This window comes from Camelus bactrianus, chromosome 25, assembly GCF_048773025.1.
Source record: "Camelus bactrianus isolate YW-2024 breed Bactrian camel chromosome 25, ASM4877302v1, whole genome shotgun sequence".
NCBI lineage: Eukaryota > Metazoa > Chordata > Mammalia > Artiodactyla > Camelidae > Camelus > Camelus bactrianus.
Window position 1 is genome coordinate 24,230,733 of NC_133563.1, and position 144,179 is coordinate 24,374,911.

A 144,179-nucleotide genomic window follows, 5' to 3' on the forward strand; every position below is an offset into this window, starting at 1 on the left:
AGCTTCCAGTGATGGAACTTTGGGGAATTCTTAGACCCAGGTGGAAAGGCACTCTGTGTCCTGCAGGCTGGTCACCTGCTCCACCTCAAATGTAATTTGCCCTCTTCTCCCAAAATGCCTGAGCCACACTCAGGGGGAACTAACATTTTCTGAGCATCTGCTATATTTATTTAGGTTTAGACATTTTGTTTATAGGTGATATTTATATCCTCATCATGACCATGTGAGTTATACATGAGAACCTTGTAAGTTTTACACGGCGCAGTTAGAGGTACCCGGAGAATAAGGACATTGTCCTAAGTTACGCAGACTATAAATGAAGGAGGCGGGAGTTGACCGTCAAATTATCTGGATTTAAGGCTTAGTTTATTCAACAAACCATATAAATAGTTCGAGGCAATGCACAGAAAGCAGTGGTCTCTAGGAGAAAAGCTCTAGGGTGGAAAAAGTGAAAGGACATTTACTCTGCAGGAAAGATTAATGAGGGAGTGTGCTTACTCTGGTCTTAGTTTGTAAAGCAATGCCAAGCTTGTAATAGGTACTCAATAAATAAATTGGCCGGGAAATGGGCGGGTATTTTAAATTTGGCTTATCAAACCAGTAACTTCTAATTAATTGGCAGAAATGTATTAAGTTCTTGCTTTAGATTCAGTACCCCCTGGGGTATCATGACGTATGGGGTAAGACGATATGATTTGTGTGAAACCCAATCGGCAAGACCAATAGTCTCCCATTTAATCAAGTAACAAAATGTGTGACACTGATTGTTGATGCTGTGGGTATTTAGAGCTGTGCAATGGAAGAAAGAGTTTTGGGGAAGGGATCTTGGGGCACATAGTGCTCACATGATGTGAGTTTTTGAAGGTTACTGCATTTCGTAAAAGGAAAACACCATGAGGAAGGGAGGCATTGGGAGGAAGGGAAAACAGAGACATAGGAGTAATAGGAAATGATTATAAGCTAGGGCGAGGTTAACTGCTGTAACAAACAAACAGAAATGTACAATGTATGGAGGCACTTACTGGAAGCTTTTTATATTTCCATTCATATTCCATTGACCAGAACTCAAATGTGTGATCATACATAACAGCACCGGAGGTTGGGAAATGTTGTCTATCTGTGTACCCAGAAGTGTTCTGGTTAATAACCAGCTAGTCTCTGCAACAGAAAAGAACTAATTTGGGGGAAAAAAAATACACACATCTAGAGCTGAAGTTTGAGACCCGACCTCTTTGTGCTTCAGTTTTCGTAACTGTAAGATGGAGCCAAAACTCTTGAAAGCATGCTCATAAGCTTGATTTTAGGAGGAGCAAATGAGAGGACTAACATAAAATTTCTTTGAAAACTTCAATGAGTCCTAGAAATTTTCCTCATTTGGGGGTTGGTGTCTCTTCTCAGATGCCAGGAAATTGTTATGCTGTAGCCACATTTCTTTGTAGCTACCCAAAGAAGGCGGAGAACACAGCGTTAAATTTAAGAATCAGTTGCTTCAAGGAGTTTGGGCTGAGAAAAATAGGAAATTATGCTTTTAAGACTGTTCCCCGTGGATCCAAGAATTTGCCAGCCATATGTTGGATACTAGTTAAATATTAGTGGAATTAATGAATACTGCCTTATTCACTTAGTACCCAATACTGAACTGGTCCATCACCACAAAAATCTCCTCAAGTCACCCCTCTATAGTCAAACTCACTCCCCACCTCCTACCATGCACCTGTCAACCACTATTTTGGTCTTTGTCATTATAATTTTGTCACTTGGAGAATGTTATATAAATGGAATAATATAACATATGACCTTTCGAGAATGGCTTTTTGAATACTCAACAAAATTCCATAGAAATCCAAGATACTATGTATATCAATAATTTATCAATTATTTGGAATTTATAAAAGAAAAAAGCAGACACTAATGAACTCATTTACAAAACAGAAACAGACTCACAGACATAGTAAACAAACTTACGGTTACCTGGGGGAAAAGGGGATGGGAAGGGATAAATTTGGGAATGCAAGATTTGCAAATATTAACTACTATATATAAAAATAGATAAAAAATTAATTTCTTTTGTATAGCACAGGGAACTATATTCAGTATCCTGTAATAACCTTTAATGAAAAAGATTACTACATTTTAATGAAAAATGAAAACGAATATATGTAGGTATATGTATGACTGGGACATTATGCTGTACACCAGAGTTTTACACATTGTAACTGACTATACTTCAATTAAAAAAAAAAAGTCATTAAGAAAAAAAGGAGAAAAGAAATACTAAAGATATTACTGTGAAAGCATTTACATTTGATGATCTCAAGAAAGGGAATGAGAAAAAAATGCCTTAAAGTAACAAACCTATATATAGTACTTTAAAAAACTAATTAAAAAGCAAATTTATGTATAGAGCAGGGAACTATATTCAATATCTTTTAGTAACCTATAATGAAAAAGAATGTGGAAATGAATGTATGTATGTGTATGTATGACTGAAACACTATGCTGTACACCAGAAATTGACACGACGTAAGTGACTCTACTGCAATTAAAAAAAAAAAAATTCTTTGAAGTTTATCAATAGTTTATTCTTTTTTATCGCTGAGTAATAGTCCATGGTATAGATGTGATCCTAAAACCAATTACTTCTATAGATGGTGCACCCTGGGCTTCACTCACTTAGAAATATGACAGTTATGCCTTGGAAACAGTTTTCTCAGCCTGTGTTGGACTACAAGTCTCCAAGGGGACATGGGAGGCCATGACTCTGAGATAAGACGGTTTAGAACAGTAGCGAGTCCCTAACATTTTGTGGTCAGTGTGTTCTTCTTGTAATTTGTATTATTTAAATATAAGCACATATTTTAGGGTGTTATGGTGGACCCATCTTACATGGTACAGACACGAGTTGAAGCTTTAAAGAGCAGTCTTTGAGAGCTTCATCTAACATCCAATTTGTGCATCTGTTTGGTGAGAACTTGTCACCACTCATAGGTTTCTTGGCAACTGAGCTATTTTTACCTACAGAGAACTAAGGAAGAGCTGAAGGGCATTTAAGCAGCAAATTCCCAACTGTTTGGCATTAGGCTCTGTGAGCTGGCCCCGCATCTTCCCGGGCAGCTGCCTCCGCTCTGATGGCCCCGGAGCCCCGCTCCCAACTGACCAGACCCGTCCCGAGCCTGCTGTGCGGGGACCGTGGGAGCCGGCGGGAAGCCCAGGCCCCTCACCCACACGACGCTCAGTACACGCTTGTTAAGTGAGAGACGCTGCCGAGAGACACGGATGATTCCTACCTTGGGGACCGTCTGCAGTTTATTTCAATTATTTTTCACGAGCAATGACTGATTCCCACCACAGCTGCCTGGCACCGCGGGCCTGGATTACACTCTGGCTCGGAGGGTCTCTGTTGGTGGACTCTCAGCAGGTTTCTTAGCCTCTTTAATGCTCAGATACCTTCAGTGGTAAACTTGTAAAGTAACGCCCACCCAGCAAACTTGCCGTGGGAGTCACCTGGTGCAGGGCCTGAGCTATACGTCAGCTCTGGGAAGGAGGGTAGAGGACTCCTTGCTTTGTCTCTTTTCCTTTCTCTCTCTGTCCTTTCTCTTACACCATCACCCAGTGACTGAAGGCTTATTCTTAATAAAATGGGGTGATGAACATGATAAGGGAACCTGCTTCATAGGAATATTATGAGAAGTACGTGAGTGGAAAGCATGCAGTGCTTTAATCATATTTCAGAGAGTAAGAATTGCACGAATGTTTGCTATTTCTTATCTCAGTATTTGAGGTGGGGAAACAGAGTTGGGGTGTAACTGACTAGACTAAGCTTGTGCAGTTATTAAACACTGGCTCTGAGATTCAGCCATAGGCAACCTGATTCTGCAGCTTCCATTCAAATCCTCTACATGCCACATCTAAATAGAGTTTAATCACTAAACCCATCAACCACTGGAGAACTGGTACAACGTCATCTAAACCTGAGGGCCTGGGTCTGGCACACAAGATCGGGGCTTACACATCCCCGCAGGCTGGAGAGGAAGTGAAATGCAGTTTGGTTTGGAGATTTCCATGATGCTCTGGAAACAGGGTGGAGACACACTGATTTAAAACCCTTCAAATCCTGGAGATTGAACTGCAGAAAAGGTCAAGAGCAGGGATACGGGAATCTCTCATTGGCCTTCTGAAGCCTGAGCTCAGTTGGAGTTCTAAAGGGCAGACAAAAATCCCTCCCTGCCTTCCCTTTCCTCAGGGGTTCAGTAGACTAAGCCTGAGGACAGCCTGTTCTGAGTGCGGGTAGACTGCAGAGGTTGGACACCCAGGGAGGCTTAAGTTCCTGAGCGGAATGTGCAATCCAGCCTCTCTGCTGGAGGTAGCCAATGGTCTGGCTGCCCTGCCTGGGCAATTAGCCTGGGTGTTGAAATCAACAGCTTTGTCAAGTGGCTATTCTCATAATTCCAACCTAGGCACTCAGCTGGTAACTCTTTCTAGGATGCATTTAATAACAGCTGCGACAAGGAAGTTTGACTATAAAGTGCTGACTCCGTATTTTATAGGAACAAACACACTCTTTTTTTTTTGTCTTTGTTATTTTTTATTGTGTTCTTGAGCCAAGCTCTTTTGGACTTTGAGTGTTTCTTGTTTTCCCTTTCCTATCTTTCTCTCTGTCTCTCTCTCTGTCTGTCTCTCTCTCTCTTTTTTTTTTTTTTTGGTTAAAATCTGGCACCCTAATTATTGCATGGCAGAGTTGATTCAGATGTAATCTCCAAGCCTTCTACTTGGGGGTCCAACCAACACTAAATGAAAATCATCACGGCCAGCCCTGGGGGAGCCTAAGGTTGAAATACAGGATTTGTAATGGGGGCAGGTTGCCAGGGACCCTCCTCCTTGTTAGAAGGAGCTCAAAGTACTCAATTAGGCGTTCCAGTATGCTGTGGTCTCTGCTCTGCCTCTAGAAAGCTGTGTACACGGCATATGGCTCCTTAATTTTTGTTTAAATGTATTTGTTTTCCAAAAATGAAGACAGAATTAGGTATCTTTAAGGAACCCCTTTGCCTATGCAGTAAGCTCTGATCAAATGGAAGTCCTGTCTGTGGGAGTTAAGTCAGATAGTGCCAGCCCCCACCTCGGTCCATGTATCATTGTTTTCACTGGCTCCCTTTGCACAGCCCCAGGCAGAGACCAGGCCACATGGTTCTTCACACAGAGCACAGGCTTGATTTTTGTACATTGCTTCTAGAGTTCTGATCCCTGACACACAGCTCATCTTCAGGGGCACAAGCCATGACTGAGGCTCAAAAAACACCCTGGCACACTTTCACTCGGAGAATCTCGTGTCTGAATAAAGGACTTCATACATTACTTCATTCATTTGACTTTCTAATCCCAAGCTCTCCATAAAATTGGTAAAGACTTGTGACTATATAATGTCCTTTGCAAGTCCTTTTCCCCACAAAAAACTTTAGGTTTTTTTTTTCCTCAAAAATAGGTGTTAGATTTAATTATGTCCAATTTTTTACTTCAAAATTATGTTTCTATGACTAATCTTTTAGTGCTTTCTTCCTACAAAGGAGCTTCGTTAAACTCATGGAAAAAGCATTACAAATATGAAAACGCAGTAGGCCAAGAAAGCTCTTACAATTCTTCCTAATTTCCAACTAATGATTAATCTTACAGAACTTTGTAAAATTCTAAAATATCAGGCCTATTACTCAGAAGTATGACTGTCAGAGAGCAATAATACTAACATTTACAAACAGGAGAAAAGAATATTTGGAATTTTATCTTGAAATCCTACCCATTAACCGTAGTCTGCAGCTTGAAGGTCATGCAGCTCCTCCTTTCTCTCACTCTCCTCCTTTCCATTGCCCCCATTCTTTCTTTTTTCTTCCCTTCTTTATCCTTTTCCTTCCTCTCTTTTCCTGTCTTTCAATGTCAATTTTAAACCATCAGTATCAACACCTAAATATCGGTGTGCTCAGCATTATATGTGAACAAGTTACTGTGTTAGCGACCAATTTATTGCCTGTCAGCTCAACAGGTATCCATTTTCCTGCTCCTTGAAAATGGATCTGGACCCTTGAAATCTTTGTCCTTTGCCAATTGAAATGATGTTGAAGCATTGGGCGGAGAGGGTGCTGTGGCTCAGTAGTACCATGGTAGGAGGAAGTGATGTATCTAACTTAGCATCATCTTGCTGCAACAAGGAGTTTCCCTGCCCTATAACGAGACAACATCCCCAGGTTTAGTCTGTTGCATTTGTGAGTTATCCTTGCTTATGCCTGCCTAGATTGGTAGAAAGGATTCTTGGGTTTGTATTTTCAGGAAACCTTAAGTCAGGTCCAGGCCATGGAACCAACTTGCTTTGCTTCCCTGTTCAAACCAAGGGTCCTCTGCATTCTTAGTTTATTCTTCTGAAATGCAAGTGGATGTGGGGATAAAAAATGATGATAGCTAGACAATGTCTCTAGTCCCCACGACATGTAAAAGGTTGTGACTCCAGACTTCCATTCCTAGCACAGATTTCCTCCTTTATAGGCACAAATAACCCTCCACATTTGGGCTTTGAAGAAAACAGCTGGAGGCACCATGCTTACTTTTGTGTAATAAAGCAGATTTTTATAGAGCAGGTTTGGGGACAACCTCTCACTCAATTTCCATTAAAGAATAGTTAAGACTATTACCAAAGTGCCTACAGGAGGTCCTGAAATTTTGTCCCAAGTTTTGGTAATAAAATGTAATATTTTATTGCAGGTTAGGGAGAGTTAGGTTTGTTGCCTTTAGGAAAGATTGGAAACATTTTACAACCTCCTCGGAAAGAAAATTAAAGGAAATTGTGGCTGAGAAGCAATTTTGGGAAAAATGAAATGGATCTGTACTTAGGAAGTTTCAAGTTAGAGAGAAGTCCTAAATCTAAAGAGGCGTCCTGAGGATGCTGGGAAGGAGACGGTCTTCAGATGAACAGAGGAAAATTCTGACTGAGAAGGGGGAGAGAGGAAGAACAGGAAGAGAAGCACTCTTTCAGTTGAGAAGTTGCCTTCATTGTTTATCAGAGCAATTGTTACCAAAACACAGACAAAAGTACAAACTATATGAGAATTACCTGGCTGTGGTTGAGATGCACAGATTCCCGGTCCTCCTGAAATCTACTAATTAAGAAGTTTTAACCGCCTGGGAATCTGAACTTTTAATGAGCACATTATGGTGGAGGAGATTCCTATTTCCCTGCTTTAGGACAGAGGTACTTATGCCCCCAGCTACCGATAGTAATGGCTGCTGTTGAATGACAGTTGAGTCACTCCCCAGGAATTTCCCAATGCTGGATTGAGCCTCCTCCCCGACGGCTTTGTCTCTGCCCCTGCCTCCCTCCCCGGAATAGCCTTCATCGAATTACTAGCTGATACGGAGGCAGAGAGTAGGTAACAAAACATGGTCTCCTTGTCTAAATTTAGGACAGCTCTGGAGGGCTGTTCCATTTCTAGAACCACTGAGGAAGAGTCTGAGGCTTTAGGTGCAACTGCATCTTAGCTCAACTTTTTCCTCTGCCCATTCCTGCTTCCCTCACTGTCTTCTAGGTACTTTTTCCTAAAAGCATTTCCCAATAAAGCATCTGCCAAAAAAGAAAAAAATTTTCTTAGGGTCTGTTTGCTAAGGAACTGGATGTAAGACACACTGTACATGCTCAGTACTGTTCTAGGTGCTTATCTCTAGACTTTAGGAAAAATCAGCACCAAAAGACCTGAGTCCTAGACTATGGTGTAAAAGTCCAAGACTTTTTTAATCTTCATGGGTTGCCACCTACACTCTTGAGGAGCAGCAGAGGACCAACTGGAAAGGGCCACTGTAAAGAGTATGTTCATTGTATAAGGGACAGTAGAAATGTGGCCACAAGAAACAGCAGCAAGAACAAAGCAGTGGAAGTGACATTAAGATGGCGGCTGCAACAGAGCCAGAGGACAGCTTCTGTAGGGGCGGAGGGTCTCCTGCCTACAGAGCAGCTGCATATCTCCTAGGGAGGAAAGGGACTTGCAGAGACACTGCAGAGACTAGGTGTCCCATAAAAAGAGGAGTTAGTGAAAAACAGAGGGAGTTGGCATTCCAGCAGTCATGTTCATGAGGGTTCACCAAGAAACCCTTGTTGTTATTGACGTGTGGGTTTACTGTTAGAGTCTGGGACAACATGTGTGATGGACACGTGTGAAATAGCCGGCTCTACCTCCCTCATCTTTGTGTTCTGCCCTCCTTGGTTACCACAAGGTACATCTACTCGGATGAGGGAGATGATGAGCTGGGGTCAGCCAATCACAATGTCTTCCTCAGTGTCTTTAAAATAAACTTCCTCTTAAGTTAAATTAACCCTCAATTGTTTTCTCTGATTTGAATCTAAAGGAGTTCTGACAATGTGTTGAGTTAGGGAAATAGAAGAAATACAGTGTTCGTGGAGAACTACTATGTGCCAGCCATTCAAAAAACTAACTTTACAGGGGGGAGAGCGTAGCTCAGGGGTCAAGTGCATGCTCAGCAGGCAGCAGGTCCTGGGTCCAATCCCCAGTACCTCCTCTAGCAAATAAATAAGTAAACCTGATTACCTCCCCCGCTACACACATACAAAACAAACAAACAAACAAAAACTTTAAAAAAAAAAAAAAACCAAAAAACTAAAAACTAAATTTACTCACTGATTACAGTATAAAATAAAAGCAAGACATTTCACACTAAAAATAATCATATTTGGAAAACATGGTAAATGGACATTGACAAATCATTCCTGTTCGGATCTATTCAACTTTGTTCCTAAGGGAAGTAAACTTCCCGGATTGTCATCCTCATCATTAGAATCCACTTGAAACCTTCAACAAAGCTCTTTACCAGGCTTTATTTATGATCCAGATGAGTGAGTGTAAATGATCTGCTCTTCAGATTTTTCAGAATTAAAATATATTTTAAATTTTTTTGAAATCTTAATTGGCCTGTCCTATGCTTCAATTTTGGGTAAGCAGGCACCGGATTTACAAACGTTGAGCTTCTAGTATTATTACTCCATACCTGTGTGCACTCTTCCATACGCACTGAGCACTTTTTATACGCCATGCACTGTGCTACATTCTGAGATACAGACTATGTCCCTGTTCTCTTCTCTGAATTTTATTTATGCCCTAGGTTCTGAGAGGGACCAAAATCAAATAAAGAAAAATAAGCAAATATAATAATTTCCAGTAAAGATAAAGCTTTGAGACAAACTGTAGGATAATGTGATAGAAAGTGACTGGGGGATGAAGATGTCACTTTAAATCACATGGTCAGGAAAAGCCCTTTGGAGGAAGTGATCTGAATAAAAGGAAGAAACCAATCATGCCGATTTCATAGAGAAGAGTACTTTAGGCAAAATAAAGAGCAACAGGTGATGATCCTGAAGTGGGAACAAGTTTGTCTTGGCTGAGAAACAGAAAGAACGCCAGTGTGCAGTGTAATAAGGAAGAAAGAAGTTCAATGAGATGACAGCAGAAGGCAGATCAAAAGGCAGGACCTTGTGGAGCAGAGCGTCCTGAGATAAGAAGACATTTGAAGTCTCCTAAGCACACAAGGGACATGACCTCATGCCGGCTGTTCCTGGAAGGAAGGGAAATATTATGGTGGCCGCGTGGCCAGGATGGTAGCAATAAGGATGAAGACGTGTCCATTATGGCTCAGGGCCCTTATCTGACCTGCGCCGTGGGAAAATCTGAATGCCTCCTTCCAATGCTCAGAACTAATAACAAGAACTCAAATTGGAAGAGTTTTTCTGAATTTCCGAGGTCCTATAAGTTTGTAATGGGAGTTTTTATACTTGTACAAATGAGGAAATTGGAATGCAACCACAGCACGGTGACCCAAGGCTCAAATCCACCTATGACAATGCCATGCTCTTCTTCCTACGGGCCCGCGACGACATTTTAGGCATTTCAAAGCATTTATTTTGTCAGATGCAGAATTGTCTGTATTAAGTTTTCCTCTGTAAGGCAGAACATACTAGACAATTTTAACAGTTGATCTGTTCTGTATTTAAAGAAGAAGCCCATCTATTTCTAGAGAAAATCTTAAGGCTACATAGAAGCCAACCAATGGGTGAAATAAAATGCATTTTTGAGGGGTAAAACTCCTTGGCATTTGAGTAAAGGTCCCAGTCCTTGGTCCAGTGGTTTGCTGAGTAAAGAAATTTTAGGAAGGAAGGAAGGAAGGAAGGAAAAAAGAAAGAACACTAATGAAATTGGTTGTTTAGGAAGGAGGGAAGAAGAAAAGAAAATTTTATTAAACCCCAATTATGTGGCAAGTATTATTCCTAGGTACTTTTCATGTGCTTGCTAGCTTGAAAGCTGAAGGCCGTTCCCATGATCATTGAGAGGAGGAAATAAGAGTCAAAGAAGAGAAGTAATGTTCTCAAGTTTACGCAGCTGGTAGGTAGCAGAGCCATAGTTGGAAGAGAAATAAATCTGCAGCCAAATCCTTAGTACACCGTAAGTCAGACCTCCACCCTTGTTCTGGCCTCATGGTTTCCCAAAGTGGGTAATAGGGCAACAATTCGTTTTGGGGCAAGAACTTCAGAATCTCCATTTTTGACATGTTATTATATCTTTCATTCATATTAAAAATTTTAGGCACTGCGGTAGACTACCCAGGGTGGCTTTTTGCTTAAAATCTAAATATCAAAAACTCATAAGCCTGAGAGCTTACCATTTACAACTTCTTTTGATGAGGATGGATTTAAACATAGTCTCACTAGGTCAAGTTTGAGAGCAGAGTAGCTGCCCAGAAATCGCAGATTTGAGGTTTTCTGCCTTATAAAGCAGGTCCAAAACATCTGGGTGGAAGAGACCCAGATGGTCGCCCCGGGGTGCACAGCCAGCTGTGAAGCCTTGCGAGCAAGGTGCTGAGATCAACTGAATTGCAGTTTATTCTTTTGAGAGAAGGGTCCTGGACTTTCTCCAGTCTCCTTCTCTTTCTTTATACCTTGCCTCATTCCAGCAAAGATTTGAGCCAGCTGAGTTGCGCTAAATAAACTTTACATTTTTTTTCTACACTGATTCTGCTAATAGCTTCATAAAACTGGCCATTCAATTATGATTCCAAAATATCCTCCTTCTAGGATTTTTATTTCCTTAAAACTTTCATCTATTTTGTTTGTTTTGTTTTTTAATTAAAGAGACCTATCATGTGTTATCTGGAGAGATGGGATGTGTAACTATATGATGTACTGTTGCCTCTGTTCTTCTGAGAGTGAAGGTTTGTACTGTGATTTTTATCCTGTTTTAGTTTAAAAAAATGATTGCATTTGATTTTATGGCTCAACAATCAACTCAATCAAGACAGAGAATAAAATGCAATCTTTCCTCTAGTTTACAAAGCAGTTGTTCCTCTTTTGAGTCACTGCTCTCCTACGTGGCCAAAATTGTTTCAAGGATCAGAGTCACCCACTCACTGTACTTTCTCCCAGTTTATCAGGATTAAACTCCTTGTTGCCTGAATAGCAGAGCTAAGCCTAGGCACTTAGATTTGCCTTAACTACAGTGTGGAGAACTTTCTGACAACAAATGAATAAACGAACTCTTTTGAGAAGAGTCTGTTTCTATAGCTCAGAGGTGGAGCCAAAGGAACCTGAAAGCTCCTCCCACTTCCCCTCCATGGTCTTCACACCTGGAGCTGATTACTCAAGTAACAAAGACGTTAAGCTCTGAGTATTGCTTCTAGCTCTTGAGTGAAAACAAGTTCAACTTGTGGTGTCAGGCATTATGTACCAGCATTGTCTAAACTACGTGCTGCAGGGTAATAATGTTAATCCAGATGTTAACCACCATCCCTGTGGAGAGGATTCCATGGTCATCAAAGTGTAAGGATTTCTGCATGTGATGGGCTGTCTGGCAGATTCATAAAGGTCACCAGCACATTGACAGTTTCTGAGAATTTCTGCAGTGAAGAAACCTGATGGACTCAGTGTTTCCTAAACATGGCTGAGGATAACGCCCTTTCACTTCGTGGATGATCGTCAGCATCTCGGAGCTCTGGTATAGCAGTCACTCACTGTATTAACAGTTCTTCCTTCCAAGCACACAGCCTGGTATACAGTAGATACCTACTAAACGTTTGTAGAAAATTAAATAAGTCCACGAATGAATGAAATCCTGCCAAGTGAGGATATACATGATATGCACAGACTTGGGCTGTCCATAATTTTTCCTGATAGAAACACATTTAACATCACCCAACCCGTGTTGGTTGAGTTCCTTCTAGTTAAGAGGCTGTATGCTAGGTGTTGAGGACTGCAGAATCAAGAACAAGATGATAACATAAATCACATGTGGAAGAAAGATAGTATGTATATGGCTCTATGGGATATACGTGGCGGGGGTGCAGGGAAGATTTCGGAGAAGATGCTATCTGAGTTGAGTCTTAAACGACAAGCGGGAGTTAACCATGCAAAGAGGTGACTCCACAAGTATTACTGATGTGCATGTATGGGAAAGTCCTCACTTGTTCAGTATTTAAGCAGTTATTAAGCATATATTAATATACATATATATTGTATGTTTTGCAGACAAAACTTACTATCAGAAATGCTTTTATTCCATAAGAGAACTAACTTTATATTCCAGGAAACCAGAGGTAAAGGAGTTCTTTAGAAAGAAAAAGCTAGGAGCTTAACTTATTATTATTATTTTTTTTAGAACTCAGACTCTATGATTATTTCAAGCTGTGCTGCACTAGGACTTTCAGTCCCTCACCCACTGATTTCGTCCACAAGTTTTTATTGAGTTCCTACCAAGTGACAAACTATATACCAAGATCAGAGGGTGGGGTACTTACACAACTCTGCCCAGTTCCTTCCTCCGTTGAGTTTATCCCCTGACAGAGACAGCTATGAAACAAGGAATCATAGAGATGAAAATTAAAAATAAACTAGTAAAATAAAGATATAAAAATAAACTGATAAAATAAAAAAATTTAAAAATGAAGAATAAAAGTGTACTGTAAGGTTATGTAATGGGGAATGAATTTGGTCATGGTAGCTGTGGTCATCCCTGAGGAAGTGATGATTGAGCTGAGGCTGAAGTGTAGAATAGAAGTTACTTAAACAAAAGTGATGATGGTGGGAAGGAAGTTGGGTTGGGAAGAGCTTTTGGAAATGCCCACAAGAGGGTAGGAACGTGGCCTGATGAAGAAACTCGAATTCCTTGAAGACAAGCATAATTCATTATTTTTAAAATACCAGCAAAGTCTAAGTCTAACACATAATCACACTCAAAATCTGTTTGTTGAGTGATGCCTCAACATGGCAGATGCTGCCAAGGTAGCTCTCTGTCTAGTGACAGAGCCATCAGCCCACCGCCCAAAGCAGTAAGAAAGTGCAGCCCTCACACCCCAAAGCTTCTCCTGTAGTAAAGCTCCAAGAATGCCATAAACTTTCCTTAGAGAAGTTCCATTACATGAGTCCATCCTCCCTTGGTCTTTCATGTGTTCATTTGCTTATTCACCAAATTATACTGAGTGTGGGGGATTCAAAAAAGATGAAAATGTAGCCTCAGCCTCAAAAAACTTTCAGTCTACAAGGACATTGTGATGTGCATTGATATGTATTCTACTCCCACAGTGTGACAGGTTTGGGGGGGGGGCCTTTTCTAAAAGAAATGAAAAAGTTAAAATGTTGAAAATTTAACTACTTTTTCAAGAAATAAACTCATTTTTAAAAGATAGAGTGAGGGGAAACATTTTATTTTCTATAATGAATGTCAATCAAACTTCACATTTTGAGTAGGATTTTTAAGTATGATTTTCTTCATAACATATTTTACTATTTAAAAAGGAAGAACAGATGTATTTTGGCAGACAAGTAAAATATAGAAAATACAAAATTTGTTTTAGCAATTGGTATACAATATTTTGAAACAATACAATTATATCAAATTATAGCAGATCCTATGGCCTGTAAAATTTCCTTTGGCACATTTCATTTGGTAGAGTTCAACAGAGAATCTTCCTTAAATAAAAATTAAGTATCAACACAGTCCGTAAGTTAGGTTGTATATGTGGAAAGAACTATTCCTTGAGTTTCCAAAATCCTTTTCTTCCATGATAACCCACATAAAGCACGGCTAGTGAGGTATTTGGGCAAAACACTGTTAAGCAGACATACTCTAAGGAAAAAGTGCATAAACAAAAATATTTTTCTTGTTTTTATAGAAATAACAGGTTAAATCTGAGCTTCTTGTTGAGGAGCTATAATACTTTGGCAGAATCAAAATAAAGCCAGAGAGATGTCTTTGTTCAAGTCCCAGTAGCAGTGATAGGTCTCCTTTGTTGGCATTACCAGATTGCACAACATAGTCAAGGAATCAATGAGGAAGGGTGACACTAAAAGTGACTCACGTGAAAAGTGAAGCCACGTGCACCTGGACATCTCCTCCGACACCTCCAACCTTGGGGTCTTCTTCTAAACCTTCGACCATCTCCTCAGATGAGGCAGGGTCAGGCATGGTGTCTGAATCACAAACCTGCAAAGAAGAAAGTAAAAAGTGAATTAAAGAAAAGAAGACTACGAGTATGCTCCCTCTAGTCAAAATTGGACACATATATTATTGCCTTCAGCCTTATTGTCACAAGGCCTCAATAAGCAAGTATCACAGGGATGACCGGGTTTGTTATATCACGGCCAAGACACAAGGCTTGTTTCTCAGCAAGCTCAATATTTAAGTTAATGGCATTGCTGGCTAGGGCAGCTGAAGTGATGAGTTAGGTATGTTTTGCAAGGGGACCAGCTTTTTCTGGTTTGCCATGGATGCTCGTAATTTTGACAATGAGAGTCTCATGTCTTAGGTGACATCATAGGTTTCCAGGACTTGGAAAACATCTTGGGTTTGTCATTCTGGATATCTTTTTTTAAAAGTTGCTTTCAACAAGGCTTTTAGGCAACTTGTCCCTCAGGTCTGAAAGATGATTGGAAAATTCTATGACAGTATTAAAAAGGAGGCATGTTTAACAGTAATTTTTTCCCTTCTATTTTAATATGGTGAATAGAAGACAGGAAAGCAATTCCTCTACAGCTGGGTGTGTAATTCTGGAGCAAGATGTCTATATAATCTTGGCTTAGCAAATGACACTACGTCAGAAAGGAAACTTGCATGACTTTCAGACCCTTTTTTTTTTTTTCATTCTGGAGTATTAAGTATTCATTTAGCACTTTGTATATAAAAGCAGATGTAAATTACCTAAAGCAGTTGTAGAAATTCTAATTGTTCTTAAAAACAATCTTTATATGGATCAAAAAAGCAATTTTGAAACCAAACAAACAACAACTTCAAGAAAATTATTGGGATTTTCCTATACCATGAACCCCTAACAGACATTTTGATTGGCGGCTCAAGGCGACAGAGTTATAAATAGTACTTTTGTTTCCAGTTTGATTTCTTTTTTTTTTTTTTCCCAGTCTGACTTCTGAATCAATTGAAAAATTGAACAGAGTTATGAGATAAGAAACCAAAATATCACCTGTATACACATAAAGCTAATTTGTAGAATAGGCTATATCTGTAAAGTAGCAGCCTTCATAATTATCTTCCCCAAATTAGACTTAGTCCTAAATAACATCTCTGTGGGGCAAGCTTCCTTCTGCAGATACAGTGTATCCTCCTTTGAAACATATGGCAGATACCTGCTCCTTGGTGGTGGCCCACTCTCAGAAGAAAGGTGGAAGGATGAGCTGGCTTCCCTTTACTCCTTCCATAACTCACCAAGTCACTGCTCTGATGGAGGAAGAATTGAGACAGCTGGGAAAATTTATGCCTATGGATGGAGCTTCTTCCAAATGATCGAAGAAAATTAGAAGTAGGAAAAGTGCTGATTAAAACCTCTCTATCCCTGATTAATACAAATAAGACATTAAAAGAAACAGGCTGAAAAGGGAGTCACTTGTGCTAAGGCCACATCAACAAACCACAACTTAATACCTAACCAAATTGCAGTTTCAGCCTCTCCCAGGGATGCAACTTGTAACCAGTTAATTTGGAATTCCATGGTCAGCATTAGTGAAGTAATCTGCCTGACAGACACCCCACCTTCCCCCAAAGAAAGGATACCTTGCCTTTTCCACCTCCTTCTACCTATAAAAGCCTCCCATTTATAAGGATCCTTGGGGCTCCTTTCTATCTGCTGAGATGAGATGCTACCCCATTCATGAATCATTAAATAAAACCAATTAGATCTTCAAATTGCTCAGCTGAATTTTTTTTCTTTTTCCTTTTCTTTTCTTTCTTTCCCTTCCTTTCTTCCTTCCTTCCTTCCCTCCTTCCTTCCTTCCTCCTTCCTTCCTTCCTTCCTTCCTTCCTTCCTTCCTTCCTTCCTTTCTTTCTTTCTTTCTTTCTTTCTTTCTTTCTTTCTTTCTTTCTTTCTTTCTTTCTTCTTCTTTCTTTCTTTCTTTCCTTCCTTCCTTCCTTCCTTCCTTCCTTCCTTCCTTCCTTTCCTTCCTCCCCTCCCTCTCTCTCTCTTTCTTTCTCTCTCTCTCTTTCTTTCTCTCTCTCTCTTTCCTCTTCTTTCTTTCTTTCTTTCTCTTTCTCTTCTTTCTTTCTTTCTTTCTTTCTTTCTTTCTCTCTTTCTTTCTCCCCTCTTTCTTTCTTTCTTTCTTTCTTTCTTTCTTTCTTTCTTTCTTTCTTTCTTTCTTTCTTTCTTTCTTTCTTTCTTTCTTTCTTTCTTTCTTTCTTTCTTTCTTTCTTTCTTTCTTTCTTTCTTTCTTTCTTCTTTAACAAATTTGTTGGCTGTGATGGGATCCAAAGTGAACTTGTGACAGCTTCTTGGACAAGAAATGCAGGTGTGGTACCCCTGACCCTTTGAGTTCTCTGTCTTTTTCACCACTTTTCAGGGCTACAGGTAAGTTCCTCTCAATTCTGAGCTCTCTTTACATCAAGCTCTTGATCAGATTCGATTTCCAGTCTGGAGCAGGTCACCTTGAACTAGCAGATGGTTCCACCCAGAACCCAAGCCCCTAGCTCTTGGTTCAGATGATAGGTCCCCTTTTGATTGGATAATCTTAGCCCTTGATTCTGCCCCCAGATTTCATGTTGGGAGCAGCTGGCAGTTTAGTCTGAAGTTACCCATTTGTTTGGAATCAGTTTGCAATCTCCTTTCTTTGGGACCTGTTGGGTCAGTCCTTTTTCTCCTAAAGGAAGGTGACCTTGCCTAAAAAAATTCACTTCTTGCTAGAAACTCCCTTTTCCCACCCCTTTCTATCTAGAAAATCTTCCATTCTGTACAGCTTTTTGGGGCTCCTATCTACTAAGATGGGATGCTCTGATGCATGAATCATTAAATAAAGAAAATTAGATCTTCAAATTTACTTAGTTGAATTTTGTTTTCTAACATTACTCTTTTTGGGAATGCAATAAGTATAAACTGATGACAGTTGACATGTAATGAACCAGTTTCACATCCCCATCCAAACATTAAATGATGATTGGCAGATGTGAGTGCTATCTGCAATTCCTATCATTTTGCCAACAAGTCTGGCAGTCCTGCATGAATTTAATCAAGATTTAGCTTAATTATTTATATCAAAAGTAATAATTTTTTATACTTCTACCACTACTTTGCAAAAATAGTAGAAATTTGATATACCAGTTTTGAAAAAAAAAAACTAAGAAAACAATTTGTAGAAGTATAGACTTTCACAGTCAAGGGGAATTTCTACAGATATAGCGTGACCCTCTCACATACTTTGCTAAGGAATTATGCGGTATCCAGTTATAAAAAGTGAACTTTTCACCTCTCTGGATTTAATTAATTATAGCAATTTTAGGGTAACTTCTGAATTTCTTATTTTATTTTTTCTGATTTAGAAACAAAATAAATTTACTTTCTAGATAAAACCCATTTATTATTTTCTTGGCATTCTATTTTGGTCCAGCATGGTCTCACATATTTAGGGGAAAAAATTTAGATAGAACATAGACATAAGTTTTTCATTGTAGAAAATAGGATTTTACTAATACTTCAGTGTACACCCAAGGGTTCCAGGCCTCAGAAACCTAAACAAATTCCTCCAGTGGCGACATTTTGCCTCTCCCTTGTCCTGTCTGTCCCTGTTTTTCATGTGGCACAAGACGGGGAGGCCAGTAACTAAGGTAGTAAAAAGTAAAGGCAGACATTCAACCCACCTTTCAACCTCCCTGCGTCCTGAGAGTTTATGGCCACACCCACTTCTATTGACTTAAGCTGCAAAAGGCAAAAGCAGAAAGCTAAAATAAGACTAAAAACAACAGGAAAGGGGCCATCTAGAATTAATGTTCAAGTAACTCTGCCTGCTTGTGAGCATAAGCAAGCCAAGGGAACTGCCTCTTTGAAACGACTAAACTTGAACCAAACTTGTGCATATTTAAATTGGCCCTGCCCCTCCCAGTTTCCAACAGCACAGTGCCAGAAGTTCTCTGAGAGACATTGTTCACATGGTGAGTTTAACTGTCAGGCGGGAAAGCCCTCAGAAATCTCCTGGGAGGGTTTGTTATAGTGGGATTAAAGAGTTTTTAAAGCAGTTCAGTCCTGGGATGTTATTTGGTGACTCAGTGCCAACTAGAAAGCCACCATCTATGACAGTCCGTGAAAGCATGTATGTTCCCGGACATAATAGGATTGATTTATTAGTGAGTAAAGAGTGTAACTTCAGCCCTTCTTAAAAGCAGTCTAGTAGAAACAGGATTTCTAGCTGTCTCCTCACCAATTAATGACAAGTGTGTAATTTCACGAAAGTTGGCTATTTGGCTCAGGGCTAGAAGCTGTGGGAGAAAGACACCAGTTCACACAGAGCTTAACCTCACACTGGGAAAAAAACCACAGCACGTGACTTGCACACCGGAAACAACTAGAGAACAAATCAACACGTCTCTCTGTCCACACACTGAATGTATCACTGTAATTTGTTTAAACTGCATGATCACTAGTCATAGGGCTTCTCACTAGGAGATGTGCAAAGGAAGCAAAGTCACCAAATTTTGACTAAAATGAATGGAAAATGTCAAGACAAGAAGATATAATTGGGAGGAAGCAGCCATGTCAGTCTTAACCACAGAATCAGCAACTAAGATGTATGAGACCCCTGCTCCTCCTCCTTCACTGTTCTAGCCAAGAGTTAGTGTCCTTTTTTCCCTTCCTATCTGAAACAGGAGTGGGCAAACTAAGGTCTACAGGCCAAGTTCAGCCTGCCACCTGTTCTGATACAGCCTGTGCGCTAAAAAGGTTTTTATCTTTTTAAATAGTTGAAAATCCTACAAAGAATATTTTATGACACAAGGAAATTATACAAAATGCAAATTTCAGTGTCTGAAAATACAGTTTTACTGGAGTCCAGACATTTACATTCATTTTCATATTATCTATGGATGCTTTTTAAACTAAAACAGCAAAGTTGAATAGCTGCAATACAGAACTTATGGCCTGCAAATATTTTCTACAGGCCTTTTACAAGCAAAGTTTGCCAATCTTGGGCCTAAAATAATTGGATGTAGGGGAGGTTTCTCTTTGGTAAAATTAAAAAAAAAAAAAACAAACACCAACACAAGTTGAGATAAAACACGTTAAGTCCCAGGTTAATTCTACTAGGGATTTTAAAGTTGCCTCTTACCTCCGTGTGTTATGAAGAACAGTAATTGCATAAGAAACGTGAAAGATGACTGATAAACTACACTGTTTTCTTTAGCCAATATTTGTCTATTAGAAGAATACATCAAGAAAACGTTCATTAAGTCTTGAGTTCCGTGCCTTACTACTTGTATGACCGTGAACAAATCATTTAGCACCATCATGATACCAGAGTGAGACACTGCATGCGAAAGTACTTCATAAGTTACAAAGCACCATAGAGAAGTGTGCTGCTAGTCTTGGGTAATCACCTTTAATCTTTTTATTCTTGCTAAGTAAACCCACATCTAAAAGATCATAACAATCATTACCAGGAAAAATGACTCAGTAGAATCACTAAAAGGAACAAGGGGTTGATTATCTATAAAAATATCTTATCACAACGAATAAATTCAAATGTGTTGGGAACTACCTGTAGAAGTTAGATAGACTTCTATAAGTCTATTATGTAAACTGTTAGACTGTAAGTCCATTCCAACTCATCTCACTGATCTTAAAGTTAATCTACCCAACAACAACTTAAGTAAAAATCTCCTGTAGAAATATTGTTACATATTTTACCAAATGCCTTTCAAATTCTAAGACCCAAGTCTAAAATGCCAAGTAATCTATGTTTCACCTTTTTTTTTTTTTTTAACATATTTCCTTTCAGACTGACTGGTGGATTCCCCACCTCCGTCTGCCCCAAACCACCTCAAAGGGCACTGAGAGCTACACGGCAAGAGGAAACCTTAATTATTCTTGTTGCCTTCAAGGAGGAAACAGGTTGAAAATGAATCAAGACCTTCTGTTGCCACTGCCTTCATCCTCTGCCTGTTTGTGAGGTGCAACCCTTTCTTAACCTTGACCCTTCATCCTGACCTGGACCCAGTGAGACTATTTCTTTCTACCATGTTTGAAATTTGCTCTTGGTCATGACCCCACTACCTACTTTTCCTGCCACAACTTAACCACAAAATAAATGGAAAGTCTTCTTTTCTCCTCCTTCCCCTGGGACATTTCTCTAGTGGAAAGGGGTCAGCCAGAACAACAACAAAAAAGATCACAAATAGTTAGTTACCAGTGAACACAATATGGTGCCCGCGCCCTGAATTCCTAACTGTATTGGACCAGAGTAAACATACTACTGAAAGGGAAAGAAAAAGCTATGCAAAGCCTTGGAATAAGACAGATCTGAGCCCCCATCTACCCTTTATGAGTTATATACCCTTGGACTGGCTCCTTAACCTTAGACTCCTTACCTCACCTTTCTGAGTATCCATCTCTCAGGTGAAAAATATGGATAATCATATTCACCTCATAAGGTTATTGTAATGGAGAATTACTTGGATAAAATATGTATAACACTTACAAGAGCGAGCATATAATAAATGCTTAATAAAAGAAAACATATATATTGAGAAATGATAAATCAAAACAGAGGCACAAACTAAGGACACTAATCCAGTGAGGAAAGGAATTCTTCTTATCATTACCATAAATAAACTATGACTCACTCAGAGAGCAAAAATAACCGCCTAAATGTCTATCAACAGGCGACTGGATAAAGAAGATGTGGTATATTTATACAATGGAATACTACTTAGCCATAAAAACTGACAACATAATGCCATTTGCAGCAACATGGATGCTCCTGGAGAATGTCATTCTAAGTGAAGTAAGCCAGAAAGAGAAAGAAAAATACCATATGAGATCGCTCATATGTGGAATCTAAAAAAACAAAAACAAAAACAAACAAACAAACAAACAAAAACAAAGCGTAAATACAGGACAGAAATAGACTCATAGACAGAGAATACAGACTTGTGGTTGCCAGGGGGGCAGAGGGTGGGAAGGGATAGACTGGGATTTCAAAATTGTAGAATAGATAAACAAGATTACACAGTATAGCACAGGGAAATATACACAAAATGTTATCGTAGTTCACAGAGAAAAAAATGTGACAATGAGTGTGTATATGTCCATGTATGACTGAAAAATTGTGCTGAACACTGGAATTTGACACAACATTGTAAAATGATTATAAATCAATAAAAAATGTTAAAAAAAATAAATATTAAGAGCAAAAAAATAAATAAATAAATAATGCCTGGTTCAATGCCCAACCAAATTAACTCTGTTTTTGAGAAGGCAATGTAAAAATCCTTAGATTGGGCTATCTACTAAGGAAAATAAATAGTTTAGAGAGCAGTTTACAGCTGATTATGGTTTATTTATGGCCTGAATTTTATCCTCGGGTTACAATGTGTGAAAGTTTATCTACAGCAAAGGGGGAACCCATCAAAACTTACGAAAGTGTTTGTTGTATCTTGAGTCAGCATCTCTTCATTGACTTTGAGCCTGCTGAATGTGATGCTACTTAAAACAGGAACATAACTTTTGGTTTGGGAAGTACATAAATGTATATGACACAATTTTATTTGTTTAATATAGAACCTGAGAACTGCATTGTTTGATGAAAAAAGAGTATGTATAATTGGTAATTTGTGTGGGAATATTTGCATGCAGGAGATGGGGAAACCAAAGAATTGGGACAGAAAAATAACTTTTACAAAAATACAATATTGCACACAATTTAAAATTTCTCATGTAACCAAAATGTCAATCAAGACTCATAGCGTATGGTCATTAATTATATCAAATGAACTTCTTGGACTTAATGTTACATGCTATTTTCATTTTAAAAAAACCTTCTTTTCTATTTATTTGGATTCTGAATAAATGGGATTTACATGTAAGCATAAAACTAAATTTAGCACCTTTGGATTAAGTGGCAAATATGAAATGGGAAATCATGGGAGTGGCAGATACAAAATCATAAAACCTAAGAATTTTAGAGGTAAAAACATCCTTAGAAATTAATGAGGAAAATAATTCCAGAAAAAAAAAATCTGTCCTCAAAAGAACCAAAAAGATAACTTTTCTTTTAGAGAGAGATGGGGAATGGGGAGGATGATCCTCTCTTATAGTATTTAGTTTATGGTATAAAATCTCAAATCTAGCCAATGGAAAGCCTCCACTTCTGGACACCGAAGCAATTTGGCACTTCTTTATTATTCTTCTTGGATGAGATTAGGAAGACATATGCCTTATTCGGTAGAATGAATTACCCAATTGTTATACAATGATTCTTATCATCAGTCGACCTCGCATCTTTTCAAAATATTAAAGTTAAAAAAAAAAAGGAGTCCTTTGGTTTTTCTCCTTTCCTTTCTAGGAAGGCTTATTCATGAGTGAAGTGTACAGAAGGTGTAAAGCAGAGGTGACAAGCCAGCTGGAAAAGTGAGAAACCAAATGTTGTCACCTCCAAGTCTTAAGCCATGAAACGTACTTGTTCCAAATGATTGGAATTCTCATTCTAAATGAGGGAATCAGGAAATCCCATAATGATGGCCCTTAAACACCAACGTAAACCTAGAGTTGAATCTAGATTCAGATTTCCCCGTTCCTAGTTCAATGTGCCCTTAAACTTACGATACTATAAAGGCCCCAGCTGCAACTGGAAGCCAATCATTTTGGCCAACTCCTTGCAAAGTTAAGCAGGGTTCTCCAGCCAGGTTAGCAAGTAGGAGCAGATGGTTAGTTTCTACCCCCAGCTCCCAGTCTCTCTTGTGTATTACCACTGATCTTTGCTTCCTTCCATCCTTAACCAACTTGAACTCCACATCCAATCACTTACAACACGCAGGAGCCAACATCCTCAATCTTCTCCACCTTTGTCTTTCAGAGGGTTCTGCTCTGTGACTCTTGGACCCTATGTCAGTTAGAATGGAAGATGAGAATGTATTAGTTTGAACCTTAGAAATTTCCATTGCTATATGGCAGAAATGGTTAAGTATCTGGGGATTTGATGAGAAATGGCAGTATGAAATGTACTGGTTTCAGAATGCCAATTCTTTTTTCCCCTCGTTTGAATGCTTGGAATGGGCTGAGAGTCCAAAAAGGATTCAGGGTCCAGTTAACAGCTGTGGCTAGGGCCAGCCTATCTGGAGGCTTCATCCAGAAGGAAGGAAAGTTCTCAAGTATGTTTAGGGCTGAGGTGGGAAGCCTTTTCTAACATTTCATGTTTTGTATTTTTTTTCCTGGACAGGCACAATGTCAAATTGTCATGAATACAAACAAAATTCAAGACAAAAATGATGGGAAAATGAGATTCAGGAGGAGTAGGTTAAAAAAAAAAAGAAAACCCCACACAGTCACCTCTTGATTAGAAATGACAAATTAGCAACTGTTTCAACTAGAATTAAAGGCAAAATATCAAAACAGGTGTTCTCTCATGTTAGGGTTTATTCTTCAAATCCTCTGCAAGTTTCCAAGTCATCCCTTCCTTTAAATGTTTCATTGTATCTTCTCATCTGGGCTTGAAGTTGCAATCAGTAAATATGTAAAAAAGAACTGAGTTAATTAAAGCTACCTGAAATGTGATAGTTCTAGAAGTTAGAAGAACTTGGGGGTGAAACTCTATCAACTCCCTAGAAGGAAGATTAATAGTCAGATGGTTTTTTTTTTTTTTTTTAACATTTTTTATGGATTTATAATCATTTTACAGTGTTGTGTCAATTCCACTGTAAAGCACAATTTTTCAGTTATACATGAATATATATATATGTATATTCATTGCCACCTTTTTTTCTCTGTGAGCTACCATAAGATCTTGTATATATTTCCCTGTGCTATACAGTATAATCTTGTTTATCTATTCTACAATTTTGAAATCCATAGTCAGATGGTATTAACTGAAGAAATGCTTCAAAACTCTCCAGAGGTTAACCAAATTAACCCTGTGGTGGCCATTGACACGTACTATAGTTTTCAAGTAAGGACTGGACAATCACATAAAAAGTAACAATACTATTAACAAACTGTACTATAAACAGCAAGCTTTTTAATAATATTAACAACACCATCATTAACAACTTTTGCTGAGCCCCTTTGGATACATTCTTTGAAAGAATTATCTCAAACCTTTTGTGAGATTGGTTCCTTCTATCCAGATAACGAAGGTTTGGGAGGTGGCCTTGCTCAAGGTCAGCTGGCTGATAATACCTGTGATTAGAACCTCTGTCAAATGACATTGAAGCCAGTGCCCTTTCCCATCCCATTACCCAGAGAGACCCACTGGGCATACTTTGGGCCCACAAAGTCCCCTAAAAAAGAGATGGATCTTCTGAAAACTAGAATTTCACTTTGAAGAGAAGAGGAAGAGAGTCCAGGGGATATCTGAAGCCAGAGACATTTTTTCCTTTCCAATATTATCATGAGCAAAATCTACCACAGTGTCTGCAGAAAATTACAATGAGAAGACTCACAGGGACCCTGCTAACATCCTAAAAAAGAAAGCCTCAGTGAGAAATAGGAGAAGAGAAACCCTAAAGTGAGCAGGCAGGAAACTAATGAGAGACACAGCCTGTCTAATTTTCATGTAAGCAAACACCATCACAAATGTTTTCAAAGGCCAGTTGCAGGGAGTGAGGTAATGCTGTTTGGGAAGTGAAATAAACATGACTTAGATTTTTCTCTGGGAAGCTGCTTTTTTTTTCACCTTTTCTTCCCTATTTTTATTTTCCTATTCTTTTTCTTTGTGTCTACATTTTGAATTCCCTATTCTTTAAAATCAAATTTATTTTCAGCACACCCATTTGCTCTAGTCTCTGTGAAAAATATTTTATAGCATGTCTTTGGGCCTGCAGATTTTCTCAGACTTCTCTGCTGGGACAGACACTATTTTCTTGCAAGGCTGGGGATTTTAAGCTTCTGGAAAATAATGTTGGATTTGACTTGGCAGGTCCAAGGGGGCAGAGAAGGTAAGAGAGGGGAAAAGAAGGAAGGAAGGGTCTCCTATTCAAAATAGTCTTGATTTCCAACCAATAACACTGCACAAGTTAAGCGCTTTCATAGTCTTAACCATTTTATAAGATTTTTTTTCCCCTCTCTTTCAGAATGTGCTCTCAACAGTCATGCTGTTTTCAAATGAACTGAAAGGAGTACTGTGTGCAGAAGGCACAGGACGGACTATAGCATACGACTGGACGGACTCAAAAGGCGCTTTATGTAAATGGACGTTTGCCCTGGCAGATGTGGAAACCTACCTGCACATAATCCACACTCCGGCCCAGGGCTCTGAAGGCCGTGTACATGACTTCTCTTTTGCCACCCCATTTCTGCATGATGCAGATACTTTTGTTGGACAAGACCAACTGGGTGACATGCTGTGAGCTTTCTTTATGTGACTCCTCCGTCTCACCAGGACCCTTCTCGTGGAAGTTGTTCTTCCAGATGTAAGTGGCTGATTTGTCCCTGCCCATGACTTCACTGAAGATGTCCATCATGTAAAGGTCATCTTCCGAGTTCCCGTGACTTTAATTCTAGGGTACGTTAGCCTTTTCACAGATTGCAAACACTTTCATAAATAGTTTAGATCTTCTTGATAGGCAGCAATGCAAAGAGTAACAGTTTTGTTCAAGTTAGCGGGGATATTTAAGTATTTTTTCATTTCTCGGTGCTCCAGAAAGGCAAACAAGTTTTGAGTGATGATGTGTAAGGCTAAAAAGGCACCATGTGGAATAGGAAAACATAAATATAAATACAAAACATATCCAGCAAGAGATTTTGCATAAACAATTGCTTAGCCTAAGTTACCATTTAAAATAAATTTACTTAGCTTTCAAAAACTAGTTGAATTAAAGGAAAATATTAAGTATTATTTATCTGTAAATATAACAAAACCCTAAAGTTGGTGTGAGTGATTAACAATGGGGCACTGCATTGATACTAATTATGTCCCTCATTATAGTTCATTCTTAGAAAAAGAGGAAATAAGCTTCAATAAGAAAAAAAAATGGAATGCTGTGATTTATAGTAAGAAATATGTATTTAGTCTTTGTCCCATTTCTGGTACAGAATATACTCTCAAGAAGAAATTTTCCTACTAAGGTAGAAATTAAAAGATTTCTACTGTCTGGAACTTCAGGGTTTACCAAAGCATGTCTTTGAAAAATCTGTACAAAGTGTTCAGCAAAGGCCTTCCAATGGTCTTCTCTCTGAGGGCACAGTATAACCTCAGACCAGTTTACCTTAGGGGACAAAGCTTCTGCTATTGCTCCTATCAGCTCCTGAATATCAAATCCCAGGTAAGCCATTTTCTAGTCATTTGTAGGAGGGTCTGGGAGAAGTTCCAGCCATCTGTTTCCTCTTTGAGGGGAGCGTTCTCCAGGGGGGCACCTGGCTTGCCTGATAACGATAGCATAATTGTGGATGGAAAGAACATCCCATCACAACCAGTCTAGGTCCCTGTGAGTAGAGTTGTGAGTGGCCACTGGTCTTTCTAACACCTATCTAAATTCGGTAGCCTTCCCTAAAAGTGTGCAGATAAAAGGGCTTTACAATTTAGAAGATCCACTACTGTCCAGGGGACATGAATGATTTGCACTGGGGGTCTGGGCTACATCCACAAAGAACGTTTCATAGGAAAGCCTGAAGCCAGCAGAACCAGATTACATAATTACACCCTGGAAAGCAGCCTAGTTGTAAGGGACAGCCAAATGAGCCCTATCACCCACCCTGGATGATTCTGATAAATTTATTTCCTGGAGTTTTTGTATTTACATGAGTAACCCAAGGCCTGGAGATCAGGCTGGATTTGCTCTCTATAAATCTTTTAAAGAAGGGGAAATCAAAATAGGCAGCTGGATGTTTAAGGGATTTTCTAGGGATGCTGGAGAAGTTTGAAGATCTAAGGGCATTTGCTGAGGGGATGGGGTTAGATTTTTAATGGAGGATGTGGTTTAAACCAGGGGCCAGAGATCCAAAAGATCTGGAGGGGTAAGGACAGGGAGTTTGGGAGAAGGGGAATCATGTTTGATGTGGACCTTACTTTTTGTTCTAAGTATAATTCTTGTTTTGTCTTGTTAAGGAATTCCCTAAGGCTGACCATTATCCTCCTTTGTATTCACGTTTCAGCATGACCTTTCATGAGTACCAATAAGACAATTGACTAAGGTGAGAGCTCTATTTTTTTTTCTTTTAAATATAGCTAATTCAAAGGATTAAATTGATGAGCAGGATCTATTTATCTCAATAGCTACTCAAACCAATAAGCCTTTTTATGGCTCAACCACAAATGCAACAGACATCCCAAAGAAGAATGCAAAAGATACAGTCCTCACAGACCAAGAAAGTTTACTCTCAGAGTTAGCCTAAGAAAACAAAGGCCCTCGTAGTCATAGGCAGTAAGAAGGGTGTAACAGAAACAAAGAACAAAACAAACAAAAATAATCTCTTCCGTTTCCCATAAGAACATGAGACATCTCTAGACACAGCTCTGCTAACCTGTCACCTAGTCAGGCTTGACTAGAATGGGCTTTTCAAGCACGAACAAGGCAATGACGGTGGAGATGACAAAGACTGCTGTGGACTGGGACCCCTGTGAATGAAAAATACTGCAAACCATATCAGTAAACAAAGAATGCTGAAACCATCAAGTCATCGGTGGCTGCTGCCACCCCCTAGTGAAGACAAGCCTGCAGCCCAGCCTCTGCAGCTGCTCACAGTGGTGCACCCTGAGGGGACTCAGAATAAGAAAGGACAGGATACTGGCCCTAGATAGCTAGATGCTTGTCAAAGGAATGAATTCAATGAGCCCAAATGTTTGCTTCCTCCCATACATAGAAAAGCGCTAAATTCTTTAACTTGAGATGCCTGGTTTTCTTTAGATAACAAGTAATCTTTTATTGTTCCAACTACCTGGTCTTTGTTGTAAAGCTCCTATATATTCTAGCTCCTCCCCTACCTCTTTGGAGCAGCCCCTCAGAGCGATCTGTCATCCCAGCTTGAGTCCTCCCGCCAAGTAAAACATAACTCTCAACTTTTAGGCTGTGCATTTGTTTTAGTCGACTCCCCTTATGAAAAACTCCCCTGAGAGCTTACATGATCAGACAAAGATGCTGCTGCTTGTGAATTTATGTCCCGGAATCCCAGTCTATTCAACTGGCTACCAAATGCACATCACTACGTGCACCTTCTGACTGATGGAGACCAGAGGAAATATTCTCACTGGTCACAAAGCCAAGTTCTCAAGACAGAGAACAAAACAAGAGTAAAATCTCATACAAGTGAGTCTCCTCTTCATGACCAATGACACAAAACACAAAAGCAAAAGAAAACAAAGACCAGGTCTGGGAGGAAAAGGATCAATAGAAAAAAAGAGTACCCATAATCAAATTTTTACCAGAGTCACTAAGAAACTAAATCACAAATATATTCCTACTAATCAAAATTTAGAGAAAAGAAAGAAAGAAACTTACACCATTCTCATTTCACCAGACCCTGCAGGCAGAGATCTAGAAGACTGACATGGTAAGAATTCTTACCTTCTGCTGGCTCTTGTCACAGGTCCCAGGATCTCAGCTGTAGCAGCTGGTGGAAATGTTGAGCGCCAAATTGTAAGAGAGTAAAACTTCTCCCTTCTTCCCTTCTAGGGTCTTTGGCTGATTAAACAATAGGAAATGATATAAGATAGATTAACAGGAGTAAAAATAAATCACGTTCATATAAGAGCCCCATAAAGATGACTCAAAGAGCAGCCAGGTATTGGAGGCTTATATACCATCCTGGGCTAAGAAAATGCCTGGGAGTCTGGGGATGCAATGGGAAGAAAGGTTATTCACAGGAAGGGAGGAGATGTTTGGAAAACACAGGTTGCCTTTGTTAACACAGATAAGTTTCTTATGTAAAAATGTATCTCTGGTTATAGCTTTCCTCCTGGTATGAGCCCCCTTTCCAGTGCAAATTTAGGCAATGAAGAGGGAAGTAAAGAGCTTTTCTTGAATCTGCTGGGTTTTAATTGCCTTTAGCTCAATATAATCCTTATGCCAAAGAGACACATTTGGGGTGGCAAATTTTGCTCCTCTTCATCATACATTGAAGCGATGCTGAGTGATATGAATTACACTTAGGGGAACCTTAGTGTGGCTGCTCACAAATTGGGTTTCCTCTCTTTCTGATCATAGACTGCTTGATGTAGCCATGACGTTCCAGACTTACTGAAATACAAGATGGTCCACTTCCAACAGAGACCTTTAAAAGACACAGGGTGGGACTCCTGCATTCCCTCTTTTCCTTCTATAGGCTTGATGTACCTATCAACAAGATTCTAGGACATTTCAGAGCCCAAAGATAGAGGGAGTTTGGTCCTTAAATTTCCACATAGAAGGGACTCAGCCACCAATCAGGAATACTCACAAAACCAGGAGACCCATTTACTCATTAGGTCACTGGTTCATTATAAAAGGATATAACTCAGAGACAGCTAGGTGGAAAAGAGACACAGGGCAAGGTATGGGGAAAGTCACGAAGCATCCATGTTCTCTCTGAGTGCACCACTGTCCCTGAATCTCCACATCCATCAACCCAGAAGCTCTCTGAACCCTCTCCTTTTGGGCGTTTATGGGGATTTCATCACATAGTCATGGTTGATTACATCATTGACCAACAGCAATTGAACTCAGTCTCCAGCCTCTCTCCCCTTCCCAGAGGTCTGAGTGTGGGACAGGAAGTTCCCACCCCCTGCCCCCATGGTTGGCTCCACTGGCACTAGCCCCATCCTTAAGTGCTTTCCAAAAGTCACCTCATTAACAGAACAAATGACATTTCTAATGTTGTAGGAAATCTGAAGGGTGATAGGAGCTCTGTGACAGAAATAGGACAAAAACCAAATGTATATTTCTTATAATAATTAATCACAATATCATAGGTTTTCTTCCTTGAAGTTTCTTTCCTCCTTTTCCAAGAATGAATTTCAATGAGAGCATAATTGGTATAATTGCAGGGTCCAGATTTTTAATCACTCACAACAATTTTAGTTTTTTTGTCACATTTACATATAATTAATACTCAGTATTTTCCTTTAACTCAAATAGTTTTTGAAAGCTAAGTAAATTTATTTTCAATGGTAACTTGGGCTAAGCAAGTATCTGCAAAAATCTCTTGCTGGATATGCTAGTTACAGTTTCCTATTCCACGGTAAGACTTACAACTGAGTGTTGACATAACACTTATTCATATCTTGATTGTCACTAGTTGTGGGGCAATCCCGTCACTCAGCTCCAGCGACACCGTTCACATTCTAGTCCCTGGAGTCTTCACTGGTGTGGTCCTGAGTGGACGTGCATCACACTCGGGGTAAACGTGTGGCTCCTCACCAGCTGTGTTTCCCCTCCTTCTGAGCACACTGCTTGATGTGGCCATGGCACTGCAGCCCCTGGAAGTCTGAGATGGGCCACTTCCTATAGGGTTTTTAGAGGAGAGAATGGGCCACCTGCGATATCCTTCCCGTCCACAGTCTTGATGTACATATCAGCAGGTCCTTGGGGATCGATCACAAAGCCCAAAGATTCAAGCAGCTTGGTCCTTGAACTGCCATCAGGAATACCTGCCTTGGATTCTTATGTTAACTAGAAATGATTTTTGAGTTTGTGTTTGTTTGTGTGCCCATCATCCATTTTGGGTTCAGTTTCCTTAACTCACTACAATCTACATAATGCAAAGGAGGCTGGAGACCAGGGTTTGAGCTGTGGACTTTATTTTCCCTTGTTAAATGGAGATGATAGTACTTGTCAGTGACCCTTCAAAGGGCTGCAGTAAGGAGCAAAATCAAAGTGTTTATCAAAGTGTTTTTTAAAAAACAGAATCACAATGCAGTTTAAAGTGTCAGCTAACGTGGAAGCTAAAAAACAAATGAAAAAAAAAACCAAAAAACCAATGTGCGTTCCACGTCTAGCACTTGTACTGGACACGGGAGTATGTATCACGTGAGCCTGACGATGGTGATCATGACCCAGATGCAAAGTCCAGGCTGCCGGGGAATGGTGAAATGCCGAGTTTTCAGTGAAAGGCAAAAGACGACAGCATCCCTTGTTAATTAAAGCAGATGACAGGATGCTGAAAACTCCCAAAAGTGTACATTAACCAATGCCTAAATGTGCTGGGAGCACCCGACTTGGAACTTGTCCTTTCCAAGACGTGAGTCATTCTCACAAGAGTGAAAAATTTCGAGGGAACTAAAACACACTCTGCCTGGGAGAAGCTTAAAAGTGTGTTTCAAATCACCATCACCAGCAAAAGAGCTGCCTGCCATTCTTTTCCATTATTCACATTTTCCTTGCTTTTATCAGCACATGTGGACACAGAGAGTGTTCGCATCGCATCTGCTGGCCACTGCTGAAGTGGGAACACCCTCTTACATCATAGGCGTCTACACAATGTCTTTTTGAAGCCTGGGAGAAGTTGCTTGTAAACTGCAGCAACAGAAACTTTCAGTTTCTGCGAGGTATCGTGTCATCGTCTAGTGTGACAGACGCAGCATCTCAGTGGAGGCCAAAGGGTTAAAAAGCAAGTTTAGAGCCAGCATCACTGAGGGTACAGATGGATGTCAGGGACTGACACACAGGATGTGTTTCTTATAATTTCCCCTGGGTGATTGCAGATATATGGGTACCATATGTGTGAGAATTTCTGAGACAATCCCCAATTTTATTTCATAAGCAAACTCTCCTTGTCAGACATAAGGCTTTATTGTTAAATTGGAAAAGATGGATAGTTGCATCGTAAATTGTAAGCGCTTACTACTGATAGAATGATGATTTAGAAACCTACTTTCCATAGATATTTTAATTTTTAAAAACTCATAATGTCATATGATTAGGAATTGTCTTTTACATCTCTATTCTGAAATAATAATAATCGGTATTTATTGAACACTGGCTACTTGGTGCCATGCTAAGCAGTTTAATACATTTCATTTAATCTTCACAGCAAACCTACCAGTTCTTATTTAACCCATTTCACAAATTAGGATTCTAAGGCTCAGAGAAAAATATACAACTGCTTATGGGTGAAGTTGGTGTTCACACCGAGGAGAATTTGACCCTGGAGACTATGACCTTGACCACTATACCTTATTACATCTTTCAATTAAAATATTCTTATAAATGTGGGAGATGATACCAATTTCCCAGACCAAAATAATTTTCTCTAAGTTTCTGAGAGGTGGGAAAACTAAAGTTTGCTTTGTCAGATACCAGGAACACAGATAACTAAATCATCTACTAGAATTTATTTTCCTTTGATCTGAAGTCCCAAGTAATAGGAAGGTAGTGAGAATCAAATCTCAACTTGTTGATTTCTTTATTAGATATTAAAAATGAGATTAAACTTAGTGAATCTTCTCTGAGACACTGTAAATATCTAGCTGACTTCAGTGTTTTGTTTTAGAATTCAAAAGCCACTTGATTCTGCTAGCAGCCTTTTTTTCCCCTCCCAGGGTGGGAAAAGTATACCCTTGGGGCAGCTATGAAGCTTCTGTAGTGTAAAGATGAACAATTATAAGTAGGAATATACCCTCAGACATAAATTTCCCTAAATACTTTCAAAACAGACATTTCTTAACCCTCTTTCACTATCGTATCAGAACATTGAGATTTTCATCTTTTGCATTTTATTATTTGGGGTAAATTTTTTATTTGAAATCTTTCAGCATGATCCTTCAGGACAAGCTTTTATGAAGCATCTGTTTTGCACATCTGCACTATAGATAATTGCACTGAATCAATTTAGATAACTAGTCACAACTTTTTTTCCTAACAGAAAAAGCATTACATAAAAATTTTTTGATTTACTTGTGTCCAGTTTTAGGTTCTAGGTATAAATAACTTAGAAATGTTTACATTGCTTGGAAATCTCTACCTTTTAGTCGATGGCTAAGTAGTCCATAAAAATAAAGGCTGAATTTAGGTGTAAGAAAGAGGAACAGTTAACGCAGTATTTGTCAGAGAGTAAAGTCTAAGACATGTTGGATTATTTACCTAAAACAGATCAAATAAACGAATTATGTTGCTTGGGACTCCTTTCAAAGTAAACCCCACCCTAGTCAGGGCCAGTGCGGATTTTATAAGTCCAGGAATCAGAATGTCCATTTAAGATAATAAAATGGAGTAGCTAGGCAATGTCTGATGGAAGCAGCACACTCTGGTTTTCACACTACGAACACCAGCCTTCACAATCAGTGTGATTTAGGCAGCTTTCTGGGATGGGACAGCTCCATGACCTCCATGTCCAGAGCAAATGTCTCCAGTTTACTGCAGAGTTGTAAGGAAAATCGTGCTGCTGGTTGCAGTGGGTGCTGACAGTTCAATGACAAAGAAGCACAATGCTACACAAAGTCAGAGTTTATCTGCCCCTACAATTCTCATTGCAGTTCTGGTTGCTGGAACACCCAAGCTTAACAAACTCAGCTTCAGAGAAAAGCATTCTTAGTAAAGATCCCGGAAATCGACAGGGGAGTGCTCAGCGGTGCCCCCCCTTTACATCGTCACATCACATCTTGCTGCTGTAATCGCCGGGCGCTTCCTCTTTCTCTGTCTTGCGCGGGCACATGTGGTACCTGCTAGGGATCATACTTTAGTCACCCCGGAAAAAAAATAAAAGAAAGAAAGAAAAAAGAAAAGGCAAATGGTCTCCAAGAGCTTTTCCAGAAATTGTAAGTTGCAAGCTGAGTGACTTTACAAGTTTAGGCATGAGCGATTATGCAAATATTTTTATCAATTTGAAATCTAGTATTGTTACAATATTTATATCCATTAATCCACACACTGCTTTGTGTTTTGGTCCTAATGACGTGTGTGTGTGTGTGTGTGTGTGTGTGTGTGTGTGTGCATGCACATGACCATGTATTGGCCTCTGGAACCAGACTGAATTGGGATAGACTTCTGGTTCTTCCTCTAAAGTTGAGTAACCTTGAACACAAAAGCACAAAGGACAGTAAGGGATATGGAAAGAATGTTGGTTTAGTGAATATATTGCTCAAAATCACATTTAATAAATAGCAGAATTGGTTCTGGAACACAGAGCTTTCTTTAGCTCTCACCTACATTTATGTTGTATGGGAGGAGGGAGTATTAAGCCATTGATCATGTATAGAATGATTAGAATTAGGGGTATTAGGTGACACTAGCAAGGGATATGGAACCCTCCTTCTTTGTAATAAGACATATTCTGTTGGTGACCATTTGCCTACTAATGGTGGATTAGAAAGTATGGTGAAAAGAGGTTAAAAAGCTGTGGTTCCCAAATGTCGATGAACATCCAAATCACTGGGGAAGCTGCAAAAATTACTGACGTGTGGCTCCTACAACACCTTGAGTTAATTAGCCTAGGGTGCTGCCAGGGCATCGGGAGTTTTAAAATCTCCTTAACTGATTCCAATTGCAGCAAAGTTTGGCAATCACTGGGTTAAAAAGTCTAAGGAAACTTTCCTGGTGTCCTTTGCATGGATATACACCCCTCACGTGAATTGCCTGTGTTGCCTCTGCTACTGTTCTGAACTAGAAATCCAAACAGAAGCACCCACATGAAGACTCCCAACAGCCTTCACGTTAGAGCCCATGACCCTCCCCTACTCCCTGTCTGACCTTCTCTCCCTTTCTGGCTTTGAAGTTGGCCTTTTTCTTCCCAGTCTCACTGCACTTAGTCTAGAAGAGACCCTGGAGCTGAGCTCACAGGATTAGAAAAGATGCCTTTCAAAGACCTTGTCACTGGGTCTGCTGTGTCTGGATCCAGAGATTTGGGTTTCAGATTTCTCTTCCTTTGCACCATCAATATTGATCAATGACTTCCTAAGATGACTATTCTCCCAAGTGTCCTTTTGGTTCCTGAATGTCACCATTCTAAACTCCATCCCTAAATTCACCTCACAAAGGGGGAAATCATGGAAAGACTCAGCATGGAATGCTATTTCCACGTGTTCCTCCATCAGTGCACGGGCACTGTCTCTATAGGTCATTCCCTATGTAGCCATGTGTACCACAGCACCAAGTCTCTACAGGAAGTCTTCCTGATTGCTCAGTCAGATGTGATTTCTCCTGAATTTGAGCCCCCATAAAATCTGACTAGTCCAGCTGCAGCATAGTCCAGTTCAAGGGTGTTATATTCAAGAATTCCTGGATTAAATTCCATCCACTCTCCTTACTAACACTGTGACTTTGAGTTGGTTACTTAACCTGAGGCAAGTTTCTTTTCCTTTTTTTAATAAAGTTTTGTGTGTGTGTGTGTGTGGGTGGGTGGGTGGGTGGATTAAGAACAATGTATGCCAAATATCTAACTGAGCACCTGATATATTTTAGAGACTTGATAAATAATTGTTATTATTTTACTTTTTTTATGGGCCAGGTTATATTTTGCCTTATACTATGGTTATTTAGTATTTAGTATTTCTTTGAGTATGCGTTTTATATGATGAAATCCACTAAAATGTGAACTGCATCCTATTCATTTTTAAATAATCTGCTCCACAGATGTATGCATTTAAGATATGTTCATTTATAAGTATTTTGTTATTTAAATTGAATAAATATTTAAGAGTGAGAGCTCCTTGTATTCGTTTTGACTCATATATCAGTGACAGTTTTCTAGATTGTGGGCAAGGCAGTATATATATGAACTCCACATAGATGACATTAAAAATATTATTGAATAATTTAAGATATATGCAGTGGGATGATACTTGGTCTATGCAGACTGCTGTTAGAGAGGAAAGAATTAAAACCAAGTTGGGGTGATGGAAATCATTTTTCTGGAGGGTGGGTTCCCCTATTCAGCTGTCATACCAGCTGCCACTGGTTCTATCCTTGCAACCTCCCAGTGAAATGCAGCCTGGGTGTGCATGGATCAAAAAGGACCCTAGAAAGAAACAGGAGGGTTTATGCTCTAATTCTCAATTACATTAACTCAAAGTACCCATATTATATTAAAGTCAAGAAGTTAATAATGTAACATGCTATTTGTTCTTAGATTAAAAACGTAACTGTGTAATATAACTTTCCAAAGGGGAGCTCCACATTGACTCATAGATAAGAGCTTTCTGAAAGTGCCAGTAATAGAAAAATAAATAAATCAGTGAAAGATATGTGTTTAAAAATTCAAGAAACTTTGCTTTATAAGAAAATCTTAGCTGGTAAGGAAACCATGTATGAAATTTAATATTGTGGGGCTATTCTACAGACTTAATAAAAATGATTAGTTCCAATCTGACCTATGTTCTAGTCTAAGTTTCTTACTCATTTTTTGCACAATTCCTATTTTCCAAGAAGGTAGATGATAAATATCATCTTTGCTTTGTGTGGAATGACTTTCAAAGTTGATGCTAGTCACCAATTTAAGACCTTGAATTTTTATAAGCGCCACAGCCTTCTCTGATAATGTAAGGATTCAGATCTAGGTACAATACAAGCAACTCAGGTAATTTATATTTGCCAACGCATCTACAATATGTTCTTCTATTGACCCAACTCAGATATTATATAAATAAGAAAAAGATAATAGGAGAAATGAAATCCTAATTACAATGCTATAAGCAGAAATGTCTAACTAGAATTCTGAATTTGTCCCCAAATTCTAACGCATACACAACATAATGTACATACTAAAACAGGTACTTTAAAGAATTAAACTTTTATTGAAAATATAAAAGAATAGGAAAAATACTAGGAAAACTTTTGATGGAGTATGACAGTTATTAGAAAAGAAAAGAAAAGAAAGCAGTATCACAACTGTCTGAGTAATCCTAGCCTCTAAAAAAATACAATGAAAACTAATATAATGAATGAGTGAATTTGTACACATTGGAATGAAAGGAAGAAGTTTAAAATCTAAGAATTATTTTCAACTCTACTCTGTAAAATTTTAAATTTTATCTACCCAAAGTTTGATGCAGAAAACTATTTGTTGTACCCAACTTTATATAAATGCACATTTTAACTATAAGCCTTTCATCATTGGCATGTTTGAATGTGTGCTGACCTTTTAAAATTTTGTTTAAATGACCTTTAAAAACAATCACCATCCTATTTAAAACCTCCAAAGGTACATTATCAGGTCTTCAGCGCAATGAGAAACCTGCGGGGGTGGAGGGAGGGCTCAGGGAACCTTGGAATCTACAAGGGGCAGTGAAGTTGTTCTGCCTCTTTTCAGTCGCCTCCCCTCTTCAGCTACCAACTCCTTGGTTTTACCCTAATACTGAGTAGAAAGTCAACATATACTCAGGCCGGCAGTTCGGAGAAGCATTTTGTGGCCAATCAAGACTTGGCAATCTATTGCATCACACCTCCTCCCTGGGTTGGGCCATCAAAGGCACTCCCAGTCCAGCCAAGTCAGCTGGAGAAGTGTAACGTTTTGGGCAGCTGTTCAGGAGACACCCGGCAGCAAAGGTCCCCAGAGGTTGGCAGTTCAGCAAAAAAGGGTCCAAAGGGCTTCTACGTGCACTTCTGGGAGCAGCGGGGCTGTACCGGCTCGCTGGGCTCCACCCGGAGGAACTTAAGATGGATGAGTCCAAGTATTCAACAGGGGAGCTTAGGGTTGGGAGGAGAGGAACTGGGCGAAGCTGGCATTTAGGGCTGTGTGCTAGGACCTGAGTCTTGTAAATCCTCTTCCCCAGGCACCGCCTCTAAGCCTCCAGCCCCTCTTTCCAGCCTTAATTATCCCTTCAAATTCATTTTCCCTTGGTGGCGTTTTCGATGGCCAGAGGAAAAGCGTCTCTGGCCTCTCGTCCTCGCCCTCCCAGGGACCCTCCATTTAGACCTTCCCTGCTGTTCACAGGGACGCATTTCGAATCCCTCGCTCATGCTGGACGGGAACCAGCGTGAGGAGTTCCGCCCGAGGTGCTGGTTCAAACCATCCCGACCCAGACTCTGGCTTGCCTCCCAGGGTGGGCGTGGGAGGCCGCCGCTCTGCGATGAGACGGCCGGGGACAGAATTTACTCTGTAGCTTTTGTGGTCAGTGTGTTCTCGTAATTTGTGTTATTTGAATACAAGCACATATTTTAGGGTGTTATGGTGGACCCATCTTACATGGTACAGACACGAGTTGAAGCTTTAAAGAGCAGTGTTTGAGAGCTTCATCTAACATCCAATTTGTGCATCTGTTTGGTGAGAACTTGTCACCACTCATAGGTTTCTTGGCAACTGAGCTATTTTTACCTACAGAGAACTAAGGAAGAGCTGAAGGGCATTTAAGCAGCAAATTCCCAACTGTTTGGCATTAGGCTCTGTGAGCTGGCCCCGCATCTTCCCGGGCAGCTGCCTCCGCTCTGACGGCCCCGGAGCCCCGCTCCCAACTGACCAGACCCGTCCCGAGCCTGCTGTGCGGGGACCGTGGGAGCCGGCGGGAAGCCCAGGCCCTTCACCCACACGACGCTCAGTACACGCTTGTCCAGTGAGAGACGCTGCCGAGAGACACGGATGATTCCTACCTTGGGGACCGTCTGCAGTTTTTTTCAATTATTTTTCACGAGCAATGACTGATTCCCACCACAGCTGCCTGGCACCGCGGGCCTGGATTACACTCTGGCTCGGAGGGTCTCTGCTGGTGGACTCTCAGCAGGTTTCTTAGCCTCTTTAATGCTCAGATACCTTCAGTGGTAAACTTGTAAAGTAACGCCCACCCAGCAAACTTGTCGTGGGAGTCACCTGGTGCAGGGCCTGAGCTATACGTCAGCTCTGGGAAGGAGGGTAGAGGAGTCCTTGCTTTGACTTTTTCGCATTTTCTGTCTCTTCTTTTACACTGTCACCCAGTGACTGTGGGACCCTATGCAGGGCTTTATTTTTAAAGAAGTGGAAGCTTCATTCCATTTCCATCAGTTCAAGGTAATGAGAAACTCCACTGTCCTGGATACTTGTACTCAAGGAGGTGATCTATGCATGGGAAAGATGGTTGTGTATTTTCTCAAGCTACATCATTATTAGCACCATCACATTCTCATCGCTGTCATTCTGCCATCACCCTCATCAATAATAATTATGCTTGACGCCTCAGTGTTTAATATAGCCCAGGCACTGTTCTAAAACCTGTCTGTGTAGAACCCATTTAAGCCCCACCATACCCTTTTGAAGTTTTTTAGCTACTGTTCTTTTCTAGCAACGTTGGAGAAGTGATTGTAACTGGGCTGTCAGTCACTAAAGCTAAACTTGCTGGGTTGAGTCCTTGTCTGCTGAGTGCTACCCTATGACCTGGCCAATGTTATTAATCACTCTTTGCTCTACTATTCCCAATAAAATGGTGATGAGTATGATGAGTACCTGTTTCATAAGAATATTATAAAGATTACATGAGTTGAAATCATACATAGTGTTTTGAGCATATTTCAGAGAGTAAGAATTGCACGAATGTTTGCTATTTCTTATCTCTGTATTTGAGGTGGGGAAACAGAGTTGGGGTGTGACTGACTAGACTAAGCTTGTGCAGTTATTAAACACTGGCTCTGAGATTCAGCCATAGGCTGAATCTGATTCTGCAGCTTCCATTCAAATCCTCTACATGCCACATCTAAATAGAGTTTAATCGCTAAACCCATCAACCACTGGAGAACTGGTACAACGTCATCTAAACCTGAGGGCCTGGGTCTGGCACACAAGATCGGGGCTTACACATCCCCGCAGGCTGGAGAGGAAGTGAAATGCAGTTTGGTTTGGAGATTTCCATGATGCTCTGGAAACAGGGTGGAGACACACTGATTTAAAACCCTTCAAATCCTGGAGATTGAACTGCAGAAAAGGTCAAGAGCAGGGATACAGGAATCTCTCATTGGCCTTTTGAAGCCTGAGCTCAGTTGGAGTTCTAAAGGGCAGACAAAAATCCCTCCCTGCCTTCCCTTTCCTCAGGGTTTCAGTAGACTAAGCCTGAGGACAGCCTGTTCTGAGTGCGGGTAGACTGCAGAGGTTGGACACCCAGGGAGGCTTAAGTTCCTGAGCGGAATGTGCAATCCAGCCTCTCTGCTGGAGGTAGCCAATGGTCTGGCAGCCCTGCCCGGAAAACAGCTTTGTCAGGAGGCTGTTCTCATAATCTCAACCTAGGCACTCAGCTGCCAGCTCTTTCTAGGATACATTTAATAACAGGCGTGACTGAGGTTTGACAGAGAAGTTTGACTGTGAATGAAGTTACTGACTTCACATTTTAGAAGAACAAATGGACATTTTTTTTCCTCTTGTTATTTTTATTATGTTCTGGAGCCAAACTTTTCTGGACTTAAAGAGTGTTTCTTGTGGGGTTTTTTTTCCTTTTTTTTTTTTTTTTTTTTGGTCAAATCTGGCATCCCAAGTGTTGCAAGGCAGAGTTGATTCGGAAGTTATCTCCAAGCCTTCTATTTGGGGAGGTCCAAACAGCTCTAAGTGAAAACCAGCACGGCCAGCCCTAGGGGAGCCTAAAGTTGAAATATAGGATTTGTAATGGGGCCCAATTGCTGGGAACCCTCCTGTTTGTTAGAAGGAGCTCAGGGTACTCAGGTTTTCCAGAATGCCGTGGTCTCTACTCTGCCTGTAGAAAGCTGTGTACACGGCATACGGCTCCTTGATTTTTGTTTAAGTGTATTGGTTTTCCAAAAATGAAGACAGAGTTAGGTATCTTTAAGGATACAACAGCTTGCTGTGCTTCCCTTTTCAGATCCAGGGTCCTCAGCGTTCTTAGTTTATTCTGCAATGTGAGAGTATGCAGGGATAAGGAATGAAAATGACTAGACTCTCTCTCTAGTCCCAGCTACATGTGTAAGATTGTGTGACTCTGGACTTCCATTCCTAGCACAAATGTTCCTTGTAGGCACAAATAGTCCTCCACATTTGGGCTTTGAAGAAAACGGCTGCTTACTTCTGTGTAATAAAGCACATTTTTGCTTAGCAGCTTTGGGGACAACGTCTCACTCAATTTCCATTTAAAAATAGCCAAGAGTATTAGTGATACACCACCAGGAGGCTCGGAAATTTTGTCTCAAGTTTTGTCTCCATAACGTTTTATTGGAAGTTGGTCAGATCTAGGCTTGCTGCATCTTAGGGAGATTGACATCATTCTACAACCTCTTCAGAGAAGAAAATTAGAGAAAAGTATGGCTGAGAAGCAATTTAGGGAAAAAAATGAAATGGGCCTTGTACTTAGGAAATTTCAAGTGTTAGAGAAATTTATCAGTTTCTGCATCTATCTATTATCTGTATTCTAAAGAGGCGTCCTGAGGATTTGGGAAGGATGAGCAGAGGAAAATTCTGACTGAGAAGGGGGAGAGAGGAAGAACAGGAAGAGAAGCACTCTTTCAGTTGAGGCGTTGACGTCAACGTTTATCAGAGCAACTGTTACCGAAACAAAGACAGAAGTACAAAGTATGTGCGAATTACCTGGGCTATTGTTGAGATGTATAGATTCCTAAGGCCCTCCTGGAATCTATTAACTAAGAAATTTTAACCACTTGGGAATCTGAACTTGTAATGTGCACACTATAGTAGAGGCAATTCCTATTTCCCTGCTTTAGGACAGAGATGCATTTTCCCCCAGCTACCAACAGTATTGGCTGTTGTTGAATGACCGTTGAGTCACTCCCCAGGAATTTCCCAACACTGAATTAAGCTGCCTTGACCATGGACCAGTCTTTTCCCCTGCCTCCCATCCCAGAATACTCTTCCTCCAATTATTGTTTGATATAGGGGGGTGGAGAATTAACAAAAACAAATTAGCCTCCTTGTCTAAATTTAGGACAACTCTGGAGGGTCATTCCATTTCTAGAACCTCTGAGGGATACACTAAGGCCTTAGTTCCAACTGCATCTTAGCTCAACCTTTCCTCTGTCCATTCCTATTTCCTTCACTATCTTTCAGTTATTTTTTTCCTAAAAACATACCAAACCAACCATCTGGGGAAAAAACAAAACCAAACCAAACCTTGATTTTAAGGTCTTTTTACTGAAGAACTGGATGGAAGACACACTGTAAATATTCTCATCTCTAGATTTTAGGAAAAATCAAGGCCCAAAGGCCTCAGGCTTGGGATATGGTGGAAAAGCCCAGGAATCTTTTTCAGTCTTCATGGGTTGCCACTTATACTCTTCAATCATTCAAAAGGAGCAGAGGCGACCAACTGGAAAGGACCACTGTGAAGAGCTTGTTCATTGTGCAAGTCACAGTAGAAATGGTGGCCACAAGAAACAGCAAGAACAAAGCAATGGAAGCAATGTTAAGATGGCAGCTGCAACAGAGCCAGAAGACAGTTTGCTCCAGAGGTAGCCCAGTGGGGTGCCCAGCATACAGAGCAGCATCACCTCCCCTCATGAAAGGAGAGGACTTGGTCAGTCACTGCAGAGACGAGGTGTTCCGTGAGAAGTAGAGATGATGGAAGACAGAGGGAGATGGCATTCCCGCAGTCATGCTCATGAGGGTTCACCAAGAAACTCTTGTTACTGAATTGTGGGTCTCCTGTTAGGGTCTGCACAACACATGCAACTGACACATGTGAAGTAGTGTGCTCTACCTCCCTCATCTTGAATTCTGCTCCCCATGGTCACCACAGGCAGGAGAGTGACCCTGCCCCATGGGCTACATCTATATAGATGACGGGGTGTAATGAGCTGAAGTGAGCCAATCACAATTTCTTCCTCAATGTCTTTATAATAAATTTCCCTCTTTAGTTAAATTAGCTCTACTCTGGGGGGGGGGAGGGTATAGCTCAAGTGGTAGAGCACATGCTTAGCATGCACAGAGTCCTGGGTTCAATCCCCAGAACCACCCCTAAAAAAAAATAAAAGAAATAAACCTAATTACCCTACCTGCACCCCCCAAAAAACCAAACCTAAAATAAATTACTCTTCAAAAAATTTTTTTAAAAAGAGAATGATTTTTAAAAATTAGCTCTACTTTGTTTCTTCTAACTTGAAGAGATTTCTGATAATTTAGAAGGAACATAAATTATTTAGAAGGAACATAATATTCATGGAGCACTACTGTGTGCCAGGCATTCAAACAGGACTAAATTTACTAGCCAATTATGGTCAAAAATAATAGCAAGATATTTAATACTGAAAGTAATCATACTTGTAAAATATAGTAAAATGAACATTACTAAATAATCTCCAGCAAGGGATTGTAATCAATTCATTTTGGTTACCAAGGGTATAAGCTTTCCACAGCTGTCACTCTCATGCATTAGTATGCACTTCCAACCTTCAGCAAGGCTGAACTCGAGAGTTCTCGCTCACATGCTATCTGGAGAGGTGGGATGTGTACTTGCGTGACATACTCGTGCCTCTGTTCTTTCTAAGACTGAACATGGCTACTGTGATTTTATCATGATCTGGTTAAAAAATGCTTGCATCTGGGGATCTTACTGAAGACAGATTCCTGGGCCCAGCTGCAGGGTTTGATTCAGTGGGTCTGGGGTAGGGCCATGAGTTTACACTTCTAACAATTTCCCAGGTGATGCTGGTGCTGCGGGACAGAGGAAGACAGATGTACTGGGTAGCACTAGCTTACAGGTTAGTTTGATAGCAGAATGCCTGGACTTAAATTCCACCACCACAATTGACTAGCTTTATGATTTTAAGGTACCAAATCTCTTTAAGCCTCAGATTTCTCACCTGTAAAATGGCAATAATAATGGAACCCTTGGGACTGATGTGAGAACTAAAATAGCTGATCTATAAAATGTGCTTCTGGCAGGACCTGACACGTGATGTGTAGGTGTGGGTGTATTTAATGGTACAAAGTTAACCGATTCCTAAAGAGCAGGGGTCGTTATGCTGTGGCCTGCAGTCCAGACCGCGCTTATCCATTGCCTGCATGGGTGATGCCAGGGAACCGAGGATAGTTCTAAAATGTTTAAATGGTTGAAAAATACCAAGTGAAGAATATTTTCTAATGTGTGGAAATGACACAGAATTCAATTTTAGAGTTCATAAATAATGTCATTGGAACACAGCCACACAAATGTTTATATTACTCCCTATGGATGCTTTTGTGGTGTAGTAGCAGAGTTGAGTAGTCACGTGACAGACCATATGGCCAGGAAAGCCTGTTTTGTTTACTGTCTGGCTCTTGACATTAAAAGATTGCCAGCATCTAATACAGCACCAAGCGACTTTTTAGTAAATTATTGAGACAAGAACCATCACTTTCTGGTGTCTAGGGTGGCAATAATGTTCAATGGTTACAGTGTTTTGCTTTGTTTTTAATGCAACTGTATCAAGGCAATGAAGGATTCTTAGGAACTGAATAATAAAAATAGGGAAATAAGATGAATTTGAGGGATATGTGGTAAAATGGAGTTACTACCATCAAAGCACCTCAAACCAGGAAATGCTATTAGATGCCCCAACCCACTCTTTAAAGAAAGCAATATTTATTGTCCTTTTCTGATTATGAAAGCAATATGTGACTATGGTATTTGGAAAATACAAAATGTATACAGAATAAAAATTGGTCATATTCCCAAGTCGAGATAACTACGCTTAAACATTTTAATCTGGAATGTTTCTATACAAAATGGTTATATATTTTTAATGTAACATTTCTCCAACATCCTCATATTCTCTGATAACATTGTGTTTAATGGGTAATGATAGTCTATTGTTTGTCTGGAAATGCCATAATTCTTTTAATTATTGCCTTCATTATTGGATCTTAAATTATTTTAAGATTCTTATTATTTGCAAATAATGCTATAACAAACTTGCTTATGACTTTTCGAAAAAAATCTGTGACTTTTTCCCACTATGACAAATTATGATAATTTTATAACTTTTGTCTAAATTTGGGCTGCTTTTAAGGGAAAGAGAAGAAAATTAGAGACAAGTGTTATGTTAGTTGGGGTGGTCTCTCTCTCTCTCATTTTCCCAAATTTCCAACCATACTAGCTTTGGAGATTTCCACTTTATGATTAGTAACATTAAATGACTTCTATAATCTTTGGCTGTTTATTTTTCTATATACCCCATTCATAAATCCATAATACCCTTACAATCAAAATAAATGCTTTGTTTTGTTTGAATAGCCCCCTTCCCTTAGAAAAAAAGGCAATAATCTTATCAAAAATATTTTATTTACAAAAAAATTCAATTATACTATACATCCTATACTGGAAATACATTGAATAATTGCTAAAATAAATACAGGCAATTAATTCAATCTTTTATAAGAATGAGAGAATTTGACATTTGAATGTTATCAAAGCTTAACTTAGAACATAAATAGTTAAAAAGGCAAACTCAAGTTTTAGTCTCATTTAATGGCATGGTGTGTTTGTTTCCCACAGGCTCTCCAATCAGTGAGAGTCTGAGTTGCAGAATATTCTGTACCTTTTTGTACTCTGAAGGTAGAATGTGCAGTTTTTTTCTTAGGCAGGATAGATGGAACATATACGTCTGCATAAAAAGGAAACAGAAAGGCAGGAAGCACATGATCAAACACTTCTCTACATCACTGCTTCATCAAAATACATTTTATGCAACTATTCATGTGCTCAATTGTGTTCTAAACACAGGTCAACACGGCACCAGCTACAAGGCAAGATGGGTCATGCCGAGAGTCCAGATGGGTAACTGAGGCTCTGGAGTTGCTAAATTGACCAGGCAAGGATACCTGATCCATCCTTTTCCTTATGTGCCAATTCTTGATACAACTACCACTAAACCTGGATGTCACACCCACAATGTAACACACTTGTGCAGGCCAAGAACAGGAGAGATGAAGCAATTATCTGTATAATTCAGGCAAAAAAAAAAAAAACAAAAAAAAAACTTCCCTAGAAAGTAAAAGAGGATGCCTGGAGTTTGATTCTGCCCATTTTGAATCCATATGCTTTAACCTTTAATTTATCAAAGTTACCCATATAAACCCCATACTAACATGTAACGTGAACTGACAAGCTCGAAAAAATAAAAGGTAGGTAAAGTCTATGCAACCTATAGACAGGATCCAGTGAATTCAGGCCACAGAACAAAATGAGCTGCATTGTTTTTATCCAAATCATACAGATAATTTTTTCCACTTCCCACTTCACTTAGCCTGGGAAAACTCTGTGAGAATCTCCAAAGGCTGCTTATCTTTGATACTCAGGTTTTGTCTAGTGCTGGATGCCTAGTGTTTGCTTTTGAGAACTAGCATTCCCTTTTTTTTAATCTTATGAAAAAAATTGCACTTTTCTACCCCTTTGGCCTTGATTTTCAATGATATCTTTTTTGTACACATAAGCATGAATTTCTACTCCCGAAGTGTGACAGGTGTATTGGCCTTTTCTAACAGAAATGAAACAAGTTAAAATATTGAAAGTTTAAATACTTTTTCACAGAAATAAACTATTCAATTTTAAAGGGAGAGAGAGAGAAACATTTTATTCTTTCTATCATGAACATCAGTCAACCAAGCTTCACATTTTGGGTAGGACTTTTTTAAGTATGAATTTTTTCAGAACCTATTTTATTAAAAAAGAGAGGAAGAACAGGTGTATTTTGGCAGAAAAGTAAAATATAAAATATGTAAAATTTGTCTTAAAATTGGCATACAAAATTTTAAAACACAGTACAATTATATAAAAATACAGCACAGCCAACAGCTTGTAAAATTTACTTTGGCATTTCATTTGGTAGAGTTAAACAGAAAAACCTTTCTAAAAAAAAAAAATTAACTATCAATACAGTCCATAAGTTAGGTTGTATATGTTGAAAGAACTTTTCCTTGAGTTTCCAAAATCCTTTTCTTCCATGATAACCCACATAAAGCGTGACTAGTGAGGTATATAGGGCAAAACACTGTTAGGCGGATGTACAGTAAGGAAAAAGTGCATAAACAAAGAATTCTTCCCCATTTTCATAGAAATAACACGTTAAATCTGAGTTCTTCTTCTGGATGTATCATTTTACTTTGGCAGAATTACAATTAACCCATACAAATGTCTTTGTTCAAGTCCCAGCAGCAGTGATATGTCTCCTTTGGTGGCATTATCTGATGCCACAATACTGTGCAGTCCCTAGAGGAACTAAGGTTTTGTGTGTGTCTGCATTTGTGACTGCAAACATCAAACAACGTAAGATCATACATCAAGCACCATGTCATACTGTTGTCCCTTCTTCCGCCGGCCACATTTATTGATGAGAACCACATACAGTGTCAAAAGCATGACCCAATAGCATGCATAGAGCAACGTTCCAACAATTAAAACTGTCTGCTTGGATTCTGAGAATGGCTTTTTAGATTCCTTATAAATGGTGAAAATCACACCACCAAGGAGGATTGTAAACCAAACCGATACTGGAATGAGTCCTATGAAATTAACAACAATGGTTTTCCTTCCAGATGTGCCCCACCCAGCTTTGTTTATCGTTGCGATTGCAAACATCTTGGCAGGAAGTAAACTTGACATGTATAACACTGAGTAGAGGGACATGAAGACCATGACGATATTTCCTCTAAGGCAGCTGGCAAAAGATGATTTTATGAGACCTACTAACTGGACAGTTAACAAGAAGAGGAGGATGTTCCAAATTTTACCCCTGTAGAAGAGCTGGATGACTGTGGCAATGAGAAAGAAAGGGAAGAACCCAGTGATAACTGCTTCATAGGTCATCCACAAGTGATGTTTATGAAACCACATCGCATTGTACAGCCACTCTCGGAAGTACGACTTGCTCCAACGGGTCTGCTGGTTTAACCATCTGAGATATTCTATAGGTGTTTCGGTAAGGCACTTGGACCGAGCTGTGTATTTTGTTGCATAGCCCAGACTCAGCACTCGGTTTGTTAGATGCCTGTCGTCTCCAAAACTACATTGGCTGCCCATAAATTCTTGATTGTACCAGTCTTCCACAAATTCATGCAGTAAGGAGTTTCTGTACATCCCCAGAGGTCCACTAATGCATTGGACACATCCAAAATAAGACTGACAGGCCCTTTCTATGTTAAAAGCCATCCAGTATCTCACACTGCTGAGGAAGGAGATCCAGGAATCATACTTGTTTAAAATCTGCAAGAAGGAAAACATAAGTAAATAAAGGTAAACCTCAGCTAAAATTCCAACAAAATCTGCAGCATTACTTAGAGTAATATTTGCTTTTTTATCCTTTAATTTTGGCTTCTTTCATCTTTTTTGACATGATTTTATTTTATATTCTTTGATTCTTGATTAACTTGGTAAGTTGTGTTTATGTGTTGGGACACTTTGATAATAATTTTTTTTCTCCTGTTTCATCACTCTCTGTATCCTTTTAGCTGTGTGTTTTGTCTCTGGTTCTTGCTGTTATGTTCTAATATAGAGAAATTTTTTAGGCTTTAGTTCTCGGCCCTTAAATTATTCCCCTATTTTTTTCTACTGCCCACTATTTGAAGGTTTTTAAATTCTATTCTCTCCGGTTCTGGTTAATTTTCAACTCATCCAACTCTATTATCCTGCTTCCTCCCCACTGTGAGCAATGCCAGGGATAAAACGGTTTCCTCCGGCTCTACCTCACAACTTGAATCCTGAAATAATACCTTACATAAAGGCTATTAAAAATTATCAGCTTTTTCTTGGCAGCGTATCTAAATTCTCTCCTCTGTCTCCATTTTGTTCAGTTTTCATTTGGATTCTGCATGCTTCCTTTTTAGCACCAGGGTATTTCTTTGTCCATGTAAGGCATTTTCTTTGCCTTCACGATCACCATGCTTATACAAAACGGGTTATACAGCAACCCCATACCTAAATTTAAAGTATAAATTCCACGTGCGTCTCATCTTTTGCTAAAATCTAATAGCATGTTTGCAAAGGGCTCATTTTAATTTTCATGTATTTTCACATATTTGTTTTCCCGTTCCACAAATTTCAAATCACCTTCATTAATATTGTTTTCCTAATCGTTTCTCTATTGATAGAAAATGATGGGAAATAAATATTAGAAAACCCACTTATTCAATTATTCCTTTGACTTTCTCATTAATGTACATTTGAGTTTCAGTCTCTTTTCTTCTTTTGTCTTCCAATTTGGATTTCTGACCAACCACGTATTGCTCAGCTTTTAAATACGTACAAGATAGAACCCATCCGTTGCCAGACATCCATTTTTTAACCCTTGTACTAAATAAGTTCCAACATCATTTTACCAGAACGTGAAGTTGTGGCTCAAGAAGAAATGGTGGAAATCAGTACATATTTACATTATATATATACTGTATATAACTTATCAGCCACTATATACATGGGTTATATCCCAGGACTAAGCAAAGAAGTCCTAAATTATTTCAATTTAGACAGGAGAAGATGAAGTAAAAGTGTGTCTGAGGCACGTTGTAATGTGTCTCTAGCACCAGAAGGGACACCTGGCACAAAGTTCGGTGTGTAGTAGTAGATACATGTTCAAGGAATCAATGAGCAAGCGTGCTACTGAAAGTCACTTATGCAAAAAGTGAAGCCATATGCACCTGGACATCTCCGCCGACACCTCCAACCATGGGGTCTTCTTCTAAAACTTTTACCATCTCGACAGATGAGGCAGGGTCAAGCATGGTGTCTGAATCACAAACCTGCAAAGAATTAAGAAATGAGTTAAGGAAAGAAGATGAGTATGCGCCATAGAATCAGAATTGGGCATATTACGCCTTCAGCCATACTGTCCCAAGGCGTCAACAAGCAAGTATCACAGGGATGAAAGTTCATTGTATCATGGCCAACACAAGGAGCTTGCAAACTCAGTTTTTAAGTTAACGACATTGCTGGACAGAACAGCTAAAGTGATGGGCCAGGGAGGCATGGCGTAGAAGGGTAACCAGTTTTTCCTGGTTTGCCACAGATGCTCCCAATTCTGGCAATGAACGTTTCATATCCCAGGTAACATCCTAGGTTTCCAGGACTTGGAAAACATCTTGGGTTGATCACCATAGATGTCTCTCTTTCTTTAAATTGAGAGATAAGAAGCCACAATGTCACCTGTATGCTCATAAAGCTGATGTGGAGAATAGGTTCTCTTTGTAGAGTAATAGCCTTCACAATTATGTTCCCCAGACTTAGACTTACTTCTATGTGACATCTCTGTGGGGCAAGCCTTCTCCTGCAGGTATGGCGTGTGCCCTTCAAAAGGGATGCAGGTCCCCGCTCCTTGGTGGTAGCCCACTCTCAGAAGAAAGAGGAAGACGGAGTGAGGCGACCCTTACTCCTCCCACACACACCCAGTCAGGATAAGTCACTTCTCTTAGGGAAGACTGAGTGAGACAGCTGGGAAAAGTTACCACCTTTCCCACAGGTACATTATACCTGTGGACAGAGCTTCTTCCACATGATCAAAGAAAATCAAAAGTAGGAAGAGTGCTACCACCTCCCTATAATGAACACTAATCAGACAGTATTCTTTTCTGGAGAATACAGCCAGGCCCTAGCAGATATAAACTGATCAAAGTTGACATGTAATAAACCAGTTTCACACCCTGATCCAAACAATAAATGACACGATGGGCAGAGACAGGAGTGTTACCTGCAGTTCCCATTGTTTTTCTATGTAGCCTGTCTACATTTATGAATTGGATCAAGATTTAGTCTATTTATATCAAAAGTAATCATTTTTACAGTTCTCTGAACTACTTTATTAAAATAGTAGGGATTTGATACATCAGTTTTGAATGAAAAAAAAATAAAAATAATTTGTAGGAGCATGAACTCTCAGAGTTGAAGGGGACTTTATATATGTATATCACACGAGTCCCTCACATATATAGATAGGAAATCTCAACATTTAAAAAAAAAACTGTCTTAATTTTACCAATAGCTATTTTTTTCTGAAAAACATATGAATATATATTAATGAAGAATGTTGGTGAAAATCGCGATTTTAATGCATAGTTATAACTTATGAATTAAGGAATATATAGGGTATCCAGTTATAAAAAGTGAACTCATCACCTGGATTTAATTAATTATAATAATTTTAGAGTTAATTTCTGAATTTATTATTTAATTTATTTAGAAGCATCTAATTTCTAAATAACCTCCTGCCCCTTTTGGGGGTGGGGGTGGGGCATTCCGTATTGGTCCAGCATTGTCTCACATATTTTAGAGGAAAAAAAATTAGATAGCAGCTAGGCATTAGTAGTCTGTTAAAAAAAAAAATAGAATTATACTAACACTTGGATTTGTACCCAAGCATCCCAGGTCTCAAAAACCGGAACAAACTCCTCCAGGGGCGATGTTTTGCCTCTCTTCCGCCTTGTCGGCCACTGTTTTGCATATGGCATAAGCTTGGCAGGCCAGTGACTAAGGTAGTAAAAAGTAAAGGCAGACGTTCAACCCACCTTTCAACCTCCCTGCATCCTGAAAGTTTACAGTCACACCCACCTCTATTGACTCAAGCTGCAAAAGGTAAAACCAGAAAGCTAAAATAAGACTGAAAAAAAAAAAAAAACAGGAAGGGGCCATCTAGAATTAATGTTCAAGTAACTCTGCCTGCTTGTGAGCATAAGCAAGCCAAGGGAACTGCCTCTTTGAAACGACTAAACTTGAACCAAACTTGTGCATATTTAAATTGGCCCTGCCCCTCCCAGTTTCCAACAGCACAGTGCCAGAAGTTCTCTGAGAGACATTGTTCACATGGTGAGTTTAACTGTCAGGCGGGAAAGCCCTCAGAAATCTCCTGGGAGGGGTTTGTTATAGTGGGATTAAAGAGTTTTAAAGCAGTTCAGTCCTGGATGTTATTTGGTGACTCAGTGCCAACTAGAAAGCCACCATCTATGACAGTCCGTGAAAGCATGTATGTTCCCGGACATAATAGGATTGATTTATTAGTGAGTAAAGAGTGTAACTTCAGCCCTTCTTAAAAGCAGTCTAGTAGAAACAGGATTTCTAGCTGTCTCCTCACCAATTAATGACAAGTGTGTAATTTCACGAAAGTTGGCTATTTGGCTCAGGGCTAGAAGCTGTGGGAGAAAGACACCAGTTCACACAGAGCTTAACCTCACACTGGGAAAAAACCACAGCACGTGACTTGCACACCGGAAACAACTAGAGAACAAATCAACACGTCTCTCTGTCCACACACTGAATGTATCACTGTAATTTGTTTAAACTGCATGATCACTAGTCATAGGGCTTCTCACTAGGAGATGTGCAAAGGAAGCAAAGTCACCAAATTTTGACTAAAATGAATGGAAAAATGTCAAGACAAGAAGATATAATTGGGAGGAAGCAGCCACCTTAGTCTTAACCACAGAATCAGCAACTAAGATGTATAAGACCCCTGCTCCTCCTCCTTCACTGTTCTAGCCAAGAGTTAGTGTCCTTTTTTCCCTTCCTATCTGAAACAGGAGTGGGCAAACTAAGGTCTACAGGCCAAGTTCAGCCTGCCACCTGTTCTGATACAGCCTGTGCGCTAAAAAGGTTTTTATCTTTTTAAATAGTTCAAAAACCCCCAAAAAGTTATTTTGAGACACATGAAATGATATGAAATCCACATTTCAATGTCCATCAGTAAAGTTTTATTGGAACCCAGGCATGTATATTCATTTTTTCTTCTTCTTCTTTTTTTTTTTTTTTCTTTTTTGAGGAGGGAGGCAATTAAGTTTACTTATTTATTTATTTGTTTAGAGGAGGTACTGGGAATTGAACCCAGGACCTTGTGGATGCTAAGTAAGCCCTCTACCACTTGAGCTATACCTTCCCTGCCTGTTTTCATATTATCTATGGCTGCTTTCACACTAAAACAGCAAAGCTGAAGAGCTGCAACACAGACTGTATGACCTGCATAAGCCTAAATTTACCATCAGAACTTTTACAAGCACAGTTTGCCAACCCTGGACCTAAAATAATTGGTTGCAGGAGGAGGGTTCTCTTTCATAAATTTTTTTTAAAGTTGATAGAAAATATTGTTTAAGCCTCAATTTTAATTCTAGCGGATTTTTTTTTAAAGGTTCCCTATAACTCCATGTGTTACAAATAAAATAACTACATGAAAAGTATAAAACGTTCATAAACTAGATTGTTTTCTTTAGCCAAGATTTGGCTATTACAAAAAAAAATATCCTCAGAATCAAGAAAAATTAAGTCTTAAGGCCTGTATCTCACTACTTCTATGACCGTGAATAGGTTGTTTACCATCACTATGATACTGGGGTGAGACATGGAACATAAGAGAACTCTGTAATTACAAAGCACTGTAGAGAAGTAAACCGTCAATGTTAGGCACTAATCTTCAGATTTTTATACTTTAAATAAACCCGCACTTAAAAGATCATTACAATGTCTACCAGGAATAAATGACTTGGTAGAGAAAATCTCTAAAAGGGCATGGGAGTTGATCGCTTATCAAGAATCTCTTATCATAATGAATAAATTCAAATGTGTCTGGAACTATCGATAATAATTATAAACTCTTATTGTCTATATACATTACTTACTTATTAGACTATAAAGCTACTCCTACTTACCTCACTCAGTTTTAAGTTAGTCTACCTCACCACAGCTTAAATAAAAACCTCCTGTAGAAATATTGTTACATTTTACCAAATGGCTCTCAATTTCTAAGACCCAAGTTTAAAATGCCAAGTATCGACATAGAAGCAATCTAAATGTCCATCAACAGATGACTGGAAAAAAAAAATTGTGGTATATTTATACAATGGAATACTACTCAGCCATAAAAAGTGATAGCATGCCATTTGCAGCAACATGGATGTCCCTGGAGAATGTCATTCTAAGTGAAGTAAGCCAGAAAGAGAAAGAAAAATACTATATGATATCACTTATATGTGAAATCTAAAAATAAAAAAAAGACAAATGAACTTATATACAAAATAGAAACAGACTCACAGACAGAATATAGACTTGTGGTTGCCAGTGGGGAGAGGGATGGGAAGGGATAAACTGGGAGTTCGAGATTTGCAGATACTGACAGGTATATATAAAATAGATGAAAAAGTTTATACTTTATAGCACAGGGAAATATATTCAAGATCTTGTAGTAGCTCATAGTGAAAAAGAATATGAAAATGAATATATGTATATTCATGTATGACTGAAGAATTGTGCTGTACACCAGAAATTGGCACATTGTAAACTGACTATAACTGATTAAAAAAATTTAATTAAAAAAAAAATGCCAAGTATCCAAGTCTCCATGTTCAACTTTTTAAAAAAAACACATTTCCTTTCAGACTGACTGGTGGATCCCCCACCTCCGTCTGCCCCAAACCACCGGAAAGGGCACTGAGAGCTACACGGCAAGAGGAAACTTTCATTACGCCGGCTGCCTTCAGCGAGGAAGCAGGTTGAAAATAAATCAAGACCCCTTCTGTGGCTGCTGCCTTTACTCTTTGCCTGCTTGTACAGCTCAACCCTTCTTAACCTTGACCCTTCATCTTAGCCTGGACCCAGTGAGACTATTTCTACAATGTCTGACACTCACTTTTGGTCATGATCCCAATGCCCAGTTTCCCTTCCACAATTTAACCACATAGTAAATGGAGTCTCCCCACCCCTCCTTTCCCCCAGGACATTTCTCAAGCGAGAACGAATTGGCCAGAACAACAACAACAACAAAATCACCAGTAGTTATTTACTAGCAAACACAAGATGGTGCCAGCCCCCTGAACTCCCAAAAGGACAGCGCCAGAGTAAACACAGTACTGAAAGGAAAAGAAAGCACTGTGTAAGCCTCGGAATCAGACAGATCTGAGTCCAGTCCACCATCTGCCAGTTATACACTAGCTTCTTAAACTTAGCCTCCTTACCTCACCTTTCTAAGTCTCCATCTCTCAGGTGAAAAATATGGATGATCATATCTACTTCATAGGTTTATTATAATGGAGAATTAATTAGATAATATATGGATAGCACTTATAAGGGCTAGCTCATAGCAAATGCTCAATAAAAGGAAGGCATAAATACTACAAAGTGATAAATCAAAACCATAGGCACAAATTAAGAACATTAGTCCAATAAGGGAAAGGGTCCTTCTTATCATTACTGCAAATAAACTATGACTCCCTCAGAAAGCAGACACCAGTGCCTTCTCCACTGCCCAACAAATCAGTTAAACAAATTGAATTGAGCTAAAAGCCCTTAGATTGGGTTATCTACCAGGGGAAAAAAACAGGGTAGAGAGCAGCTTACAGTAGATTATGAGTGGCAAAAACAAAATCATAAAATCTAAGAATTATAGGACTAAAAAAACCTTTTGAAATTAATCAGTAAAACCATTCCAGAAAAAAAAAAAAAGCCTTCAAGAACAAAGAAAGAAATTGCCTTTTGGGAGAGGGATGAGGGACCGGGGCGGGGGTGGGGGGTGGGTGCGATGATTCTCTCTCACAGTAATTTGGTGCGTGGTAGAAGATGTCAAACCTAGCCAACAGAAAGCCTCTCAGTCATAGACACCTGAACAACTTGGCCTTTATTTGCTGTTCTTTTAAAAGGAATTAGGAAGACCTCTGCCTTCCTTGGTAGAATGTATTACCCAAACTGTTATAAAGTATTATTTGACTTCAGGCAACCTAACCTGGAATCTTTTCAAGACATTAAGGTGAAAAAGGAATCATTTGGTTATCCTCTTTTCTCTTTCAGAAAGACTTATACATGAGTGAATGTTGTAAAAGGTGCAAAACAAAGGTGACAAGCCAGCTGGAAAAATGAGAAACCAAAGGTTGTCACCTCTAAGGCTTAAGCCAGGAAACGCTCTTATTCCAAATGATTGGAATTTTCATTCTAAAGGAAGGGAATGAGGAAATCGCATAATGGTGGCCTTAAGTCAGGGTTTATATTCAAGAACTCAACTTGGAAAGGTAAGGGGGAATAGGTAGATTAAAAATGAAAAGAAAATTCTGGTGATACAGCCTCTCTCTCGCTCTGTTTTTTGGTTTTTGGTTTTTGTTTGGTTGTTTTGATCCTACTCTTGCAAAGCAGAGATGTATTGCTAGAAAGAAATTAAGACCATACTGAATTAGATTCTTGAGCTGGGAGTGATCCCAGAGATTATCTGTTCTACCAATTGAGGCCCATAGCGAGTAAACACCAGAGTTCAATCAAGAAGTCAGATCTCCCTATTCTTATTTTAATGCGTTCTTAATTTCATTCTCTAAAATGATGGATACAAGGTCACATTAACATTCAACATCAACCTTCAGAAAATTTCAGAATACAGGAGGCATACAATAGGAACCAAATGTTCCCATTCTAGTCAAATGTTCTATACAATCAGTTCTCATTATTCACGGTAGCTATGTTCTACCAAGTTGCCATGAACAATTAATTAGCAAATACCAAAAAATTGCTTCCAGCACAAATACAGGGTTAGGTTCCCCAAAGCCCTTTGGTCACAACATTTTTGTCTAGTGATCAATTCTTAACCTTATTTTATTACTGTCACCTTATTTAATACATGTTGTTGACTCATTAACACTGAACTCACTACTGACTCACGCCTGAACAGCCCTCATCTAACAAATCTATTTTCTCCATAAGGCAATCACAGCCTCCTTGTGTTAGGAACCCTAGACAGCACTTCAATGCTACACTTGGGGACCATTTGAAAATGCTACATTGCTAACAAGAAGCACAAAATTATGAAAAACATATTAAGTAGACTAAAGAAGACACTTGTTGACAGTATAAAAGCTGAAACATTTGACACAACATTGTAAAATGATTATAAATCAATAAAAAATGTTAAAAAAAAAAAAAAGAAACATGCAGTTAGAAAGCACATTAAAAAAAAAAAAAAGCTGAAACAAAAAGGCAAAACAGAAACTGGTTTGACCCCAGCTATGAACATAACATGCACTTCAGGCAACTCAATTTTTTGGTCAGTCTGCACATGTCTGCAAATAATCACAAAAGCACTGCAACTATTGGTTTGGGGGTAATAAGTAACTTTTAGTCTGCAGATTGACTTACAAATATAGAGTCCGTAAGTAATGAGGGTCAACTCTACTATTATGAATGATTTAGTCTTTTCTCCTACTCAGAGAATCTTGGATAGCTATGGTACTGCCAATTAATAATAAAATTGCCTCCTATATAATCTTCCCTTTTAGAAAATGTTCATACTTATTGCCTATTATCTACCTGGGAACTTCTTAATGCACACACCAGACAATATTGGGTTTTTTTCCTTTGTCACATAGAATGGTGGCCACTTATGTTTTAATACCAATGTTCAATGAAGAGATATAGATAAAGCAGTTATCTTATCTGGATATCAAAGGATACTTTAAAAGTCTTCTGGTATTAAGTAAAAAATAATACAAAAGTAAATGTAATCTCAAAAGTGTTTTTTTTTAAAGGAAAAATAAAAAAAGTATATGCTGGAAAGTATTAAATTTGATAGTCTATGAATGAGTCATGTATTTGCTGTAGATGATTTCAGTTTTGCTCATTTTTCTTTTCTACATCTTTGGAAGTTTCTCTGGAAAATACTTTGATTCAAAATTAAAGAAAATCCTCCTCATTCTCCTCCTATTTCTAATTCCCTGTATCTTATTTTCTCACTTTTTGTTATTTTCCTTCTGTTTTTCTGTCTGTCTCTCTTTGGAAGCAGCCAGTAGTATCACAGACGGACTTCCTACCCCACTGACCTTGTCCTAGACCGAAGCATCCCTCCGCTTTCCACGATACAGTAATTACTTGAGTGGCTACATGGCTCAAACAGGAATCACCAGAGAAGACAAGAGATGAGAGGGAGTGATATAAAGAGGTGGTCATTGATAAAGCCTTGTTCTGAAAGTGTCCAGAGGGAGATAATCCAGAAAGCTCAGAAGTGCAGGTGGAAAGATTCACCTGGAGGCAGAGGTGAGGCTGGGTACCCTCAACACTGTAAACAGGAGTCAGATCTTGACAGCCTTCGTTCAGAGTCTGTACGTTGCTGTTCTCTTTCATCGGAGGCAAGGTCATATGTTAGCAGTTAAGCAGGGAGGAGTTTGGGTAAGGCTCTGGGAGAGCGGTGAAGGCATGAAATAATAGACATGAGAGTAATCAGCAAGGCATCCATTCAAGATCAAGTGAAAAGAGTGCTGACCAGTGTCCAGGCCGCAGCTGCAACTGGAAGCCAACCATTTTGGCCATCTCCCTGCACAGTTAAGCAGTGTTCTCCAGCCAGGTTAGCAAGTAGGAGCAGATGGTCAGTTTCTCCCCCCAACCCCCATTTCCCTCCTGTGAATTAGCACTGAACTTCGCCTCCTTCCGTCTCTAACCAACTTGAACGCCACATCCAATCACTGGTAATGCTCAGAGGAGCCAAGATCCTCAATCCTCTCCCCTTCGTCTTTCCGTGGCTTCTGCTGTGCCACTCTTAGACTCTGGGTCAGTCAGAATTGAAAGATAAGAGCACTCTATTAGACTGAACATTATGAAACTTCTGTTTTTACAGGGCATAAATTGTTAAGTATCAGGGATTTGATGAAGCATGGCCCAATAGTATTAAAGGTTTCGGAATACCAAAAGATTTTTTTACCCTTGTTTGAGTGCTCTGAATAGGCTGAGTCTCAAGAGAATTCAGGGCCCAGCCAGTGGCTGTGGCTAGGGTCTGTCTATCTGGAGGCTTCGTTCTGAAGGAAGGAAAGTTCTCAAGCCTGATTAGGGCAGCAGCAAAAAGCCCACTTGAACACATCACAGATTCATATTTTTTACCAGACAGGCACAAGTCAGGTTGTCAAGGATACAAACAAAATACAAAACAAGATGATGGGAGAAGGGGCTTTGGGAGAAGCAGTTAAAAAAAGAAAAAAAAAGAAAAAGAAAAACCACACAATGACATCTTGATTAGAAATGACAAATGTAGCAATTATTTTAATTAGAATTAAGTGCAAAAATGTCAAAACAGGTATTTTCTCATTTTAGGCCCAGAGCTTCGTACTTCAAATCCTCTATAAGTTCCCTAGCCATCCCTTACTATAAAAGTTTCATTTTTATCGGCTCTCATCTGGGCCTGAAGTTGCACTATGTAAAAATGTAAAAATGTACTGTGTTAACTGAAACAACGCCATTTTTGAAAGTTCTAGGAGTTAGGAAAAACTTGGGGGCAAAACTCTAATCAGCTCCCTAGAATAGAGATTAATATACAGGCGGCATCCACTGAAGAAATGCCTCAAAACTCTTCAGAGATTAGCCAAATTAACCCTGAGATGGCCATTGATACACACTATAGTTTTTGAGTAAGGACTAGATGATCATATGAAAAATAATAATACTATTAGCAGTTAATGCTTTAATAATTTTAACAACACCATCATTAAGAACTTTGGCTGAGCCCCTCTGGATACAATGTTTTGAAAGAATTATCACAAACCTCTTGTGAGATTGGTTTTTTCTATCCAGGTAACCAAGGTTTGGGAGGTGGTCTTGCTCAAGGCCAACCACTGATCAGATACTTGTGATTAGCCCCTCTGTGGCTTGACTCTCAAGCCAGTGGCCATTCTCATCCCATTACACAGACAGACCCACCAGGCATCACCTTGGGCTCATAAAGGCCCCTAAGGCATATGATGGGTCCTCTGAAAACAACGATTTCACATTGAAGAGAAGAGGAAGGGTATCCAGTGGGTATTTGAAGCCAGAAACATTTCTCCCTTTTTGGTAGTATCTGCAGAAAATTACGAGAAAACTCACAAGGACCCTAGTAATGCTCTAAAGAAGAAAGCCTCAGTGAGAAATAGAAGGGGAGAAACCTTGGAGGAGCAGTCAGGAAACTAATGAGAGACACAGGCTGTCTAATTTTCATGCAAGCAAACACCATCACAAATGCTTTCAAAGGTCAAATTGCAGGGAGTGAGGTAATGCTGTTTGGGGAGTGAAATAAACATGACAGATTTTGTTCTCGGGAAGTTGTTTTGTTTTGTTTTCCTTTTCCCTCTTTCTTTTTATCTGTCTCAGTTTTGGACTCCTACATTTTATATCAAAATTGTTTCCACCACCCCCATTTTGCCTAGACTCTGTGAGAAATATTTTATACTTTCCCTTGGTGCTGCAGATTTTCTCAAGCTCCCTCTCCCGGAGTAGACACTACTTTCTTACAACGCTGGCAATTTTAAGAGTGTGGAAAATGACGTTGGAAGAGATTTGGCAGGTCCAAGGGGGCAGAGGAGGTAAGAGAGGGGAAAAGAAGGAAGGAAGGGTCTCCTATTCAAAATAGTCTTGATTTCCGACCAATAACACTGCACAAGTTAAGCGCTTTCATAGTCTTAACCATTTTATAAGATTTTTTTTCCCCTCTCTTTCAGAATGTGCTCTCAACAGTCATGCTGTTTTCAAATGAACTGAAAGGAGTACTGTGTGCAGAAGGCACAGGACGGACTATAGCATACGACTGGACGGACTCAAAAGGCGCTTTATGTAAATGGACGTTTGCCCTGGCAGATGTGGAAACCTACCTGCACATAATCCACACTCCGGCCCAGGGCTCTGAAGGCCGTGTACATGACTTCTCTTTTGCCACCCCATTTCTGCATGATGCAGATACTTTTGTTGGACAAGACCAACTGGGTGACATGCTGTGAGCTTTCTTTATGTGACTCCTCCGTCTCACCAGGACCCTTCTCGTGGAAGTTGTTCTTCCAGATGTAAGTGGCTGATTTGTCCCTGCCCATGACTTCACTGAAGATGTCCATCATGTACAGGTCATCTTCCGAGTTCCCGTCTATGACCATGACGACTTTAATTCCAGGGTACGTTAGCCTTTTCACAGATTGCAAACATTTCCGTAAGTAGTCTGGATCTTCTTGATAGGCAGCAATGCAAAGAGCAACAGTTTTGTTCAACTTAATGGGGGTTTCTAGAGATTTTTTCATTTTTCGGTGCTCCAGAAAGGCAAACAGGCTTTGGATGATGAGGTGTGATGCTAAAAAGGCACCATACAGTCCAAAAGAGAAATAATAATTATCTGTTTGGATAAATTGGTAGCCAACAATATAAGCAGCTGTGATTCCAAGGAGGAGAGACACTCCAAAAAGTGTGGTTCCAATGATTCTCAGGATACATAGAAACCTCTCACAATGCATCTGGAAAACAATCACATGATACTCTCAGTTAATCTCTCCTGTCCCATATTTGTCATGTACATGGCACCATCAGGGGAGAGTGTTGAACTATAAGCATTCAAAGAGTGCTAACCCTGAATTCCTCACTTACCTGTATGAGTATCTGTACCTCAGTTAGCCCATATGCAAATTAGAGATAAGGATGCTCTCCTAGCACACCTCAGAGGACTCTTAAGAATCAAAGGAAATGACGGTGCAATGTACCATTGAAAAGCATAATGCGTTAAACAAATACATGGATGCATTACTTTTAGTGTGTTAGGTCATTTGTCCAAGGATGCACTCTATGTGGTTATAGCTAAGTGCAGAATCTAAACTTTTTAGTGAGCCAGTCTCCTCTTGCACTGTCTTGTTCCCTCACCAATACTGACCAGTGAAAAAGCCACAGGTTTCGCTAAATTTTTTTACATGTAATTTTTTTCTCATCGCCAACGCAAATCCCTCAGCTCACAGCATTTCCATGCAGCCAGCCGAGGTTGAGCATAAGGATATGTGGATTCTGTCTTCCTAGATCTTCCATCAGTCATCTGTGCGACCTTGAGACAGTCAATTTTCCTCTCTGGGTCTCAGTTTTGAAAATCCATTCAATGAAGATGTTTAGACTCAATCTTTTCCCAAGTCTCTGTGGCCATAAAAAATTCTTTACCTCTAGATACTCTGCACAGACGTTTATCTAAAGGCCCTGAAATTCTGAACTACATTCCTTTGTTCATGTGGCTAGCTCCCTCATCCCCTAGCAGTCAACCTGGGTTCAGGAACTTTACTGGAAGGCAGTAAGGACACAGTGAATGTGTGCAGAAATAAACAATGAATAACGAAGAAATTTACCTTCAATTTTCAATTTAATTTCAAAAGGTAAGTTGTCCTTTGTCTTAAAAGCCTTAACACGTTAGATCTAGAACACATTTCAGTTTTTAATAATAGCCAATTGTTTTCTTCCCTAGTGTTTGTGAATTTCCTGCAAATACTTTGAACTCGAGTATAGGAGGATCATAATTTTTCTATTTCCCAAAGTTCTCCTATTTTGAGCACAGAACAGGTGCCTGGTAGACCTCTTTAATTTTTTTTTCTTTTTGGTTTCCTGGACCCAGTTCCAGCATGTGTAGGGGAGTGGTTTTCCCACACATGACACAAACAATTTTCTGGATGCCTGCTGGGTGTCCTACAGTTAAGTCAGTTTTGACATCATATACACAACAGCATCAGATTCCATATATTAAGGCTTCAGTCCTACAAGCCTGCTCCACAACCCCCATCCAACTTCAGATGCCAGTTGCAAGCCTAGGTTGTTACCTGTAATTCTGATAAGCTGGTTAAAAATCAGAGGTTCACAAGATCCCATCCCATGTTCAATTAATTTGCTAGAATGGCTCACAGGACCAGGAAACCCATTTATTCACTAGATCACTGGTTTATTATAAAAGGATATAATTCAGGGACAGCCAAATTGAAAAGATGCATAAGGCAAGGTATGGGGGAAAGACATGGAGTTCCATGCTCTCACTGAGTGCATCACTCTCTCCGAAATTCCACCAAGCCATAAGCTTCTGAGCCCTCTTCTTTTGGATTTTTATGGAGACTTCATTATGTAGGCACGGTTGATTACATCACCAGTTACTGACATTAGAACTCAGTCTCCAGCCTCTCTCCCCTTCCCAGAGGTCTGAGTGTGGGACAGGAAGTTCCCACCCTCTACCCATATGGTTGGCTCCACTGGCACCAGCCCCATCCTTAAATGCTTTTCAAAAGTCACCTCATGAACAGAACAAATGACACTTCTAACGTTATAGGAAATCCCAAGGGTGATAGAAGCAATGTGCCAGAAATGGGACAAAGACCAAATGTATATTTCATATTGTAATTAATCACAATATCATAATATTCCCCCTTGAAGTATTTTTCCTCTTCTTCTAAGAGAGAAGATAATTGGTAAAATTGCAGTTTTCCCACTTTCAAATACACCAACCTCAGGGTTTTTTGGTCATTTTACATATAATTAATACTTAGCCTTTTTCTTTAACTCAAATAGTTTTTGAAAGCTAAGTAAATTTATTTTCAGTGGTAACTTGGGCTAAGCAAGTATCTGCAAAATCTCTTGCTGGATATGCTAGTTACAGTTTCCTATTCCACGGTAAGACTTACAACTGAGTGTTGACATAACACTTATTCATATCTTGATTGTCACTAGTTGTGGGGCAATCCCGTCACTCAGCTCCAGCGACACTGTTCACATTCTAGTCCCTGGAGTCTTCACTGGGGTGGTCCTGAGTGGACGTGCATCACACTCGGGGTAAACGTGTGGCTCCTCACCAGCTGTGTTTCCCCTCCTTCTGAGCACACTGCTTGATGTGGCCATGGCACTGCAGCCCCTGGAAGTCTGAGATGGGCCACTTCCTATAGGGCTTTTAGAGGAGAGAATGGGCCACCTGCGATATCCTTCCCGTCCACAGTCTTGATGTACATATCAGCAGGTCCTTGGGGATCGATCACAAAGCCCAGATTCAAGCAGCTTGGTCCTTGAACTGCCATCAGGAATACCTGCCTTGGATTCTTATGTTAACTAGAAATGATTTTTGAGTTTGTGTTTGTTTGTGTGCCCATCATCCATTTTGGGTTCAGTTTCCTTAACTCACTACAATCTACATAATGCAAAGCGGGCTGGAGACCAGGGTTTGAGCTGTGGACAATTATTTTCTCTTGTTAAATGGAGATGATAGTACTTGTCAGTGACCCTTCAAAGGGCTGCAGTAAGGAGCAAAATCAAAGTGTTCGTCACAGTGTTTTAAAAAAAACAAACACAATGCAGTTTAACGTGTCAGCTAACGTGGAAGCAAAAAAAAAAATGAAATTAAAAAAACCAATGTGCGTTCCACGTCTAGCGCTTGTACCGGACATGGGAGTATGTATCACGTGAGCCTGACAATGGTGATCATGACCCAGATGCAAAGTCCAGGCTGCTGGGGAGTGGTGAAATGCTGAGTTTTCAGTGAAAGGCAAAAGACGACAGCATCCCTTGTTAATTAAAGCAGATGACAGGATGCTGAAAACTCCCAAAAGTGTACATTAACCAATGCCTAAATGTGCTGGGAGCACCCGACTTGGAACTTGTCCTTTCCAAGACGTGAGTCATTCTCACAAGAGTGAAAAATTTCAAGGGAACTAAAACACACTCTGCCTGGGAGAAGCTTAAAAGTGTTTCAAATCACCATCACCAGCAAAAGAGCTGCCTGCCATTCTTTTCCATTATTCACATTTTCCTTGCTTTTGTCAGCACATGTGGACACAGAGAGTGTTCGCATCGCATCTGCTGGCCACTGCTGAAGTGGGAACACCCTCTTACATCATAGGTGTCTACACAATGTCTTTTTGAAGCCTGGGAGAAGTTGCTAGTGAACTGCAGCAACAGAACCTTTCAGTTTCTGCAAGGTATCATGTCATGTCTAGTGTGACAGACGCAGCATCTCACTGGAGGCCAAAGGGTTAAAAGGCACGTTTAGAGCCAGCATCACTGAGGGTACAGATGGATGTCAGGGACTGACACACAGGATGTGTTTCTTTATAATTTTAGAGATATGGGCACCATATGTGTGAGATTTACTGAGACAATCCCCAATTCAAGCACTCTATTTCATAAGCAAACTCTCCTTGTCAGACATATGGCTTTATTATTAAATTGGAAAATGTGGTTAGTTGCATCCTAGATCATAAGAGTTTGCTGCTATACAGAAATATGATTTAGAAATCTACCTTCCATAAATACTGAAAACAAAACAAAACCGGGTTTTTTTTAGACCAGTATGAGATTTTAGCCTACAAACTGATTTTTAAGTTGCTGTTGGACTTGGTATCATATATTCACTAAGTCCGGTCTTCACAGAATTCTAGGCCAAATCAAGGATAGAATAGTTTGGTGCACCATAATGTAAGCTCCCCAAAGTCAACAGATTATATATATATTATATATATATATTTAAATTTATTTTCACTAATGGCTAACAAAGTTAGGGGTGGGGGAAAGGCAACAGTTTCCAATAGCACTTCCTGAAACTGCTGAGTTCCAATCTGAGCTCTGGGGTCAAGTTTAGGGGATGAGGGATAATGAGATCATCTTTCTTCAGTGTGAGCTCTAGTAGTCTTACCGTATTTATTGTCCATTAATCCACACCCTGCTTTGTGTTTTGATGTTAATGACTCACAAGCGTGTGTGTGTGTGTGTGTGTGTGTGTGTGTGTGTGTGTGTATGCACACCCACATATATTGGCCCCTGGAACCAGACTGAGTTGGGATAACTTCCTGATAATCTTTAAGGACTTCTTTTATAGGTTAGGTAACCTGGAAAAAGTTGCATAATACTTGCCATCTTCAATTTCTTCATCTATGAAATAGAGCTAATCACATTGACTTCACCTAACAGATTATACAAGTGAAAAAAAAAAAAAAAGAAAAAAAAAAACTGATTTCAGTACCTAAAAATAAAGTATCAACAGTTAGGGCTCAGTGATGTGAGCTCTGTGTCAGTTACTACCTGGCCAGGAACCACCTAATAGGTCTGACTCTCCTTTCCTTTAGGCTGTTGATTGTTAGTTAAGGGACAACTGTGACATCATGGCCAGAGTACCAGGGCAGGGAATAAATGGATCCAATCCCAAGCTCTGCCTCATATTAAATGTTCAACTTTAGACAAAACACTTGAGGGTTCTAAGAATAAGCCATGTGTCCTTGGACAATTAGTATCTCTGAACATCATATGATTAGGGGTGGGACTGAGACTTCATTCATTTCAATATTTCTTACCACTCATAGCTGACCATCTAGAAGAAAGAATGTAGATGGAAAGTGGACATGCTCTTATCATAGTCACCTGAACAAGGGTGAGTGCAAAGAGCAAATGCATTTTGGTATCTACTCTCTGAGCTTCGTTTCCACATGCACAAATAAGAATACCTTTCTGCAGGTTCACTAAGTAAAGAATATATATATATGTGTATATATAAACACACACACATATAATATATATAAAGAAAAAAATATATATATAAAATCAGCTTCAATGGGTTATTGATGGCTTCAATGTCTTGACATTTAATATTTATGTACTAAAATCCAGTGAAGATTGGATCGGTGGCTTTTTACTTGTAGACTAAAATACTTAAACACACAAAAGCACAAAAGATAGTAAGGGATATTAAAAGAATGCTCCCTTAGTGAATACGTTGCTCAAGGTCACATCTGATAAGTAGCAGGACTGGTTCTGGAACACAGGTTTTCTTTAGCTCTAAACTGGTGTTGTATGGGAGGGGGGAATAAGTCTCAAATCACTGGGGAAATCTGTCAAAATTACTGATGTAGCTCCTACAACATTCTTGAGTTAATTAGCCTAGGGTTCTACCAGGGCATCGGGTGTTTTAAAATCTCCTTAACTGATTCTAATTGCAGCAAAGTTCGGCAATCATGGGGTTAAAAAGTCTAAGGAAACTTTCCTGATGTCCTTTGCATGGATACACACCCCTCATGTGAATTGCCTGTGTTGCCTCTGCTACTGTTCTGAACTAGAAATCCAAACAGAAGCACCCACATGAAGACTCCCAACAGCCTTCACGTTAGAGCCCATGACCCTCCCCTACTCCCTGTCTGACTGCCTCTCCCTTTGCTGGCTTTGAAGTTGGCCTTTTTCTTCCCAGTCTCACTGCACTTAGTCTAGAAGAGACCCTGGAGCTGAGCTCACAGGGTTAGAAAACAAACCTCTCTAACACCTTTTTGCCTAAGCTGTGTCTGGATCCACAGCTTCAGGTTTCAGATTTCTCTTCCTTTGCACCATCAATATTGATCAATGACTTCCTAAGATGACTATTCTCCTAACTGTCCTATTGGTTCCTGAACGTCACCATTCTAAACTTCATCCCTAAATTCACTGTTACAAAGGGGGAAATCATGGAAAGACTCAGCATGGAATCCTAGTTCCACGTGTCCCTCCATCAGTGCATGGGCACTATCTCTATAGGTCATTCCCTACATAGCCATGTGTACCGCAGCGCCAAGTCTCTACAAGGAGTCTTCCTGATTTCTCAGTCAGATGTGATTTCTGCTGAATTTGAGCCCCAACAAAATCTGACTAGTCCAGCTGCAGCATAGTCCAGTTCAAGGGTGTTATATTCGAGAAATCCACTCTCCTTACTAACACTGTGACTTAGTTGGTTGCTTAACCTTTCTGAGACAAGGTTTCTTTTTTTCACAAAGTTCTCTTTGTTGGGTGGTTGGTGGGGCGCTAGATATGTTATGTCAAGTATCTAACTCTGTGCCTGATACACATTAGACATGGGATAAATAGTAGCTATTATTTTACTTTTTTTACGGCCAGATTATATTTTGCCTTATACTATGGTGATTTGAAATCTTTGAGTGTGCTTTTTGTATGTTGAGTTCCCTTCAGATGTGGACTACCTTTTACTCATTTTTAAATAATCTGGAGTACACATGTATCTATTTAGGAGACATCCATTTATAAATATTTTATTATTTAAATTGGAATATTTAAGAGTGTTACCTCATATTTATTTGGACTCATAGCAGTAACATTCTTCTAGATTGGGGGCAAGGCAGTATATATATCATATTGCACATAGATGGCATTCAAAATATTGAACAAGATATGCAGTGGGATGATTCTCAGTCTGCAGATTGCTGCTAGAGAGGAAAGAATTAAAACCAAATTGGGGTGATCGAAATGATTTTTCTGCAGGGAGCTGTCCCCCCATTCAGCTGTCATAACAGCTGCCATTGGTTCTGTCCTTGCAATTTCTAGTGAAACACAGCGTGGATATAATAACCCAGAAGGTGACAGTGGGGTTTATGCTCTAATTCTCCAACTACATTAACTCATAGCTCCCACATTATATAAAAGTCAAGAAGCTAATAATGTAACATGCTGCTTGTTCTTAGATTAAAAATATAGCTGTGTAATTTGGCTTTACCAAAGGGGATTTCCACATTGTTCCATGGACAAGGCCTTTCCCAGAGTGCCAATAATAAAACATACATGAATCGGTGAAAGGTATGTGTTTAAAAATTCAAGAAAAAATTGCTTTTAAAAAATCTTAGCTGGTAAGGAAACCATGTGTGAAAGGCATTTATGAAATTCAATATTGTGGAACTAACTATTCTACAGACCTAACAATGATTAGTTTCAGTATGACTTACTTTCTAGTAAGTTTCTTACTCATTTGTTGCACAATTCCTGTTTTCCAGGAGATAGCTGACTAAATATCTTTGTTTTGTGAAGGATGACATTCAAATTTGATGCTAGTCACCGATGTAAGACCTTGAATTTTTATAAGCACCATAGCCTTCTCTGATAAGTAAGGATTCAATTCTAGGTACAAGCAACTCAGGTAATTTGCATTTGTCAGTACTTCTACAATACATTTTTCTACTCACTCAACTCAGGTATTATATAAATAAAAAAAGAAAATAGGAGAAATTATATTCTTATTTTACAGTGTTATAATCCAGAGATACATACCTAGAATTCTGATTTGTCCCAATATGTTTAATGCATACACAACATAATATGCATATTACAAAAGGTACTTTAAAGAGTTAAACTTTTATTGAAAATTTAAAAGAATAGCCGAAATACTAAGAAAACTTTTGATGGAACGTGATAAGTATTAAAAAACAAAAACAAAAAACAGTACCTCAGCTGTCTGAGTACTTTTATGTAGCCTCTAGAAAAATCAGTGAAAACTAATATAATGAATCAACCTGCACATACTGGAATGAAAGGAATAAGTTTAGAATTCAAGAGTTCTTTTCAACCCTATTCTGTAAAATTTTAAATTGTATCTACAAATAGTTTAATGGGCATAACTATGTATTGTACACAATTCTATATAAATATGCATTTTAATATTAAGCCTTTCATCATTGGCATGTTTGAATGTGTGCTGACCTTTACAATATTTTGTTAAAATGACCTTTTTAAAAAATCATATTCCTGTTTTAAACATCCAGAGGTACATTACTATATGCCTTCAATGTAATGAGAAACCTGCTGGAAAAAACCTTGAAATTTACAAGAGGCAGTGAAGTTGTTCCCCTTATCTGTCGCCTCCCTTTTCCAGCAAAGCTCAACTACCAACTTTCTTGGCTTTACTCTTAGACTGAGCTGAAAAGTCTGTATATACTCAGGCCTCCAATTCGGGGGAAGCCCTTGGTGGCCAATCAGAATGTCCCAGTCTATTGCGTCACACCTCCCCCCTGGGTGTGACGTCAAAGGCAATCCCGGGCCAGCCACGTGGGCTGGAGTGTAGCGTTTCTGGGCAGCTGTTCGGGAGACACCCAGCAATAACGGTCCCCAAGGGTGTGGAACTGAGCAGGGAGGGGCCGACAGAGCTCCTACACCCACATTCTGGGATCAGGGTTGTAGCGGCTGGCTCACCACGGAGGCGCGTGGGGTGGGTGACTCCCAAGTACTCAGCGCGGGCTTTTGAGGGGTGGACGGAGAGTCTCGGGGGAAGCTGGCACCTAAGACTGTGTAATAGGACCCGGGTCTTGTAAACCCTCCTCCCTCAGGCACCGCCTCTTCGCTCCCAGCGCCTCTTCCAGACTTAATTATTCCTTCAGAGCCATTTCCCCTCGGCTGCCTTGGCCTCGGTTTCCTTGGCTAGAGGAAAAGCCTCTCTCGCCTCCCCATCCTCGCACTCAAACAGACCCTCCTTTCAGAACCGCCCTCCTGTTCGCAGGGACCCATTTCGGAGCCCTAGCTCGCTCTGGGCGGGAACCAGCGTGACGAATTCCGCCCAAGGTGTTGATTACCCATCCCAGTCCAGCCTCTGGCTCGCCTCCCACCTTCTCCTCGGCTCCCACAGCCCCCCACCACGCCCCTACTCCGGGCCGAGCGCTCGGGACGGCACCCCCGAACCCCCACCCGACCGTGCCCCGCGCTGCAGCTGCGGAAAGGCGCCAGCGTGCTCGGTGCCACGTCGGAATTGGCTCCCAGGGCATTGCTGCTGCCTGTGCGCAGCGCGCGGTCCCCACGCAAGCCCTGCCCCGGGGCGGCCCAGGAGTAGAGAGAAGGGATGCGCGCCCTCCTCCCACTCGGGCCTTCGGGTGCCGCTGACTGGGTCAGGGACCTCTGGCCGTAGCAAGGCTTCCAGAGCCGGGCTGAGGCGGGACAGACCCAGCCTGACACTTTAATGGGGTGCTGGGAGTGCAAAGGAGGGGAGGCCAGGGAAAAAAGGGGAGTGGCCGAATGAGGCCGGTAGCTGCTAGGAGGTGGCGAAGGACCCTCCTCCTCCCGGGCCGGAGCTGGGACCCCCGGAACACTTTAACCCTTTGCATTCCAAGTAAGAAACGGGCTTCCCACTTAGAAGGAAAACGCGTTAGACTATCCAGGGTTTCCCTCCCCACATCGAGTGTGTGGGAAAAAAGAAGGGATGGGAATGTAAGGGGGAAGGGGGCGGAATGCATTTTCTTTAAACAGTGAAAATTCTTGTTTCCTAACTCGTGAGCCCCTCTGCAGCACCGGAAGATGCGGAATGGAAAAGTACATCCCGGGACGTGCAGCTTTTCCCAGGCAAAGAAGTTACCTGTGTTCCCAGAAAGGCAGCGGGTTTCTGGCGAGCGCCACAGGGATGGGAAAAGACAGGGGATAGGTTGCTAAACCTGACAGTGATCTGAAATATCCCCTGATTTTCAGTCTGTTGGAAATTTTCAGACCTCAAACCTTTCTGTAGCAAATTGACTTAAATTTGTTTTTAACACTTACGTGGATAATATCTTCCCTCTCCCTGGCCTATTCGAGGACCCTCAGTGTTTACCAAATCGCGCCAGTGTAACGTACCTTGTTCAGCTCTTGGTCATAAAGTTGTCCTCAGCCTGTCTGTGTGGTCCCGGAGGGTCGGTGGCGGGCAATTTCCAAAACTGAGGTAATAGGAGATCAGATGAATTTGAGACGACCGGCCAAAAAAAATAAAAAATTTAAAAACAACATTTAAAAAGGATGGGGGAATCTTAAATGCTTAGGTCTCCCCCACTTAAAAAAAATCACTATTATTTCATATTTCCATGCACTTAAGTCTTCTAACTCAAAAGAAAATTTTGTCTGTGCTTTAAAAAATAAGTTAACTTTATTTTATTCTTTTGCTCCAGTTCCCCTCCCCTAATATCAGAAAGTCTCTTCTCTTTTTTGTATCAAAAAAAAAAAAAAAAAAAAGTCCTGGTGAAAACTCAGCAGAACCCAGGAAGCGTAGAATCGGGAGAAAGTCTTTGGCTGGGGCTGGTTCAAGTCCCTGGTTCAATGGGCTGCTGGAAGCCAGGACTGGGTAATTCTTTCCAGACGTCTTGACTTCTTCCTCGCGGTTGTTGCCTTTCTGCCTCCTCCAACTTAAGGGGGTCTTAACAAGTGAGCTGGTGGGTGTTTTATTAGGGCGGAGGAGGGAGTGGGGGTGAGGGGAGTGGAGAAGGGAGGTGCGGACTGGGGAACCGGAGGGGAGGGAACTGGGAGCGCGGGCGGGCGGGAGGCGGGGAGGGGGAGAAGAGAGAAATTGGCCATTCAAAGCTCTCTCTGAGCTAGAGGCCGGCTCCAAACTCCAATGAATTCAATTAAGTTGATTGCTAACGTGTGCAGCAAAACGCAGTGCACGCATGCTGGCCACCACCTGATTCCCTCCTTTCCTCCAGCGGTGGAGCCGGGAGACCACGCTTTGCAGATATCCCTCACTCCTTCGAGTTGCAAGGATTCCCTCTTCGCGGTGTACTGCCTGTACTGTTTAAGTAATTTGCTTTAAGGCCAAATGGTGCCCTTAAGGCTAAGTAATCGCCCTGGGGAGAGAGAGCGAGCTGGGAATTGCGTGTGTGTGTGTGTGTGTGTGTGTGTGTACACCTGGAACCTCAGAAAGCCGGCTGAGACTCTCGAAAATCAGCGACTGGTCTAACACTCGTTAACTCTTTCTTCCCGGAAACTCAAAAGTTTCTGAGCTGATGTCAAGTGTCAAAAGTCCCCTTTAAACAGAGACTTCTGCTTGGGTGGGCGGGAAAAGTAGAAAAATAATTGTATTTTTTTCTTAACCTGGTCCCCTAACGCAGAAATATGCAAACAGCGAGCATAGTAAATAAAATATAATGAAATAAAAATCGTCCTCTAGAGGACTCCAAGAGAGCGCGCTTAAGAAAGCTATTTCTGAGGGAATGGCTTAGATGACTTTCGTTTCTTGCGAGCCTTTTAAGAAGATAACGAGTCAAAATACTTAGTCTTGCTTCGTGATGGCCGTTTCTCATCTGTCTTCCAACGACCCAAGACTGGGAATTCGTTTTCTCCCCCCCCCCCCCCCCTTTATTTCTCTTTGGTCCTCGCCAGCAAGCCTCCTGATGACTTAAAATGGGCAGTAGGTGGCACTGTTTGGGAAAAAATGAAAGTGAGTTTACACATTAACTGTTTCGGTTTTTGGAAATTCGTCTGAAGTTACAACAGGAAAAAAAGATTTCTTTTCTTTTCTCTTCTCTTCTTTTCTTTTCTTTTTATCCTTTCCCTTCCAAGGTCCCTCCGAGGTGTGGACTTCCTTCAAACTCGACTAGGCCTTGAAAACTGGTTTCTTGCTCCTTATCACATATCGTGTACAATAATGAACAAGTCAAAACAGGGAAGTCAGTAAACTGGGAGCGATGCTTTTCAACACGTCGCGCAGGATATGGTGTTGGGGGCTGTGATTAGAGGTCAAGAATTTTACTGCAATGCCAGGTGTCGGCCAACCGGGTCCCCGGGGGCCGACCTGCAAAGTACCATGCATTTCCGCCACCCCGCCCCCGCCCCACCCCCACCCCCAGACACAGCGGTTATACCTCCGGGAAGCATTACCTTGGCCTGATGACTTCGCACCGCTCCGGGGAAACCCACTTACTAATTTTCCCCTACAAACATTGCCGGCTTCAGCCTTTGTTTGACCCCTGCCTGAGGTGGTCAGCTCTTGAGAAACTGGCTTAAGTTTCCGAGCCCAGTTTCATCTCACTGAATCAGACTCCTGCTTCGTGATTTTCAGTTGTATGTGTTTTTTCAATGCTAAATTACAATTTAAAATATATTATCTAGCTTAACTACTCTTACATAAAAATGTGAATTAAACTTAGGGTAGGGTGGAAATTGTGGGATGTCATGTGTCTAGATGTGGGACCCCACAGGGACACTTAACCTCAGCTCTAAATTTCCATGAGTATTATTTGAAATGCAGGATTGCTGATTATTTCTTGGTAGCATTTAATTGTTTCTGTTCAACTGCTAGTAGTTCAAGCAATGAGAATGTTTAGTAAAATTGGGTTTCTTTATTAAACAAAAACATATTTGTTGTTTGTCCCCTTCTCCTTGTAATTCATGATTCATAAAGCAAAAGTAAAATGCCCCCTGATTAGAGGTGAATATAAAAGCTAATTACACATGCATGCATTTCTGCTTCTCTCCGGCCACCACGGCCCCCCAAAGAAGAGGGAACAGGCAAGCACATTTTAAAGTCAGAGTTGAAAGTTCCTTGGAGGCAGAATATTGTATCTACCAAGTTTTCTGAGGGAAGGGATCCAGAATAAGAGAGACCTTAAATTCAAACCGCACCTTTGAAGTAAGACTGCATGATGTGGGAACCATTTGTGTAATCCTGGAATCATATTTCACCTCTCTAGACCCTGATTCCCTAGTTGATAAATGGAGAAAATGCCTGCTTTACAAAATTGTTATGATGATAGACTGTGTTACATTATATTAAGAGATGAATGCAGCACCTCAGCTCTGCTTTAGGAGGTGGACCTTCCTAACGTAAGCCAGTAGTTCCTGATGCAGCTACGTGGGTATTCACAGATCACCAGTACCCTTCTCCTGCTTTTCTGTTCTTTATATTTTCCTTGATACACATTAACTTTCATCCTATGTTCACTTGTTTGACCCACTGTCCCCTCACTGACTCTCATAGATTGAATTATTCTGTGTGCTCATGGATACGCTCCAAACCTTCACATTTAACTGAAATTCCTTTCTGAGTCCCAGGCCTGAATTATGGCCACTAGCCATCTAGTACTGATTCATAAGCAACAGATTAAGAGATGTGAGATCCAGTTTCATGAACAAGCTATGGCACCAACCAACTGAATAACATTCAATGCTTAATTTAAAATTTAACTTCCTATTTTAAACGTGAGCTGTTTCAATCAGAAGATGACAGATGTTTCAGGTTTTGACATTCTAAGACCTGCCTTATCCTGGATCTGTTATGTTTTCAACTATACGAGACAGCATAGGAAAGGACTCCAGAGGTGGGAGATTTACTGGCGACAGTATGAGTTGTTGGGGACCTCCTTCCTGCCACAACACAAAGCAAGTGTTTCTGTCTGAGAGGCAAAGTTTCATGAACAAGGATTTAGTACCTTCATAATTCTCTGCATAAGTGGTTCTCACACTTTTTGGGGTAAAGGACCTCTGTACACTCTTAAAAATTATTGAGGACTTAAAAAAAACTTGTTTATATGAGTTATAAGCATCAATGCTAATCAGTAATTACCATATTAGAAATAAAAGCTGACTGGGAAAGTTTTAAAAAATATTTATTAATTCATTTAAAATAATGATGCACATAATGACCTGTCAACTTAGTAACATTTTTGTGAAATATGGTATTGTTTTCCATTTTTTCAAATCTCGACTATCTGACTTAATAGAAGAAAGCTTCTCATGTCTGCTTCATCATTCAATTGTTGTTTCGATATAAAAAACTTGGCTTCAAACAGATATATATAATTGGGAAATAGAGAAGTATTTTAATATTCTTTTTAGATATTCTTTGATGCTATGTCAAAACTTGACAAATAGTAATTTTTTAAAGGTAAAGGATCTAAAACAATAGGAATGAACTTTGTGTACTCTGTCACATTAAAATCTGTTAGTTTGTCTTTAAATGCATCTTTTACAACCATTCATGAATTTGTGACATCATGTATTGATCATTTCCCAACTGTTGGTACATTTCATTACTCCATATTGTAAAAATCACAATTATTAAATCACCACCAATCCTCATCCAAAAAGTCTTCAAATACTGGGAAGCTGTCATGGGCATGGTGGCAAATTAATGGCAAATAAAGTTTACTGAGATTCTAATTTTCTCCTGAAAGCTCAGCTATTTTCACTAGCAACAAATAATGTCAGTGGTTTTGATCTCAGTGACAAGTTCACTTATTTTTCAAAAAAAAAAAGTCCTCCAAATACCCAAGTCTGAATAATAGTAGTTTGCCAGTTGTTCTTTTAAGGAAAAATGGTATGCCATGGTCCAAGTGGCCAGGTCCAACCACAACTCAGTCTCATGAAATCTTGTTCTCCAGACAAACACGGCAGCTTGGTGTACAGTAAGCTGTGTACTTCCCATTGTTTTACATAGAATGTTAAAAGGACATACATTCAAGGGCTGACATTTGATGAAATTAGTAATTTTTACTGCTTTACCAAGGACTTTCTTGAATGAAATTTGCTTTTTATTTCCTGTAAGTGTATAGTTTGATGCTACTGCCTTGCTTCATGCTAAGGTATTAGCAGCTTTATTCCCCACTATTTTTGCACCATCAGTGTAAACGTCAACACAGTGAAAAATGCAGATAATTTCTTCATCTTATTATAAAAATAGTGTTGATCTTGCTGATTCCCTGAAAGGGTCTTGGGGTACCCAAGGGTCTACAGACTACACTTTGGAAAATACCGGTTTGTATTAAGCATAACAAATGTAGCAGTGTACAAAGCAGTGGTTTACTTTAGGAACACAGACAAACTCTTTCACATTGAGAAGAGATCCAGCAGTGGGAAGATGAATATTAATAGTAGTCCTGTCATATGAAGCATGACTATAGGAAATAGAAATGCTTAGAATGACAGAAAAGGTTCAGAGAGCCTGGCCGACACTGGAAAGCTTTTCTAGGGCTGGCATATGTATGTGAGATTTAACATAGTACATCAGTGGGGATTAAAAGACAGTGTATCTCAGTGTCACAAAGGTAGAATTTTGTAAGAGTCCGAGTTGTGCAAGGATGGAAAGGGATTTCTCTGGAATTCAGTTTTCTAGTTTTCCCAGTTTGGATGATGAGTAGAGGTTTCCAGTAGCACTTAGAAACTGGACTACTTACTTTTAGTGATAATTCCAAGGCTGAGCCCTTGGGGCCCTAGGATTAATGCAAACCAACTTCTGAAGAAAGTATGACTGTTTTTCACCTGTGGGTAGAGGGAGATATCAAAGCATCTATCAGACACCCAGGAAGTTAGACTGAACAGACTGGAAGAGATCACAATACTTATTGATTTGCTAATAGAAGAGGATGATTGTATTTCTCATCATAGTTTTCGAAGATCTCGCTGTATCAGATAGAATAATTTGTCAATTGTTGATAATTTCAAATTAGATTCTGAATATTACAGCTGTGCTTTAAAGATTACCCAAATGAAAGAAAAGGGACAAAAAATCCCTTTCCTCATCAGATACTCTATAATCATCTTTCAAGAGCCTGTTCCATGGGTGAGGGTGAGGAAACAACCTTTAAACTATTATATGACTTAGTCTAAACCCTAGAAGATGAATACTCAAAAGTACTTGCGATGAATGATTATGACTTAATCGACATCAAAATCCCCAAATACAACCATCTGAATGAATTTTTTTTTTAAAAAAGGGAGAAAAAACCCTTGAATTTTAATTTTTTTTTTTTTTTAGTTTTTTTTTCCGGGGGGAAGGTAATTAGGTTTATTTACTTATTTATTTTAATTTCTTTCTTTCTTTCTTTTTTAAATGGAGGTACTGGGGATTGAACCCAGGACCTCGTGCATGTTAAGCCTACACTCTACCCCTTGAGCTCTACCCTCCCCCAAACCCTTATATTTTACAACTTTACCTTAAATCACTGAATACATGAGGACTTTGATTTCATGTCATGGGACTATTTAAATTTTAAGAATTACCTCCAGACTCAGATGTGTTTCAGATTAGAGAGGCGCAAAGCGATTTCACATAGCCTAAATGACATGTTTATCACTTGCGTTGTTCTGATCCATATTACAGAAAAGGACAAAACTACTTCTTGACTTAAATACCAACAACTGGTGTCAGCAAGCATTTGTGTTTTACATAACAAATCAATAAAAGCAGAAAGTGTTACTTGAAAGGAAATCTGAAATCTAATTGTCCTTTGATATTATAATAGCCTTAATTGTAATGACTAAGGAGAAGATTTTGAAATATGTGTCCACAAGCAATTGCGTATAGTTGTAATTGTGGAAATAGAGTCACATTGTTTAAATCATCTTCCTTAGAGATCAGGTGGCACTTCACCCTTTTCCTGAAAAGCATAACAAGGTTTCCAGCTTTTAAAAATCTTAATATGCTTAATATGTTTAATTTCTGAAAATGAATGTATTTCTCATTAGAGGGGGTAATTAAAAGTTCTCCTTTTTATGATAATTAAGGAAAACAGACCCTGTTCCTAGAAAAGTGAATATATGCTCAAAAATGTCCATATAATTTCAGGGGATTCACAGATTGCTTTCCCTCAAATCTATTCATTGACAAATTAAAAATTTCTTTGTCCAGGAGAAGTATTATTCAGCCTTTGAAAATACTATGAAATCTTAAAGTCTTTTAATTCTTTAGAAATCGCATCATATATTTAAAAGTTTTTTTAAAAAAGACAAAGGGGGAAAATACTAAGCAAACTTTTTTATTGTGTCTAATGATTTACATTAATTTTTTTCATGCATCAGTTTGGGGGAGGTGAAATCTCAAATTAAGGAATCCAGACATTTGGGAGCAGGCCATCCTAGGGGAATAGGAAACTGGGAATATAAGATTTTTAAAGAATCCATTCATTTCCCTTTCCTCAGGCACTGAAACCTGATTTTATATTTTAAGGAGAACAAGAAAATTCAAATTCCACTTTAAGCTTTTGGGGTAAGAAGCCTGTATTCAAATACAGGCAGCTGAAATCCTTGGCAGGAAAATCCTGAATCAATTCAGTAAAGTGGGACTTCCTACCTTTGTCCAAGCGAGGTGTTAGTCCAAAACCAAATTAGCAGAATTACCATTCCAAAGGCACCTGAGGACTGGCACTGCCGCTCTCAGCCCTAGAAATGTCATTAAGAAGTGTGACTGCGTGCTTCGGCTTAGTCACATCCTGCCTGCTACAGATTTCAGGATGACTTGAAGATGAAAGCAAGCTATTGTCATGCTAGTCAAAGGAATTACATCCTCCTGGATTATGGAACTGTTCTCTCCCATACCATTGCTTTCTAGTATTTTAAAGTTTCAAGGTTCAACCCAGATCTGTATGGGTCTGAGAACTTAGTATGCGATGGTGCCATCTACATATTATGCTTAAGCCAAGAACCAGGATATACTTTGATTTCCTTCCCAGTTCGCCTCTTGCAGATAGCACCTGTTGTTTGTTCAAACCAATTGTGTCAGGCACCTAATTAAGCAATCTGGGAAGTTGTCTTGTTTATTTTGCAAAGCCAGGCGGCTCCAAGAATCAGAGGTGCAAAGAAACTTACAGACTTCTCAAAGTGTGCACTGAAGGCAGCCTCGGTCGCAATCTCCTGGCTGCTCTTAAAAATACAGATCCGTGTCCAAACCCCAGACCCAGTTCACCAGAATTTACAGAGTGGTGAGTCCTGAGAATACACCTACTTTGAAAGCTTCCTCAGGTAATTTTATGCACTCTGAAACTTGGGAACTTCTGCTTTAAGGATGTGGTAGATGAAGAAATCTGTTTCTTGGGCTTTTTACACATAGCTCTTAAATTTAGATTTTTTGATCTTTACTTGAGAAACAAAAGAAAAAAGAAAAACTCTTCTTTTGCAAAATGCAACTGAATTGTGAATTCCAAAGAATTTCTGTCTGATGACAGGATGTTTGTCTTGAACATGATAAGGCCTATATTATTAATAGCTTATCGGCGGACATACTAATCCGGTGATTTCTACCACAAGTAAGGCAATGTTGAGTGTAAAAATGAGGACTCTAGACCCATTCTACCTGCTTTGGGCACCCACACAGTTACTTCTTGTGTGATTTTGGGCAAATTGTTTAATCTAAGTCTCAGCTTCTCTCTGAGTAAACAAAGGTAGTAGTAAAACTTTACCTTAGAAGTTTGTGTTGGAAGTAAATAAAATTGTCCATCTAAAGCTCTGATCAGTATGCAGTAAATGTGGACCATAACTACTGGTGGTGTTGAAAAGACAAGGGCCTAAGAAATTGTCGGTTGTCATGAGATGTTCAATTTCCCCTGTTCTGGTAGGTTTCCTGCTAAGGTGTTTCTAGAATATCCTTAGAATTCAAAAATGTAAAAAACCGGTCAAATCTTCTTGAAGATTTAAAAGCTATAGACTTGGTTTTTAATTCCTAAAGAAAACCCTTTTCAAGTACTAATTGAATGCCAGCAGTAAGTATATCGTTCAGAAGGCATTTGATATATGAGTATTCACCAAGTTTACCTAAAGTATAAAAAGCCTCATGTTTAAGAATTAAAAGCCAAATTTAAAATACTTCTTTGAAATAGTTGAATGTGCTTTTTCTTGCATAATATGTTTACCCAAGGAAGCTAACTTAGAGCATCTAGTTTTCAGCAAATTCTTGCTTTACACCTATGTTTCCAGGCGAAAGCTCTGAGGTAAAGAGAGGTCAAGTGCATTGCCCCACGTCACACACAATGAGTCAGTGATTCAGGCCGGATTGAATCAGGGGTGTTTATGCCAGGGCCACTGGCAAGTGTCTTTGGTAGGAATATCCAAAAATAAATGGTTAATTAAAAATAAATCTTTACACCTCTGTTTTTAGAGTAAAGAGAAGGGATATATTTGCTATTTTTCATGTCTTTATTTAATTTAAATTTCTAAATAATATAAAAGCTAGTTCTAAATATAACAACTTGAACATGACTTCCCAACTCTCTTCCGAATAACTAAATTTATGCTGTTTAACTGACTATGTTGAATTGGAAGCATAGAGGAAGAGTTTAGCTCTTAGAAATTCTGGCCAGCTTGGTCTCCCCTCTGTCATCTCTCCTCATTAGGAGTCATTGTGTGCATCACTGCCAAGTAGCGAGTGACCAGAAGTTTACGGAGTATCTGTGATGAGCCATCTACCATCTTGCCACTAACATTTGCAGGACTCAGCACAAGAGGCTTACTTGCCAGACATCTAAATGCCTAATATTTATATAAATTAAGCCAGTGAAGTATTCAATAAAATTAGTTCCTCTTTCTACCTTGACAAATATACCTTCATACAATCTTGCAAGGCCAGTTTCAAATTCAGAATTCTCAAACACTTCAGCGTTCTATGCCAGAACAGCAGTGCAAAAACACTACCAGCCACCAGTCCCCTGGTGTCAGTCTCCTCCTGTCTCTGGTCCTCAGATCATCCACATTTTCCCCTCACTCCTGACTACATCCCATAGTGTGATGGGCCTTCCACGCATGCACTGAATCTAAAAGCTTACACATTTAGGGATATTCCAGAGTTCCCCAAATCAGGTAGCACTGCGCCATTTTGTGGACCCCTCGCCTCCAGACCCAGGGTAGAAGTTTATGCTGGCTTTGGAAGTAGGCTCAGGACGGGGGCCCTTCATGCCGGGGCCTAAATGTGGTACTGCCAGGGAGCACTCCAGGGCATCCATGTAAGTCTAAATCATTCCACTGTGAAATCTGGGCATCTCATTCTCCTAGAATATCACCACTTTCCACTGTCAACTCAGCAAAGGCCTACCTCCTTAGTCTGCTTTGGCCTTAAACATCCCAGCCTGATAGCAAAACTTTCACTTACAGTACGCCAGGTAAAACAAGTTAGAGGACATTTTTATCTCAGTACCTCTTAGTTCATTTGTCCTTTCTGCCTGAAATACCCTTTTCCCATCTCTGCCCCTGTATCGGTATTCTTACTGTCTCTCCCTCTTCTTGTCTGTTATGATAATCCATGTCTACCTTTCCTCTCATGCTTACCCCTTACTAGTGATACAGTTATGTATATATGTATGTGTGTGTGTATATATATGTGTGTGTGTGTATATATATATGTGTGGTGTGTGTGTGTATATATATGTATGTGTGTGTGTGTGTATATATATATGTATGCAATCTCTCCCAGTTTTGGTTGCAGAATCTCTGAAGACGGGTCCTGTGCCATTTATTTCCTTTCAATTCTTTGAAAATAGCTTTATCGTTTTTCTAGAAATCTTGTTTATTCCTTGTAAGTGAATCATACCACAACAGAGTACAAAAGAGTAAAAGCTCAGAAATGCTGCCAGTTTTTCACAGAGGCACATGGATTGATGTACAGAAATTACACAAAGAGGAACGCTTACTTTTTGTAACTTTTTCTTCACTTTACCAAATGTTTTGTGTATTTTCAGTTAATGACATAGAGATCTATATCATCTTTTTAACGACTGCATATTATTCTACTCAAGTAATACTTTAGAATGGGTCTAGCCAATCTCTTTTGCTTGATAGTGTATTTTGTTCTTTTTCATCTATTATAAAAATACTAAAGACATGACCTTCATTTTCTTTTTGGGTATGTACAATTGTCCCTTTGGGATAAATTTATAAAACCAGGGTTTTTGTAATGTCTAAGGAATAGTCATTCACTTTTGTAACTCTTGGAGCACCTGATACAAAGCCTTAAAAATAACAGATATTTCATAAATACTGGCTGCATGAATGAATTAATGAGTAAGTTTATGATTAGACACTTAATATCTATATAACTGACCGAATGTAGTGCTATGGTTGGATGTTCTGGGAGGAGCCAACTCAAATGTGTGCTGCTTCTTAACACAGACAAAAAAAAAATTAATTAATAGTAAGGCATGAAATAATCAGAATAAGAGACATCTGCAGTGAACATTACGTGTGTTTATTTGATCCTCCTTCCTAGCAATCCTAGGAGAGGATAAAACTGGTACATGCATCCATTTTGCACATAAGGAATCTTAAAATCAGAACAAATGACTTGCCCAAGGTCACATGACTTACAGGAGGCTCCTCACACTTTGTCTTTTCCACAAGTTTCAGTATTTTCTTAAACATGCCACTCTGCCTATTAGCTAAATAACAGTTTTCCACAATTTCACCTTAATAAAGAACTCTGCCTCAGGAACGGTTTCTTAGAATAGCTGTTTGTACAGGAGGACCCTCCTTTTACCAGAAAACACAAGCTGAAGGAGACTGACAACCTTCTGTTGCTTCAGTGACCTCTGACTGACCAGCTGCCCCTGCGCATGACTAGGTGTTTTACAAAGAAACCGGCTTTGCCTTTTTCCAGCTGGAGAAGATCGCAAGTTTGCTGAAAATTTTGTGCCTTATTTAGGTGAGAAAGGAATGTGGCCTGCCTACTTACACACAGGTAGTTCACTTTAGACAAGGACAGACTCAACTCCATTTTTTGATTAACCCTTAGCACCAAGCATACTGCCTGGAACATGCTGGATTCAAAAATACGTTAAAGAAAGAGAGGAGAAAGGGAATAAGGGAGTCTAGTATCCTCTACAAAATATGATTCTTTAGCAATGACTGTCATTGGCTTATTTTTATTTTGATAGATAAAACTTTAATCATTCCAGAACCTCTATATGTGACTGAGTCAATTAAGATTAAATCAAATTTCAAAGATTCTTTGTTCTTTTTTCTCTCTCCAAACAGTCCTATTTATATTTGGAATATGGGGCCTAATTTAAAAGGCTAGGAGTTTGGTTTGTTCATTTGTTTTTGAAACGGCAACAGTAAGATTAGGGGGAAAATAATTGTGATTTAAAAATAATTGTTTAAACAAATTGGCATAAATAGTGCTTGTCTAAATTTTACAAATATTCCTTTCCTTTGTAGAGACAAACATCAAAATGTTTCTTAGCTATAAAAAGATTATTAATAAGTTGAAATAGTTATATATTCATCCTTCCCATCCACATACGTTTTTAAGTAAATAGACCACATAGTGAGGATGTACTAGTCAGTCCCAATTTCAGATATAATAAACCCTTATTCACTTAATATACATCATATCATCCATGCAAGTCTTGAATTTAGGATTTCAAAAAAAAAGTGGTGTCAGTACCTACAGCTAATAGAAATAATGTGTTCTGATAGGATCATATTGAAAATTACTGCCATATATCAGTCAGCTGAGGCTAAATTATACTACAGCACAAAGAACAACCTCAAAATATAGTGACGGATAAAAGCAAAGGTTTATTTCTCACTGTATTTCAGGTATTTGGTTCATGGCTCTCCTTCAGGGTCCAGGCTGAGAGAATAGCTCCTGCCTGGGACATGGCTCATCTCAGGTTAAAGAAAAAAAGAGAAGATGGTCGAGTAGGCTGGATTCAGGAAGCTTCTGCTCGGAAAGGACACACCACATTTCTGCTCATAGTTCATTGGCTTAAACATGTGAGAGGGTAAAGTTGACATGAGTGGGGTAAAACGTATAATTCTCCCACAGGGAGAGGCCCTAAAGGGGCAGGACATACAGGGAAAGGAGTGGAATGTTTAGTGCAACAGTACTACTTAAGTTTATTGTATAGGGACACCATTTATATGGTCTTCCCAGTTAGAGATCAAGAAGTTATCCTTTTGTCTGCCACTTCCCTCCTTCAATTAACATTCAAATTATTTTAATTTTACTTTCTAAATATTCCTCAAGTCTAATCTCCCCTTTCTATCTCATCTACCATTCCTTTTTTTCAGGTCCTCAGTATTTACAAAGAGTTCTTCCAGTCATTAATTAATTCCATATATAGCCACCAATGTGAGGTATGCAAAGTGCACAAATCTAAAATGTCATTTTTCTTTCCACATATAATTGTATGATACAAGGATATATGAAACCAGCAGTAAAAAATGAGTACAATTATAATGACAATATAATAAATATAAATAAATTAACTTACTTGGATAAAAAAGATAGATTTCCATCATGACTATCACACACACAAAGGAGTCTACAGATTTTTCCCTAAACAGACAAATTTTCAATAAAAAAGAAAGCCAAGCTGGAAAAAAAAAAAACCTTAGGAAAAAACTAATAGAAATTTGGAAATGATGAATAATACACAACAAATGAAAGCTAATTTAATATAAGTTGCTACTTTACTAATACAAAATTGTAGGTAGGCCTACCTTTCTTATATTTTTGATTTGTTATTCATTTTGGCAATTAGCAATATTCTTTTTTTGTCTCTTAGTCATGTAAATTTATAAATTAGTAGTAGTAGAATAAAGTAACAGCTGTAGGATTATAAGAATATATAGATTAAAATAAATTAATAGCTGGTATTTTAAAAATTTGTCTGATTAATTATTTAGATACTTCTTTCCTACTGTAGGGATGTAGAACTATAAATTTCCCTCACAGCACTGTTTTAACTACATCTCATGTTTTGATATACTCTTTTTTAAAATTTTCATTCTGTTAAATGTACTTTTTGATTTACCTTGAAAGTTCCTTTTTGACCCATGGATTAGTTAAAAATGTTTTGTCTAGTTTTCACATGTATGGTGATTTTCTTCCCTTTTTGTTATCAGTTTCTAGTTTTGCATTCACTGTGGTCAAAAAACGCTTCTTGTATATGTTTTGAGATTTGTTTTATGGCCTATAATGTGGTCCATCTATGGATGTATCCCTGGGTGCTTGAAAAGAACATATTCTGCTCTTGGTGGGTGGAATGCTCTATGAATGTTGATTAGATTCTGTTGGCTGATGTCACTGAGGGCTATTAATTTGCTGATTTTCTATCTAGTTCTCTCAATTGTTGAAAGATGTTGAAGTTTCTAACTATAATTGTGAATTTGTCTATTTCTCCATTCAGTTCTATCAATTTTCCCTTCACAGATTTTGAAGCACTATTGTGTTAATGCATATATATTTAAGATTACTATGTTTTCTTGGTAGATTGACCCTTTTATCACTATATATCTTTCAGTATGTGATTTTTTTTTATTGCTTTGAAATCTGCTTTAACTGATATTAAGATAGCCATTCTTGTTTTCTTTTCATATTTACATGATATATCTTTTTTTCTTCATTTATTTTAAACCTGCTTATATCATTATATTTGAAATGAATTTCTTATAGACTGCATATACTTGCATCATGTCTTTTATCTACTCTGCTTGTCTATATCTTATGATTGGTATATTTAGACCATTTACATTTAATGTTATTATGATATAAGAGGGCTTAAGTCTGCAATTTAAATCTTTGTTTTCTGCTTGTCCTGTCTGTTTTTCATTTCTTTTTTTCTTTCTTTCCTATGGGTTGCTTAAACATTTTTGTAAAATTCTATTTTGTTTCATCTATAGTTTTTTCACTATATCTTTCATATAACTTTTTAAATGGTTGCTCTGGTTACTATATTATATATATCTAATCTATCACAGAAAATTGGTGTTCAGTTTTTTTTAACTTGAAAGAAATCTTAAAACCTTACTTCCCTTTGTGTCCCTTTGACTTTCACTTTTTATAATTATTTTAAACATTTCCTTTTCACAAATAATAGATTTGTGACAATTCCACAGGTTCTTGAGAATCTAGTCATCTTTTTTTTTTCTACATACCTTCTGTTTTTCAGAAACAGACCTTTCAAGGTCTTTTTTTGTTTGTCTTAATGTACAATTTCCAAGGTTTTCATGTGTACTTAGTAGGAGGAATAGGGAAAAACATATCTAGTCAATCTTTTTAGAAGAGGAAGCTTACTCAATTTTTGTCAGTTATTATTGTGATTACTTACTTTAGTAAATTATACATAAATTAACAAAATGTAATGTGTGTGGGGGGATTAATGGATCTATAAAAACTAATATTGTTTGAAATAATTGTTATCAGATTAGGTATGGATGTGAAAATCTACTGAAGGTTTCTGCATTGTGATTATGTACCAAGTCTTTCCAGAGTTCTCACTCCATTCTAAAGAAATAAAAACTGGAAATTATAGAAATTACATTACTGATATGGCTTATAAAATATAGAGGCCACAGATTTGTTGACATATTCCTCCGTTCTCCCCCAAAATGTCATTACTGTACATCAAAAGATTAACAAATTCATGTGCATTTTCATTCAAAGTTATTATTATTTTTAATACTCTAACTTTGAAATTTTAATTAGGAGTGATAAAAGAGATAAGCATTTTCTCTGCACTGCTTGAATTTGATCTCCCACTTTTAAACGTATTTCTTTCAGTTAACTGAACTAGAAAATTTAATTTGTCTCTCAGAAAGTTTAGATACTTTTTTACAAGACCTAGATTGTTATTGCCTGAACTCTACATGGTTTTGACTAATAACAGAAAAATCTACCTGAAGAGCAATTTTAATTTAATTTCAGTGTTTTTATAACTTTCCTTTTAAAATATGCTTTTTGTGAGACCTGGTCCCTATTGTGAGTGTGTACACACACAAACACAAACATGAATATGCTTCATAAAACAAGGCTAGCTATATCCTTGCACCTGCAACTTCTGGGTGGCAGTAACTTGAATTACATTGAAACCCATGTGATGGAGATGTTAATTTCTCGATTCTCTTTGGACAGTGGAACAGATGCTGTCCTCAACTTCAAAGGGATTTGACCACTTTCTGAGTTTCCTTAATGAACAACAACTTTTCACAGCCTGGTTCAAAAAAAAAAAAAAAAAAAAAAAAACTAACAAAACATACAAAGGAAAAAGACCAATGCGGAATCCATCAACCTTTTCCTTCTGAAACATTTTTTGGGGATAGAAAGGAAGTCAAACTCAAAACATTTGATCTTTCCCAGGAAACTGAAATGCTCTGTATTTATTGCTTTTCAAATCTGACAGTTCATCCTGTGCCTCACATGGTAAAGGACCGAATTCTACCAGGAGGAGATGGGCTATGGGAGATAATCTATTAAAAACAACCTAATTGGTGATAAATGTTTTCATTTTGTTCTTTGTTTTACTACTTTATCTAATTCTGGCTGTTGAGGTTATCTCAGGTAATACAGTTTGAAAAGGGTAGAAAAGGAACAGAATAAAAACTGAATAGTTTCGAGTATTCTGTCAGAGCAGGTAGATTCTGAAGAAAAGAGAGTAGATTGATTAATGTTCTAATCCCCAAATTTAAGAAAATTTCCAACTCTAAAAGAAAAACTTTAGATTTCTATAACACTGATACATTACAGTCAGGCTTTTTTTCTTACTCAACATTACTTGTTAATATTATACTCACAATTGCAAATATTTTTAAAAGAAGCAAATAAAGGTTTGGGTTCTAAATTTGCCAGACATGGATTGGAGTACCAGCTCCATCATTTAATAGCTGTACCATCTTGAGCAAGTAACTTAACATTTCCAACCTTTGCTATCTGTTTTTGTAAAACTGGTGGGATAATAATGACCTTTATAATCCCTTCATCAAAACTTAGGATCAAGGGGGCAGAGGGTGGAAAGGAATAGATGGGGTTTCAAAAATGTAGAATAAGTAAACAAGATTATACTGTACAGCACAGGGAAATATATACAAGATCTTACAGTAGCTCACAGAGGAAAAAATGTGACAATGAATATATATATGTTCGTGTATAACTGAAAAATTGTGCTGAACACTGGAATTTGACACAACATTGTAAAATGATTATAAATCAATAAAAAATGTTTTAAAAAAACTTAGGATCAGATGTGTTTTGAAATTTAGAAGAAAAACATTTTTTGTTTATAAACTTTTTTTAAGGAAGTGGTTCAATATAATTCAGGTATTCAGTAGATCTTTATTTAAGCATTCATTTTGCACCATGAGTAATACAAAAGTCAACAAAGCTGTCTCTTCTGTCTAGGGGCTTAGTATTCTGTCAGTAGTAAGATGACTAGATCAGAGGGAGAAAATGAATTCTGATGGAAAAGGGTAACTCAGGAAAAATTTTTTTAAAAGGTGCTATTTGGACTTATTCTCCAGTTTTATTACTTTTTATGAATTTCCTTTACCATTATTTTAGTTCAGCTTTGTGTGTGGTTTCCTCTCTGTTTTGTGAAAACCATTACAGAACTCCTTAATATGTCATTACAGATTCAAACCCTGTATGGAGAGTATTCAAGTACCCTTATTGGCTAAGTCCAGCCTCAGTCTAAAACACCAAACACCACAGCCAGTGATGTTAGACTTGAAAGGTTATAGGTGTTTCTTTATTAACTTCATTATTCTTGGGGGAGGGTATAGCTGAGAGGTAGATTGCATGCCTAGCATGCAGGAGGTCCCAGGTCCAATCTCCAGTCCCTCCATTAAATAAACAAGCAAACAAACAAATAAATAAACCTAATCACCTCCCCCCAAAACAAAACAAAACACCCAAATTTTATTATTCTTAATAATTAGACATATATATTTTTTCTTTTTAAGTGGCCTTTTAAGGATAGCCTTATTAAGGTATAATTTACATACTGTAACATTGATCTGTTTTACATGTACAATTCAATGATTTTTAGTAAATTTACAGAGTTGTACAACTGTCACCATAAGCCAGTTGTAAAACACCACCATCATCCTAAAAAGATAGAACTTAGAAGTTTTGAATGATAAAAGGTCATGCAGTGCAACCATTATATATTTTCTAACAACCTGATAATGAATATTAACTATTAGCATCCTCAGGGGACTGGGGACAGCACTCCATTATAAAAAATATTAAATTCCTGTAGTGAATCACATAAATGTTCACACGAAAGGGAATAAAACTTATAGATAGCCTTATGTCAATTCAAGTCAGACTTCTGCTTCCAAAGGAGTTCAAGTCAGTCAGTGAATTTTGTAACATTTTCAGTGTTCAGAGTTTCTTTGACTTTGAAATTACAGGTGAGGTAATACTGTAATTTTCTCCTTAGAGGATCACTGTGCGACTTGAAGAGAAAAGGCAGTCAGTGAAGTGCTTAGTACAATGCAGGATACAGAGCTGACTCAGTATTTCTGTATCTATGTGTATGTTGATAATTAAACCACTCTATCAGGGAGCATATGGTAGGGTTTAAAAAGCACTGTTTGTGTGGCCAGGAGTCTTGGTTCCAGGACTTTCTGTCTTATTAACTGGTGTAAGGTATTGGATAAGGATGGGCTGATGGTTAATGCTTCTTATGGATCAAGCCCTGTTCTAAGCATTCTGTGTATGTTAAGTAATTGGATCTTTATATCAACCTTACACACAGATATTACTCTCATCCTCATTTTATAGATAATTTTAAAAGCACAGACAATTTACATAACTTGCCTGAAGCCACAGAGAAGCAAGCAAACAGTGGAGAAAGGATTCAAATGCAGGCATTGTGCCCCCAGAGCTCTCTCTCTGAAACACCGAGCTCCAGCTTTTCAACCCTGTTAACATCATGTAAACTCTCTGAACTCTGGTTTTCTAATTTTCACAATAAAGGAGGATGAAACTGCACATTTGTAACTTGAAGTTACAAACTCACAGACTTTGGGAACCAACAAGGATTTTAGGGGTTGCATAGTCCAAATTACTATGTTGTAGCTAAAGAAACCAAGTTCGAAACAATAAGCAACTTACTCAGGGCCTCATAATTAGTGGCAAACCTAACACCTGGTCCTAGGAGACAATCCTTGTTGAATGCCAAAAAAACATATCTAATGAGGATGCACACGTCCATGTGGCCGGACATGATAGCACAAATTTCATATTTGGAGAATAAATAATAAACACATTAATGTATCACTGTTTGATATTAGGTACTATACTACAAGTATACGAGAGACGGTCATAAGAAAACTGAGGACAATATAATTAACACTGCTGGGAGTATGTGAGCAAATAGTGAAAAAAACAGGAGGTAACTTCTGAGCTGATTCTTGAAAGATAAAAAGAAGTTGCTTTGAAGACAAAGAAGAGAGCCAACAGAGGCTGAGAAAAAGTCACGTTCAGGTCACCAATCCAGGACAGCACACTCAAAGACAGAAGGTGTCCACTCTCCTAGTTGATAAATTCCAGGCCAGCTGAGCTCCAAGCCGGAAGTTATGTGATCAGTAACGTAAGCCTGCAAACATCTTTTGGCAATTAGCATCTCTAGCCTTTTGAGTATCAAAATCAAGAGAATGGTTTGGGTCAACTGAAGTTTCAGAAGCATATCCTTTTTTTTTATTACTGTTTTATTCCGAGATGATTATAGATTCCCAGCAAGTTTAGAAAGAAATACAAAGAAGTCCCGTGCACTCTGCACTCAGTTTCCCCCGACAGTAACGTCTTAATAACTATAACAAAACCAGGAAATTGCCATTGGTACAATCCACAAATCCTACTCAGATTTTGCCAGAGAAGCAGAAAGGCTTGCGTTTGCTTCCATTGCCCACGTTCCCTGGCTGTCAATCACTAGAAGATAATTTTAATTCTTTCAGTTCCCTTGATTTCTTCTAAACAAAGAGGGAGTAAGGACAGGATCCTTTTTTTCTTTTTGTCATCATGGCCTGCTACAGTGCCCTGAAACAGAGCAGGAACTTCATATGTACGTATATATATAACGATAAAAAGGAGGGTTTATTGCGCATCTCATCCGCCCTATGAGAGAGTTACCAAGATTTGCCCAGAGAATTGGAAGCTTCAGGGACTGAGAATAGGTCCAAGGACCCACAGTGATGGAGGCGGCACAGACTTTCACCCAGGCCCCCTCCTTCAAAACCTGTGGCATTTTCCAAGTGTGCCAAATTCATTTACAATTACTTGCCCGATCTTATGCGGCTCGTAATTTTCCCACTGCAAAATATATCTTATGGAAATTGATACATAATTTTAAAAACACCACTTTGTATGGAATGAATAAAGGTAAACATGTTGTTTTAAAGACAATTAAAAATCGAGAAGAGGCCACTATGCTTTTCAAAGGAAAAAATTAAAATACAACACCAATGTGCACTGAGGTATTTTTAAGGTACAAAAACTTTTTTAGAAATGTGATAGGAGAGCCTTTTTTTCTGAGTTTTTAAATAATCATTCAGCATTTTCTAAGTGTTGCTTTTACAAAAAATGATTATCATATTAAAAGTTCTTTTTAAAAAGCCCTTTAAAAAACTGTTAAGTGCATGCAAACTCAAACACGTGAGAACAAATGCACACTTCTTCCATTCTGCTTGCTTTCAAACCTGAACCTCTGGATAAGGCTAGGCTCTCCCAGAAAACATTTTTGGAATTAAGAAGCATCCCAAGGGTTGGGGAGTTCATACATATTCCAGTCAGCTCGCTGGTTAAGCCAGCCCTGGTGTTCTGTTCTCCAGGCTGACTCCTAAAAGAAAAGGAAAGAAACTACACAACTCTGCAAGTAAGGTGGGGCAGCTGCTCGGTCCTGATTTGCACGTCTGTGCAGCACTGCCTCGAAATCCCTTATAATGACTCTTCAGACAGCCCCGCCATTTTAATGGAGGATCTCAAGCAACTAAACGGATCATACAATTCCAGCAAGAGGTAATTTGAGGAAATTGTCACATGAACAAGGACCTGAGAAGCAGCAGAGGCAAATGGCTTCATAAACTGCCATCAGTTGCAACTAAATCAATCCAGTAGGATCTCATCAAACGGGACAGAGGCCTCCCAGGTTCCTTACGCTGGGAGATAAAAAACGGAGATGACGGCTGGCCAGAAATTCATAATCTGACTGAGATAAGCCAACCGGGCAACGGCATGCCCTGCTGTGAGGGAGATGTGAACAAGTCTCCGTGGGGTAACAGAGGATGGCTGGGCAGACAGGTAGCTGTTGAATTTGGAAGGAGGGGAGAAGGGGAACTGTGGAAGGCAGATAGAGGGGATCCAAGAAGATATCATGGAGGTCTCTGCATTCAGTTTGTATCTTGAAAGGAAGACATGATTTCTAAAGGCTGGAAAGAAAGAGGCATCCACAATGGAATGAAGTACATGAAAAAGGTGCTGTAATCACGGCATGAAGGATGTATCAGGGGTGTAGCAGACGAGTGTGGTTTGACTGAGGGGCCCTTAAATGAAAGGGTCAGAGTGTCCTGAGACCCTTGCTCATCCAGCCCTAAATCTACAGGTTAAAGAATATCAAATTACTCATGCATTTTTTTGATCCAGTTATTTTATTTTCATGTGCTATTTGAATAGTTATTTACTTAAAATTGTCAATAAATATGTGGATTGTATTGAACACTCAATTTATGCATTGTTCATTTTATCTTCAACAGAACACTGTGGAAAGAGCTATTGTTATCTCCATCTTCCAGAAGAGGAAATACGGCTGAAAAAGATTAAGTAAGTTGCCTAAAGTCCAAAGGTAGTCTAAAGAAAAGTTTAGATTGCAAGTTCAGATCCTAGAGCACGTGCCTGACTCCTGATACACACTGAGTGCCCACTGCCTGCCAGGATATGTGCACAGCGCTGGCATTAAACACATAACCAAGAGTGTGATACAGTCCATCTTCTCTGGGACCGCTTCTTGTTCCTCAAAACATTTCAGCAGCTTAGTTTAGATGGAGTGAAAAAGCCATTGATAAAAAGCCAGTTATAAAAGGTCCCTTTACTCTTTGCTACAACTACATGGAATTAAATGGTTCAAAGTGGGAGGAAGGAAGAAAGAGAAGAGAGCAGAGGAAAGAGGTAAAGATGTCTGTGTGTCAAGGGTAGAGTGAGTTAACCAGATGGGTAGGATTATAGTATTTATGACGGGAACATCCTGGGAGATAAAGAACAAACATACGTATTAAATACCTGATATACTGCAAGCTACGTGCTTTGACATACGATTAGTCCATGTCATTCTCGCAACAAACTTATGAAGTAGGTATACTGATCCCATGTTATAAATACAGAAATGACAAGGTTTGACTGGTAATTTGAGACCACGTTGTATGAAGCCTTGCAGTCTGACATGAGCGTTCCCCTTCCCGCCCCTGAACTGGTGATCTCTCAGTTCAAACCTTCTGCTGCACTTGAGAAATGAGTATTGGAAACCATGGCGACCCTGGAAACATTCAGAACACAACAAATGTATGTGGGATGGGATGGAAGTGGGTCCAAGAACACAGCCTTAATCCAGGACAAGATGGCTTGAGGGGCACCTCCTTGGAGGATCCAAGAGCTTAAGTGGAGACTTCACTATGACTTCCCAGATGGAAAAGCTAGGATTTCTTATAAACAGAAAAGAAGTTTGTCTGCAAAAGTTGGCAATGAGGAGTTTGACTGCCCGTAGAGATGTGATTCAATGAGCTGCCCTTTCAACTTTCAACTTCGAGTTGGCAGTTTGTCTTCCTCACATTAGATAGTGACAAGGATAGTAATAATTACTGTTTATTGAACACAAACAGTGGCCAAACATCGTGTTGGATCCTTCCCACACTTCATCTGGAATCCTTTTGCCAACCCTGAAAGGTGAGGATTATCTCTTTCTGTTTTATAGAGGGAAAAGCTGTGGCTCAGAGAGTTTAAGGAACTTGTCCAATTTCCTGAAGGTCAATAGAGCCAAGATTAAACGCGTACTCTTGCCACTCAGTCATCTTGTGTTCATTAGACACTATTATTTCATTTCACCATGAGAAACTAGTGGACCACACTGAGCTGGTGTAATTCTTGTCAAAAGCTAATAAATTATCTTTCGGTTAACCTGCAGCCAGACGTCTGCTAGAGGTGGAGATAAACTGAGTTTACTGAGTTACCTTTTCAATCCCTAACCTAGTCCTCCATTTGTGAATACACCATTGTCCCGGGGCAAGGCTTTAAACCTCTGACTTACCCCTCTCTGTCTTAGTTTCGTCATCTGTATCCTGAGAATGTCAGATTCGAAATCTAAGGTTTAGCACAACTCTGTGATGCTAAACTCTTAGCTACCGCATTCCATTTTCCGCAGGACTGAACATCTCAACCGACTGGGAGTTCTGGATTTCAAGTTCAGAACCTGTGATTTCTGATGATCGAACCAAATAAAGGAGCGTGTCTCTGTTTGCAAGGCTAGTTTTTCTCGTTCCTCCCTTGAGGTGCTGTGTTTGAAGTGCTTCTCAGGCTGAAGAGATGAAGGAAAAGCTCCCGATTATCTTCAAGTTACCAAACCTCAGGGGCTTATCAGTTGGCCCTGTTTGATAGCTCTACGGTCCTAAACAGTAAGCTGGATGCTTTATAGCTGCCTCGCAAATCATCACTTGTGAAAACTGGAAACAGGATAGAGAAAATTATCTTTCTCCTAAGAGATAAGCAAAAGTTCTAAGAAGCTCATCAGTTGAAGAGCACTTCAGAGCACATCTTAAGGATCCTTGGAAATCCGCATTCCAGCGTGGCTCTTCAGATCTACGAGGCTGGATCTGAAGGGAACGTGTGCAGCCTGCTTTCTCTCCTCCGCACTCAACCGATAATGCAGAAATGCTCGAGTCAAAGCAACTGGCAGCATGCCTGTCTCAGGCTGTGTCAGAACTGGGAAGTGGGAAGAAGCAATTCAGAGGGTCAAGATATAATCTAGGTTCAAGCTGGACCAGGCCTTCAGGCAGATCCAGGCTCAGCCAGAGTCTAGACGTGGCAGCCAAGTTTCCATCAGCCTTGCTGTAATTAACATGTGCACAGTCATTTCTCAGTAAGAAATGCGAAACCAAACCAGAAGGTAACTAGCTGTTAGACTTTGGGTTTCATTTCTGGGTAAATCAGTAGTCATCTCACAGAGGCATTCTTTCTGTGTATAATCTCCAAACAGTTAGAACAAATGGAATGAAATAAGAGAAGGTGTGTTAGCAGCTGCTCTTAAATTTCCCCTGGTCGTCAGGATTTGTCTCCGTTTGGGGTTTAAACTCTGTAAAGTAGCAGTTGCCATGTTCAACTTCAGATAACCCCATAAATCCGGAAATAGCTAATGTGATTCATCTGGGAATCAGTTATGGCCATGATCTGGGTCCAAATGTTGGGTTTATAGTCATACCTATTCCAAGGGCTGTGCTCTGTGAAAGGAGACAAGTTGTGGTCTCCGCAAACCTGAGTCACTGCTCCTTACCTACATAAAGCCTATGATTTGTCCTGATTTTGGAGCTGGTCTGTCTTTTAGGCTCCTGGCCAAATTTGGACCACCAGAGTGGGTGTGAGGGTGGGAGTGAAGGAAGGGAAGAAGGTCTGCTCATTGAGATGAGTAAAAAGTGGATCATCCATTAGTGAGAAGAACTTTAAAGGTTACAAAATTACAAACGTCCCAACAAATGATTTATGTAAGGTTCCTTTGTGATATAAAGCCGGGGGTAATTTTTTGTGTGTGAAGATGAAAGATAGGGGAAGTTCTAGCAAAGTTGACACATCTTCCCACCCCCACACGTCCTCTTCTTCAGAAACTTCATCACCTTCATCTCAGTTCACCAGAAGTATATTGAAGGTCTTCTAGTGAAAACTTCCCTATCAGGGGTTACAGGCACAGGGAGAAAAGGGTGCCAGCTGTCTCAGGGCTCACGGTCCAGCGGAGAGACAGACATACCCACATGCAATTCCAAATCAGAGCAACTGGAATGGGTGTAAAAATCATGTCATCTTGTAATCTTTCTCTGGCCTCCCAAAGGTGGTTTTATGACCCCTCATCTGAACGCCTGTAACACACTGTATTTGTGGCAAAGAATGCCCATCATTAACCAATACCCAGCTTTCCCTTCTTCTTAGTAACAGAACTTCGCTTTTACTTGAGGTAACACTGTACACGCTCGAATAATACATTTCCTATCATCCTTTGCAGCTAGATGTGGCCATGCAGTCAATTTCTGGCCAATAAAATGCGAGTGTAAGTCGTCTGTGGTACTTCTAGAAAGCTGCTTAAAGGAAGCTGAGTCAGCTGGGAGAAGTTCTCTTTTATCTTTTTACATTCCGCCATGAGACAGCCTAGAAGGCAGAGGTGTTGGCTTTGTGCCTAAAAACTATCTTGGACCATAAGTTGACCCCGAGGATGGAAGCTGTACACTGAGGATAACAGAGCAGGAAAGCAGGAAGAAGGATCTCTGAGAACTTTGTGGAGATGCCCTTTCAGACCCGAGCACTTCTGTTGCCAGGGTTTATCTTTTACATGAGACAAAAATTTTAAAAGCTGTTTTGGCTTTTCTCTTAAATGTAAGCAAACTTAATTATAACTAACACAATTGATATACAACCTAAGACACCATGCTGTAATTGCTTACTTAATTCTCTGATTTTCTACATATACATACAGACTTTAATTTCCTTAATGAAATAGATCTTGTTCATTTAGTCCTCCTTGTAAAGATTTGTGGATTTAATTGAAAGACTGAATAAATTGAAAGATTTTTCAATAAGAATGAGTAGATTTCATAAATTGAAAGTTCATAGGTTTTTGGAAAATTGGAAAAGGGATGTGAACACAACCGGAGGCAAGCGCGACTGCAAGGTATTTAGCCTGAGTAACTGAAAGGATGACTCAAGGCAGGTTTGAGGGAGAAAAATCCAGAGTTAGGTCCAGAAGACACTAAGTTTTCAGCTGGATATAAAAATTTGAGAGTTGTCAGCAAATAACAGCAATTAAAGCCATGGATCTCAATGAGATTTCCCAGGAATTAAGGCAGAGAGAACAGAAGTAATCAAAGGATTAAAACTAAAGCTTTTGGTATTTAGAGATCTACAAGATAAGGATGACCTAAAAATTGGGACCCAAGAATCATCACTGAGAGAGAAAAACCAAGAGAGTGGTTTCCCAGAAAGCTATATTAAGAAAATATTTTAATGGGAGTTGGGGGGGGGGCGTATAGCTTAGTCATAGAGCACATGCTTAGTGTGCATGAGGTCCGGGGTTCAACCCCTAGTACCTCCATTTGGGAAAAAAAAAAAGAAAAAGGGAAGTGTTTCTATGTATAAAATAGGAAGCACCAGGGATATACCGTATAGCACAAGGAATTATAGCCTTGATATAGTAATGACCTATGACGGAGTATAACCCGTAAGAATACGGAATCACTATGCTGTACACCTGAGACTAATACAATATGATGTCAACTGTATGTCAATAAAAAATATTTCAAGGAGGGAGGAGTAATCATGATGCCAAAGTCCGCTCATATAAGTTACATATGTGTACTTGACAATCAGATTTAGTGCCATGGAGGTCACTGCGTGTACTGTGGTGGTGTGTATTGTGGTGGCACGGCAGGGGCTGTATACTCTGATGAGAATGATTTTGAGAGACAAAGGAATGAAGGGAATTAGAGACTATATTTTCAGGAAAGGTAATGCTGCAAAGTCACTGTGAAATGGTACCAGGAGAGGTTGCAGTGTCTTAGGAGAATTTTTTATGGTTGTTATTTGTTTGTTTAGATGGGAGAAATTATGGTCTGTTTCCAAATAGAGGCATAACTGGTAATTCAAGAGAGCAAGAGAAATGAATAAAGCATGCCTCTGAGTATTCTTCAAGCTTTATTCTTTACTCCGTGTATTTGACTCACTTATAAAGAGATTTATGTAATTACAGTCAGCTTTCTAAGCTTTTTCTTCTCTGCAATTACACTGTAAACTCCTTGTAGGCAGGGCACAGGATTGTACTTTATGCTTGGTGGTCAGAAGTTGGTAGATTGATTAGCGTTGTAAAGCATGAATGACTATGGATGCTTAATGAGTTACTGGCTTCCAGGGGTTTATAAAGCTTGGAGAAGTGCTGCTTATTCTTTAACACAAAGGGATGCCTCTGTAGTAACCGGATTTTAGAAATCTGTAGCAAGTGATTAGGAGAATGGGACAGGAATTCTTCCCTGCCTTGACCACACATTTTGCCTAAGATAGCAATCTTTCTGTCACTCATGGAATGATCTGTGGAGTAATTCATAGAATAACTGTCAGCTCTTCCAAATGAAATCCTAAATGCTAAAACGTACCTTGCTGTCCATGACCAGCTGACAAGTAAACATTCAGTACATCAGCACTTCAGTGATAAATCTGCCAAGCCTCCTTGCACATTAAGAAAGCGGTGTCCACGCCTTATTCCTTGTGATAATTTCCTTCCAAAACAAAGGCGCTCTGATATGCCTGTCTCAAGAAGAGAACTTCCTCACTGACTTGCAATTGAAGAGGCAGGTGCTAGGCAGAATTCCTTTGGCTTACCTATGACTTAAAGGAAGTGGCACTTGATTGTATCATAACAAGGCTTTCTTCTTTCTCTTTTAAAAGGAACCCTCTTACAGGATCTCCATTATTTGAGGACTGACTCATTCATTCTAGAAATGATCTAGGAGGGCCATGGTCACTCCCCTTTCAGGTCCTTTTCCTTCTCATCCGCATCCCACCTGACAGGAAATGAGCATCTTTCAACAGTCCTCTTTGCAACTTGTTAGGGCACATAGGAGAAAGATTTGCTAATACATAGAGCCAGAACCAATTTGAGCATCTTTAACAGACTAAAAAAAAGAATCCTTTCCAATCCTTAAAAAATGTAACCACTGAATTAAACAGGTGCTCAAAGCACCTTGTCTCTTTCCTGTCACTTTTACAGTCAGCATATTTTAGGTAAAAAATGTAAGGTATGTTTATTTTAGCATTTTAGCAAATTGGGGCTGGATGACAGAAGTACATACAAACATAAGAAAAGACATGAATTGTAAAACTCATCATTTTCTAAGTGAAAAAGTAGGATATTTAGGTCATGTGGAAAATGATACCTATATCCTATTTGGTGTTATGTTCTGTTAAAGCTCTTCTTGGTCAAAATTTTGCAGATCACTTTTGATGTACTTTTTCCATCACTAGTGACAAAAGGGGCCAGGAATTTCTCCTTTGCATGTGATGTTAGAGTGCCATGTATTTATTGATACATCCAGAAAGGAAAGAGGTTTGGTCTAGAAGATTAGCAACAATGAAATCAGAGTCATGCTGAATGTTCTATTTCATCAGTTGTAATTCATGTATGCATAATCTTTTTAAAAAATTTAAAATAGAGCTAAAAGGTGGACAGATATATATCAATCAAATTAGTGATGCAGTTGTGCTTTTGATCAGAATATCTCTGGATAGACGCCTAGTTGTGGGGCCAACTGATGTCCTTCAGAGTCCAACAACCCCCATTCCTGGGCTTCCAGATTCCTGCTGGCGATTCCACAAAAGATAAAGTATATTCTTTGCTGGGTTTATTTCCCCTAAGAAACTGATAGCCCTGGGTAATGCTGAATCTCATAATAGATCTAGGTGGCTTGTTTCAGCCCAGCTTACCAGACTCATAAATCCCACTACCCTTCCCGAACTCTAAACTTCTTACCTCACCTGTAACTTGTGCATGAGCTAATCACACAGCCCTCAACCCATTGTGACCACCAACTCCTCCCCCCAATAAAAGACCCTGTACTTCCCTCCCAGTGATCACACAGACACCTGGTTGTCTCCTTTCTATTCTTATACTTAATCTCTGGTCAATTCTTTTTCCAACCCACATGTCACCGGCTCACCGATTGGGCATCACGTTGTGTCCCACAACATATGTCATAGGAATAGAAACAGAAAATCACAAAAGTGGGTCAGGGATTGTGCTGGCAGGTTGCATAGTTATGAATAGGAAAATCTAATTGGGAAAAAGTAAATCTTGTGACACGTGGGAAACAATGAAAAAGGGAAATCATTTTTCAGGAGACAGTAATCATCCTAAGATTCCATTCACACTTTCACTCATAATACGTACTAATTTGCTAAATGCACTTGTTTGCATCCTTCTAAGTGCAATGCCCTGTGCTAACTCCATAGGTGCATGGCAGAAGATATATTGAATTGATACCTGGAACATATTCTAGGTCATCTTACCCTAGACCTGGAGTTAAGCAAGAGGAGTTACTTATAGGGTGTTACTGAGAATAAATCAGAATCGGGAAAGGGCTTTGCTCCTGAAGGAATCCTGCAGACTTCAAAGAGATGTGATAACTCGGCTTAGAGAGCAAGCAAGAAAAGCTTTACATCTTTATCAGTAGGTCTGTGTATTATGCAACTCTCCTCGACTGAAAAAGACAAAATCCAATATAAAATTGTTTAAGGAAAGGGACAATTTCTGGAGGAGGTATTGGCATATTTCAGCTGGGGGTTTTCTTCATTTATGGTCACATCAAAAGATGCTAACAGTGTGTTAGAAGATAAACTGGCATATGTTAAAATTTTTAAGAGTTTATTTGAGCAAAAGTTGATTCCAGTTGGACAGCACCAAAGCGCAAGTGGTTAGGAACACTCAGCCGACAGGAACTAGGGGAGAAGCTTCCACAGAGAAAGTGCAGAAGCAAAGAAAGGAAATTACTTGATAGGCTATTGCTTGACTGTTTGTGACTGGCTGTGCTTAGCGTTTTGATTTTATAACCTTGAGGTATTTGCAGGCTTAGATGGTGGTTTGCTCACGTAGGTCACCATGGCCTTAGAGCCACCTCAGGCTAATAGCCTCCTTGTTTAATTAATTTTCAAACATGACCAGTGTCCTGTCTCTCTCTGCCTTTCTGGGCTGAATTATTGCCTCCATTAACTGCTTTTAAGGCAGCTTACCCACCTCCCCTCCTCATCATCATGGTGACAAAATGATGAGAAGCACTTCTCCACAACAGTGGGAAAGTGGCTGCCTCTATTCCAAAAGCTAGTGAATTTAAACTCACTTGCATGGCTTGAAACTCTCTTATCTATAAAGCAGTTCTTGTTACCAGGATGAGAGTGGAAACCCTAGGGTGTAAGGAGGAGAGGCTGATCCAGGGAACCTTTAAAATCAGTCTGGGGGTTGACAAATGCTGAACGGGATGGAGAAATGTAGGGCATGAGTATTTCTTCTGAGTTATAAGAGATAATTCTCAGAATAACTCTCCAAAATGATTTTTTATTTTATTTTAACTGTCACAGAGTAGGCAAGAAACTTGATGGACATCCTGGTCCCCCTGACTCTGTGGCTTTTCCTTCTTCCACTGTGCCGTCCACCCTTGAGGGGAAACCCTGTGTCTTGCTTGATTTGAATAGAAGTTGCTGATAGTGACAAGTATAGAAAGTAGCCAGGATCACCTTTTATTCCCCTTCTCGCCCTCTGTTAGACCTTGGCCACTCTGGTTCTTGCTAAACCATCTCTCCATATCATCTTACTCCTTAATTTTCCTGATGTGATTTTTACTGTTCTTATATAAGCATATGGTCTACATTAAGCACCTGATTTCATTATATTCACAGAGTTCAAGCTTGGGTGCAGCTGGGTTATTGACCAGGTGATCATGCGAACAACAGTCATTGGCTACTTGCTATACACCCAACACCATTCCAAGCACTTCACATGCATGGTTTTATTGAATTCACTTAAAAAACCAAGATATATGATATTATTAGCCTTAATTTACTGATGAGAAAAATGAGGCAGAGAGAGAGAGAGTGAGAGTTTAGCTGTTTTGCATGAAGCTATACTCAATGCCTAGAGGGACCAGGATTTGAATGCAGGCAGCCTGGCATCAGAACAAAGATTGGATGACATTGCTTCTCTGTAGATCCAAAAGGTCATAAAGGAGGACTAGGCTGCAAAAAGCTGAGAGGGCAGTGGGCAGGAAAGGTGTTCTTAAAAGGAGAGAAGAAAATGAACCTGCCTTCGGCCAGTAGGGTGGCTGCTGGAGATAGGAGAGGGAGATGGAGATCCTCTGGCTGTGAGTTCTAAAACCGCCTGGAGAGCCAGAGGGAATAAACCAGCAGAGAGCACGGTGTTTCCAGTATCGGGAGAGTGTTGAATATGCCATCAATAAACAGGAAGTCAGACCGGAAGGTCAGAAGGGCTAGCTCAAGAGAGGAAAGACTCTTCACTAGAGTTTCATAGAGCCACGTGACATATCCAACAAAGTCTGAGATGTTTAGATTCAGTCTGAGTGAAATATCTCTTTCCAGCACTGGTGTTTCCAAACTGAAACTTCATTAAATACAAAATGCAATTATTGCTTTGATGTACTTGTGGTCCTAATCATGTTACTTTCTTCCTTCAAGCTGTAATGCTTCCTAAACTGGACCTGCTTATACTAAAATTTGAAGCTTGTTGCATTCATAATTTCATTTTGAGTCATTTTTTTTTTGGTGGTGGGGGAGGTGGTAATTAGGTTCATTTACTTATTTTTTTAGTGGGGGTACTGGGGATTGAACCCAGGACCTCAAGGATGCTAAGCAAGCATGCGCTCTACCATTGAGCTCTACCTTTCCACCCACAATTTCATTTTAAATGTGTCCCTAAGCATCTGTTGGCCAGAGGAGGACAACAGGGATCTCAAGCAACAACACTGCAGCCAATAATCAAAGGATGTGATGCTATGAACATGCTTAATGTCCTTCCAAACATTAAGGAGATGAACTGTAAATAGAATAAAAAGAGTTCATCTCTTAAAAGAAAAAACTTTAAGCCACTGAAAATTATATAGGAATTGAGCATAAAAGGGAAGCCCTGCTCCTCAGTCATTGGAATGATCAGAGATAATTTATGGGGAAAAATCATACATTTTAATCCTTCCTCCTGACATTTAATAGTTGAGTTTGCACACACACGGGCATATCTCCACCCACCGACCCACCCTCACACACACAATGCTTAAACGCAATTTACAATGAATTATTTTGCAGTAGGATCAAAGTCCTTACAAAACGCTTAATTAGGAGGTATTTTCATGAATTTTCAGAAAGCCGTTTTCAGTAATATTATTAGTGTCATCAGTATTACCCAGGAGGCCGCAGAACGTAACCGAGGGATGCAATTAACCTGGCATTATGACTCGAAGTGACACAGGCATTGCCTGTGAATATCATCTTTCAATCTGTACATCGCTGGACCACAGTGACAACTTGGCCTGACTACCACTGGGTCTGAATGAGGTACTTTTCCTTCTGTGCAGTAAGGACTCAACTAGTATGAGAACTCCTTTTTCTCCTTTCAGTTTATTTTTTAAATCATTTATTAATTTTCCCTCTGGTAAAAGTAATTCCAGAGTTTGACTTTTCTTTTTCTTTTTTTTCCTTTTGAGGAGGAAGGGGTCACTTTTCAGGCAGTTTCCTTAGTCATTCTAGGCAGCTAGCCAATGAAATATAGACTAAACAACACAGAGGATATTAATTTTACCTCACAATGCGTGCACACACTTTGTGATGCATAAAGTCTTCATTCCGGGACTGACAATAAAAGGGTTGTGCAATTGTCTAGAGTCCAACGTCACTAACAGTTTTCTGAGGGAGTTGGAAGGAGATAAGAGAATTGACCTTGGGGAATAAGTTTAAAATGGCTAAATACAGATGGCAGAGCCAAACTGATTCCTCCAACGGTGGGGTGCAGAGAATTAATCTGAGTATCTTGAATGCTAAATTTGAGAAGAAAACCTTCAAAATGAACCTACAAGAAAAAACTACATAGTTCACAGATATATTGGGTGTTTCTGGCAGTAGAAGAAGCCGGGTAAAAAGAATTAAAAAAAAATCAAACTCTTTATTGAAGTGTAACATACATACAGAACAATTCATAAATCATGTCTAGAGTTGTTTAAATGTGAACACACCATGAAAGCAATTCTCAGGTCAAGAAATAGAACATCACCTCCCTTCCAGAAGACACGCCCATGCCCCCATGTCATCACATCCTGACCTTTATCACGAGATTAGTATCGTTCGTGAACATTACATACATGGACAATATAGCGTACACTCTTTTGTGATTGACTTTTCCTTAATTCAACATTTTATTTGTTATGTAAGTGTGATAGTACATTTATTCTCACAGCTGTGTAGTATTCTCAATGTATGAACATACATCAGCTTATCCATTCTACTATTGAAGACATTTGGATAAAAAAATATTGTAAGTTTTGTATATCACTGAGCTTGATTTGCTAATATTTTCTTTAGGATTTTATATCAATATTCATGAGAGTGATTGGTCTGTCATTGTTGTTTCTTGTGATGGCCTTGCTATGTTTTGGTATGAAGATTATTCTGGTTTTATAGAAATTGCTTGGATATACAACATCAACAAGAGAACGGAAAAAAAATCACATGATCATCTCAATAGATGAAGAAACTGCTAGGAAGTGTCCCCTCTGTTTCCATTATCTGAAATATTTTGTGTAAAATTTGTATTAGTTCTTCCTTACCTTTCTAGAATAATCAACTAACAAAGCCTGGAATATCTTTTTCTTATTAACCCTGAGAGGTAATAGGAATTTATATTCTGTCTTTGAGAGGTGTTTGATTTACCTTTTTGTTCTTCTGATGGTATAGCTTTAAAACTTGACAACATCTTTAGAAGGAGACGGGATCTATGTTTCATGTGCTTTAGTTCCCCAATTTGGGCATTTCTGTTGTTTGCAACTCCTCAAAGCTGTCCTGACTTCTCTGTCCCCCTGCAGGACCATTTTTAGGACAAGCTCCACTTTCTGGCCTATCTATAGTGCATTCCAAGATCAGCAGATGCTTCCAGGGAGAGCAGAGATCCCCAGCTCACCTCTGAAAGTCCCTTCCCCCTTGGATGATTTTAAATATCTCTGATATTTTCAAATATATACATTTATCAGGTGTTTTTGGCATTACAGCGCATACATTGGCTTTTCATGAATTACTCCATCCTCTTCAGAAGTTGAAGCTGAAAGGAGAATTTTAAACACATTTTCCTTCCTATTTGCTTTGTGCCAACTGGCTGATTATAGCAAGAAGTCCTGGCACCATTTAGGAGGCCTACGTATGGACAACAGAGACTAAATAAACACACGTCTAAAGAACTTAGTTACAAATAGTACTGCATGCTTAACTCAGTCAACTTTTAAAACAAAAACTCCACTTAAGTTGTCGCCAAGAACATTCAAACATTTCTTTGCCTTCCTACTGTAAAAGACAGTGATCCTTGGAAGGGTTATAATTTTCCTCACTTAATTTTTAATAAAATTGTTTTAAAAAGAAAGATAATCTGAACAAGAAGTAAAAAAGCTGAACAAAATGAAAAACCAACAACTCTTCTTAGAAAAATGAGGTCACAAGGCAGACTGCTGTCCCCAAGCTGGAGGGACCAATAGGCAGATACAGAGATCAGGAGACCTCTCTGTTGGAACCAGTGCCAGGGCAGGGAAGCCTGAACTGCAGCTGATGAATTGCTAAAGTCTGAGAGAGAACTCCAGGGAGATGTAGTCATTAGGAGAGCCACACACTTTTGTGAGTTCTGCCTTCAGAGTTCTATCAAGTTTGCACAGAAAATATCAGGGAAAAACCCTCTTGTGCAGGGGGAAGAGAAGACGAACCATTTTGAAATATCCCAGAGCCATCTGTTCTTCTTAACACCGTCTGCCCTGAGTAGAAACTATTTGCAATACCAATAGCCAACCCTAACGTACATTTTAGACATTGGGTGGTAATGATGTGTCAGTGTAACTTCATCAATTTTAACAAATGTATGTCTCGGGTGGGAGATGTTGATCACAGGGGAAGCTGTACATGTGTGGATGCCAGAGATGTATGGGAAACCTGCTCAATTCTGTGAAACTAAAAAAATCAAGTCTATTAAAAAAAAAAAAGATAATATCCTTGAGGGTACTTGAACATCTAATGCCTAAGAGGATTGGAACTTCTGGAAGAAAATTACTGAGTATTTTGAGAAGATTTATAATAATATATTCATATGTTACTAATGAAGTTTTGAATGAATGCACATTTAAGCTTTTATTTATTTATTTATGCCAGATACTTGTGAATACTAACATCACAGAGGAGCATCTTATTGCTGTGTATGCTTCTCTCTCATTGACGTTATAAGTAAGGCTGCTTCCGCCGATAACTTTAAACAGCATATCATATATAATTCGATGTGGGTTTTCTGGTTGTATGGTACTTTCTTATGTATATGTGGCTTCTAGAAATTTAGCCATTTATTCAGCACTTAGCAATCACTGTGTCAGGCACTGTGCCAGTTGCTGGGTATTGAATGATAAATGCTTAAAATCCGTCTGCCTTCCAAGAGGTCACATTTATTGGAGAGCACAGACACTTAGTCATATAATAGTAGGTTTTTAATATTTTCCAGAAGAACAAATAATTGGCTGAATACAGAGGTAAGAACATGGTGCTATGAGACCGTTTCAGAGAGTTAGCTAAACCAGACAAGGAGGGAGATCCAGGAAGAGTCTTCAGAATACACTTGAGATGGTATTTGAAGGATGATAGGCAATTGGCCAGACTGGGTGAAGACAGAAGATGGTTACCATGTCCCAGGTAAGTGGCATGTGGTAATGCACGTGTGAAAGAAGGCTTTTGGGAACAGTAAGAGTAAAGTGGCAGAAAGCCCAAACACTCCTCAAAGGAGTTACGATTTGGTTCTCTAGAATATTCTAAGCAGAAAGTGACATGAGGTTACTGTGTTCCAGAAAGATCAATCTATCCTTGGTGTGAAAATTAAATAGGGGAGGGGGTCAAGACTGGAAAGTAAGAAAGATTAAAGCCTGAACTATGGTGGTCTCAGTAGGATTTGAGAAGGAGACAGACTGAAGACAATGAAATGTATTTCGGTATCACAATTGCCAATAAGGAATATGAATTAAGTGCCATCACTGCCATCAGTTGCTTGAACTTCCCTCCAGACATTCTACAGTGTGTGTGTTGTGAATGAAAATGTTGTCCCTTTATTTTAATGTTAGAAATGTGTCTCCTTGATAACATCGTATTTTCCTTACTTACTAGCTTACAATCAAATGACAGCAAACTTCACACGTGACTGTTCTCCCAGAAGAGTCTTTCTGTCTAAAGTCCAGTCCAGCTACAGTATAGCAGATGCATTGCCAAGTCTGCCTAACAAAATATTTATTACCAATCTAATTTTTGCACCATTTTACAGTGAACTGGTAGCCAATGTGTGAGTTTCCTCTTTTCAACATGCTTTTTTAAACTTTAATTGGGAACGGAGCACTGAGCGATTCAGCTGTTCTATCTGGTGAACAGAGAGGTCTGGAGGAGCATCTGATGATACACACAGGGAACTGTGTTGCTCCCCACACATGTGGGAAGTGCTGGTTGAGACTGTGGGGATATTGAAGAGAGCTGGTGTCAATTTTAAAAGAAATAGGAGAGGATGTAGCTCAGTGGTAGAGTGTGTGCTTAGCATGCATGAGGCCATGGGTTCAATCCTCAATCCCCCCACTGAAAAAATAAATAAATAAACCTAATTACCCCCAAAAATTTTTTAAAAAAGAAATAAAAGAGGAGGGTATAGCTCAAGAGGTAGAGTGCATTCTTAGCATTATTAAAAAAAAATAAAATAAATAAACCAAATTCTACCCCCCCAAAAAAAACTAAAAAGAAAAATTGTAACTAAAAAAATAAAAATAAAAGAAATCTGATATGAAAATATCTTTGTTAGTATTACTCCAATTTGCCACGTTTTTGTACAAATTTGGCATGAACTAAATAAGAGCTGTTTTATCAACTCCCTGTGCCTAAGCTTCCTCATTTGTGAAGGTTTTTTATGAGATTAAATTAATTTTCACCTGGAGATGAGGCAGTCAAGAGCACAGATTTGAGGTTTCATAGACAGAATGCCTGGCTCAAATTCCAGCCTGACCACTCGTCACCCCGTGACCCTGGGCAAGCTGTTTGCTCTCTCTATCTGCTCAGTATCCTCACCTGTCCAATAGGGGTCATAATAATACATATTTCACAGGGCTGTCGGGAGATTCAACCAGCTGATATTTACAGAGTGCTCAGAATAGTGCCTGGTACATAGTAAGTGCTATGTAAGTGTTTGCTAAGTATATGAAATTAAAAATGGGGGAAAATAGAAATAATTTGGTCTAAATAAAAGCTTGTTTTTTTCCCCTTTCCATTTCAAATGCTTAAAACAACTTAAGAAATCGTCTTTGGATGACATATAGTGTATGATCTAGGTCAAAGAGTGATCAGTGAAAAAAAGAACACATCTTTTAAAACTAAAAATTTTCCACATTTTTCCTTTAAAATCTCTTCCAGGTTTGTAGATACATATAAATGTTGATTTACATAGGAGTGTAAATTTGTGTGTATATCAATGTTTATATACATAAAGAAATATATTTTTCTATAAAAATGTCTGTCCAAGGACCCTGATTATATCCTCCGTTACTGTAAAATCTCTATGATAATGATATTAGTTTTTGAATAGGCTGATCAGTCAATGCATTCCGGTCTGAGCCTCTTTTTTTTTCCTCTTCGTTGACAGGACAGACTGAGATTAAAAGAAGCAATAGGGTTCTGATGTATCTTGCTTTCTAAAAAGGAGTAGTAAACACGTTAGAGTTTGGCAAGCATGAAGCAGGTTTTTTGTTTGTTTGTTTTTTAAGGCCAAATTTGTTCAGGGCGGGGCCCCGCTCTCGGCTTAGAAGCCACATTCATCACCGGCCCCTTAGCTCGAAAACACAAATGGCCAATTATGCTGTGATCTGTTTCTGGACTGCTAACAGCCTGCAAAAAGAGAAGGCCCTCAGCAAACAGCCTTGAAAATGCAGGAGAATCTAGGTGTCAAAGGATCTCCATCCCCTGGGTATCTTTTATCAGGATGCAAATCCTTCCTAAGCTTTAAATTGGAGGCACCACGGTGACTATTTAATTTGACAATAACTAGGGTGACCCTGTGTAATGAGGGTAAACCATCCTGGCAAGACAGACAATGTCTTAGGTATTTTTATTGACTAAGCACCCCAATACTGTAAGGTAACTCTATGACTAGAATGTTACTAAAGAGTGTCTAGGGTTTTCCTCTTTGTCCTCAGTTTCAGTCTGACAAGATTTGACCTTTCATGGTAGCTTTTTTATTTTCATGGTGCTTTTTATGATCATAGAGAGAGGGTGTGGGGGAGAGTCTGAAAGACAAGTAAACAGTGTAGCGCATTTTCTTTCATCTTAGGACACTGTTCCACATGGAAGCTTTTGGAAATCAAGATATGCAATATAATCCCCATTGCATTAAATGTTGTTTGTGTGTGTGTGTGTGTGTGTGTGTGTGTGTGTGCTTTTCTTTTACCCAGTTTTCCTTCCCCAGTCTTAGGAGCCCCCTCTCCCTAAATTGCCACCGGAAACTGTCTAAGTCAATGGGGAGGTGATTAAAAATGATCGCCCACCTGCTGAGTGCAAAGAGTGTCACAGCAGGGCTGAGCCTGCCCCCTGGCCATTCATTTTTTCTCTTTCCCTCCATGGCCCCCTCTGTGGAAGGAGAGCTTTACATCTTCACCTCCATCCTCAAGATCACACTGTGACGGTGACGTGGTTCTACATTGTTCTGAAGTCTTCTGGTTGCTGTTTTCCATCTCTTGGAAGAAGTGTTCAAAGACTCAAGATCCAGTCCAGTTACTTCCTTGATGGTCCATTTGCAGGCTTGCCCCATCTTTCTCAAGTTCTGGAGCTCCCCATTTTTAGTAAGCACTGATCATTTTTCACTATCCACCTCAAGCAATAAAAATTGTGGAGGGACAACTGGAGCAATGGCTCTATTTATTTATTATTCTACAAGAATCTGTTAAATAGCTAACATTTTCTAAAAACACTACCACTGAGTCCTACGGTTAAGGCGAATTGCTCCTACATTTGGATATTTGCTACCTTGGCAATTAATTATATTACTCCTTTTATCTGTCTCTCTTGTCGCAAGAAGTCTTGTTGGTGTGGATGGTTTTGTTAATCATATCTCGGTTCAGAGGTCCCTTACCTGCATACTCTTTTAAAAATTTTTAAAATTTTAATAAAAATTGTATATATATAAGGTACACCATGATGATTTGATATACATAGTGAAGTGATTACCACCCACAAGCTAATTAACATACCATCTTATGTAGGTTTTACCTTATTTTATAGGATTTTTTGGACACAAAAGTACCTATGTAAGATGGTATGTTAATTGTGCATGTGTTATAAGAACACTTGAAATCTTTCTTGGAATTCAGTACAGCACTGTTAACTATAGTCATCATGCTGTACATTCAGTCTCCAGGCTTATTCATCCTACGTAACTCCCAACTTTGCACCTTTTGGCCAACACCTTCCCACCCCTGGTAATCACGGTTCTACTCTCTGCTCCTCTGTCTTCACTTTTTTGGATTCCACATTTACATGAGATCATGAAGGTTTTTTTGTTTCTTTGTTTGTTTCTTTCTTTCTGGGTCCCCTCAGCTGTATTTTCCATAGTTTGAGGAAAAAGATAATTCTATTAGCATACAAAAGATTCGGCCATTTCACTTTTAATTATAAAAGCCTAGACATAGATGGTGGCCAACAAAAGACTAAACAGAACTGACAAAAAAAAAAAAAAAACAAAACAAAACCCTCACAAGCCTGGACAAAGGCTTCCTTCTCAACTCGGTGGGGCTCAGACAAGGTGTGAGGCCTGCGGTGAGGGCTTCCATTACTATTTAAATTCTCTTCCTGGGGCTGAAGCTTTAGAAATCAATAAGATAAGAGCTTTGATTTTTTTTTTTTTCCCCTTTACTTTCCAGAGAGGAAAATTTCGGGCTCAGTTGGGGTGGCCCTTCACATTAGGAAAAAGGAGGCTTAGTAAGACTAATATCAAATAAGCCTATAATTTTAAAAAATTGCCAATAAAACACTGTATCAGAGCATGCTGGGAGTGCTCTGCTTACAATGCTTGGGGTGGTTTTTGTGTTCATTAGTGATGACTCCCCAGACTGTGGTCAAGGTTAGAGCGCTGACCAGAGACACTACTGCACTCAGTTTTGGTATATGCTTTACAGTAAGTTCACTTACGTTGTTGTTATTTGCATTTGCAAGGCCATTTGATACAGGAGACTGTTGAATCAGACAGGCCCCCGTTTACATCCTGGGCACTTAATTATCTGTCTGACCTTAAATAAGGTTTGGCCTTATTTAGTTTTCCCTCTTGTAAATAAGGAATGGTAATATTTATTCCATAGGGTTGCTGCGAGATTTCAGTCCATCTGCACAATATACCTAGTACTAAAGAGTACTCTTTCCTCCCCTCTTTTCTGAGTTTATGGCCTTCTTAAGAACCTACTTTACATTCTATTTAAACGTTTAAAACATTTTCTAAAGAACTGAAGGAATATCCTTTAGTTACTGACCACATCCTGTAGAAAACAGAAGAATCATTCAGTAGCTAATAACAGAAAAGTAATTAGTGGCACAGTGATGAATTGTTTTGAACGGGTAAGTGGTAAATTAAATTTCAGGAATGCCTCCAAGTGATTGCATTATAAATTGCAGAGAGCTTAAAAAAATGAATTCCAGCAGGTGTATGCCCCTTTTAGGACTGTTGGTTATTTCTTTGTGAGAAAGATATTGAGATATTTTTTCTTATTTCTTGAAACAGAGAGTCTAGGGGGAAACCTCCAAGCTTGAGAAGTCAAATTTCACTACCTGCCCTGGGCTGGTGGCACTTTCCTCAGTTTAGAGTTACTTCAACACTGCCTCCTGGTGGTGGAGAGAAGAGGTATTTTATAAAATATTAGAGGTGTGGGAGGTATTGGTTTAATTAAGGGCAGCTAATAAAGATCCCAAAGAAGAACTAAACTCTGAGAACCAAAATGGAAACAGTATCAAGTCAAGTTAATATATGTTTCCTATTCTGGGAAAGGAACCATGTTAGCCCCACGATGGGCTGGATTTAAGAATCCTTTTATAAAATATGAGCAATGGGCGTTCCTTTGGCAGATGATGGCTTGAGTGAGGAAGCGTCACAGATTGGTTGAATGAGGGAGACAGGGATTATCTCATTTTGATGTTTTTGGGAGGAACACTGTTTTCCCCTGTAGTCATTATAGTAAACTGGTGAACACCCAGGGAATTCGGTCAAAGACTAGTAAAATGTCAGAGTTGGAAAAGACAGTGTCCCTGAAGCCCAGCTTGCCTTATTGTTTGAGATGGCTAGCCCAGACGCACACAGGCCATCAGTGGTGGGTCCAAGGGCTTCGAATAGTCATTATCTACTGAGTCCTTATTAAGTGCCAGGTATTGTGCTAGATAAAAAAGGTATATTGGTAAAAATTAAATATAGCTGCTGCCCTAATGGAGACATTGGTACATTGATAACTATACTCATTGTCTTCTTCTCTGAGAAGACTGTAAAAGAAATGCTCTTCAAAACTGATATTTGAGTGTAGGGAGATGTCATAAAGCTGGGCAGTGAAATTCCTGGGAATTGAGATACCCCAGCATAGGTAGGATTCTATGCTATGCACAGGCAGGCTTAGCATAGGTCCCTGCTTAGTTTATAACTGTCTGGAGCAATGATGTCAAGCCCTTGTAGGAGATAAAAAATGAAGTCTTTACTATTTATGGTACAATAGATGGATCTCATTTTCGCATTACTGGCATATGTCTGTAGACGTTTGGGTGTGTCCAGAATCTCTGGTCCCCAATGAGGAAAGTCAGTTCTTACTCATTTTAGCCAACGTGGAAGGAGTTTACCTGTCACTGTTTAAAGTCATTACCCCATGCAACACTATAATTGTCTAAGTATCAGATTCATGAGTTGGTTTACAACATAGTTCATCATAATGATTAATGAGGTTAAATAATAGTAAATGGACTGTATCCTTTTCTAATAGTGTAATGAACTCCCCAATGCATTTCAATCTAGAGGCTCCAATTGTCTCAAAAATCAGTTGATTTTTCATGTTTATCTAAGCAGAGAAGACTCTGTGTGTGTGTGTGTGTGTGTGTGTGTGTGTGTGTGTGTGTGTGTGTCCTTCCTTTCCCAAACACTTTGCCAAAGTGAAACAATATGGCTCAAAGGATGTTCTCCCATAACTCTTAGTTGTAATCTAATTTTCCTGGGCGGTTAAGGGGCAAGTGATTACCAAGGACTCATTTTATCGACAATTTAAGTATTTATGGGTTTTTTCCCCATGTATTATAAGGATTTAAAACACATAGACCCTTACTTTCCATCATATAAAACATTGTTGCCAAGTTGTTTTGAACAAACTATCTCTTTGCTTTCACACGTTTGAGGAAAGTATCCTGTTCGCCCAAGTTTAAATGGGATCAGTGGTACCTGTCTCCCACAGGGATAGTTTAAGATGCAAATAAAATAAACCAGGTAAAATATTTAACACAGTACTAGGCACTTAGGTGCCCAATAAGTAGCAACTTCCTTTATTATTTGACAAGATAATTGGCCAGTGAGCTGATAACTGGCAATCAGCAAAAGCCTACGTAAGCGGGTAGCTGTCAGGGCATCACACTACAGACATCATGGTTTCAGTCATATGGACAGTTATGCCCAAGATATAAAATTGTGTCCATGATGGAGGTGGATCAGATAGAGAGCAACCATACAGTTACTGTGAAATTGTGCCATGAGATGGAAATCTCAGTCACTGGAGACTTTAGGGTCAAAATAGGCTATTTCAGGGCATGATTGGTAAGCAAGTGAGGGAAATCCACCTCAAGGCATTAGAATCCCAAACCCAAGTCAGCGAGGTGGAAGTGATCCATCCCTCCAGAGGGCATAGGGACCAACATACTTTCCCAAGTCTTGTCAAGACTGCACACCTCCCTGCCAGTCTCTTTGTCAGGGCTCTGCTAACAAGGCTGGAGGGAAGAGGGGCAGAAACAGCATAAGGTTCAGTTCTTCAATGGTAGAGTTAAAACTGGCTAGGAGAAAGGACACTTTGATTATAGAGTCCGGGAAAATGGGTATCTGTGCATCTAAGGAAACTGGCCATTAAACATCCACAAAGATATTAGTCCTCAAACAAAATCTAGAAGTCTTATTTTCGAGGGAAAAAAAAAAAAAAAAGAAGAAAGCAAGGATTTGGACAAAGTACTTACCCTTTCTGAATCTTAATTTTTTCCCCCTGTAATAACAGTGCATATTAGAAACACAGAGCTACTATGGCAAATGGGAGAGTGCACATGAGAGCATGTTGTAGGCTGTGAGTACTGTGCAGTGTTTGGCATTATTTTTCTTTCCCCGCTCTTCCCTGCTGTGTTTTTCTCCATTCCTCTCCATCGCTTTCTGACCAAAGAACACATTCTGTTACACTCAGAAGACAGTAGCATAGACCAATGCCCTCTCCCCTCCTATGAGCCTTGGCCATAGGGGTATGGGAACACCCACTGTCTCGTACCCCCACAGGACAAATGAGTGAGGCCCTGGCTGAGTGGCAGTAACCTAGGAGCCAGAGAGCTCAGATTCTGAACCCATTAGCTCTCAACCTCCCATTTCCTGCTCTCAGCAGAATGAAGACAGTACCTGCCATAAAACTCTTTCCCAAATGGGTGGGGGCCCCCCGCGAACTCTCCTTTTTACAGGAGATTCTCTTCTGCCTGTGGATCCCATCAAGTTATCTGCCCTCTTCTAATCGTATGGCTTGTTTGTAGACTATTATGATGCTATTTCCATCTGAACACCAAGTGGCTGTTTTCCTATAGCTATCCTATACCTGTGGAAACAAGAAGAGAGGGGCTATCTTATTTCAGGACCAGGGAGGGGACCCTGTGAATGATGTGATAATTTCTTCTGGGAAGGGAAACATGCTTGTGTGTTTTTTACATATAAAATCCATCCAAAGCTGTAGAAACAAAGGGCGTTGCAGAGGAATTTGAGATTATTCTCCGATGAGAAGAGAACCATGACATCACAGAGGAGGGATCTGCACAAGTTTCATTGGTGTTTCAGTGTAGTCAGAGCCTGTTGCCTAATTTCACTGTTAGGTGGGGTTACACAGTTTAAAACTTATGTCTGTCTGCATGTCTTGCTGCTGACAGTTTGGCAGAAGATGGAACACAAGGTATAACCATCAAAATAAGTTTATGGAGGGGTCATTATTTGTTATTGGTGTTGTTTTAATAGTTGCACTGGGATTCATATTTCCTCCTACTTTAATAGTGATTTTTATGATTCTGAGCTCAAAACCTTTCGCTCTGCTCTGAAACACACCAGATTTTTCTCTGTTTCACAAGTGATTATCTGAGAATCCGCGCCGTGTTCCCACACAGAGGTATTACTGTGTCCATGCATTAACTTTTCAGATTGCACACGTCTCCACCATCCTGCCCCTCTGCCTTTGTGTGCTTCTTGTTTCTGGCAGAAGTTTCACAACACCCAAGCCTGAGGCAAAACATTGGGAGCTGGTTTTTCTCCAGGGATGTCCCTTTTCTACATCCAGGAAAATGTTTTATTTTTTCCCTCCACTCAGATTGAAGGGTGCTGAACCCTCAGCAAGCTGAAGAGATTTCGATGGGCATCTAGTCCCAATTCCATATTTTCCAGATGAGAAAAGAGAGTCAGCAAGCTGGAGACCCAGGATGGCTGGTGCTACTGCTCCCAGCCTAACTCCGAAGACCCATGAAGCAGGGGTGCCTGTGGCGTGAGTTCCAGTCCAAGTCTGAGTCTGGGTCTAACGGCAGGAGAAGACCAGCATCCCCGTTTGATGACAGGTGGAGAGTGAGTTTTCTCCTGCTCAGCTTTTTTGTTCTGTGCAGCCTTCAGTGAATTGGACAGGCCCACCCACGCTGGGGAGGCAATCTGTTTTACTCAGGCTACTGAATCGAATGAAAATCTCATCCCGCATTGCCCTCGCAGAAAGACTCAGAATAATGTTTAACCAAATATCTGAGCACCCCGTAGCTGAATCCATTTGATCCATACAATTAACCATCACACCCTTCTGTATCCAAAGACCCAGTAATGTACTTGACTAATGAATGAGTTTATACTTTAGCTTCCAGGAAGAGTTATTGAGAGCTGACACTACATTTTCCCTTCCTTCTGTCACTTCTGTCTCTGTGAGGGGGAGAAAATGGTATCAGGGTTTATTCCCTTAGTGTAGACTTATGCTACAGTCTTTAGGAGGCAGTGGTGGCAAGGTAAGATTCCTTTAAATAGTAAAAAAAAAAAAAAATTTATTTTGCTTATCTCCCAGTTACAATAAGTTAGTTTGGTTGGGTCACTTTCTTTAATGTTAGGATCCTTAAAAGAAAACTCACTCAATTATATTTTGTGGCACAGGAACAAAGACCATTGTTTATCATTATCATCATCAGTTTAATTACCAATGTTTGATATCCGTTTGTTTTTCCTGAAAAACCGCAAGAGACTTTTATGTTCATGGTGAATTGGACAGTTGATATTCGAGTCTATTACTTTATAATTATAATTTAATTATATTGTAGTTAATATCATTCAATTAAAATTGCAAATATTCAACCAATATCCTTTCTCCATTCTTGCTTCTGCCCCCAGTAACAGAAATCAGTCATAAAGAAAGAATCAAAAGACTAAGTAGTTTTTCCGTTTGGTCCCACACCAAATTTATCAACACCTAGAATTGGGTCAGCATATCCAACTCAAATTAAGAAAGCTTCCTCCTCCTTCCGTTTACATTGCCACTGTTAAGTCAAATTCTCATCACTTCACTTGACTGATTATGACGGCTCTCTCTAGGTCACCTTGCCTACATATTTCTACATATGCCTGTACCTTCTTTTAAAAATTTTATTTTACTTTACGTTTTATTGATTAATTCCCCTTTTCAGAAATCAACTATGATCAAGTCATTATCCTTCTCAAATTCCCTTTGTACTTGGCTATGGCCTCCTACATAAAGGTTCACATCTTACCTCACACAGAAAGCCTTCACGCAGAAGTGGATCCAAGTTCATGTATATCAGCACTTAACTTGGCATGTGATCGATACTCATTCAGTATTTGGTGACTAAAGGCATAAACATGGGGCACAGATCTGGGGACAGGTCTTGGCTGGGAGATGAGTCTTACACACTTAGTTGATGGGAGAACAAGTTTTACAGAAAAGAGTTTTCACACATCTATTCCACACTCTCAACGATTATAGTTTCTTTTAGCTGTTTTTATCATAATCTTACGAATATTAGGCCAGTCTGCTTTTTTTTCTTGAATTTTGATGAAACCATGCCGTTTATACAGAGTGGGTTTTGAGAACATGGGTTCTCCATCATCTCCACCAAGAAGCATTTCTGTCCCCTGGACTCGACTTCTCTATATAATTTATCTTTCATTATTTACATGTTACTTCTACTCTGGAAAACAACCTTAAAACCTTTGGAACAGTTAATCCCTTCCAATTTGAAAAAAATATATTTATTACTTTGCTTACTCACCCAGAGATTATATTTGTGTTTATATCTTTCTCACACAGTAAAGTGACAGGAAATTCCTTTTGAATTCCTGATGGTAGCATCTACCCAACTCTACCCTCTGCTCCAGAAGGGTAGGTGTTTATCACCTGGAGCTGTTTTGGCAGTCTCCATGAGGAAGCCGTCTCCTTTAGGTGCATTTCTACATCACTGCGGGTCACCTGTCCCAAGACTGTGGGTGTTAGTGTGTGTGGTAGTGAGTGAGGTGGCAATAGGGAACATAGTCTCCTGGAGTCTTTGAGGATGGTCTCCTTTAGAAGGATGGACAAATAGACCACTATCCAGGTCAATAAGAAAAAAAGGAGGGATCAGAATCTCTACATTTTGAGATTTTAAAGAAGTAAGCCTCTTTGGAAGCCAGCTATGAAATCCTGAGGAAGAGGTTGTCATTTTAAGTCCATGGGTTGGTAGATGTGGGATCAAGTCCTAAAGACTTAAATATAAACTTCCTAAGGGCAGCGACCTTGTTAAGATTGCTGAACATTGTACCGTCAGACTCAGACATGGTACCTGGGTCATGGTAGACACTCTACTAGGCACATGATAAATGTTTATCACATGAATAAATAAATGACCTAGCAGACCTGATTTGGCTCATTTGGAGGTGCTAAACATTTCAGCAGAAAAAGCTGCAACCTTGCAAACACACACCCAGAATACTCCAAGATGGGCTTGGAATCAAATGAGAGGGAATCTTCTACCAAGACCATAGTGACTAATTCAGGAATCTGGACCAGCAGGAGACCTTCTCTGTGTGACTATCCAACTATTTTTCAATCTCAACCTCATAAATATTGAGACTCATTAGCAGTGGTGGGCTGGTGAGATTATATCTCTGGCTCCACATGAGTGCAGAAATCTGCTTGATCCTTCTTTTAGATGGTACAAGACCTTAGAGTTCTTTGGGAAATCCAAGTGAAACCTCAGGAGGAAAATCTTAAGTTCTCTGCCAGAAAAAACACCCATGTTTTAACGTTATTATGTAAACAATGAAAAGAACTCTGGCTGCATTTGTGCTCTGAGTTTGTGGAGCAGTTCTTACTGACTGAATAAATAGATGAATAAATGATAACAAGTTAGTAATAAGGTATCAGTCACAAGCAATAGGCAGACAGTGTCATTGCTTTCCTAGGGGTATTTATCAACACTCTGAATCATTCTTTTACTCAAGTAGAAAAGGAGTAGAGATTACACAGAATATTTACATACAGGCTAAAGCACCTGCCGCATACAATGGGACTGTAAACATGGTGAGATGGAAAGAAGACAGGATTGGGCTCAGGTAGCCTGGCCTCTAGGTCTTGCAGGTAGTTCTAGCATGTGGTCATCATGCAATGCTAAGCAATCACTTCACTATCTGAGATTCTCTCCTCTGTCCTCTGAAAATCGATGAGGGTAGATTAAACAATCTTTTCCCTTAAAGGCTTAAGGTTCTTTTATCCCCTGAATGGCATCTTGTCAAAGAGTATCTTCCATCTTGGCTCCAACAGTAACTTTTTAAAGGTTATGCTCTGGCGAGTGAGAAACTGAAACGATAGGATTAGTGGTTATAAAACCAAAATGGTTTCCAGGCTTTTAAAAGTAGTATTGTTCAGGGTCCTTTATTCATACTGCAATATCTAGTGATGAGCTCATCATTTCCAATATAAATTGGATATTTCTTGGTGTTTATAAGTTGATTGGAACATTTTGCTTGGAATTTAATCTTGCCAAGAAGTTTTCCAAGAGCTTTTAACACAGAAGTGATAGTCTGCCATTAGGTAAGAAACCACAGGAGAGGAAATATGTTGGAGAGCACCAGTGACTCTAAAAACCAGATACATACCTTCACAAACACTTCACTTGAAGCCAAAGGAAGAAAACTGAGGACCAATTGTAAGGAAGTAGCATTGTGTATGACAAAAATCATAAACAAATGTGAAAAAATAAATGTGTTGTATGAGTTAAGAATTTAGGTTCTGGAGAGGGACTGACCTTCTGGATTTGAAGACCAGTTCTGCCAGCTCATAGATATGTGGCTGTCAAAGGGAAGAAGCGAAGCAGGATTCTCTGGGTTAAATGTCCAAGCTGTATTACATGCAAGAGAAAAAAGGCAAGTATTGTCGTCGTCTTCTTAAATCCTCAAAAACAGTGTGAGCTTTGTAGCCAAAATAAAAAACACAATCCAACTTTACAATTAGATGTTTTCCCAATAGGTAGAGAAGAGTGAGGGAAAAAACACAGGCGGTGGCAAGGATAGGTTCCCAAGGCTCTTCAAAATTGGGTTGCAGCCCAGCAGAGGACTGCCCTAATTGGATCAGGTTCTTTGGAGACTGAGAACCATCATGAGAACTTAAGGCTCTGCCAGGGTGGTCTCGTTTGGATTGGGACAAAACATTGCTTTTATAGGGTTTTGGATGTCTAGGATATGAATTTCAAAGCACAACATAGACAATACATTTTCTTTAAAAAAAAAAAAAACCACTCGACTTCTAGTTAAAGAATTGACAGACAATATTACTTGAAAACACATTCTAATAAAAAAAAGTCTTACAAGTAATAAATAAAATACAGCATACATTCTTTTGAAAGGTAGCACTGAGCTCATAAGAATGCAAAGTATGTCCTCAGGAGTTAAAAACAAAGCATAGCTGAAAGCCAGGTTGTTGAGAAGACAGGTAAACACTAAAACTTCTCTGGGGGGTTGCAGGATGGGGGTAACTTGGTTTTGGTATCCAACCAGGGATGGGAAAGAAAATCTTGAATCTATGCTTTGTTGGAAGTTGGAACTGACATCCCTTAATTGGGTTTAGAACTTCTGATGGTCTACACCCAAAACAAAAGTTGGGACTGCTAGAAAAATCCACCCACTAGGACAGGTTGATAGCCAGAAAATCTCATTCTAACTAGGCTCTAGTTGAAAAAAAAATGAAGAGAATTCTACTGAGAATTTTTCCTGTGGACTTTCTTCTAACTCTTGATATTAGAAACATTTATTTTGACCAGGGATTCATTGCAGAAACATGCAAAATACTGCAGACTCACATTCATCCTATTCTGTACAAGATTTCCACAGATTAAACCTTGAGGACAGTGAGCTCGCAATCTCAAATTTCAAAACACATTAAAAAATAGCCATGAGAAAATCAGTAAACCCAGGATTGGGTCACACCCTGGCTCAAGAACTTCAGATAAGGAATTACTGACTAGAGAATACAAAATTATTATGTTTCAAGAATTAAAAATATAAAAAGGAAAATTTAAAAAGGAAACAAAAAATCAAGCAGATCTGGAAACAGTCAAATGAGACTACTAGAAGGAAAAAATATTGTGGACAAAAATATTCAATTAATGGTATGACAGAGACATACAACCTCACCCCTCCCCCTCCATTCTCTACTTCTTCCTAACAGAATCCTGGGGAAGGTACCTACTTGTAAAAAACAAACAAACAAAAACAAAACAAAGACATTTCCAGGCTCCCACGTAAGTGTGGCCATGTGACTAAGTTCTGGCCAATGAAATAGGAGCAGAGCTTGTTGGCTAAGTTTCCAGGAGCCATGTTGTGACTTTAAGAATGGAAGCCAAATGCTAAAGTTTCTATGACTTCACAGAACTGCCATATCAGCGTGAAAAGGCATTCTTCTGGGTCTCTTTATATGTGGGAAATAATAAGCTTACTTTACTAAGCCTTTTTTTTTTTTGACCTTCTATTATAGGCAACTGAAACTAATTATAATTATGATAGATAAATTAAATAGAATAATTTCTGTTGAAGAGACAATTGGTAAACTAATAGATGGAAATGGGGACATCTTCTAGGGAGCCTCAAAGAAAGAAAATGAGGTAGAAAATATGAAAATGAAGATTAGAACTACAGAAGGTAGAATGAAGTGTGTGTGTGTGTGTGTGTGTGTGTGTTACTGAAAAGAGTGTAGACAGAGTTTGGGGAGGAGCAGGGGCATGGTAAATGGGCAAAGAAGGAAAAAAAATGTTTGAAGAGACTGGCTGAGAGTTTCTAGAATTTTGAGTGCTCAGATTCAGAAAGTATGTATCAAGCTTATACACACACACACACACACACACACATATATATATATATATATATATATATATATATATATATATATATATATATATATATATATATATATATATATATACCTACCTAGATATTTCTTGGTAAACCATAGAAAATGCAACACAGAGATCTTAAAAGCAAACAGAAAGAAAAGATAGAGTCTTCAAGGGAACAAAAATAGGATTAAGAGGAGATTTTTCAGTAAGAATAAGAAGCCAAAAGACAATGAGAGAATGGGATATTATTTTCAAAATGTTGGTAGAGAAAGACAACCTAAGATTCTATAACCAGCTAAAATATAACATAAATTTAAGGAGAAAATAGAGACATTTTCATCTCCACCAAGCCAAACAGCTTTTACTTCTAAACCCGAAAGATCTGCTGAAGTAAATCCTGGAGAAAGAAGAAAGGTAAACCTAGGGAGAAGGGAAATGATTGAAGAAATAGCGAGCAAATAAATTTGTAAACCTAAGTGTAAATCTAAGTAAGTATTGGTGATGCAAAATAATGAAATATGAGTGGCCAGGGTTTAAAAATTCAAGGTGTAACTAATTGGCTAACAATAACACCTGAGGCAAGGGAGGCTGATCAGAGGTACTGCATCCTGAGCTCCTTGCAATTTCTATAGAGGAAAGTAAACATATTGATTAACATTGGATTTTGCTAAATAAAGCTTAAAGAGAAACTCTAAAGTAATATAAATAAAAGAGTAAATGTGTGGAGTTAATTGTTGTGTAAATTTAGATAAACACTAACTTTTAAAACAATCATAGATGTGACCTGTGGGATTTACAATATATTTAGGATTAAAATATACAACAAAAATTGCATAAAAGACTGGAAGTAGGGATGAAGTTGGTAAATTGACTAAAAATGTTCTTGGGCTTTTCGTTAGTCTGGAAATTGGTAAAGGTACTAATCTGAGGTAGATTGTACTAAGAATACATTCACTATCTCTGACATAACAGACTGACTCCAAAAGAACAAAAGTACAACTGCAGGTAGAATTCTCAATAACAAAAAAGCAGAAAGACTAATACTTGACGTACCTTTTTAAAATGTCAAGTAAAAGGACAAAGAAGCTGAGGACAAATGAGAAAAACATCAAACAAACAGGATGATGGTAGATTTAAAATCAAATACAATCACCAATTACATTAAATTAAAAAAGTAAACATCTTTTATAAAACAAAGTAATAAAACTGATTTTTTTTAAAAAGTTCAATCCTGCTTACAAGGGACACCCCTTAAATACAGGAACCCAGAAAGATTGAAAGTAAAAGAGTAAAACATATATCATGCAAAAATTAATCAAAATAAAACCAGACTAGCCATACTAATATCAACAAAGTAAACTTTAAGGCAAGAATTAGTATTGGAGACAAAGAGAAAGATTTCACAATGAGGAAGAGGCCACCTGGGTAAGAAGATATAATAATCCCCAATTTTTATGCACTTGATGATATAGCCTCAAAACATAAGAAAAATTGATAGAACTAAATGTAGAATTCAGACAATACACAATCATGGCTGGCAATTTTAATGCCTTCTTTAGCTAATAAAAAAAGCCAGCAATAAAGATTTAGAGGATCTGCATGTCAGGTTTAAAAATGTGAGCACTTATTACAGAACGATCACAGAGATGACATCTCATCACCTTTGCCATGAAACACAGTCTAATCATGGGACTGACACCCATCACCATCGATTTATTCTTGGTCAGAAGCAAGTGGCAAGTTCCACCTGCACCCAAGGGGAGGGGGTTGGACAAGGTTATGGCTCATTGGGGGTCACCTTGGCTGCTTCCCACAGCTAAACGTATAGTTATTTGATACACATTTATAGATTGTTGATTACAGCAAGACTGAGGACTTGCTGTGGGAAATAGCCACAGTTGACTGCTCTCAAGGAACTCCACTCCTAAGGGGAGACAGAGACTCCAACATTTAATAAACAATATGATGTGTTAGGACAGAGGTGGGAACAGGAAATAGGAAAGGGAGGACCTTCCTCATCCTAGTGCTGGGATGAAGGAGGTCAGGGGGATTTCAGGGAAGAGGGCAAGCCTGGGCTGCCTCCGGAGGACGGTTTCTAAAGACACCAAGTAAAGGGCACCCTCCAGCAAGCCCCCCACGTGCACGTGCCACGTTGCTGAGGCGCAAGAACAAAGTGCTGTTTGAAGCCAGAGACGGAAGAGGAAGACCTTCTACACCCCTTTCAAAGGGTTCATCACTTTGCTCTGTCAACCATCATCCTTTTCTCGCTTTTTTGTCTTTCCAACCAGACTGTGAACGCCCTGAGAATAGAGACCACGGCTTAGGCATTTTATAATCCCCTTTACGGCACTGATTTCTCCAGCACCCCGTCCTGAGCCTGACAAATGTGCGTGGATGCAATCTGTGAGTCAGCCAAGAGGGCTCTTTCCTGGGGTGGGGAGTGGGGGGGCTGTTTTCGGTCTGGGACTCCTGGCCTCTTTCCAACCTGGGGACCCACCTGCCACCCCACCCGGACGCTGAGCACGCTGCTGTGTGGCCTCTCGCAGCTGCTGCCCCCACCCCACCTCAGCTGCAGCTGCGTCACTGGGAGGATGAAGGGTTCCCCGTGTACCGCGCGCACATGGCCCTGTTTATGATTAGCTGATCCCCGAGGGAAAGCAGGACGCTCTCCACGTTTCATGCTGTGCTTTGCAGGAGGGTGGGGTGTCTGGAGAAGAGTTTGGGTGGGGGAGTCGTGTTTGCAGCCTGGGATGACTCGCCGGCACGCAGCGGTGCTTGGTGCACTGCTCCCCCAGCAGCAAAGGAGGGGACCAGAGCCGTTCCTTTCAGGGCCACTAGGTTCCTGCATAATCAGGGGAACACCCTCTCCCTCTGCCAAGTGGGCAGCATTTAGGCTGGGCCTGGCTGGGAAAGTCAGCTGAGTCACTTGGGATGGAAGTAATCCCTACTGCTGGGCAGGGAGGGGATGGCAAGGGACACAGGCAGGATGCAAAACCCCCAAACCCCAGATCAAACGAATCTCCTCTCTGCTGGAGCTTGTGAGCCACAAAACTGCACTTAGCTTAAGTGTTCGCATCCCCTCACTCAGACGTAGCTGCTTCTGTCAGTGGCCAGTGGCAAAGTCCATGTCACCGTGAGATCCAGGTCAGGAGGGCAGGCAGATTTAGAGGGTCTGGAGAAGATCTGGGGGGAAAAAAGTCAGCTGTCTAGTTGCCGGTACTTCTCAGCTCTGCGTGATCCTGCACAATCTGAATTTCACTTCCCTCCTCTGTTCTCCCCACGCCTCCCCTCCTCTCCAAAGGGAAATAAAACCCAAAACAAAATATCCTTAGATCTCAGTCCCAAGATATATCTGTTATTTAAAAATTCTTTTAAAAAAATCATTGTTATTTAACTGTGCTACTAAAAGAAAAGCTAGAGTAGATAGATCAAGACTAAAAACATGTCTTCATGAAAAAATAGTTTTCTCTGCAGGTAAGAACACTATGGATGAAGCAATATGTTGCCTGGGATTTAACTCAAGTTGGGAAAGATATATAGAAGAAACCCAGCGGTGGGAACCAAGAGTTGGCAGTACATCTCTGCCCCTCTCCCCATGGTGTTCTCATCTGGGGACCACAGGCCTAGGCTCTGGGGATCTCTGAGTGTCTTCATTAACCAATCTCAAAGTCTAAGCTGCAGAGATGATTGCTGAAAGGATGTGTGATGTTATAACTTTAAAAGCCTCTCTGGGATTTCTCAGACTGCTAAGACATTGGAGTCTGATCCCAAAAGGGCTGCCTGCAAATCGAAGGATGGGACCTTGAATGAATGCGGGAAAGCACTAGAGATACAATGAGTGGTGTCTGCAGCCTGGGAAGGGGCAGTGAATTGTGAGAACGGGGCTCGGGTGTCTGGATCTATTTCATGGTTTGTGTCATTAACTCTGGGTATTTGCTCATCCAGAGGTTTGACTGAACGATGCTGTGAGGGGCTCAGTCAACACAGAAGGCCCATGTTTCAGATGACTATGCTGAGGCACCGGCACTGTTGAGGGGGGAAGGAAGCAGGAGGGAAGAGATGGAAGCAGGGCTGGGAGGACTGGATTCTTGGCTGCTCTTAACCCTGACTCCCTGGGGACTGACTTGTGGGATGGAGTTTGCTGTCCTGCCTGTTAACACCTTCTCAGGGTATCAAACCATTTAGCAACAGGTAGATCCAGAGTTGCTTTGGGGTGTAAAGTTACAGGGTGGGATTCCGAGCCTCACTGGATATGATCCTTGACCTCCAAAGTCCTGGTCAGGCATTCTGAATCGTATTCAAGAGGTAGCCCCCTGCAGGTAGAAATCCACCAGCTCAGGAGACTAGGTTGCTTGTTGATAAGATCGCAAACTTCAAATCACACAGACTCAAGTTCCAGCTCTGGTATTTCTTACCTCCGTGTGCCTGCGGAGCTGCTAGGGATGGTTGTGCAGGATGTTCACTGCTCAAGCGTGTCAGGCCCAGAAGTGAGTGGGATCTGAAATCTGGCCTCTGCTCTGCTGTTCAAACCAAGTGCCCTGGTACGAGAGCTGCTTCCGCTTGGAAGGAGAGGTTCAATTTTCCCAGTAGAGCAGAGACTTCAATCACCTGCCAAACCACGTGCCCTTCGGATCCTTCCACCTGGAGGGTTTTTTTTTTCCTAATTTGCACAAAGGCATCCTATCTGCTATGGTATCAGTTCAGGGGCAGCCCTGTGAACTCTTAGGATCCTGTTTCCTCATCTGGGAAGTGAAGTGAATAAAACACACTTTATGAGACTTTGCAGTGATACGTATAAGCAAGGAGTCCGATGAAGTGCTCAGTACTGGATAGTAAGTGCTCAGTAAAGAGCACCCTGGTTATCACGCTCACAATATGTATTTCAGAGATTCGCTCTGAAAATGAGTTTTGTAAAAAAATCACAAAGGAGCTGGTCTGTGTTCAATTAATGTTAGCAGGATGTTTTGTTTTGTTTTGTTTTTGTTTTTTTGTCCTCTTTTTTCCCCTAGAGTTCAATAATGTCATGACAAACAGCAGAAACTGTAGATGAAGTGGGAACTGGGGAGAAGGGGAGATTCTTTAAGTCAAGGCTTGGAAAACTTCAGGGTGGGGTAGCATTTAAGTTGGGCATTCTACGCAGAGATGCTTGGAAAGGATGCATGAACTAAAGCGATGGGGATGAAACGGAACATTTTCTCTATATTCTCACTATGTCTCACTATGTCTTATGATCCCATTAATTAAATATCTGGAAAAATCTTGAAAAGAGAAAAAATAACAATGGACAACTAGGGAGCTTCTTTTGAAATGGCGGTGGTTGGATGTTCTTCAGAGCAGGGGCCTTATCTGGGGAGCTACGGACCACGGAGGATTACTGAAGGCCTGATAACTGCTTCCTGAGGAACATGCCTGATGTCTAGCAGGGCTGGAGGTGGAGTCGCAGCTGCCCCAAAAGGGAGTATCTCTTTTACAGTTGTGCTGGTGACATTTCACTGGCGGGGAGAGCCCATGGCGGCAATGAATGCCTTTGTCACTATCAGTTGATACCCCGTCAGACCCCTTCTGTCAACAAGCCTGGCTGCTGCTGCCTCCCCAGGAGGGTGAGAGAGATGTTCTTGTTTCTGTCCCCATTCAAAGGTCCATCTTGTCAGCCTAAGATTACAGAGAACAAAAGGAAGTGGTTTTCTTTTCAGGTATTTTAAGGGTAGTGTTAAGCCTTGCGGATTTTCAAATCGTCATGTGCAAACACGAACATTCTTATTTCTCTTTTCCATTTATCTGTTCTGTGGGTGGGATCTGGAATCCGGTTCTGGCTCTGCCTCTCACTGCCTGTGTGACTGTGACCCCGTCATTTAATCCTTCCCCACCTCCTTCTCTTCGTTGTTTAAAAGATTAAACTTCCCTCACTTTCTAACGTAGACCTTTCCCCTTTGTTATTCTTTATAGTACCATTATTTTTATTTCTTTTCTAGAACTTATCAAAAGTTGTAACTACGTTGTGTATTTCTCATTTCTTTATTATTTTACTGTTTAAAACTCTGCCTCGCCAGTCTAACCAAGGCCATATCTATCTTGTACACTATTTTATCCTCAGTACGTAGGATGTGCAAAAATATTTGTTTAACAAACGAATCAATCACATTAGTTTAGTATTTGGAAGTTTTTTTTTAAAGAGTCAACTATTACATAAGTTTGAGTCATTATTATAATCGTTATTTGCTATTTAGCATTTATTTTCAGTCTCATTTTCCTGCTAATTCACTGTTGGGTAAAAGGTAAAATCAGGAGAATAGCGCCCTGAATCACCCATGTCACAACAACCAAGACTGTAAAAATGTATGATCATTTTTAACCCGAGACAGTTTTGTGTGCTTTAAGGGTTGTCACTTCTGCCCTTTGGCCCTTTGCTGTTGGCCACAGAGCTGTAAATCTACCTGAGACATTAGTTTATTTGTTCATGGTCTTATCTCAAGTGCACATAACAAAGGCTAGAGTGAGCTCATTCATACATTACCAATCATTAACAATTTTAATTAAGATGAGCGTTGCCATTCAGGAAAGCCACAATCTAATGTAAAGGAATCCCGCAGACACCTATAGGCACATACATTTCCTTATGAACAAGCAATAAACAGGCATGGAATTGCATGTTGCAAAGAATTATGTCTTTAAGGAAAACAGAGTCTGCAGAGGATGCAGTTTGACCATCACCAAACCTGTTTCATTGCTGTACGAGGCCATGCGAAGCAAAGGGATACATCTCTTTTAGAAGAGGTTTTGTAAAAGAGATTTCTTTTTTCTTTCAGTAAAAACAAATTGCAGTTAGAAAATTAAAAGTTTCTCGATTTGAGCTTTGATTTCTGCCCCTCCAGCTGAAGAAATAGTCTGCTTCCAAATTCAGCCTTCTGTTTCTTGAAAAGCAGACAAATATTTGCAGCTTTAAAGTCACAGCGTTTCCATGTTTGGAACAACAACAACAACATTTTGAACATTTTGAACAACAACAACAACAATAAAAATCTAAGAGTCTCACCCAGACACAGCTCTTCATGTAATGCAAATCAAATACATTCAGGAACCATCAAATGTTTCCAAACAGCAGTAACAACAAGAAGTTACAAATAATACCTTCAATTTATTGCAGCCTTACAATATTTCAGGCATTATGGTAAGTGTTTGTAGGCATATGTGTCTTTTAATCTTTCTTATACGGTTATTCTTGAAGATTGAACCACATAATAGTATATAAACTGCTATTAAACTGCTAGCTGTTTCCCACAATCCATTCTCTCCTTTGCTTCAAGAACAGAGCTGTAGCTGTGTTTCTTCTCCTTCACTTAAGAAAAAAAATTTTGGATTGTATACTTACTCTTTTTCTCTGCTTCCTGATGAAAGAAATCATGCTGGTTACAGCAAACATGGACACCTTGTTCTAAAGATGGTTTCGAAGCTGCCATCCTTGGTCTCTAAATGACCACAAGGAGGAGAGCCTTGGACTCTTATGTGAGTGGGAAATAAAGTTCTATCTCGTTTGAGCCACTGAATTTTAGTGACTCCTTTTTTTTTTTTTTTAGTAGCAGTTATCATTATGGTAACTAATATGAATGTTAAGGGAAGTTCCTGGAACATAGAAACAGTTGAATAATTGGCTAGTTCTTGTTATTTTTATTACCAGCAGTAATTATCTTTACAACAACCCTGTTTTTAGGTGATAATTATGGTAGATGATACAGTGAACACTGGAAAACTATGTGGGGTCCAAGTCAATAATCAATTTCTAGTGAATGAAAGAAAAAGGCTCAGTGGAGGAGACGAACTCTCTCTTAGTTGTCATTTTAATTCCTGGTTCAAAATTCATCTAATTTTCAATAATTACATTTTTTTCCTCTGTTCTGTAAACCTTTATGACAATGGGAAGCTGAAAATCACAAAGCAGAGGGATTCGGAATAAAACATGTGTGAGAAGGGAAGCTATTCCAGCACCTGACCCTCCCTGCAGATGATGGATCCCATAAATCTTAATTCTAAGGGGATGGGAGAGGAAACACTAGCATGCACTTCTTCTAAATCCTTGAGGCAAGTAGCGGTCCTTTGCAAATCATAGGATTTCCAGAGAGCCATTGTAGAAAGAGATGTGGGCAGCTCTGATTGTTGTGTGCATGAGTTGGGGTGAGGATATTGAAGATGGGTTCTGTATTCCATTTTTAAAATGTAGGTTGCTCTGTCTGTACTTCAGTGAGGCATATGCTCAGATCTTATCTACTTTCCTCACTATTCCACCCCAAAATGGATTAGGCTAAAACTGCTTAGACTCTGAAAAGGAGGGAAATAATTGATCGGAAACCCTGCAAAAGGAAGAATTGGGTCATGGCCTTTGAGAGCCATGTTTTTTCTTTTTCCTACAATGGCACCACCTTGTATGGTTCTGACCAACCCTACATGGACAGGAAAATCTGCATCTCATTTCTGCTGAAATATGTTTTCAGTTTAGGATTTGAGTTTCCAGATTGACTTGTGAACATCTAAAGGACTCAATGTCACCATGACATAATGCTCCCCAAAGGCCAGTTGGCCGTCAGCAGAGAAATGGGCAGTGATTAGCTAGCTGTCAGTGGTCAAAGGTGCTGATGTGACTGCGGAAACCAATGTGGGAAAACTGAGAAGGAAAGAGGGAGCAAATCCATGGTGTTGTGGGGGAGGGGAAATAGTACAGGGAAAACTTTATAACCTAGAGGGATTGTTAGAAGATGAAATATGATGAGGGACTGGATGGGAAAAGATAGAAGTTTTACAGATATAATTTGGAACGAGTTTAAAAGACCACTTTAACTAGAAAAAGATCTCAAGAAATACCTTTTAAAACCAAGGAGTAGGAACCAGAAAAAAAAAGGAAAGTATTCTACATTTGAGGAAATTAGATTCACAGAAGGTTCAGAGGCTAATTGTGATGGAATGGTTTTCAAAACTGTGATAGTAAAAATTTTAAAAAGTAGTAATTCCAAGGACTATGACTACCATCTGTGAAGATCTGTTTATGTGCCAGCCATTTTGCCCGCATTTTATTTAGATCATCTCATTTAATTGTTTGTGGGGGTATTACTATCCCCGCTTTACAGGAGAAAACATAAAAATCAAGGTTTTAAAAATTGTTGTAACTTTTCTCTTCTTCCACTCTATTCTCTACTGCCTAAAAGAGTGGTTAGAGCAAGATGTATTTAACTGCATTTGTTTGAAAAGTAAAAAGGCACCACAAACGTGTAACACTGGGCATATGGAAGAGGGAAGAGGGAACTATGCTGTTACATTTATTCTGATAATGATGACGATGGTGTTAAGGGGATTTAATTTGTTAATTTGTATATGAATCTCCCCTCCCCTATCCCAATCAGCCCTGAGAGCCACTTCATTTCTCCTTATTTGCCCCTCGCTATGGCTGATGTGGCCGCCTGGAAAGCAGGGATTCCCTTTACCTCCAAGGAGATGCTCTGATTGATTTCACTTGTTTCACTGTATTTGTGGGATGGTTGCATCCAAAATTCCATCCCTTACATAATTGAGGGTCATGAAAGGCAAAGTTCATTCTTGTGCTATTTATAGGAAAGCAGCCTCGGGGGGAGACGGCCTCTTTGCAATATTTGGCTTGAGAGCTTTCTGTGAGAAAAGGAAGCATCATTTGCTCAGCAAAGCTTTTTGTTCACTATTTTGAGTATTTCAGACCACACCAACACACGCACACAGAGTATGTATTTGTCATTTAAAAGCCCCCTCAAAGGAGCTACCCTCTGAAAAATAAGAAAGTTACAAACATTATTTGTGTACCCTACAATCCCCTTTTATGTCTTTTTTTCTCCTTTCTCTCTAACCCCCAGCCCTATTTCATTTTATCCTGCTCCAAGTTTATTTATGAGTGGGTTTGGGATTAAATAGAAATGAGATCAAGTGGGCAGAAAATTTGAACGCAAGAACAAGTGGTTCTGGAATTATATCAAATACTGCTTCTTAGTACTGGTGTTACTTGGTTTTAACATCTCTTTTTCACTTTCCTAGCTGTAAAAATGGGGGAAAATAAAGCTTTCCTTTCATAGTCCTTGTGTAGCTCTTGTGTGAACCAGCCTAGCTTTTCCACAAACAGCAACTTCTCGATAAATAGCAGTTTACATTTTTGAAGTCTGAAAAGCCTTGAAGAGTCAAAGAAAGTAAGCTCCCGTGATGGATTTGTGCTCTGTGGGGACTGTATTTGTGGAATTTGAATCCTCAGTCGGAACAAAGTCTCACTCCCCTTCTACCCCATACTTTCCTCAAGTCAGTAACATAGCACTAGCCATGCATGTTAACTAGTCGTTAAAATGGGTGACCCACTACTAGGCTATGAATTTCTGAAACGTTGCGATTGTTTCTTTTTTATTCTTTTAGGTCCTACAAGACAAGTCTATATTGTCAGATGCTTAATTCTTGCGGGCTGTGTGTGAATTTTCTTAGTACTTCAAATTCTTTTCAGATATCATAGAAGCCAGTCTTTTGCCCAGGGCCATGGCTAACTTGGCTTTTTAAGACTTGAAATGACTGCATTCTTTTAAAGTTACTCTAACCTCTTCCTCTTTCTTTTTTTTTTTTTAAATTAAAGTCTACCTGATTTCCTTTCTTTATGGAGCATCTTTTTAATTAAAATTGACCAATACTTGCCCTGGGCTGGCCAGGATGCCTAGCACTAGTGTGAGATGCAGCCGTTATCACACTGCTTCCATCAACCCATCTGCAACATATTACATTTTGTTTATTAACAAAAATGATTTTTTTCCAAAGGAATTCACTCGAATAAGAGAAAGAGTGACAGAAAAGCAACTGCTTTTCTCACTATTGCTCAGAACTTTTTGTTCAGGTTTCAGGTTTTTCTTCATCCTTTGGCAACAGAAGAAACAGAACATAAGAAGCTTGACATCCAAACAAAATAAAATTGGTTGAGTCAATTCTCAGCTTGTCCCAGTTGGGATCCTTCCTGCGATAAAAACCACCCAGTTTCATATTGTACTGCCCGGGATTTGAGCTGCAGTAATTTTATTTTCTGCATCACAGATCTGCTTACAAAATCTGATTTGGAAAAAATAAAACCCTCACAGTGGACTAGAGAGTTTATTTTATCCACCTTGATTCCTTAGTTTTCTAACTTTTTGCATGTTTATGTCTGAGTTTTGATTCCCCAAACCTACATGCAATCTTTAAATTGGACATTCTGACCAGAAAATGCAATAGGAGAATTATATTTTGTCTGCAGAAATTTTCTAACCACAAGGTTGTCCTGCAGTGTGTTTGGTGTGGAGAAATCTAAATTTTTTTTTTTTTTTTTGGTATGGAGTAATCTAAATTTTTCTAAAGACACTAAATTAAATTTAGTGTCTTTTTCTCATATGGAAACAACTGAGTAATGTTACAGACAATTTTTTGTGCGTAGTCACATTGTGCAAACTTTATGTTACTAAGGAACATTAGTATATACTTTAAGAATATTCTTTGCTTCAAAATATAATCACAGTTTCTGCCTTTTAAAATCTTGAAGAAGTCACGTTGGGATGTTGGGTATGACTGAGTTAGGTGGAAGTGAGGTGGTATTTAATTTGCAATAGCATAACTTTGAAAAGACTTCTTTCATTTATTTTCTGTCCTTTCCCCTCCAACACACCTACTGGATTGTGAAAATGTTCTGCTCTTTCAAAGTTAATAAAACCCACCTCTATCTTTTGGCTCTGGTGCCTCTCTGGATGACCAAGTTTTGTTAACGGTCTGATAATCGGCTCCCTTCTGAGGAAGTTCTTCGGAGGTCAGAGGCTAATGGTATCAAACATCAGGCTGTCTGGTTTATTGTAAGGGTGTTTGGTTAAGATCAAGATCTCAGATAAGAGCAGACTTGCTCTGGCTGGGAAAGGAAATGGTTTCTGATACAGCACAGTGATTCCTAGAGGGAAGAAAGGGAGGGAGATCCCCTGAATACGGGTTATCTTGCAGTTTGTTTTCCTCACAAATAGTTAGATAGTCAAAATACCACCATTAAATACCAGAAGAACCAAACCCTGAGTTATGGATGAACGTAAATCTCACCTTCAGAGCTACAATATTAAGATAAGCAGCAAACCAGAGGAGGGGAAAGAAACTGTGAAGCAAAACGAGTGAGTTTCCAGTTCTCTGAGTTTAAACCCATCCTCCCTGGATTTGGAAGTCAAAGCTCACCCCTCAAGGTGACACCTCATATTTTATTTAAGCACTTTTCTTCTGAGGAGTTGAAAGCACCTGGCAAACACTAACTCTTTTGTGCAGTGAAAGGAAACACAGATATTACCAATGAAGGGCTCCATTCAAAGATCAGAGTCCCTTGGTCCCTCCAGTTTGACAGTGTTGATTTTATTTCCACATGACTTTGTTTCTTATGTGCATGTTCAAGGTGATGCACCACGTTAGCCAGTCACCTGATTTACAAGAAGATAGCTTTATCTACTTGGAGTCTTTTTTTTTTTCCAACAGGGACCTCAGAGCTTTGCCAGTGTCATCTCAAAGTCCCTGTGTACGAGATTGCGTGCTCTGTTAGTATTTGGTCTCCTCTTTTTCTAAATTTTACTTTCATTGATCAAGGACTATCTCAAACCTGTCCAACTCTGAACTGAGGAGAGCACATTCAGAAGAATATGGAGAATAATTAAAATGTGGAAGAGAAGTGAGGGAGACTGATTATGGCGACACTATAGTTCAATACCTTCATTTTGCTGATGGGGAAATTAAAGCCCAGAGAATGCCAAGTGTTTGTTTGTTTGTTTGTTTTTCCAAAAGGAGAGTAGAAAAAAAAAAGATGCTTGCATTTATGGTGAAACTGTCCTTTGAAATTCCAGCCTTAGAGGAAGTCCCGGTTAAGGCAGCAGCCAGCCTGGAAACGCCCACTGTTCTGGATCTGCCCCTGGGTGGTCAGCATGGTCCTGAGTGACTCTTTGCCTCTCAGGGCTGGGGTGCTTCCTCCGTTAAGGGAGACTAGGACATTAAAACATGGCTGTGCCTCCTAGCTCTAAATAACTAGAGTCACCTGGATTCCTGCCTTGGATGCTATGACTGTACTTTGATCTGAATTAGTTATGACTTCAAAGCCCACGTCTTTTATGGAGTTGGTGATTCATTTCTGGCTTGCTTTTTTAGGCATCAGCTCAGTTGTTACCCTGGCCATGTTTCTAAGCTTTCAGGTGCTCTTCCGGTCCATAGCAGAGGAAGGACAGAAAGCACTCTGTCACTCCAGATAGCAGATTACCCATTAGCCAGTCCTTCTGGTTTCTGGGATCTTAAGAGAAGATCACAACATTCTTCTGTATCTGGTCATCCTTTCAGAAGCAGCGTGAGTCCATTTCTTCCACGAAGCTCGGTGTGACCCCTCTCCCTACGCTGCTTCTGACCGGTTACAGCCATAACTGCATTGCTTATTTGACATGGGTTTTTACATGGCTCATTTTTTTATGTGTCTTTTGCACCTGTCTTGCCTCCTAGGTGACTCTATGAAGCCTGTATAAAAAGGAGCTATGTCTTTTATATCACTGTCAATGTCTACTGTGCTTGCTGGACCTAAAAGTAGATGCTTCCAGCAAACTTTAAAGTTTTCTCTGCTTCAAAGTTGTAGTTACAAGAAAAATGTCTCCCTCATTTTTACCCTCTTATTTGCCTCCTCTCCACCCACTGTGACAATCAATGTTTGCTGAAGTGTGACTAATAGTAGAATAACTTTACAGCGGTTAATTCATATACATTGCATTTTCATTCTCATAATCACCTTGTGAGATAAACTTTATTTCCCTCAATTTTCAAATAAGAAAATGGAGGGTTAAAGAGGTTTAAATAACTTTTCTGGGGTCTTGGAGGCAGACAGTGGCTGAGGAAAAATTCAAGGCAGAATGTCGAGCTCTCTGTTGAGGGTGCCATCCCTATTCCTTGTTGTCTCCTTGTCCCCCCTAAGACAATGTGACAGTGTTTTATTATACAGACTTCTTTGTACTTATATTAAATATACCAAGATAAAGCCCAAATACACACTGGACACAATTATAAAGTAGATGTTGCTTATCTTGGCTACTATAATTTTACTTTCAGGAATCTTCCCCTTTAGTGATTCCTCTTCTCTGAAAACACTCAGGATTTCTTATTGTCCTGACCCCTCACCTTTCTCCTCTTTCCTCCTGTCTTGCTTCCTCAGAGCAGGGAGCCCACAGACTCATTGACATTGAATCTTAAATGACTGCTAAAGTGTATTTCTTCTTCTATAGTCATTTGCAATTCTCAGGCGGACAATGTAAAGCAAAAGAGGTGCTTTTTGACTGGAAGAAGCTCAGACATCTACGAGAGAATGTGGGAGTGTCAAAAAGCTATCCCTCCTGCTATTTTTCCTCCAAAAGAGCCACATGATAAAAATAAATATTTGGAAGGAGAACACTGCCCCTGAGGCAGACTTCCAAAATCATATCCTGGATTTCTAGGTCTCTGGGTCATTCCACCACAGCAGTAGTCTGTGTGAAATATTGCACAGTAATAAAATCTACAGGTTGAGAATAAACCCAGTTAGTGTCCCCAAGTGGGTATAATCCAAAGTCCAGATGCTCCCCTCAGAACAACTCTATGGTAACAGTGAAACAAACAGGTGCAGGACAGGTGCCGTGGAATGAAGGCAGCTTCAACTAGGGAGTTGAATGTCGGTGGTATCGAAGAATACAAATAAAATAGATCTCATGTCATGCCAATCTTTTATATTTTTCCTTATTAAACCATTCTACTTGAGATTAAAAGTAAAGTAAATCTGTCCACATTTTCTGATTGAGAATTGTAACAGACTGCAGAAAATATTTTATTTCTGTTAGCTTTTTACTTGGCTACTCAATGTAGATTATTTTTTTTCTCACTGATCCTTTCCCCAAAATTCATCTGCTTTTGCTGTCACAGCATCCAGTCCACTCCCTGTACAATTCGTAGATGCCGTGAGATCAGGATGGCATTAATCCACTGCTACCTTAATTGTGTCCACTCCTCCCCACCACAGTGACTGGCTCATAGATCGGCATGTAACTGACACTTATTTTAGTTACTGTCTAGGTTTAGGATCTAAATTGGTCCAATCAGAATGAAACTTTGACTTTTGTTTGCTGGTTGATAATAGGAAATCTGCATCTTTTTCTGGACAATGTGCAGATGTAAGACCTAAGATGGCCATTTTGCTGTAATGGAAAGAATGAAAAGTGACAATCTGGAAACAAAAATCTATTCCCATATAAGGACAGCAGAAAAAAAAAAAGATAATTGCAGAACAATGGAGCTAGAGCCTTGATCATACCATACCTGCAGTTACAATTAATCTTTTCATTTAAAAAACAAATTCTCTTACAACATTGTAAAATAACTATAACTCAATAAAAAAATGTAAAAACAAAAATAAATTCTCTTTAATGTTTAAATCTATCTAATTCATATTTTTCTATTTTTTTATGACAAAAATCATGCTTTATGTTAAGGTAGATATTATAGTATATTGGTGCTTCCACCTCGGAGGCACACATGTATTTTTTTCTCTCGAATGTTTTGACTTTGAGATATAACTTACATGCAGTCAAACACCCTGATTTTGAGTACAAGTTTGGACAATGTGTATACACCCATGTAAACAACACTTCAGTCAGGATTGGAATAGATTGAAAGAATGGCTGCAAATTCTTGGAATCCTGAGATGGCCAGGTGGGCTGAGTCTGAGCTAGCCAGCTGGAAGCTGAGAGGACAGTTGGAGGAGCGCCACGGTAACTAGCTCAGAGTCTGCCAGTAACCAGACATGTGCCAGAGGTCCTTCTAGATCATCCAGATCATACAAATGCTGTATGAAGGGTGCACAGGACCAGCTGGGCTTGTCCAGGTGACCGAATCTACCCAGCTGACCAATAAAATCATGAGCTAAATAAAGTGAATGTTGCTTTTAGCTAAGCAGCTCTGTCATGGTCGGTTACACAGTGAAAACAAAGTGACAGAAAATTGAGAACATTTCCCTCACCTTGGAGAGTTCCCTCATGCCCCTTTTCTGTCAGGTCTTGTACCCCATAAGGTAGCTGCTCTTCTGATTCCTGTCATCATGTTTATTTTCACGTAGTCTTGAACTTCATAAAGATAAATTTATGCATATCATATTTTGTGTCTGGCTTCTTGTACACAACATACAGTTTTTGAATCCCTGTATGTGAATGAATGCTCCTTGTTGAGTACCATTGCATCATTGTGTGGCTATGTGATACTTTCTTTATCTGTTCTATTTGATGAACTTTTGGGTTGTTTCCACTCACTCCAATTCTGTCTGTCTCCTAATCAAGCAATTTTTGTTTTTACCTGATTGGTTGAATGTGGCTACTAGGGTTAATTATTAAGCCCTCTTTCTTGACCTGTTTTAGCAACTTGCTAGCAACTGGTTTCTTTGTAGTTGACATCATCCTTTAAACCAGAACTATAAATTGTGCAAATAGTAAGTGATTTTATTATCTAATTCTTAGTCAGATCTTTAGTTGATTTCTCTCCTGACTCTACAATCTGAATAGTATGAGTATAACCCTGATGACAAAGTAAATTTAGAGGGAGAAGGGGCACTGGGATTTTTCTTGTATGTTGTTTGATCTATTACTAATGAAAAATCTGTTTTACCAGGTAATCATTCTTACTTCCTTCCTACACCACTCCCAGAGAATTTTGTAATTCAAACCTGTGTTGCTGTGCCAAACTAAAGAAAAGTTTATTTTCTTTTCATTGTGATCACAGATTAGTTAATCTATAAAATAAAATATTGTTCAGATCCTTTCCTCATTACCTCTTAGAAATGCTTTATTGTAGACAGAACACTTTATACATAAAAAGTTTAGCCCGATGCCTGGCACTTGGCGAGTATCGATGCATGTAGTTTGCTTTCTTCTTCTCTCTGGGTAAGTGTAAAGGCATCGTTAAAGATCAGTGGACATGCTATAGGACGTATATGTGGCAGAAATAAAGATATTTTTCACCATGTTCAAGTCAGAGGACTGAAAGCAGTTCTTACGCACAATAGTGACTGACAAACAGGTCAATTCTGCAGCAACTGGATGAATAGAGCTTATTCACAAGAAAACAGAAAGCTTGAATCTACAACCCACAAGCAGTTTAGGGAGTTCTGACTTGTTGACTCATTTTCTTTGTCTATGAGCTGTAGTTCTAAGGAACGTACTTGAATGCCAGTTGGAAGAAAGGAATCTACATGGACAGCACGAAAACAAGAATGTACTGGTGAGCAAAATTTCTTGCGGAATAATCATTGATATTTACCTTGAGTTTTAGGGATATTTTACTCTGTTACTTTTTGAGAGACTAAGACATTCCTACTCTATACTTCCACAAATTCTTCACTGCTGGAAAAGGAAATTCTATCCCAGTGGGTTTTTGTTGGTGGTGGTGGTGGTTTTTTTTGTTTGTTTGTTTTGTTTTCACTTTTCTTCAATCTAGAGAATGAGCATTATTTCTCCATTGCTGAAAATATGAAATTTTAGAATCTATTGGAATGGACTGTAAATACGTGTAATACAGAAAAGATTTGGTGGTTGACCAATGATGTTCCCAGGTGTCTAGGGCTAGTAGTACCCTTGACATGTATTTTCCTTTCAGCACTTCCTGCAGAATTGCCTCAGACCTGTTAAAACCAGTCTGCTAGCGTGGAAACTAGGATGACTTACTTGGGACCACTCTTGGGGCTTTGAATCCAATGGAGACAATCTTGAGGGTTTTTTTTTTGTTTGTTTGTTTGTCTTTTGTGTAGCCTTGGGCAACATCACAAGTAACAATTTGAAATAAAAAGTAGAGCAATATATAGAAACCAAACTATCTCTTTGGCTACACTCTACCACCATTGGAACATAAGTAAGATGAATGCCCAAAGGTTAAGATGAATATAAAGAACATTTTCAGGAGAGGCCTTTATCTGGAATAGCTGCTTCTTATTTGTTTGCTGCTAAGGCCTGAATGATGTTTTTATATGGCTACAAATTTTCTGACTTATGTAAAATCAAATATGTTGAAGTGTATTTACGCCATAGAAGAATAACCTGAGAAAATATGGTATCTTCTTTCAAATTAATGTAAGAGCTTGCAATACACTTTAAAAAAGAGGAACATGTTCTTAATTAATTTCCACTTAATAGAACTGCTAGATTAAATGATACTATTCATTTCCTCTTTTAATCATACTGGCTGAAGCCCACAGTTACTGAAAGCTGACTATTAGGCTTTTCTCAAGATGTCCACACACCTCTAGTCTCATCAAATGAGCTGAATGCTCACCAAGTGTCAAGCATGGTGATTCCCAAATCAGATAATGTCTGTAACACTTTATAGTCCTTATGTAATTTAATGAAATATCAATCAAACTAATTAAATATAAGCATGAAAGAAGATCATTGTTTCAATGAAAAATAAGCTTTGTGATTTGCAAAACAGAAATGCTCTACATCATTTAAAAATGCTTTAGAATACAGATGGACAAGATAAATTTTTTTAAGTGGTGAAAAAAAAATGACAATTTGTAAAGTGTCTGCATTCAGGTTACTTTGCAAGGGTTTTTTTCACAGATTCTGCTCCAACTTGTAGAAACAAATGTGGAAATCTCACAGATGCATTATGAATATGGTTTTCATAAGAGAAATATGCACAGGGAGCTATATTCAATATCTTGTAATGATCTACAATGAAAAAGAATGTGAAAACAAATATATGCATGTATATGTATGGCCAAAACAACGTAGCTGTACACCAGAAATTGACACATTGTAACTGACTATACTTCAATAAAAATGAGTTAATTGATTAATTTAAAAAAGAGAAATGATGCAGATTTCAAATCAGTGAACTTGTACTCAAAGAAATGTCTTGGATTTACATCAAAAGTTTGGTCAATAAGTGTACTTTTTGAAAGTTTTAAGTTAGATGAAATATTTATGTATCTTTCTTATTTGTTCTTCTCTTTAACTGATGTTTTGATGGATTGATCTACCATGGGCTTTAAGATTAGAAGTCTTCTATCATATACTATTATATACTATACTGAATATGTTTATCCTAACAGCAATGCCATCAGGAATGGAGAGCAAATTATTGTAATTCAGATGTAAGTTGGAATTGTCTCAGCTCAGAAATCGAGTTAAAATTTGTTTTGACCTCCACCTCTGTAGTCTACGGAAACTCAAAGGAGTTTACTCTGTTTCTTATAACAAATAGGTGGTTAGTCTGTTTGTTTGTTTTTTGGCAGCCTCTGTGTCAGGCCCTGAATCCACTGCAGTTCTGGTGTGATAGTCATTCTTCATTTATTATCCTGGAGAAGTTGAAGGGATTAAATAAAATATGGATGCAAAGACATTAGCACAATGCTTGGCACTCATTCAAAGGTAAGAGTTGTTATTAATCTTTTTATTACTTTGAGTCATGGCAGTTACTGTGCTAAGTGGTATCTTTCCCGTTTTATTTGTTAAAAACTAAGACTCAGCGAGGTTAAGAGTTTTTTCCTCCAGTTGCACAAAAGTAAGTAACAAGATCAGGGGTTTATCCTGAGTCACTTGCTCTTCTAAGCCCGAGGACACTACAGTATATCTATAATACATTGAAGGAAACCAAGGCTTCCCTGAGCACCACCAATCCAGGCCAGAGGGAAAAATGTGTTTCTCGTCTTCTTTCCAACACTAATCAAATAAGTGTTTTATGTCCCAGCCTTAATGAATTAATTGCTATTTTCTAGCCACCATGCCTCTATTGATGTTTCTTGCTTCTTTTTTCTTTTGTTCAACACCTCTCCCTCCTCCTCACAACAATCCATTTTCCATTGTGGAAATCCCACCCATTCTTCGTGAATCTATGTAATTCACCTAAATCTTCCTGTTAAGTGATACAAGTATCGTACAATTATTGAAGAACAGCCACAATAATACACAAAATTTATTGACTATTTCCTCTGTATTAGGCCATGTGCTCAGTAGCATATGTGATGCGTGGGGTACCAGCATGAGGTCAGCACCCATATGAGCACCTTAAGGATCAGAAATGTTGAGTCAAATCCCAAGGTTACACAGCTATAAGTAACTGATATGGTCTGAACATTTTTGTCCCCACAAAACTTCATGTGTGAAAAACCTAATGCCCAAGGTGATGGTATTAGGAGGTGGGGCCTTTGGGAGGTAATTAGGTCATGAGGACAGGGCTCTCACGGCTGGGACTCATGCCTTATTAAACAGACCCCAGAGTGCTCGCTCCACTACGTGAGATAACATGGGAAGTCAGCAGTCTGAGACAGGAAAGAGGGCTTTTTCATGAGAACCCGACCATGTCGGCACCTTGACCTTAGACTTCTAGCCTCCAGAACTGTTGGAAAAAATGTCTGTTGATTATAAGCCACTCATTCTGTGGAATTCTGTTACAGCAGTCAGAATGGACTAAGACAGTAACATAATGGGATTTGAACCCAGAAATTCTGACTCAGGCAGTTAGACTTTTCCTCACTGCTTTCCATTTGGTGAGTGAATGTGTTCAATGTATACAATATTCATTCCTGGGAAGACTGGAGCAATTTATCTTTCTCTAGGTTAGGTTATTTGTCAGGGTGAGGGTAAAGGTTCTACTTGGAGTTGAAAGCTTTCCATGAAGCAGAAGAAATAATTTTTGAGTTACTAGACTCACAGAGATTTGATTATGAAACTAAGATGTTTTCAGCATGAGAAAAAAAACCATGAAAATGATAATGAAGTTGTTATTCAACTTCAAAAGAAAATGCCCTTCCTTGGAGGGAACATAGCATAGACGTCAGGGGCAGAAGAAAGTCAAAGGAAATTTAAAGGGAAATAAATCTCAATGAAATCTCACTTTCTTCCTTCCTCCAACTACCTCCCAAAAAGAATCTCCCATATACAAACATGCTACTTAAGTACTCAAATTACAGAAAACTACTTTTGCCATTTTTCCCTTTACAAATTAGTATTTCCTGTTGGTCTATTTGATTCTTATTTGAAAAATAATCAATCAAATATGTGTAAAGACATCTTCTATAAATCAGTTCCAGTCAAGTGCAAAAGAAAGGAAAGTGTGTAAATCACTGTATTACGTAAAATTTGTTAAGTTGTATAAGAAGTGTTCCTCAGTTGTATAAAAGATCTTTGTGAAGTGTTTCTGCTGTCTTTTTTTTTCCTGCACTGTATGAGTAGACACTTAACCATGAACATAAAAATTCAGAGAATTGTTTAATAATGCCTGATAAAAATGCCTGCCAATCTCTGGTGAGTAACTGGTGGATGGATACTTAACAACTTGAAGTGTTAACATATTTTGGCATCCAATATTTTATCTGCACAAAAATGAATTCATTGTTACTGCTACTAATTATTTTATTTCCCACTGAGCAGTCACAGAATATGGTTATTGTTATTATTTAAATATTTTGGATAGATATTTAATAACAAATTTACAGAGCCATTGTTGATAATAAACTTTGAGTGCATTCCAGACCTGCTTGATAGTGGAATGTAAGTATAGATTGCAAACCAGATGTTGTATAATGCCTGAAACACAGTAGATTCCCAATAATCATGTCAGTATCTGAAGAACTGAGCACAAAGAGTAACAATAAACTATATTTGAAAGAGTCTATGTTAAGATCTCATATAGAATATATTGTCAAGTTGTGTGATAAACCAAGTTTGGTTTAGAATTTAGATGACTATGATTTATCCTTTTTAAGTACAATTTTTTTTAAAAGTTATATTCAGTGGCAATATATTTAATCTATTCTACACAGTATAAGGTGGTGTTTAACATGAAAGCATCTCATATCATACAGTATGAGTTTGAATCACCATTCTTTCACACTGTTACATTGTGCAAAGTTAATTGAATCCCGTTGGGAAATTGCTCTGTGCCTTACATTATCTTCACTATAAAGGGGGGGTTGTCGTAACTCTTCTTCATAGAGTTGTGATGTTACAATGCCTGGCACAGAGTCAACAATATATAGATGCTAACTTTTAAAATTTTATACTATTTCTATCTTCTTGTTGATATCATTTCTGCCTGTTCATTAAACTTTTTGAAAACTCAAGGTAACTCATGTATTGAATTATTTGAGGCTGCTTAGCTCTAAATAATAACGGGAGTTTAGCTGGATTTCTATGTTTGCATTTTTTACATAGATTTTGCCACCTTCATCTGTAGTTCTCGTTCCTTTTTTATTTTCCTGTCAGCACCAGTTCTTTCTTTCTTTTGTTGTGACACCTGGAATTTTTTAAAGTGGCCAACCCTTCTGTAACATTAGTCTGTATATTTCAGGTCAGGATCCATTCTGCCCTACCCCAAGATTTCTACCCCTTTGGACTCTGTTTTTTTCATATCTATGCCTAGGGCCAATCAGAATTAGGAACAATCACTGAGAATTATTTTGGTGGGATGGGCGGAAGCAAAGTGTATACTTTTTCTTTCTGCTTTAATTGAAATTGAAAAAAAAAATGTAACTCCAGTGGTGCTGGAGGTTGTCACCTG

General features: G+C 39.3%; 1 protein-coding gene, 2 long non-coding RNA genes and 1 pseudogene across 3 annotated transcripts in view; 2 read left to right on the plus strand and 2 right to left on the minus strand.

Moving 5' to 3' along the window:
• Nucleotides 1-14,384: 14,384 nt before the first annotated feature.
• Nucleotides 14,385-26,780, minus strand: LOC105082977 (hyaluronan synthase 2-like; annotated as a pseudogene).
• Nucleotides 26,781-45,513: 18,733 nt separating this feature from the next.
• LOC105082905 (hyaluronan synthase 2) lies at nt 45,514-71,919 on the minus strand. Its single transcript, XM_010972602.3, has 4 exons — nt 71,306-71,919; nt 60,799-61,425; nt 49,882-49,983; nt 45,514-48,451 (listed from the first exon to the last, which is right to left on the minus strand). Exons 2-4 carry the CDS (start codon nt 61,423-61,425, stop codon nt 47,522-47,524), a joined length of 1,659 nt encoding a protein of 552 aa, XP_010970904.1. The 5' UTR covers nt 71,306-71,919; the 3' UTR covers nt 45,514-47,521.
• LOC123613540 (uncharacterized) lies at nt 66,682-98,457 on the plus strand. The gene is made up of 3 exons (XR_006720900.2): nt 66,682-70,808; nt 92,675-92,741; nt 94,333-98,457. It is a non-coding gene; the product is annotated as an uncharacterized LOC123613540 (long non-coding RNA).
• A 40,080-nt stretch (nt 98,458-138,537) lies between these two features.
• Nucleotides 138,538-144,179, plus strand: part of LOC123613552 (uncharacterized) — a 15,796-nt gene continuing 10,154 nt past the window's right edge. The window contains exons 1-2 of the long non-coding RNA XR_012502239.1: nt 138,538-138,902; nt 140,914-141,049. This is a non-coding gene — a long non-coding RNA (uncharacterized LOC123613552). The remainder of the gene's footprint in view (nt 138,903-140,913; nt 141,050-144,179) is intronic.

Coding starts and splice junctions, on each gene's coding strand:
- LOC105082905 (XM_010972602.3), bottom strand. CDS start 61,425: ATGCATTGTGAGAGGTTTCTATGTATCCTGAGAATCATTGGAACCACA. Junction 49,984..60,798: donor GGAGTGTGGATTATGTGCAG/GTAGGTTTCCAC, acceptor AATTCTTTGCAG/GTTTGTGATTCAGACACCAT. Junction 48,452..49,881: donor GTGTCGGCGGAGATGTCCAG/GTGCATATGGCT, acceptor TCCTTCTTGCAG/ATTTTAAACAAGTATGATTC.